The 144,179-nt window shown below is 38.1% G+C and overlaps 5 protein-coding genes and 1 long non-coding RNA gene across 10 annotated transcripts; 5 read left to right on the forward strand and 1 right to left on the reverse strand.

The window, feature by feature from the left end:
• The first annotated feature begins 3,215 nt into the window (after nt 1-3,215).
• Nucleotides 3,216-32,653, forward strand: BBS7 (Bardet-Biedl syndrome 7). Its single transcript, XM_063309990.1, has 20 exons — nt 3,216-3,387; nt 4,367-4,432; nt 5,309-5,371; nt 5,591-5,766; nt 9,007-9,193; nt 11,896-11,968; nt 12,263-12,379; nt 13,194-13,324; nt 15,454-15,538; nt 16,922-17,024; nt 19,470-19,662; nt 20,460-20,534; nt 21,519-21,584; nt 23,433-23,572; nt 23,933-24,097; nt 26,008-26,117; nt 26,208-26,311; nt 27,808-27,931; nt 28,637-31,559; nt 32,030-32,653. Exons 1-19 carry the CDS (start codon nt 3,352-3,354, stop codon nt 28,771-28,773), a joined length of 2,151 nt encoding a protein of 716 aa, XP_063166060.1. The 5' UTR covers nt 3,216-3,351; the 3' UTR covers nt 28,774-31,559; nt 32,030-32,653.
• Nucleotides 32,654-33,875: 1,222 nt separating this feature from the next.
• Nucleotides 33,876-43,793, forward strand: CCNA2 (cyclin A2). 2 transcript variants are annotated; one of them, XM_063310816.1, is made up of 8 exons: nt 33,876-34,111; nt 35,237-35,489; nt 36,771-36,883; nt 38,743-38,966; nt 39,424-39,628; nt 41,278-41,391; nt 42,407-42,540; nt 42,692-43,793. In XM_063310816.1, the coding sequence occupies exons 1-8, from the start codon at nt 33,965-33,967 to the stop codon at nt 42,741-42,743; spliced, it is 1,242 nt and encodes a 413-aa protein (XP_063166886.1). In that variant the 5' UTR covers nt 33,876-33,964; the 3' UTR covers nt 42,744-43,793. The 2 variants fall into 2 exon arrangements, with proteins under 2 accessions (XP_063166886.1, XP_063166887.1); XM_063310817.1 differs by lacking the exon at nt 41,278-41,391.
• An 800-nt stretch (nt 43,794-44,593) lies between these two features.
• On the reverse strand, nt 44,594-61,523 carry EXOSC9 (exosome component 9). Of its 4 annotated transcripts, none has more exons than XM_063310812.1 (12): nt 61,386-61,523; nt 60,613-60,707; nt 58,921-59,040; nt 57,532-57,634; nt 56,447-56,584; nt 55,706-55,788; nt 54,549-54,681; nt 52,463-52,551; nt 49,587-49,733; nt 48,343-48,524; nt 47,296-47,368; nt 44,594-44,775 (listed from the first exon to the last, which is right to left on the reverse strand). In XM_063310812.1, the coding sequence occupies exons 1-12, from the start codon at nt 61,449-61,451 to the stop codon at nt 44,715-44,717; spliced, it is 1,290 nt and encodes a 429-aa protein (XP_063166882.1). In that variant the 5' UTR covers nt 61,452-61,523; the 3' UTR covers nt 44,594-44,714. The 4 variants fall into 4 exon arrangements, with proteins under 4 accessions (XP_063166882.1, XP_063166884.1, XP_063166883.1 ...); XM_063310814.1 differs by having other exon boundaries at nt 61,427-61,444; XM_063310813.1 differs by lacking the exon at nt 61,386-61,523 and adding an exon at nt 61,010-61,146.
• A 15,634-nt stretch (nt 61,524-77,157) lies between these two features.
• Nucleotides 77,158-77,406, forward strand: SMIM43 (small integral membrane protein 43). Its single transcript, XM_063309918.1, has one exon. It carries the CDS (start codon nt 77,221-77,223, stop codon nt 77,404-77,406), a length of 186 nt encoding a protein of 61 aa, XP_063165988.1. The 5' UTR covers nt 77,158-77,220.
• Nucleotides 77,407-103,745: 26,339 nt separating this feature from the next.
• ANXA5 (annexin A5) lies at nt 103,746-131,135 on the forward strand. Its single transcript, XM_063309635.1, has 13 exons — nt 103,746-103,886; nt 104,325-104,366; nt 113,209-113,293; nt 115,256-115,350; nt 115,979-116,092; nt 118,994-119,084; nt 120,660-120,739; nt 121,502-121,558; nt 126,428-126,521; nt 126,805-126,900; nt 128,508-128,566; nt 129,571-129,693; nt 130,334-131,135. Exons 2-13 carry the CDS (start codon nt 104,358-104,360, stop codon nt 130,391-130,393), a joined length of 963 nt encoding a protein of 320 aa, XP_063165705.1. The 5' UTR covers nt 103,746-103,886; nt 104,325-104,357; the 3' UTR covers nt 130,394-131,135.
• Nucleotides 131,136-137,748: 6,613 nt separating this feature from the next.
• Nucleotides 137,749-142,935, forward strand: LOC134502309 (uncharacterized). The gene is made up of 3 exons (XR_010068434.1): nt 137,749-137,917; nt 141,050-141,185; nt 142,671-142,935. It is a non-coding gene; the product is annotated as an uncharacterized LOC134502309 (long non-coding RNA).
• The last annotated feature ends 1,244 nt before the right edge of the window (nt 142,936-144,179 follow it).

Consider the following 144,179-nt stretch of genomic DNA (forward strand, 5'->3'; position numbering starts at 1 on the left):
AGCAAGCGTTAAGCATGATTATTTTAGAGATATAAGCTTTCTAAAATTAATGGATTGTTCCAGGATTAGTCCTGCCTAGAATAGATCCACTGAAATAACTATAACTGCTTTGAATTTCACTGATTTCAGTGAGTTTACTATAATGAAACACAATATGATCTTATGCATGTTTACTTGGAAGTAGGCCACTAAGTTTAATAGTTTGTACTACTCTAGGTGCATAGAACTGAAAACATTTTAAGTACTTAACCGGGGCTACCAGATCTGGGTTGCAAAAATCTGAATGATTACAAGATGGCAGAGAAAAAGATACTGAATATCTTAAGTGTTTATAGCCAGTTCTGCTAGCTCTAGCTTAACTTTTACTGAATCGTGTCCACTTATTTACTTTCTTAAAGAAAGCTCAAAGCCATGGCATGGGAACTGAATGGTTGAAAATGAAGGAGAAAATGTAATTATAATATTAATAATGCTTTTACATTTATCTACTCATATCATTTGTATCATATTTGCTTTCAGAATAGGAAATAGTGTTTTTTTTTTTACTTCTAGTTAATGCACATTGTCAAAACATACATTTTCATGTGGTAATTTTTTTTTGAAATCCCGAGATACTATGCAGGGCTGCAGTTTTGTTACATTGTTCTAAATAATGCCTCTGATGCTTACTTGTTAAATAAAATATTAATACTTTATGGACTTACGTTGTTCTTGTACTATTATCTGTGGGTTTGGGGTGGATGAGTAGGATACAAGAGAGATCCTGTTCATTCAAATAAACATAACAGAGTTCAGTTCCGTATTTTAAAATCGTTACACAAATTTAATACCCAGATTTTTATTTTTATATCCCATTATATTTATCCTTTCCAAAGCCAAACAAACTACCTTCATCTTCATTAAGAAGGCAAGCACATGTATTAATGTATCGCAATGAAGCTATTAGACTTCAACAATTTTAAGAAATTGTTTTGGAGCCTTTTCCTGAATATTATCAAGGAGAGGATAGTATTTAGATTTTGATACATGCCTTTCTATTTGTCTAGCTATAATTACTCAGAAATAAATTGTTCATGCTTGGTGGATTTTTTGAAAATCTGTTATTTTAAAGAAGAGGGGGAGATGAGCTATGTATATTTTAAAATTAAATATTATTAAAATTCAAGTTAACACTGATTTTTATATATTTATATGATTATTTTTATATATGCTTTGTTTTATTGGATTATAGTGTGCCACTCAGTCACTCTTCCATGAGTTGGCCATATAAATTTGATTAATAAACAAACAAACTGGCAAGACTAAAGAAAGAAGGGTAGGCCAACATTAACTATAAGTACTAGTTATGCCAGTGGAAAGCTATATGGTAACAAATTATGAGATTTTTTAGTGGGAATTATTTGCCTTACAGCTAGAAATGGCAGGCAACTGTATAACTGCAATCTTAATCTGCATTGAGCTGAAAGCAATTATAAGACATATTTAAAAGAGGACTAAAATAGGCAGAAGATCTGGAAAAGCATGAATTTGTTTTTAAATGAAGCAAAATGCTGTGAAGACAACAGGCCAAAGAAAGTTTATGACTGGGTTTGATTTAAAGGAATGAGGAGAAAGGAAAGCTGCTGCCCTTAAGGCTGCTGCTATCAGAGAAAATAAAAACTAAATTTATATGGAATTACCAACTAGTGCTTTAGGAATTTATTTTATTTATATCAAACCTCCAAATTACCAATGGCATTTACCACAACTCTTTTTGGAGGTCCTGTATTCTGGTAGCCTGGAACCTGCACTTGTTGGTTCAGCTGTCTGTGTGTGTGAGACCTGAGTGACAAATTAATCCCAAAATTAATCTGAACATAAAGGCTGAATTCTGATTTCTAGAATCCTTCTTCAGTACTCTTTAAGTTTCTAATGAAGACTGAAATAGCTTGATCTGGAACTGATTAAGTATTATTAAAAAGAAGAGGTTCTATATAGTTTTTCTCTGCTAATTTATTAAAGTATTTTTATTCTGACATTTAGCTGAAAAAGTTCTCAGTGGCTAATATAAAATGAGTAATATGCAAAATCATCTCTACCCAAAGGTCTAGGAAGATTAGCATACATCATCCAAGGAAAAATGAATCAGAAAAGAAAGCAACGAACTTCAGACACCAATGAATGTTTAGTTAGCTGTGTTTGCATGATCTATTTCCAGTGGTCAACTCCCCAATTACTCAATCCAGCTGTTTGGGGTGCAGGTCACACAACTGTAAGCTAACTGTATTTGATATCTTTGGCAGCAAAGTATCTTGAACATACTTGCTGCTAGGGGATAGTTAAGAGAAGGAAAAGTTAAATGGCTTCCAGCCTCTCTCTACTGCAACCTGACAAGAGTTCATTACAGTATTCTAACTCAGGCAGTCCACTATTCACTGATCTAAGGCTAAGCCACGTGAAACTAAATGAATCTTATTCTTTGACAAATTGCATTGTGCATATTCACTAATCACAGCAGTTAGGACCACCCTGCTTCTTCTGCACATACTTAAAATTCAGCTGAATTGCCACAATTTTTTTGCAGGTTATTATTTAACATCAACATTTTTCTGTACGTACCTGAGTAAAGGATAATGCTGCATACACCTGATTAGTTGTTTGCACAGCACGACGAACCACAAACTAGTCAACCACTAACAGACGTGTTATACCAACTTGTGATTAATTGGTAGGGAAGTGTATTGTAAAACCCCATACAATGGAATTAACCGAGTAAACCACTGTTCATGGTTAACCACGCAAACCACGGTTCATTTAACTATGGGTAGTGCCCCGCGTGAACACACTACTCGGATGGAAAGCTTATGCGATAATAAATGCGTTCGTCTAAACCAGTGACTGACTGGGGAATTCTGGAAGTTGGTCCCCACATCTTAAAGTTGCCGACTTTGAAATCGGTGGAGTAAACTATTCCCCTTGTTCCAGCCTCTCGCACGATTGCGGCTCCCCTGCTAAAACTCGGCTCCTGTGGATAAGTTCCGCCCTTCCTTGGGATCGCCTCCAGCTTTTAGATGCTCTTGAGTTTTGATCCACGAGCCGGTGATTTTTTTTACTTGAGTGACAGCTCCTTCTTCAATCACGAGGCGCGTTTAAAGCGGAGCTCACCTCCCAAGAGCGCGCCGCCTCCAATTGAAAGCTGGGGGATGGTCGTAGTTTACGCAAGCCTGTCTCGTCGTCACAGTAACGGGAGACTTGGAGGTAGTTTAGGCCGTACTTTGTTGATAGGGTCGAAGAACAGCGATACTGATGCCCGCGGAGCACTGGAAAGAGGAAGCCGAAGCCAGCCTTGGTAACTTGTAAAAGCCTATCGCCATGGAACTGAGTCTGAACCGGATGGATTACCTGCAGGTACAGAGGGCGGGCGGGAGAGCCAGCCGGATGCCTATGACAGCGAGGGCTGTTTTGCGCCTCCCGGAACCATCGTTTTTAGTCTCCCTCCTCCATGCTGCTGTTTCTGTAGACCACTCTATCCCCATTCATACTCCTATGCCAGCCTTCCCCAGGGTGCTCTCCTGTTTCTTGAGGGGTAGTAGCATCCCCCCACTTAAGCCCAGTTCACGATTGATGGGGGCTCTGAGACCAGCAGCGCCTGCTCAAAGGGCAAGTGGCAGCAGTGGCTAACTCTAGTGTGCTAAGTGTGCCCATTCCTGGATTGGGAGACTTTGCTCGTGGTCATTCATGCTTTAGTCACTTCACTGTCGGACCATTGCAATTCATACTACATAGGGCTACCTAGGCTGCAACTGGTGCAGAATGTAGTGGATGTGTAGTTACAGGAGTATCTCGGTATGCCCATTTAACACCCCTATGCAAGCTGCACAGGCTTGCAGTATGCTTTCATGTGCAATTTAAGGTGTTTATAAAGCCCTTAATCACACAAGACTGGTTTATTTGTGGGACCGCCTGTCTCAGTTGTATTCCGCATGTTCCAGCACAGTGCACACTCTCCAGGTCTCTTCTTTGAAACAATGCCATCTGTCAAGACTTAGAAAGCATATCTTTTTGGTTGTGGTGCCTGCCCTGTGGTATGATCTCCCTCAAAATTTGGCTGGCTGTGTATTTTGTTCCTGTTAATTTTTTGTTGGGATATTGTAATTCGCTTTTATGGTTGTGTGCCACCAGGAGTTGGCACACTAGAAGGAGCTAGCCATAGCTGCCACCTGCTCATATGTTGGAAAGCCAACATCATGTTGGAAAGTATGGATTTTAATAATTAAATATCTGTTCTTCTCTAAAACAATAGTGTATTGACATTTTGGTAAATGAAAATTAGTTTTAAAATGGAAGAGTTGAACATAAATATTAATAAAGATGTATTTGCAACTAGGTGGGTGTGACATCCCAGAAAACCATGAAGTTGCTCCCTACGTCAGGACGCAAAGCTACACAGAAGGTATTTATTTATTTGATTTATATTCCATCCTGTGTTCAGGAGCTCAAGGCAGTATAAAAGTGTATTTATTAAAATAATTGTATGTGATGAAGATCAGGCTTAAAAATTGTACTCTGAAGAGAAATAGTGGAGAAAAAATGTTTTATATCTATTTTGTATGTAATATCCTAAAATATAAATAATAATCTTGTGATTTAATCTCATGTTGTTTATGTTTAAAACTTTTAAGGTTTCCTCTTAATTTTTCTGTATTTTTCCCATATAATTTGACAGCATGTTATTTTTCTAGCATAATAAACATTTTTTCTTGTATCTTCTTTAATAAAAGTCTAGTTTATTCTCAGATTGAATCAATTATTCCATTTCATTCCATAACTATTTTCCTGATGTTTCTCTTCTACAATATCCATCCTGTCTATATAGCAGTCTCCTAGTACCTGCACTGACTTTTTATTCTGGACAAACTACTTGTCCCTTTTTTTCAGTCTTATCATCCATAGCCTTATTATCTTTTCTTTTTTATCCTTTAGGAACAATTATATCTCTGTCCATGGGTTTAATTCTTCCAGGTTTTGTATCACTAGTATATTAAATGGGTTATTTACTGGAATTCCCTCCTTGAATATTTATTATTTATATTTACCAGTGGATATTTTATCTTTGCTCCCATTTTATTCAAATAGCTTCTCAAAACTACTTTTTACACAAGAGATCCATTTTAAAGTATCAGACAGCATTTTAAGTGGAGGAATTAAATAGAAGAGAAAAAATATAGATCCAAGTAGTATAATTGCATATCAAACAAAAAGGAATGGTTTTCCTTTGTACTATTAAAAGAGTAATGTATACATATCCTCTTATTTCTTTACTTTGAAGGTTGTCACTGGAGACCATGATGGTGTTATTACCTGCTTTGGAATAAAAAAAGGAGAAGCTATTGTAAGTTCTTTATTCATTTACATACATGGACACTTAAATTAACAAAATATAGTAACCTATGGTTTTATAATGTCAACTGATTATAAAGGTAATCTATTTTGAAGAGTCACATTTCCAAATGCAGTATGACTGTAGAAAGAAATACCTATATTTTCTGTGATTCAAATCCTATTAAACTTTATTTTGTGATGATACAGAAATGTTTTCTTTTCTTTTTAGCCAATATTCAAGACTTTGCCAGGGGAAAAGATTGCAAGGCTAGAACTGGGAGGTGCTCTTAATACTCTCCAGGAGAAAATTTTCGTGGCTGCTGGTTCTGAGGTTCGAGGTTTCACAAAGAAAGGGAAACAGTTTCTTTCCTTTAATACCAACCTCACTGAGAACATCAAAGCTATGTGTGTATATTGAACATTAATTGTGCTTATTTACTTACTATACTTATATGCCATCCTTTCTAAACGGCTCTAGGTGGCTAACAACAAATAACTTAAAAATAACCCAAACCCACATACAGACAAAAACAAAATCCGTATAATTAAACCATCATGCTGCAAATCCTGTCTGCATATTATAAAGAACCCTCCTCCTGTGTCACTCAGAAAAGAAACATTTTTACAAGGTTCCTAAATCACAGGATGGGTGTGGGCAGGATCTCCTGATTCAACAATAGTTGCAAATGGCTATATACAGTATACCTGTGCAAAAGTCTTCCTAGCCACAGCTGCTACCTGCTCTTCAAGCAGGATCTGTGAATCTAGGACAACTCTTGAATTGCAAACCATCTCTGAGAGGGGGAGTAAAACTCCATTCTGCCAGCCCTTCAAGATAGGCCAGGTCAGGAAACAGATTCCACAAGTTTGACAGGAAGCATGCTTTATTGATAGGCTATAGTAACAGAATCTTGAAAGCTTGACTGTGTTTTCCCTTGTCTCCCTCTTATACCCCAATGAATTAGGTGGAGCCAGTCTGAGCTTCTTTCTAACACTTTCTGTTTCCAGGGCTTAAGTATGCTTTTTTTTTTTTAACCATTTCTGCATAGTTTCTCCAAGGTCATCCTTTGGCTCTGTACACATTCAGAGACAAAGATCGTATTTCCTTGGAATTGTTAGGCCCACAAACCCAGAGCCATGCCATCTTGGATGGATTCAGTCTGAGTCTGTTCCTCCCCATCTAGACCCTACTGGGTCAGCATTTCCACTGCATCACTTGTTCAGCTGGGTTATGCAGTGTAAGGGTTGGTATCATGAACTTAATGGTAATACTTATTGGTAATGCCCTGTACAGACTAATAACCTATCTCAGCAGTTCATGTAGATGCCTCAAAGAACTGAGAAATGGAGAATCCCTCAGGCACACTGTAAAGTAGAGGTCTCCTGGTAGATCTCTCCCAACATAACTGAAGATATAAGCAGATAAAAGCAGTAAGCACAAACCCATATAAAGAGTACTGTGGATAACTGCCCCTTTCGGGAGAAGAACTACTGTAAAGCAGTGTTCCTCATTCCAGTTACTTGGAGGTGATCCAGAAGGATACCGTCCATGGTATCAAAAGCCACTAAAAGATCAAGGAGTACTAGAATGGTAGTACTCCTCAATCCTGGTCTCTCCAAAGGTCATCAACAAGTGCAACCAATGCAGTTTCCATGCTGTATCCCAGCTTGCAAGAGTCCAAATGATCTGCTTCTTCTGGGGTTCTCTGCAGCTATAGGGCCACCACTTTCCCTACAACCTTTCCTAAAAATGGAAAGTCAGAATTATCTAGGAACTTAGTTAGCATCTATTTACAGAAAAGAGTTATCTAACATTTAAATTGGGTGGATCATTTTAATTTTATTATCCTATATAAATTTACTGTTGGTTTATTTATAGCATTTATATGGCTGCCCAGCTTGGACAATGCAACTCTGGGTGGTGTAAAAACAAGCAATTATTTAATTGTGCCTAGTACTGTATAAAGTCTAGTTTCAGACCTTCAGAACTATTATATACTTGTATAGTAGCATTTACGTACAAATACTTTGTAAATATATAAAACATTGTCTGAGGAAATTAAGTCATTCAAATCAATTTGGCTGAATTTAAGAATAAGCATGAAACACTGTAGTATTTCAGCAGAAATACTGCTGTGTTTCATGGTTATCCTTTAATTACAATTACATTAATCATAATTAAATGAAATTACAATTGTTATCCACTGTACTCTACATATGGGTTTGTGCTTACTGCTTTTATCTGCAATAATTAAAGTAGATGCAAAATTTCATATAGGTTAACAAAATAATGCTGCTTTTTATTAAATGCTGACATGTTATAAAACCTTTTTAATATTTATCAAAATGTTGGTAGATATGATTTTTATTTTACAGTAATTAGATATAATGGATAGTCCTGTATTCTTATTAAATATAAATACTATATATGGATGCTATGAATGCTACCTTTTCTGTATATGTTTTTCTGTTTAATATACTGTCCACAACATTATATTACTAGTACTATCACAATAAACAGTTGCTCTTATGTAACAAATGAAGTACTATCCTGCTTGGAATGAAGTAGCATTGAAATAGTATGTTAAGTTATGTTAGTATATTATTAAGGTCAAACAACAATTTTTAAGTAGGATGGAAGAATAATGGAAGTATTGCTTACTATGAGACTTCATTTGTTTCTTTCATCTGGCTGTTTCTCCTCTATGTGTAATGCAGGAGGTTTTCTTTCATACTAAATTCAGTTTTCTGAAAAGCTGTATACTCTCTCTCCAGTAATAAGCTGTCATTGAGAACCTTGCTTAAATATTTAAGAAAAACCTATTTGAATTGTTAAATTGTTACATTCTTACTTTCTTACACCTTAAATTCAGAGTAAATTACTTCCTGTTTCTTACATCAGAATCCTGCTTCTCTTTGGGGGAGCTGAGGATGTTCTTAACCCCACACCTATCAAGAAAGTTTTGTTTATTCATTTAGTCGCTTCCGACTCTTCGTGACTTCATGGACCAGCCCACGCCAGAGCTTCCTGTCGGTCGTCAACATCCCCAGCTCCCCCAGGGACGAGTCCGTCACCTCTAGAATATCATCCATCCACCTTGCCCTTGGTCGGCCCCTCTTCCTTTTGCCCTCCACTCTCCCTAGCATCAGCATCTTCTCCAGGGTGTCCTGTCTTCTCATGATGTGGCCAAAGTATTTCAGTTTTGCCTTTAATCAAGAAAGTAGATTAGTATAAATGGGGAGCTTTCAGCATCCTGTGTTCACTGCTGTACAGTGGTATGATGGCAATTCTGATTATTTTATTACTTAAACTTAATTGACAATTAAACTTAATTGACAAATTGTTCTGTTTCAGTTCTGTGTCTAATCTGTAGTATTTTAGTATAAATAGAACATACTTGTTATTTTAGTCTCCTGCTATAATCACAGCTAAATTGCAAAGGTACTTGGAACATATTTAGAAGTCCTTAGAGAATTGGTGTAAAAATTTAAAAAACTTTTCAAAGGAAAAAAAATAATATATCAATTTCTTATTGGATTGTTATGTTGATTCCAAGTGTATGAATACTTAACAAATTATAATGTTCCCAAAATAGTGTTTTAAATTATTTTAAAGTTTTAATTACAGTGTTGTTGTTATTTTAGGTATATATCTGGATCAGATCTCTTTCTTGGTGCAAGCTACATTTATAACCATTATTGTGACTGTAAGGATCAGCACTACTACCTCTCAGGAGATAAAATCAATGATGTTCTCTGTCTTCCAGCAGATAAACTATCTTGCATTATACCTGTATTAGCATGTCAAGATAGAGTTCTTAGAGTTTTGCAGGTAAACTTTTTTTGCTTATTGCCATTATTGTAGTCCAATTTATTATTTATTACCATTATTTATTACAGTTAAAAAGGTAAGTCAGTACCACGAAGCAAAAGTCTATTCATCTGTTCATACCAATAATAATAATAATTGTATACAATCACTTGCAAGGAAATCTACTTGCACCAATTCCAGTAAGTTCAATGAAGGCTAATATATACTTGGAAGATTCCTGTTTCGTGAAAGGTTATTATTATTAATTTTGGGATATTTATATTATTGCCTGGCTCTACAAAACCTTCAGGTAATTCTTAGTTAGAAATAGATCTGACATACATATATATTAAAGATTGCTAAGTAAACAAGGAAAGTTTACCTTGTGACTATCAGAATGTAATATGTCAAGTGGCTTTAAGAAGACAAACTCTAAATATTCTTAGGTTAGTTACCATCCATTTTGTTTTAAAATTAATTCTTTGATTATAGCTTAAAGCATTTTTGTCACAAATATTTAGTTAACATAATTTTGTGGTTTGCATGTATATGTAAGCTTAATACATACACTAGAATTTGCATCAAACTTTAGTTAATAGCACCGCCCCCCTCCCCCCATGACACATCTTGGTTCGGGAGTACTATTCTAAGAGTCCCTTGACTGATCCATTCCCAATTGCTTTTAGGCCATCATCAGTTAAAACATTATTATGCTACTTTTAGTATATTTTATAAACTTCGGTAAAGGTTTCCCTTGACATTAAGTCCAGTCGTGTCCGACTCTAGGGGGCGGTGCTCATCTCCATTTCAAAGCCGAAGAGCCGGTGTTTGTCCGTAGACACTTCCGTGGTCATGTGGCTGGCATGACTAAATGGACGCTGTTACCTGCCCGCCAAAGTGGTACCTATTAATCTACTCACATTGCATGTTTTCAAACTGCTAGGTTGGCAGGAGCTGGGACTAGCAACGGGAGCTCACCCCATCATGCGGATTCGAACCGCTGACCTTCCAATCGGCAAGCTCAGCAGCTCAGCGGTTTAACCCGCAGCGCCACCGCGTCCCCCATTTTATAAACTACTTAGTTATTATTTTAGCCTTAATGTTTTACTTTGTATTTTAATTATCTCTGTTTAAATATTTTCAGACACGGGTGTTCACTTTAGTGCCAAAAGATGATATAAAAATATTTTTATAGATACACATGTATTTTAGCTCAATATTCTTGTTTTGTTCATCCCTATTTAGAGCTTCAGTTTTAATTCTATTATGAACAAATTAATTCTTTAATTCTTTCCATTATGAACAAATAAATATAGAATTTCAATAACATTCTTTGCATTTTTTCAGTTTACTAAGATTGATTAATAGAAATGGAATGCTGCATATATAATCATGAAAAAATGTAAGATACAAAATTTCATGAGATAAAGTTTGCTTACAGTTCTCCAAATGATGGAGGTGCGAAAAGGAGAGAAACAGATCTGGTGTGACTTGTCTAATTTGCATATAACTGCAACACCAACATATGCTTGTAATCTTTTTTCTACCTTATCCTCATGGCATTATCTTGATCTGATCCCTAACCATACCTCTGGCAGCCTTAAGTTATCTTTAGCTGTTCTAGAGTTACTGTTGTGTTTCTTCTCTTATCATGACACCGTTTTTCCCTTCATACAGTCTGTTATACATTATTGACCATTCTATTGGTAGTTTGGTCAAGTGACCCCCGTGGGAGGGATTGGTGCAGTTCTTATTGGCCATCTGAGCTGGTGCAGGCATGCCCCCTCCCTTCTGGATCTTGGGTACTGTCCTCCAGAATAGATTGGGCAGCAGGAGAGTCTTTCAAACCAGTCTCTCCCCTTACATCTGCCAGATCTGCAAACCGATCCCTTGTTCAGTGATAGATGTTGAGAGGACAGTATGTGGGAAGGAGACTTCTGCCACACAAACAACCTTTCCCTCAACTTCTGTCATCTGTTAGGCTAATTTTAAACATATATTTGCTACTGCTTCAAAAGAATAGTGAACTTGTGTTTACATATACCTAACAGCTGACAGATACCTGGGAAGTGGGGTTCATGGGACAGCAAGCCCTCAGTGTGTCTGTCACCTGTAACAATGGACAGATAATGAAGGGGGATTGTATGAGGTGGCAGAAGCCTCTTTTGTAACCTGTGCTTAACGGTAGCCTGAGTAATATGTAGCATGCATGTGCAGAAAGAAGTGCCGTGCAGTGCTACAGCTTTCTCCTGCTTCAGTATACAACTCTCTGTAACTTGGCAGGATAGGGATGAGCATTAGGAATGGCACATTTTATGCTAGTATAGCTTTATGCCTGCTTTGATAGTTTATTGATTGATTAGTCTTATGACTATCTTATGACCCCGATCTGTCACAATATAATGGATTCGTAGCTGAACTGCCTTGTCTATCAATTTAGCAGTTCTGCTAACAATGCATATGTTAGAGCCCAGGAGGAAATAGGGCAATCCGCAATTCAGGTCCCAGTGGTCTGTTCTTTCAAGTAGGGATTTTAAATATCTAAGCCTAAAAGGGGCATACAGTTGACAATCAAGGCTCCAGTTTTCATTCTATTCTAAAGGCAGGAACATAGTTTTGAAACTTTTTTAAAAAAAACTTTATATCTCTTTTAAATTAAATTTTAAATTAAAAGAAAATGTTAAGGATTGAAAATAATGGTATCTCCATTTCATTTTCTTGAGGGTTCAAATTTGCTGTATGAAATGGAAGTCCCAGGTCCACCTGCTGTTCTGGCCTTGAACAGTGGAAATGGTGGTAAGTAGAATATTTAGGGGTCTTTTAAATGTTATTAAAATGATTAATCTGATTTTCATAGATGATTGTTTTAATAATTCCAAATATCATCATAGGTATTTTCTATAACATAGAATTATTCTGATTCATTATTTTTATAAGAGTGATGGAAGTGAAGCAAGGTATTTCTTTTGCTAGAATATTTTGAAACATTTCCTAAAACTTAAAAGAAAAAATTGCAAGAGTTCAGAATCCATAGTTAGCAGAATTCTACTTAATAATTATTCTAATAATAGTTTTAATTTGTATATCTAGGTGACTCTGGTGAAGAAGTTTTGTTTGGGACATCTGATGGCAAAATTGGCTTGGTACAGATTACTGGTGTTTCTCCAATAGAAAAGTGGAAAATTGGAAATGAGAAAAAAAGAGGTGGTAAGTGTCTTATGTTGTTTTCCTAAATGAATAAAGCCATGTATTTATTTGTTTACACAATTATATAGATTGCACATTTCCCAAAGTATTCAAAGCAATTTATAATTCCATACAAGAAAATGTAATGATAATTAAAAAACATCAACAATATAACTAATTAGAGCAGTGCAGTAGCATCAGTACCCAAACACTCTTCAGAATAAAAGTGTTTTAAGGTCTTCCTAAAAACAGATCATGTAAGGTTGTTATTGTTCAGTTGCTTCTGATTTTTTTCAATAACGTTATTAAAGATTATATTATACAAGTAAAACTTATACAACTACAAAATACAAAAGTATATTTTAAAAAATTTAAATTAAAAAGGTGCAGAAAAAAAATAAAAATAGAAATAGAAAAATAGAAAAAGAAACCTCCCCCGTCATCCCTAGCAAGTATCATCAACATTAACAACTTATCACTATCTCTTAAAATATAACCAAACATCTCTTCATTCCGTATCTCACCCCAATTTCTATAAAGCCATCTCTAGAACCTCATCTCTCCGTATTAAACAGTGAAAGTCCAATAATGGTTATAACAAATATAAACAGCCATTTTCTATGCAGTTTAGATTTAAAGGTTATAATGGTGGAGCTTACTCTATTTATAAATTGATTAAAATATAACTCCAATGAGGAATTAATTTCATTCTAGAGCCAGGTAAAAGATAATTATTATATTTTTAAAAAAAAACCCTTGTAAATTGCTAGTAAGATACAACAGATGAAATAATTAATGCTTGATATAAATACCTGTTTGATATTCTGTTTTCCAGGCATATTATGTATGGATAGTTTTGACATTTTGGGAGATGGAGTTAAAGAATTGCTCATTGGTAGAGATGATGGAATATTAGAGATCTATAACTTTGAAAATGCAAAGAGCCCTGTTCTCAAATACGAATATGTAAGTATATTGTGTAAATCCATTGCCTCAAGTAAAAGAATTTATTTTAACAGTTTTTCTCCTAAATAATTAAATTGCTTTGTTTCAGGCATCTTTTATAAATTAAATAATCCACAAATGACTATGATCAGTCAAAATGTTTGGAAATCTCCCTTTTGTGTGTGTCTCTCTCTAGGTCTGTTCCGCCCCTCCTCCCCCATTCCCCATTCTGACTTTCCATTCCAAACAGTGGGAAGCATTTTTTAAGTCATTTGGAGAAGACTTTGGTCTTGAGAGTAGGTTAAAAATTGATTACATAAATAAGAGAAAAGAAGACAAAAGGAAGGAAAATAAAATAAGATGATGGAAACTATATTAGTCAGGTTTTCATATCTGTCAAGAGTGATTTTTTTGGTAGAGAAAAAAATTCCTCCCTTGTCAAGTAAATAAAATTACTCCATTTCTTTGAAAAGAACGAAAGAAACTACCTTGATGAAGATATCTGAGGAGGAGGACAGATGCCTGTTCCCTTACAGTGATCCTTGGATCAATTAGGTTCTTGGTCAGAATTGCTTTTTTAGCTGGAGGGATTTCCAAATGGCTATGTGGGACAGTGTGGAGCCCTTGAAAGAACGCTGCTACAGCAGTTACCCTGTGTGGTGGTGTTGGGAAGGGAGTGTTCTAACCCATTAACTGTTTGGGCAGGGGTTATTAGAGTGTTTGGAGTTGGGCAGTCTTAACAGATCCAATAAACAAAAAATATTTGGGGAGAATACTCTATGTAACCTCCATTTACTTGCATGGAGGAAAGACGTACTGGAGATGGAACTTTGTAGGCAGACCCCAGGACTTGATGTTGCTTTATGTTAATTTTCTGAAGTCAGTAAAAATTTCAGCTACTCCAAGCTGTCATTCAAACAGCTAAAACTTGAGTATCAGGAGTATCAGAGTATAATTCTCTTAAATCCCAATGCCCTTGTGTTCTTCATGATAAGTATCTGTGATACACATAAAATGCTATTGTCATATTGTGTCATGCTTTCTGGAAATAATAGGAAAGGTTTTGTGAAAGTATTTTCTTACATTTATATTTTGCTTTTCTATCAGCATGGAATTCAAGCTAGTATACCTGAAGTTCACAGGTTACTCTCCATCCAAACACTCAGCTGACCTATTTAGTTTTAGCAAGGTGGCTGTTTCATATGAATTTAGAAGAATATAAGAATACCTCTGCTGGATCAGGCAAGGCCCATCTTAGTCCAGCATTTTGTTTCCCATAGTCAACCAAGCACCCTCTCAGGTGTTCACAAATGGGAGATGGAGACATAACTCTCTCTTAACATTGTTTCTCTTCAACTAGTATATGGAAGCATGCTTTCTCCAGAGTCAGTTGGAGTCAGGCAGCATCCAAATTGAAAAAATTAAATTAAAAAAATAAAATAAAATATCTGTAGTGTACAGTTAGTGTTCATGACTAATAAACGCATCTTCCATATATTCCCCTTAGAGTACTGTAGTAATGAATTCCTCAGCTTAATTATAGAAGTATTTTCCACTCTCAGTTTTCTTCCAGTTAGCTGCTTTGGATGACGTCTGATCCTTGTGTTTGAAAGAAGAAGAAAACTCTCTGCCTACTTTTTCCAGGCCATGAATGATTTTTATAATCATGTCCCCTCAGTCATGTCCCCCTTCAACTGCCTTTTTTTCTTTCCTCAAAAGTACTAGATGTTTAAAAATCCCTGTCATTTTGATTGCCTACTTCTGCACCTTTTCCAGCTCTGTTAAATCCTTTTTCAAATGCGGTAACCAAAATTGTACTGTACACAGTATTCTAGATGCAGAGGTGACCTAGATTTATATAAGAGCAATGTAGAGAAAGAATACACAATTAGAAGAATATAACAGAAAGCAGATAATACGTGTTTTATGGAGTCCTTTTAAAATGTAAGAGTTAGTGGATTAAAATCATGTTTTCAGTTTTATTCAACTTTCCTCCCTTCATTTGTTAAGTATTTTTATTAGGTAGATTTTCTTGTTATCTCCATATTCAACTTTTCTGAAATCTGTGTTTTTCAGAATTTATTATTTTGTAAGATTTTAAACAGAACTCAAGAAAATAAATATGTGTTAAATTTTGTTCGTTGTTTTAGGCTTTGTCAGAGAGTGTCACTTCCATCCAAGGTGGCTGTGTTGGAAAAGAGGGCTATGATGAGATTGTAACGACAACATATTCAGGTTAATTTTATTTTTATTTTCAGAACTTTTCAGCTTCATTTCAATTTAACAAGAATAAAAATAACACATTATTTTTTTAAAAACCAGTTATTAAGTGTGTTGCCCAGCTCTTCTCTGGACACCTTTCTAGACAGTTCATTGTAAGACCTCTTTTGGCTGTGTTTAGAGTCTGTCTATTCTTCCTTTTGGGATTTTTCCTCTAGTCTATAACTCTTCTAGCTCAGAAATGTTCTTAGGTCTCCTTGCATGCACTACAGGTGTTTTGGAAGGGAAATACAGGAACCCCATCTGAAACCCAATATTGCCCTGTGACATGCGTGCCATAGAAACCACAGCCCATATTCTTTTGTATTGTCAGTTCTACAGGGACATTCACCACCAGTTGATTACCCTCGTTTTATTTAAGTTCCTGGGGTACTCTGATAATTTTTTTATTTTTGCAATATCTGTTAAAAAACCAAGATAAATTTTTTTCTTTGAAAGTAGCAAAATTCTGCTACATTACGTGTAAGCTTTGCCCACAAATGGTTGCCAAAGGTTATTGATGTTAGGGGATAATGTATTTTTATTGGTCAATGACCGAAATAAAGTTTCTGTCTGTCGGTCTGTCACTGCAGGTGTGAGATATCCCCACAGATGTTCAAAAATATTTAAATTTGGGTACTGTGAAGGCCATTCCAAAATCTTTGTTTTACTTTTCTCTAAGTATGTTATTGTTGATTTGGAAATATGTTAGATCATTATTTTGCTTAAATATCTGATCTCTTTTCAGCTTCAGTTCCTTTAATAACTTGGAACATTAGCTTCTAGGATATGTTGACATTTAGATGAAATCATTCCTCATTCTATCCACACAATATTTCCTGTATACTTGCTGCCTTACAACTCCAAAACATGCTGGCAAGATATTACCCTTTTTTCTTCAAATCTATTGTGTATTTGTGGCTAAACAGTTCAATTTTTACCTATTTCATCAGTCCAAAGCACTTCGTTCCAAATCTTTTCAGGCTTATGAAGTTTTTCTTTTGCATACTTTAGGTGCCTTCTGTGATAAAGTCAGAGAAAAAGTTCATTTCTGGCAACTCTCCCATGCAGATCATTTTTGTCTAAGCAACACTAGATGATGGAGGCTGTTTTCAGTAATGTGTTCTCTTTTGCAAAGCATTTTGGGAGCAGTTCTGAGATTTTTCTTGGTCTTCCAGAACTTGCCTTGACTTCCCCAATTTCATGTAATTTCCATTTTTTTAACATTGTTTCTCAGCCAACATTGCCAGCTGGCAGAATGTAGAGTTGTTGTTGTTTTTTAAACTTATGGATTCATTGAGTTTGAGCAGCAGCAGCATAACAGGAATGTGAAATCTGAAGAATATATTCATCTTTTAGGATGGGTATCTGGATTAACTACAGAACCTATTCACAGAGAATGTGGATCAGGGGATGGATTAAAGATGACTCATGAAATGCAGAACAAAGTTTTGTCCTTAAGGTAATGTAACGATTTTGTGAGAGTGCAAAAAAGATACTGAGGTAATAATTTTGCCTTAATGTGGCACACATTGTGAGTAGTTTCTGTCACCAGTGCACCATAACTATATACGTGGCTACTTCTTACTTGCCTTGTAAATGGCCAGCCAAATGTTTGTGATAATTTGTTATTAAAATTTCAGCTATTCGTTGCATCATTTTATTTTTTCTAAGCTCTCCTGCAAGAGACCCTTCCTGCCCTTTGAGAATAAAATAGATTTTATAACACACTTTGTCTAACTGGTAACATCTGATGGCCTAGACAATCAATACAAATTTCATAACCATAGTTTATGAAGTTATTATGCATATCAGGAACTAAGTTTACCTCCTGTCATTTATTTCCTAGTTTAACATTAAGTCAGAATTCCCCAGTTCAAATACAGTGCAGGCTTCTGAGTTAATGCAAACAAGAACTTTGCTTGCAAACTAGTGGGTAGTGAAAGCTAAGGGAGGAGTACTTGGCCTTGATACTCAGTCCTGGTTTCATAAACAATAGTTATACAGCCTGAAACAGTAGTCTGAACAAAGCTAAAATAAATAATATAGCCTAAGAAATTACATTCTGCTCCTGGGGATTGGGTATTTTATAATGTTATTTATTTATACAACATGTATATTCTGTCATAATCCTAACAGACTAACAGGTAGTCCTTGATTTATGACCATTCATTCAACAACTATTCAAAGTTATGATCATGCTGAACAAATGGTGATTATGACTGGTCCTCAGAGTTCTGGCAGTCCCAGCACCCCCATAGTCATGTGATTGCAATCTGGGTGCTTGGCAACCAACTTGCACTTTCAACTGGTTGCAGTGCCCTACAATCACATGATCACCCTTTGCAACCTTCCCTGCCAGCTTCCCCAGAAAATAAATGGGGAAGCCAGCAGGGAAGATTGCAAGTCACCAGGGTAAGTGTCCCCCATCTGCACACCCTCCCCGGCTCCTCTGCGCTTGTACTGTGCTAGCTACTCACACACCCCTGTACATCCTCCCTGTGCCTCCCCCACCACTCATGTACCCTCATGCACCCTCCCTGAGCCTCTCTGCACCTCTTTCACACCCTCGTGCACCCTTGCACACCCTTGTTGCACCTCCTTCGCACCCTCGCACATCCTTCCTGACCCTCACTGTACCTCCCTCACAGCCTCGTGCACCCTCCACAAACCTTGCTGTGCCTCTTGTGCACCCTTGTGCACCCTCAGACCCTTGCACCTCGTGCACCCCCTCGTGCACCCCCTCATACCCATGCACCCCCTCCCCAACCCTCGCCACACCTCACTCGCAGCACCGTGCACTCTCCCCGCCTCTTGCCACGCCTCCTTCACACTCTCGCAGATCTCCTCCTGCCCTCCCCCAACTGGCAGCAGCCACTTACCTGCCTGCTGGTTTGCTTGCAAACCACCTGGGACTTGCAACTTCCTGCTGGCTTCCCCACTGACTTGGTTGTGGGAAGTGGCAGGAAGTTGCCTCACCTAACAATTGTGGGATTCAGTTAATGACAGCAACTAGGACTCCAGGGATTGCCATTGCTAAGTGATGCACTTTATGACCGTATCACTTAGTGATGCAAATTCCAGTCTCAGTTGCCATCGTATGTTGAGGACTACCTGTATTCTGTGTGGGGTACAGTGAAGTAAAATAATACATTAAAAACTTAATTGAAATCAATAGTTAAAAAAATAGTACATCAGAGTCAACATTTACTTAACCTAAGGGCCAACACCCAGTGTAAGAATGCTGCTTTGGACAATTTTTGTAAGACATGTAGAGTAGGCACCATATGTGCTTCAGGGGGAGAGAGTTCCAGAAAATGGGGGCCATGACCAGAAGTTTTGTCTCTGGCTCACACCCGTGTATCTCGTAAAGAGAGGGAAGAGGGGGAAACCGCAATAGGCTCTCTCTAAATGACTTGACCAGCCAAGCAGATTCAATGATACAGTCCCTCTTCTGGAGGGAGATGGGCAGTGGCAAAGTTTGAAAAATAGAAATATAGCATTGGAATTAATGGAATTGCCCTAGAATCAGATTGTGGTTTAAAATAAAACAGTTATCTTCAAGTTATGATAGGATTTCAGAAAGCTAATGAATCAAACATATTTTTTAAAACACACTTATTTTTATACACTTTTGAGCATTGCATATAACTTAATATACTAGTCTAACTACTATTAGAAAAATATAATTCCAGCATTTAAAGCCTATTATATATTTTCAGAACAGAATTCTGCTGCTTACAATTTTAACATCAAAGGATTTATTTCCAATAGCTTTATTCTAAGTGTTGCCACCTTCTCTCCCTCTTCACTCTCTCTTTCTCCCTCTTTCATGCACAAAACATTCAGAGCACACATACAGAAGTACATAGCAATTTTATGTTTGCCCATTATTCTGTTGTCATAGGAATGAATTGGAACAGTTACAGATGAAAGTACTTCAAGAACGTGAAAAATACCAGCAGTCATCTCAGTCCAGCACTGCTATTTCAGCAGTCCCAACATTCAGTGTAAATGATAAGTTTACATTAAACAAAGATGATGCCAGTTACAGCCTTGTTTTAGAGGTCCAGGCAGCAATTGATACTGTCTTGCTACAGGTGAGAGACTGTTTATAGCAACTTTGTAGATCTCGGCAATTGGACACTTTTCTTTATCTTAAAAGTAGATGAATTCCTAATACAATCTAATTTTTTTCTGAGAGTTATACTTGGATGGAATGATTCTCTTCCCTCCACTCCACCTCTGAGGTAATAAGGACACATGTGCAATCTGGCAAAAATTGAAATATAGAAAATCTGATTGAAATAGATATGTTTCAACTAATTTATTGTGTTGTTAAATCCTATCTCAGTGCAACTCTGATACACTTAACTTTGAAGTTTGCCCTTCAGTAGTAGTCCTGCATCACTAATATATTCTTATGAATCCATACATTATTTTAAGGGAGAAACAGAAAGAGCATACATTATTTTAAGGGAATATATGAAGTTAGTGCTGGATTTTAAACATTTACATTAAGGATTTGTCAATCACATGTGACATGGGCTTATTGTAATTGCTTCCTTTTTCATTTCTGACAGTTTGTCATGCTCTTATATAAAAGATGTGTGTATATTGCTATGTACATAACTGTTGTGTCACATCAGATACTGACTGCCCCATGGGATAAATATTACTATTAACATTGTTTAATATATTGAAATATTTTGACATAATTGACATCATTCAAAAGGAAAGTGAAGGGTGAAACAAGCTTTGGAGCAGCTCATCTTTTAGACAATGATATCTCCTTTTACCATAAGATTTCACAAACATCTTAATTTCTATATAAAGAGAGAATTGAATTAATCATATGTTCAACTATCCTTTAATTCAATATTGTTTGTCTTCATAGTGTGATGTTCCTATAGACCTAAAGGATGTGGATAAAAATTCAGCTGTCGTTAGTGTTATTGACTGTGAATCTGAGGTATGTGCAATTGCTATAGATCTGTCCTAACAACCAGGAAACACACTGAGACAATGAACTGGTCTCTAATATTTATTGCTAGTACTTAACAGGAATCCTAACAAACTGAAGAAGCGTGGGAAAAACCCAGACATATAACCCCCAAGGGTTAAGGCGGTCCCGATCTGTGTCTCTTTGAATGGCTGAACAATTCATCAGTGCTACGCATGCGCTTGACAGTCTGGATGGGAGCCCCCTGCTCGCCATCCTTACTCATGACAAGATCGGTTAATTCTATGGAGTTACTGGATTTTGACTTTCAAATGTACTTGAAAGTAAAGTTGTTGATCAGTTTGAATAAATTTTGTTTTTAATAAGAATGTTCTTAAGGCTGATCTTGAAGACTAAACAGTGTTAGCTCTGGTTATTGCTTGGATGAGGAACCATGTGAGCAGTGATGTCAGTAGTTGGGGCAAGGGGGTTAGAGCAATGTGAGCAGCACTGTAACATTACAGTGCAAGATCCACCCCTTTTATATATGCATCATGAAGTTGCGTGCTTGCCCAGAAGAAATGGAGCTTGCAGCATGAAGCTCCTTTGGTTGCTTTGACTAAAGCAGTGACAATTTCAGGGCTATTGACTACACCAGGAAGTAAAGGGATGGGAATTTCTGTTAGTTTTTATCTTTTTTGCTTAAAATTTTAATAAAGTTATTACACACACACACAAAAAGGAAATTGCATGGATGAAGTCTCCCGGAATTGAGGTTGACCCATTTCCAATTGTGAAAAGCCTATACAATAAATTAATTAATATTTTAATGTTGCTACTAGTTCTTTTTTAGTAGAGAACTGCGTTGCTAAATTTTCTCAAGTTCCTTGATAGTTACAAAAATTTAAATGGACTTTTTATGTTTATACAAATTTTTTATCTTCATACTAAATCAAATTTCAGCTTCTATTCCAGTTTCTAAACTTACTGTTTCCAACTATAAATGTTTCACAGCCAAATGGTAACTTCCTCCTTGCTACTTATCGGTGTCAAGTAAATACTACACGACTGGAACTTAAGGTAATGATTTAAGCATGATAATTGAATCTGTTACGAAAACTGTAAATTTCAAAGCAAATTCAGAACAGAGCAGCACTAATCCTGAAAAAAATAGATGGGAGGTTATATTTTTGTTTTAGAATTTATGTACTAATTCTTGAATTTGTGTACTAATTTTCAAGTATGCAATACTATTGTGACATAAATAGAAGCTATGCATTTGAAGACTTGCCAAAAGCTACTCAGTGGAATATACTAGGGTTTTGGAATATGTTACTGTGAAATTCTCTCTCCACCTACTCAGAATAAGTTTCACTGATATGTTGTGATATAATTGTATTTTTACATATGTTCAGCATGTATCTGAATAAAATGATTAAAACTGAGATTGTGTGCATGCATAAAAATTATCTGTAAGATGACCTTTGAAAGTTCACTAATCCTCCCTATTTTATTATGATGTGATTAGTTGTCATCTACTTTTCATCCAAATTTCAAATTACTAGTTCTTTGTGGAAGCATATTGTAGATGTAGGCTGCTTGAATTGAATAGTTCTTAGATCTACTTTTCAGATATCTAAATGAAGTATTTTTCAAGAAGGCAACTGTGTTGATACCAGATCTTTTATTTTTTTTTATTTACACACACACACACAAACACACAAATTAGATGAAAACTAGTTGAAGTAGAATGACATAATAATTATTTCATTTAAAGAAAAATATTATTTTAAATAATAGGCTAAGTTTAAAACTATTGGAATAGAGCTCCATAAATTTACACATTCATGAGGTAGTATATTTTCTTTGGCAGTGCTGGAATATATTGAAGGAGTCAGAAACATTTCTGTTATCTGAGGTGTATCACAATTTTATCTAAAGATCGTATAATTTTTTCGTCTTTTAATAAAAACTATAAATTCTAAAAATCTCTTTGCTAATAGCATAATATCATATGCATGTCAATCTATAAATCTGATATTGTAGTGTGATAGTGTGCAGTGTGCAGTCTTTTTGTTAAAGACGGAGATTCAGTTCAGTGTTCATTGACCAGCATATTAATAATACAGTAATTTAATGGTAGTAGTGGTAGTAGTTAGAGCAGTGCATTGCAAGGTAAAAGGAATAAATAGTATTCATACATCTGTGTATCAGTACAGTTTTTGTGTGTGTGTGTATCAGAAGCACCTACCAAAGCACTTCTGTATTGAAAGGATTTGCCAGTGATGTCACCGTTGCCCGGGGGATGCCTGAGGGGGCTCCTTTCATGCCCCTGTTATTTTCCCAACGAAGTGGTACCTATTTATCTACTTGCATTTACATGCTTTTGAACTGCTAGGTTAGCAGGAGCTGGGACTTGTTGACAGGAGCTCACTCCGTCACGTGCTTGCATTCTCAGGTTTCGAGCTGCCGAGCTGCCGACCTTAATGGTCCTCTGACTCAGCGTCTTAACCACTGAGCCACCGCGGCCCCCATCATCAGTACAGTGTCAGGCATTCTTTATCAAATAGGCACAATATGGCACTATATAAAGAATATGCAAGACATTAAGTTAGCAGTTGAAACAGACACTGTATATGACCTGGCAATGTTTAAGACATTGTTTAATGAAATCTTAAATTAATATGAAGGTAATTTCCAGTGATTTCATTGGGACTTCTAAATTCTAGGTAGACAGAATTGCACTGTAATTGGTTTTTCCGCTGAATTGCTATCCTTAATTACAAGCTTTAAAATGTACTGAATATCACTAAGTAACATCCTAAACTATTTTTAGATTGAATTTTTATATAGATTGTCTTTTAAAACTAGAAGTTTTGGATATTAACTTAAATTTAGGTACCTTTATACTCTGTGTTCCCTGAACAGATTCTGTCAATTGAAGGTCGCTATGGAACTCTGCAAGCATATGTAACGCCAAGAGTTCAACCCAAAACCTGTCAAGTTCGGCAGTATCAGATTAAGCCTCTTTCGCTTCATCAGAGGACACACTGCCTTGACCGTGATAGGTATTTTTTGAGAGTTGTGGGACATTTAATCCAAACTGCAAGTTAGTGTTGAATAATGGTGTTGAAGTGATGAAGACTTTTAAAAGATGTTATGATTTCAAATCTTTACTTAAAAAATAAACTTCATTGATTTTAATTTAAGTTTTATTCTGCATAAATGTGCTTAGCCTCCAAATGTGATAGTAGCAAGGCACTATTCTTGTCCTGAATATCACTGTGGCACTGAAAGCAATTTTCTGAGGCAATTGCTTGAATGGCTTCTTACACCTGTGTCCTCATGAATTAAGTAGTCTTTCTTTTAATGATTTTAAAAGAACTTAACCTACTTTGGATGCATATATTTATTTTGTTGTTATCCAGACCTATGAATACATTGACCCTCAAAGGACAATTCAGTTTTGCCGAAGTTCATTCCTGGATTGTATTTTGTTTGCCTGAAGTTCCTGAAAAGACACCAGTGGGGGAGAGTGTCAGCTTCTACTTTCAGAACACTTTTTTGGATACACAGCTTGAATGTACTTACCGGTAAAATGAAACACAATTATTGAAACATACTAGGGTGTTTTTTTTAAATTAATAAATAAAATGCTATTTTATGAGTTCTCAGGATTGATCAGACAAAATACAGCATACAAGGGCCTTTTTGTGAACCATATTACCTTTTTTTTAGCATAACAGATATAAAGAAATGTTGTTTGAAAGATTGACTTTTCCAGTCAGATGACCAAGCAAGAGGAATTCAACTAATGCATATAAACATCCTACAGTTCTCCCCCTTTGCCTGCCTCTGGTGTCTGCCTTTGAAAGAGGATGGAATGTAGCCAGTTTCTATATACCTAACTACAATTCCAAGATTAACCATCTCCCTGCCAGCAATAGTAACCCCTCTGCTAAAATATGAGAGGCCTACTCTAAAATGCTACTGCTATTAAACTTCCTGAAGAATTAATCAAGGGCTCACTTAAAACCTAGCTGATCACTTATCCTGACTAGCAAAACCTCAAACTTTCCCCCCCCAAAAAAGGTTATCTATGCATGATACACAGATGTAATGTTGTGTCATCCTCCATGCATTAGCAACCCCGTTCTGAGTCACCTTGGAACCTACATCTCTTCAACAGCCTGAAATTGCCTAATTGCAATTTTGCTTGCTAACCTTGTTTCTCTCTCTCTCCCACTCCAACTTTTTTAACAACCAACTTTCAGCTACTTTCTTAGCCCATTTCAAATCCTACCCCCGCACCCCCAATGACATGCTGTCTGTGGGAAAATAGTTTGTCTTTTCCCAGACTCAGGCTGTCTTCCATGAGGAAAGTGTGTATATGTGGGAAGTCATGTAAAAGGATGGCAGACAGTGTTTACCTTTTCCATTGTTTCACATACTATCCCTTTTGTAGTGAAGGGTTGTGATGTGGTCCCCAAGCTTTCCACTGAACTCATTGATACCTCTTTGGCAGGTAGCAATCTCTGGATCAATTCCATATCTAGTCAGAAAATCAGCAACTTGATCCTGTTTCCTTGACTGATTTTGAATTGATGAACTTGTATGACTGTAGTGTAAGATACCAACAGGTGAGTCACCTGTTAGTGTCTTTAATCTTTTCCAATTCAACTAATGATTGGTGATCTGTGACCTCAGTGAGTTTATGACCCCATAGGTAAACTCTGAGACTTCATTGACCACTTCATAGCATAAATTTCCTTTTCTATGGTGCTGCATACTTACTGAGATTTTTGAAAGACAAAGAATTGGATGCTCCTCTTGCTAAAATTTTTGACTGTCCCCAATTCCACATTGGACACCTCCACATTTATAACAAATGGTAGATTTAAATTCATCCTTTTAACTCAGAGTGACTACACAGAGTTTCAGGAGTCCTACAAACACTTGTTAGGTTCACTCTTTTTGGTTAAATCTGAGAATTTTTGTTTTTGTGGAAAATGAAGATAAACTATCTTTAGTGTCAGAATTACATTAGGTATGCTCTTACTACTGAATAGTTCAATTACTTCATGTGCCATTACTTTTGTGGTTACTATACACAGTAGCTATTGCCTTGGTGTATCTAGCAGCATAGTCACATATATACATTACAGTTTAGTGTAATATCCACAACATTAAAAAATATCTGCAGCTTTTCCCTTTTATTTAACTGAGAATGGTTTATCTCTGGAGTTCTTTTATACACCTCAATCCTAAACAGGTGAATTAAAAATGGATGTTTAATAAAACTTGTTTGAAGAGTTTTAAGGTTAGAATGTTTTTGAAATTTATCTAAAACTTCCCAATGGGAAATGTTTAAATTATCAAACAAACTACTTAATTAATGTTAGTTAACTCATAAAAATAATCTTAAAGTATTAGTTGTACTGTTTAGAATTACAGTAGTTTCTCCAAGTATCTCTTTTAAATGAATGTTATCTTGTTTATTTAGGAAAGGTGAGGGCTATTTCAAATCTGACAATATATCCACAATATCCATTCTCAAGGATGTGCTCTCCAAAGAAGCCACTAAAAGGAAAATTAACCTCAATATATCATGTGGTAAGGATTTTTTTCTTATGTTTTATGATCTCATTCTGTATACAAAATGAGTAACTATTGAGTTACTTTCTTGTTGTGGTCTTCTTTTAGATATAAATGAAGCATCTGTGAATCACACCTTAAAGCTTATCCATCCAAAATTAGAGTACCAACTGATGTTGGCTAAAAAAGTTGAACTAATAGATGCTTTAAAAGTAAGTCTTTGGTAGATTAATTGATAGCTTTGCTCGTTAGTTGTGAATTTTTTTTTGGTTGTACTGCATGTTTATTTCTTAATTATTTTCAAAACTATAGGATCTGTCTGTTTAATAGATTTATATGCCATTCAGTGGCTTTGGGCAACTTATAAAAGTATAACCAGATAATAAACTAAACATTATTGTTGAGCAGATAGAGTTTGATCCATCCCTAAACTCTAATACCAAATGAGGCTGTTCAGTTCCAGCAGCAGTTTGTTTCACGATAGATATTCTACTGGGGAAAAAACACTAATATGCAACTAATCATAATATTTGAGATTTCAAAATAATTAGAATTCAGTAATGGAATGACCATAATTAAGTGAGAGAATGTGTGCTTTTGCATACAGAAAATTCCAGGTAGTTCTTGGCAGTTAAAATTATCCATATAGCAGGCAGCAAACCATCTTTACTTGGAGAACTGCTTCGAATAAGAGCAGACATTATTGTGTTCAGTGGGCAAATAGTCTGAATTAATATATGTCAGTTTCAAATATTACTAGTTGTGTTGATAATCTAAAAATAATAACTAACATTGAATTACAAGTACAAAAGCATTTGTAATTGGTTTGATTATAAATATATTTTAATGTTTTAATTCATTTGTCTCTTTCTTGTGCTATTTATTAAATATATTTTATGGTTCTTCTGTTTGTTTACTTGTAATTTGGTAATCTGCTGAAAATACTTTTAGCTACTGGGGAGATTAGAAGAATCTTAAACAGATAAATATCCTAGAATGCTGCATTTGTGATGCAAGCCTTGCAAAATATAGTTTATATATTAAACATAGGAGATTTTAAAAGTTTGTATGAAATATATCTATATGTGAATCAAACACCTTGTTAAACAATAAGGGGTTTTTTTTATTGTATGGCATAGCAGTTTGGTGTTCATGCTGCTTTTTCTTGCTGGGAAATCCTTGTGAGGTCCAGCAGCCAGATGTGTAGACTATTTAGTTGTCACAAGTCACATTGCCTGGGGTGAACCACAAGGCGGCTAGTCTACATTAACAATAAGGTGTTATTTTAATTTAGGTAGCTGAAAAAAACAAAACTTTTTCAAACATGTATTTTCCTCACGATTATGCTGCGGCTATAAAGGGCAGATAAGAGATCCTGGTTGCAGCTGCTTTAAGGAATTGCTAACAGGTACTATGTGAGTGCCCTCAAACACTGCAAAGAACTTTTCCTGTTGAATCTGAAGCACTGCACAACAGTAGCATAATGTTAAATAACAGCTTTCATATACTTCTTTTGAGTTTTGACTTCATATTTTTTAAATAATAGGGGAACCTTCAGGATGTAGTCTTAGTAAAAAAATGTGAATGAATTAAACAATCCATTTATCTGGATTCCTAACTGGAGTCATGTGTGTTTAACCTTCCAACTATTCAACATATTAGTTGAATTTCTTTAATTGTCTTAACATTTTATTATTATCTGATTAAGGAGTTGCAGGCTCATGAAGGTAACATGGATTTCCTGATTCCAGAATACCGCAGTATTTTGGAAGAGGCAGATCAGTTGCTCAAAGAACACAAGAAACAGCCAACATCCCTTGAAAGACTTTATGGTTAGTTCATTAACAATTTTTTTCTATTTTTTTCTAGTATTACTTCTTGTTCTATTTTCTGGGAAAGCAAATGTGCTATTCTTGTTAAATATTTCTTTTGTTTCCTTTTGATGACAGAGATTTTAATGTCTAGAATGAAAAACACACAAACGCAGATGATTTGTCTTAATGGCAAAAATGGAAATGGATCAGTGGTGGATATTATATATAGAACTGCTGCATATGTAATAGAAAGATTGTATATAAAATTTAATACAAATAAATATTCCAAATATTCCAGACCCTAGGGATCATTGTTGGTTTCTGTGCCTGAAACAAGTCTCCCCAGTGTCCTTAGACATACTGAATACTACAAGTAGAAAATATGTATGTAACAAGTTAGTTGTATATTAGAAATAAACTGAAATAAATGTACATGAAAAAAGGAACTGCAGTAAAAAACAAAACATATGAAAATATTGGGTAAAATGCACGATATGGTAAAGAAAACAAAAAACCTACCACTGATTTTCTTTTATTTGTTAAGACTTCTGATCTACAGCTGTATTTCACTTCAGATTATTCCACATGACCCATGTTTTATAGGCCATTCATAAAATTAATACTTCTCATGAATTCAGTTCTTTAGTAAACATTTGCAGTAGTACATGAAATTGTTGTTTTCTGATTTTGATCAATTAATGTTTTGTATATTTTATTTTTCAGGTATGATTACTGATTTATTCATAGACAAATTTAAGTTCAAAGGTACAAATGTAAAAACCAAAGTTCCTCTACTCCTGGAAATTTTGGGAAGCTATGACCAAAATACATTGCTTGCATTTTTTGATAGTGCTATCTGAACTAGAAGAACTGAAAAAGCAGTGAACAATTTTTTAAGAGAAGATACCAAGATGTAGACAAAGAAAACTGGTGTTTCATTTACCTAGTTTTAAATATATATCACAGTGCTTTTATTTCTATTGTACATATTTGAGAGAATCTTGTTATATTTATTAGTCACTGTTTTTAAAAATTGGGTATGACAATTTTCAGAAACCTTTTATATGAAAATGCAATTATTTTTGCTCAGCTGTGTTCTGTGATACCACAATTTATACATAGACTAGATACAGTAGGTATGTAGGTAGGTAGATAGATAATTCTAAACTGCCAGTTGCCATCATGGGGCTTGAGGAGCCCATTACACATTTTTTAATATCAGGATTCCTTCTTTGGAGTAAATGGAGTGACATATAGAGTGGCTGTTCTGCTCCCATGCCCTCCCCCAAATTGGATTAACTCTGGATTACTTTCCATGGTTGGGAGTGAAGAGTATAGGAATCAGGCTGAGAAATGATTGGGTTGTGATGGAGAACAGCAACCCTTTGGGGAAGGAAGCCTGGTGATGGTTGTAAGTGCAGAGATGATTGAGATGGTGAAGAGAAATAGTATGTGCAGAAAAATAGAGTTGTAAAGAAGAATGTGAAGGTGGACAAGAAGAAGGAAGGAAGAATATGGAAGGGAAATTGAATGAAGGAGCACATTAGAGACAAGAAGAATGATAAAATGGTGATATGCAGCATGGTTGGTGAGAATGTGAGAATATCTGGAGAAGTATATAGATGAAAAAAAATTCAAATGGACAATTTTTGTATGAGACTGGAGGAAAAGTTGATGGAGATGGCAGCGTATACATTGGACAAGTAGTATAAGACAAGCAGTGGAAAGCAGTGACTTGCTGCTTCTGCTGCCACTGCCAGCAATTTGCTGTTAAATACTGAGGCTCTTGTAAGGGATTTTGCTGAGAGATTAGAGAATCTGGCATGTGTGATTACTGTTGACAGGCCCTTGGTTGTTCCCTCCAGGAACATCCAAGAAAGGGGGTTAGTGAGGAAAAGTAGTAGGCTTCTCACTCTTCCGGTAAGAGACAGAACTGAGAGGGAATAGCCTAACCCCATCCTGGAGTAAGAATGGCCTTTGTGAAAGGAAAGACAGGGAAAGGTTGAGACTGTTGGGCTAGATGAATTCTAGTTGAGTGTTAGGGATATTTTATTCCATTTTGTTGGCTAGCAGAGCAGTATTAGCTGGATTGCCTATACCAGCTTAAGGCAATGGGGAGAGTAGGCACTACAGCTCAAGGCTTGGCAGATGGAGATCAGACATTTAGATATGTCATTTAGGTGGGAGAGTGGGAAGCAGATTTTAACAGTGACCAGCAGAGGAAGATATAAGGGTAGGTGCTGGGCTGGTTGTTTCAGGAGAAGCATAATGGGCACTTTGGTGCCAGTCCCCTATTCTAGCCCAGTAGTGTTTTTTATTCCTCCAAGGTTCTGTACCCACTGGACACTGTGGCCTCATGCTGTTGCTAAGTGCCAGATTTATTTGTAATATGATTGTTACAAATCATATTCCTCCATGATTTGATGCTGGGGTCAGAGGCAGCTCAGAAGTTCTCCTCAAATTATGAGTTTGTTTTAACTCTTATCCATGTAAGTGAGCACATACTGGATCTAGTTTTTACCTTGAAGCAACTGGAGCATGATCTGAAGGTAGAAGAGAGAGTTATTTGTCCTTTGTCACTGTCAGATGACTTCCTGGTCAGCCTGAGGTTAGTCACTACAGTTGGCCTCTGCATGGGTGGGGATGAATTAAGAGATCCACCCCAGAGACTTGATGGTGGTTGGGAAGTTTCTGATGGGCAGTTTTTCTACCACCCTGGTTAATTTCTGTAATAAGGAGGCTGCTAGGGCATTGAATAGGATTGCAGTCTTGCAGCCTGTTCCTGACCATTGGCTCTAGAGGGGTTGCTCTCTCCCAAAAGGAGTACATTGCAACTTGGGAAAGCTGCTAGATTGGCAGCTTCTCCTAAACCAGCAGGTAGTAGCTGTGGCTAGGGATACCTTGCCCCGTTTTAGCTGGTTTGCCATTTCGTTCTTTTTGGGAGGATTACTGTAATGCATTCTACCTACGGCTGCCCTTGAGTACTACCCAGAATCTGCAGTAGATAAAAAAGTAGCAGTCTGCATGTTGTTATGTGTAAGCTGATTTGGCAATGTTTGTGGGCACTGCACTGGTTTTAGTAGGTTTCAGAGTATAATTCAAAGTGCTGGCTTTACCTTATATTGCTCTACAGGGTAAAGGTTCAGGATGCCTGCCACACCATCTCCTCCAAATTGACTTTGTCTGGCTTCTCCAGTCTGCTTGAGAAGGGATGTTACAGACTCCCTTAGTATGCGAGGTGAAGGAAGGGGGTGGGAGCCCAAAAGCAATGCTTCTCTGTTACTGCCCCAGCCCTCTAGGATATGTTCCTGCATGAGATCTGGCTAATCCTGTTTTAGTCACCTTTTGGAAGGTAGTTAAAACAGCTTTTCAGATAGGCCTTCAGGCTAATAACCATGCAGTGCTTCTGATCCAATTGGCTGTGAATCATTTTAAATTTTATTGGTGTTTTTAAAGAGTTACGATATTTATGGCTTCTATTTTTATTTGATTTGTAAACCGCATACAGATGTGTAATTGTGATGGTATAAAAATACTGGAAATAAATAAATCAGTATCAGCTGCAAATAGCTTTAGAAAACTGGGCAGTAACTTTGCATTTTAAAGCCTATCCTAGAAATATAAGAAAATACTAAGGAAGATAAATGTCAGAGTGGAGCATTCAGATGCAATAGTTAATAGTTAATGCAATACTCTGTTATGATTTATTGGGGTTGAGTAGCTGGGAATAGATATTTGTAGTTAAGAGTTGTAACACAGAGGTTCAGGGGGGAGAATTGCTAGCATTCCATTCCAACAGTCGTTTAGGATTGTTTTGGCGAAGCTGCTTATCAAGGTCAGGTAGATGGCACCATCTGGAAACTGCTAGATTAAAAGCGAAAGCAGTGGGGGTGCAGTAAAAAATCGGAAAAGTACTGGGCAGTTTATTTTAACGAGGAGGAGGGGTTGGCAGTGAGGGGGAATGGAATGACTTAAATTGTGTGGGAAAGTTTCATTCAAGGCTTTGAACCTGTAACTAGACACTTACCTTAATTAAAGTACTTTGTACCTATTCTAATGGATTCTGGCAAGAGTTACTGAGTTTAAGATTAAAGGTCTATGACCCTCACAATAAAGCAAGTAGGAAAGTAACATATGAGCTTTAGAATGAACCTGGCATAAACACTGGGCGGAAAAAAATGTAAAGGATACCTATGCCTCCAATGTAGATAAAGAATTGGAAAAGGGGAATCCACCTGGGACACATTCTGTAAAATTCAAGAGGTACGAATGACAACTCTTGAGAAACATTTCAGAGGCAGCAGGTAATTTTGTACAATAGCTGTTTTGCTTCCAGAAGTTTATTTTGCTGAAAAAATTCCTTTGCTATTTAAAAAAGATTTGCTATTGCAATTTCCCCCACCATCCTCCCTTAAGGTATACTTGTACTGTATTTGAATTGCACTTGTAAGCTGTTTTGCTAACTACTACTGTAGTCTTTGAAGAAGTTTAAGGGGCTAGTGTTCTTAAGTGGTAAGTCCTGAAAAACAAATTAGGCTGAGAGGTTTTTTTATTGAATGTATATTCTACCAGCATTGGTACTGAGAGCTGACCCAGCGAGTCTACAGTACATGATTTAAGTTCAACCTCTAATGTAAGAATAGTATAGCAAACAGAATATGATTGGAATCCCAACTACTAAATACATGCTCATGAAAATTCTGTCAGTTGCAAGTTTGTACCTAGTGAATAGAATCTGCCCCCCCCAAAAAATCCACTGGGGGGTGGTGTTGCATTTTAAATTAAGTTTTCATATCTTAACCATTGGGAAAAACTCTTTTATAATTTCTCCTTCAGCCCAAATTGTAATAGGTAAAAGCATTTTTGCCAAAGCTGCCAAGGATTCACTTAGGTACAAATGAAATTTAGATAAATTAAAGTGAGCAACGTGTCTAAAAAAAGCTAGTCCAGATTGTTACTTACGTACAGTAAGTACTATGACGTGATAAAAATGGATCCTTTTCCCAATGGCCACAGTCATATTGGCAGGCAATAGTTTTCTTGTGCATGGGAGAAAATTCCATTAAGCCCTGGTTACCACAGCCAGTGGTTAAAAGTACTGTAATGAGTTTTACCTGGTGAGAGAAGGGATAAATTGCCCTGCTTGTTAAATGATAGCTGTGTTCACTGTTTATGGAGAAAATCAGTGTAATATGGTGATTCTGACAGCGCTGGTTGCTTTTCAATGTAACAATAGGTACTGGACAAAGAAAAATAATTTTATTAAATAACATTTAATAGTCTTACCCAACACAAATGGTGCTCCAGTAGCCCAAGGAATTAGACAAAAACAAGTATATTATCCAATATGTACATTATATACCAAAGACACACTGAACAATAACACAGCACCATAAACTAAAATGGATTTGGCTAATTTATGTATCCGTTGTGCCAATCCAGCAAACTGGGTTGAATAAATCATGGTTTGCCTACACGTGGGTTGTTTGCAGCGTTAAGCGACGTCAGTGTGGCCGTAGACTAGACTCGAAAGTCGAAAAAGACATTCAAAAAGTAATGCCAGGCCACTTCCGTATTGTTACCCCCCAAAAGTGTCTATGGTGGCACGAGGAGTTCGGAACTCGACATTTACTAGACAAAACCGCTACATGCGACACTCCCTAGTTCCTCTTGGCTTAGTCCAGCCGCGCCGAATAGGAATAGGGACGCTGAGCTCTCGCGCCTAGCTCTGTACCAAGTTATTCTGCGCATGAAGTCACAAACTGTACGAATCGCAACTTCTTGAGACTAACCTCTTTTTGCCCGAGAGTAATTTCAGAGCACGCAAAAGCTCGCGAGCCACGTGATCTCTCCCACAAGCCCGCTCTTCCCCGCCCCTCCTCTTCTTTTTTCTAACTCTCGCGAGCAACCGTGACGTCCCAGGGCAGCCTTCCCATTGGCGGATTCAATAGTCGCGGGCTACTTGAACGGCGAGAGCGAAGCGGGGCCCAGTTCCAGTGAGTGAGTGGTTTTCTCCGGCTGTTTGCGGGTCCCGCTGTCAGCGCCGTTATCATGCTGACCGGCACCCAAGTGGATCTGGAGAACCAGGAAAATGTGCCTCCGGGGGCAAAAGAGGTCCCCCAGGTTGCGGGTGCTCCTGGACACCGAATGGCGCTGGGGCTTTTGCAAGCGAATCACCGCCGCTCGACCCAGCCGCAGGTAAGGCGCCTTTTCCTTTTGCCCGGCCTGGACGGAATGCCCGTCTCCCTGCCCGAAGTCGGGGGCCCCATATCCGCCATCTTAGAGCTCTCAATCTCTTCCTGCGCTGCTGTGGTTGGTTTTTTTGTACGCAGCGAAGGCGAGGGGCATGACCAGCCAGCGTGGTCCTCCTCTTACGCTTCGTGGTCCTTTCGAAAGTGGAGGGAAGTTTTCTGTCGGCTTGGCTACCGACTCGCCTTCCGCAGGCAGGTAGGGACGGAGTTAGGCTGCTCGTCGGACGGCAGAAGGCCTTACTGTTCGCGAACTGATACGGGTGGACAAACGCTTGCCGTTGGATAAGGCGCTTCTCCCAGTCTCTATATGGCGGGTGCTTCCCACTGAAACGCCATTTGGTGGGGACAGCAGCTGGACGGCGCCTCTGACTGACGTTGGATGAGAATATCTCTGTCGAGAATCTGTGCTTCTAATGATGGATGTTCTCATCCCTGTCCCTCCTCATGAAAACTCTCTAAATGTTCAGGCCACAGGCTGGGCCACAGCCAAACAAGCCATGTCATGGTTTAATATGTTCATTTATTGTTTATTTAATATATGTATATCTCATGTTTTCTTCTGAAGCTTGAGGCAGCTTTGAGGCCATCCATTTTTATGAATTCCATGGCTGAAGGTGGATTATGGATCATTCAACACAGGAAAGTTGGGCAATGTGTTAGTAGCAATCAAAACACTGACCAGCCTTCTAAAGGACTGTCGAGAAATTTGATCCATTTCTTGCAGCATGACAAGACATAATTTATAACTTGCCTTTGGCTTAGTGTGCTATGTTCACCCGGCCATTGTGGTTTGCAAAGTAAGGTTTGTGGCTTTGTGTTGTTCATGAACCCAGTTTGGTGGTGTGTATGATCCCAATCATTAATTCTTATAACTACTTTCCCTAATTTGGTGTTGCCTGTTGCATTGTCTTCACTCAGAATGAGTGATTTCAGTTGTAATGTGGACTACATCATATTGCAGTGCACTATCTTTGTTTAGAAAGATTACCTCCCAATATATGGGCGAAAGCATCATTTGGATGAGTGAAGTACTAGGCGACTGATTGCTATGGCTGTTTTTTTCTTCTTGCAGGTTCCCCTTAGTCAAATACCGTGGAGTACAAATGATGAGAATTATCTTGGTGTCCCCATTGGTAAAATGGGAAACAAACAGCCTGCCTTTACTATCCACTTGGATGAACCTGATAGCAGGAGACAAAAGAAACATATGTCCAGCAAAAAGACCTCACCCAATGAAGAGGCTATAGGCTTGAAGGCAGCTGTTGCTTCAATGGGAACCAGAAAACCTCTAACACCTATAGACAATCCAATGGATCTTAGCTCAGGTGAGGGTAATATACTATCCTTAAAAATAGATGTACACCATAGTAATTGATTCTTTGCTTGATTTTACAGTTGCTAAATATATCATTGTGTCCTCATTTTTGCAGGTTCTTGTTGCCTATGGTACTATAAAAGCTTATTCAGATTTAGTCAATTTCAACTATGGCAATTGTTCATATTCCTTTCAGTGAAAATAATTTATTAGCTTTCAAGACCATGTGACTGAAAAACAAAGAATTTCCTGGGTCTTATTACTTGTCTGATATAATAGTTGGGTTTTATATATATACATATAGGGCAGCATCAAAATAGAATGTATTTTGATTTCAAGTTTTGCTTTGAAGTTGAATGGCTTTTTTCCTCATAGATTTTTAATTTAAGACTGAATGCTTCAGTTGCATTCTACTTTCAGTGTGAACCTTAAAGCAGTCTGGATTGTGTTGATATTGTAGACTTTCCCAATATACCTTAGAGGGGTAGAAAAGTGCTTCAAAAGTACTTTTAAGAGTACCTTTTTTTTGCCCCAGTAAAGGTTTCTGCATGTGGGGGGAATTCCTTCTGTAGAGTCTGCTATTAAATAGAGTAATGAAGTAAATGATAAAAGTGTCTCCTATACTTTGCTGCTCTAATACCATCTGTTGCCCCATGAACCTAGTCCTTATTTCCATAAAACTAATATTTTAATTTATTACTGGGGGCCATTTTAAATTTCAGCCTACTTCTTCCTGTGATGTCATTCCTGTTGCCCAAAAGGTCAGGAAGCTGAGTTGTAGCTCATGGCCCTTCAAGTGGGTTCTACCCCGCTCTCCCTGGTATTTTCTGAGTTCAGAGCATGAATTCAGAGCAGGAAGGAGGCAATGGCAAACCACTTTTGAAAAACCTTGCCAAGAAAACTACAGGGACTTGTCTATGCTACCTCTGAAAATTGGACCTGATTGAACAGATTAAAAAAAAAATTCAAAGAATATTTGAACAGCTTCTCTAGCTGTTTATCTTCTATCTGTGAATGTCACTCACAGGGCTTTTGACCACTGGAAGCTTGAAGACTAGTTACAATCAGAGGTGCTTTCCAGGTTTAGTTCTATTATGGATTCATATTGCTGCTCAAAATACTGAGAAGTTACTGAAATTGTAGGAAGTTGTATTATGAGATTATGGTATATACTGCAGTCGAGCAATTTTGGATTTAAAAGAACTTAAGGTTTTTTGTACTATTCATTGCTTGCCTTACATTTGAGGCTTCATAAGCCTAAAAGACACTTTACCTATGACTTTCATTTTAGGGTCACTGAGTATTATGGATATGTCAATAGTCCAAGAAGCAGAACAGAAAATTAATGTTAACCATGTCCCAGACTATATTGAGGATATCTATAAGTATCTTAGAGAAATGGAGGTAAGAACTGATCATGCATACACAATGGGGAAAAAAAACACCTGGTTGAACCTTAAACATGTAACTACATCTAGCCTATTCCAGATGCGGAGAAATGTTGGGCTAGGATATCTGAGACCTCTGCCCCTTTTTTTTGCTTGATCATTAGAAGTGATATTATAATGTAACTATTTCTAACTCCTATCTGGAGCATACTTGCACCTCGCAGGGGCTATTGGCATGCAACAAGGAAAAGCCTTTATCTTCCAAGTTAGTCAGAGGTTCAGTGAACCTAGTGGGATTGATTAGAGGGATTATTGTGGAGAAGTGGAAGATCATGATGGTTCCTATCAATGTATATGCGCAGGATATTAAAGATCCAGGGAAACTCTGAAGGAATTCTTCAGAAGGCTAGATTACTTGCTGGAATTCCTTGATGTTTATGTGATGGACTCACTTGTAAAATGTGAACTAATTTATACCAGGCTAAACCAATATCAACTGGAAAACTTGCCTATGTAGTTCAGTTCTGTAACAGGTGCACATCAATTCCTATCCTTTAATCTATTTTAAATTGCCTTGTATCTTCATTTGTCTGGATTGAGCAATTGTATACTGAATTTGGAAGAGTATGTAAGCACTCTCATGTTTAAAAGATCACGAGCTCTTTTGACAGAGTTAAGTGAGACAAAGAATAAATGGCTACCATTGAATAAGGTACACAATTCTTTTGCTAGGTTGATTTGGTCCAAGAAAGGCTAGATCAAGGTTGTGAACATAAAACTTTGGTTTAAGTTGGACAAGAATCTAATCTATTTTAAGAATCTAATTTATTAACAGTTTCTATATATTGCTGTAATTCCAGTATGACTCCTGGTTGTTTGACAATGAAATGAAACAAACAGAACATACATGAACTAATAAAAACAGTGAAGTAACATCTTAATAACAATCACCAGCATCCACTTTAAAATTTGGTAACAATTACATGTCAGTTTGAGCAATACAATTTCTAAGGCTTTCCTGAATGCCATCAGGGTAGCTGCCAGCTACTGAAGGGAGGCTATTCTAAAGGGAAGGGGCAGTAACAGAGAGGCACTGTCTCCTGGCTTTCATTCAGCTAACATCTGAATAGGGATGGATTTAAGCTTCCTTTCCTGAGATGAGCAAATGGGGTATGCAAGGAGATGGTCCTGTAGATATTTGGGAATCAACCCATCTGGACTTTTCTAAGTTAAAACCAGCACTCTGAATTGTACCTGGGAAACTCATCAGAAGCCAACATAGCACCCACAAAACTGGTATTATGTGACTATAAGAGAGCTCAAGTGGGCTGCTGCATATTGCACCAGCTGCATTTCTCAGGAGGCTTCAAAGGCAGCCACGTGTAAAGTACATTGCCATAGTCTAACTTCAGTGTGATAAGAGAGCAGGAATTATCATCTCCAAGGCTCCAAATATTGGCAGTGGAGAGAGTTGGAGCATGCTGGTTTCAACTGATCAAAAATGAAGTTTGTCTTTGCTCTCTTGTCTACTTTTATAGGATGTAGCTCTTGCATAGCTAGTGGGTAATCCAATACCTTTTCCTCCTATATCAAAAAGAAACTATAAGCATGCATGTTTAAAACTTATTAATGCCTTCCTCTTTCAGTATGAGGTGTACTTACATAGGTGGCTGCCCACTAACAGAGCATACGGACTTCATTTCATTTTTAAAAGTTTAATATGCTAATACTGCAGAAGTACCAATTGGGACAAAACACTAAAGGCTTGAAAACCTTTTTTGCATTTTGGTAGTAAGTTAATTGCAAATCAACTTTATTATATAGAAGCTAGAGGTGTTTCAATGCGACAAGAGGTAATTGCTAATTTCTTTACAGGTGAAATGCAAACCAAAAGTGGGTTATATGAAGAAACAGCCAGATATTACAAATAATATGCGGGCTATTCTTGTGGACTGGCTAGTGGAAGTTGGTGAAGAATACAAACTACAAAATGAAACTTTGCATTTGGCTGTAAATTACATTGATAGGTTTCTGTCTTCAATGTCAGTGCTACGAGGAAAGCTTCAGCTTGTGGGAACTGCAGCTATGCTGTTGGCATCGTAAGTAGATGAAAATTTTGGGGTATTGCATTTATTTTTAAAAATGTTCATGTCTTTTAATGTAGTGTTAATTACATTAAACTTGTATCTGTGCAAATTCTGTTCTACCTGACAGTATTTTCTGATATATAAATATAGGGATGCTTAATATAAATCCAGGATATCTCTCAAAGGGAACATATGAACTATAGATATTTTTAAATCTTAGGTTAATAGTCAAACTTAAACATCCACCACAAACTGTTGTTTCCTTTTCTACTTTTAATATTTGTCACAGGTAGAATGCGTGTAAGCATTTGGCAGTAAGAAGTTACAGTGTAGGGTAAAAGCTTACAACACTAGCTACTGTGACCAAATAATATCTGAATCAATGAACCAATATAGTTGTGGAAAAAGTTGTGGAAAAAACACTTGGTGGCAACAATTGATTATATCAGTGCTTTTCTTCCTACTGTAGAAAGTTTGAAGAAATCTACCCTCCAGAAGTAGCAGAATTTGTTTATATCACAGATGACACTTACACAAAGAAACAAGTTCTCAGAATGGAGCACTTAGTCCTAAAAGTCTTGTCATTTGATCTGGCAGCTCCTACAATAAATCAGTTCCTTTCTCAATACTTCTTACACCAGCCAGCCAGCTCCCTAGTGGAAAACTTGGCAATGGTAAGTGTTGGGGTTTTTCAAAAAGAAATATATTAGAAGCAGTTTTTAAAAATTTGTTCACCTGTCACGATTGGTATCTTTTGAAAATATACTACTTTTAAGTTCTAAAGAAAACAGCTTTGCTTCAGACTGTTTTCTGGCTAGTTAGATAAAAAAGTAATCTTAGAGAAATAAAGGCTTAGCATGCTGAGAGATCCAGCCTGTGGCCCAACCTGAGTGGGGCGCTGCAGGGTTCAGTACTCCCTCTGCTCCTTTTTAACATCTACATAAAGCCTCTGGGCAAGATCATCTGCCACCATGGGATGAGGTATCATCAATATACAGATGATACTCAGCTACACATCTCCATCTCAGGTGATTTAAGTGAGGCTGTGACCACCCTTTCCACCTGAAGGCTGTAGGGGTCTGGATGGGGAACAACAGGCTTCAGCTGAACCCTGAGAAGATGGAGCGGCTGAGGGTTGGGGGCTCCTCTGTATCCGGGAGTTTACTATCTTTGGTTCTGGATGGGGTTTCACGGCCCCAGACAGACGCAGTGTGGAATCTGGGGGTCCTCCTGGACTCACAACTCCTGCTTGAGCAGTAGGTGGTAGCCGTGGCCAGGAGGGACTTTGCTCAGCTTCGTGTTGTGCACCAGTTACGCCCCTTCCTGGATCGGGAAGCCCTCCAGTCAGTCACTCACACCCTAGTCATCTCCCGTATAGACTATTGCAATGCTCTCTACATGGGGCTACCCTTGAGTATCCAGGAGCCACAACTGGTTCAAAATGTGGTTCGAGCAATTTTGGGTGCCCCTAGTGTGGCACAGGTAACACCTTTGCTGCGGGAGCTGCATTGGGTGGAGTGCCAGTCTGCTTCCGGGTCCAATTCAAAGTGTTGGCTATTGCCTTCAAAGCCCTACATAGCATGGGTCCAGGTTACCTGAGGGACTGTCTCATCCCCATTACATCGACCTGTCCCACCTGGTCAGGCAGAGAGGGCATGTTGTGGATGCTGTTGCTGAAAGAATGTCATCTGGTGGGTTCCAGGAAGAAGGCCTTCTCTGCTGTTGCCCCCGCCCTATAGAATTCTCTTCCCCCAGAGGTGAAGCAGACCCCCCCTCTCCCGGCCTTCTGGAAAGGAGTAAAGACCTGGCTCTGCCATCTCCCATGGGGGGTGAAGAGGGGTGGCCACCCCTAGGGGTGGCTAGCACCCTAAAGTCACTCCCCGGAATTTAAATCAAGAACTTTTTACTAGCCATCTTTTTGGAACACATTTATTAAGAAGATTGTTTTTACTGTACTGTTTTACTGTTTTATTGTATTTTAATTAATGTTTTATTTCTGTTTTATGTAACCTGCCCAGAGTCACTCCCTGAAAGATGGGCAGGGAATAAATTTGATATATAAATAAAAATAAATGATGTCAAATTTAAATTCTGCATCTTATATGCAGAATATTTTCCTACCTTTATGTTGTAGCTTTCATAAGATAACAGTGCAGTGGGGTAGGCTTTTAATTAATATCTCAATAGATATAAAACTTCACAATGAACTCTTTTACTTAAAAATAGGATTTATAAAATATTTGGACCTTGTACTGCTTGATAGAAAATGTACAAGGATATTTTGGTATTAGAAATTAAGGTTATGTTTTCTATTTTACTACAGTACTTGGGTGAACTGAGTTTAATTGATGCAGACACATATCTGAAATATTTGCCATCAGTAATTGCTGCAGCAGCATTTCATATAGCAAACTATGCAGTTTCTGGGAAAACCTGGGTATGTATAAAAACAATACGCCTGCCCTTCCAATTTGTCCCTCAGAAATATGCATTAACAGAACTGTCTATTCCCACATCTATTGCCTGTAGAGGGGATCATTTCAGAGAGCCTTTTTCTGAGCTGTTGGTCAGAGGCAAGTGATAGCTGTGGACAGTCTTCTTAGACATGTTCCACTCCTTGACAAAATTCTTCCAGAGAAGTTTGCCTTATATTTATATTAATTGTCCTTTTTGGGCATCAGCTGAAGACCTCTCCTTTTCAGTCTCTTTAATTGAATGGGTCTTGTATGCTGTGTCATATCTTGCTGTGCAGTGGTTACATTTTATTTCCTGTGAACAGTCCAGGAATGACTATTAAATGGTAAGGCTTCTTTATTATCAACATTGCAGGAGATGAGTTCTCCTGTGCATCACCATGTATTAAAATATGCAACCATTTCATTAGAATTTAGTGACCTAAAATATTTATAAATGTTTTGTTTTGGTGAAACTCCCCTACAATTTAATAGCCTTATACTGTGATTGTTAAATGAAAGATAATTCTGTTCATAATCCTGTGGCCTCTAATTTCTCTGTACCAGAGTTTGGACCGTATTAGTTCTGCATAACAGAAAACTTCCTCTTAGCTGTGCATCCCACTCTTTTTGCCCCCACCCCTTCTAAACTGTAGTATCTTTGACTCTAAACATGCTACATATTCCCTTTTTTGAGGGAGCTGAAAAGGGTAATCTTGGGGACACCTACTCAGCCATAAGGATTTTTTCTTTTTTAACTAGGGCTTCAGATTAAGTTCCAGAAAGGTGCTTTGAAGCAAAACTGTAGTATCAGTTAGCAATTTAAGTTAGCTCCACCGATTTCTGAGAGCCTTTGGCAGTCACACTTCTACAAGCTCCACAGACCTAATTTTCATCAGATCTAGGCTGAATGGTCTCTTCTGCCTTATAAACTGGCAACTGAAATGACCAAACATCAAGAATATTCTGAAGTTTTAAACATTTGACTTTCCTTCACAGACGGATTCTCTTGCTAAAGTGACGGGATATACAACTGAAAGTATTAAGCCTTGTCTCCTAGACCTCCACAAGACCTACTGCAGGGCAGCACAGCATACACAACAGTCTGTAAGAGAGAAATACAAGACTGTAAAGTAAGTCTGACCCTTGACTGCAGATGCTTTTTACTCTGTAATTGAAACAACTACTGGAGTATGTTAGAGTAATTTGTACATAAAAAGAGCCAAACATAAATACTGTGCTAGACAGCAGAAATAATATTCATATCACTTTTATCTTTTTCAGATACCATGCAGTGTCGCTCATTGACCCACCAGAGACACTAGATTTATTATAACTGAGATTTCAAACCTATATATTGTCCATTGCAAATGTACAGTTTTAAATTTATATTTAGACTTGAATCAATCTGGTATATTACCATAGCTAATTATGAGGTTTTATACTTTTATAATGTTTTAATGTAAACTTTTGTACATGCAATCTTGTTCTACATGCTTAGATGGCGCTCCTTTAAAGCTGTGTTGAAAAAGACTTAAACCATGCAGGTATAACTGCTGAGTGGCACTGTTCAACCTTTTTAAAACAGTATGAGCAGCGTGAGGATTTGACTCTAAAATTGCAAATCAAGATAGTTCAATGGAATGTCTGCATATAATAAAGTTACAACGGTATATTTGAAATGATTAAGTGCCCAGTAGCTGAACTTGAGAAAGCTGCTGCTGTGACACTTTTTGCTAACAAAGACCCCCATTCTACTTGAAGGCTGTATCAGCTATTAAGGATAGTGATTTTTTTTTTTTTTTGAAATATGTTACTAAAGTAGCTTTATAAACACTGCATTAATAGCTTTTATTCAAACCAGTGAGTCTGGAATGTAAAGGAAGAGCCTCCAATATCAAGGAGGGTAAAATTAGTTACTGCCGTAAAAAAAAATTATTAAAATCCTGCCTTCTGCTAACCAAGGTCATAAAACAGGCTAATTTAATGTGTTTGCAATTAAGCAAGCCAATTTCCTGACCCTCAGATGAAATAGCCTGCAATCAGCAGGGTGATGCAGATTCCGTACTGCTGCAAGGCAAATAAGTTGCTGGAGGAGCACACCGCTCTGTATCCTGGCTTCAGGTGGTTAGGATCCTTAGGATGAATACCTTTTCACCTCTACTCTTGGTATAATCTTAAAGTTCTAAAACAGGATTGAAGTAGTGGGTGTATTGGGCAAATACCAGGTTTTCTATGTTGTAAGGGTTAACTTTTATATTCATATTTGAGAAGGATTAAATTCCTATAAACAACTAATGCTTGATATGTGCTCCCAGTAAATAAATGCATGGAAAGACCTAAGTGTAACCATCTAGAAGCTGGTAAATAAAATCCTCTAAAAGGATCTCAGCAGTAACTTGACTTATAAAATATATTTCGTGTACTGAAAAGTTTTTAGTCTGCTGCTTTTGTACTTTGAAACACATTTGTGCTTATCTTCTAAATGATCAGACAAAACATAGCAGTCAAGGGAAGGGTTAAATACAACAAGCACAATTCTTAGCTGTAAGGAAAAGGAACTGGATGGTCAAACAACCAAAAGGGCATATATGGTTAACCTAGTTTATTCAAAGTTCTATCAAAGAATTGGCTCAAAGAAAACACCCAGTTCTGCTTATTACTACAGAAGGAATGGCCAATCAGCTAATCCTCATTTTTTTCTATTATCCCTTAGCTCTGGGGAAGTTTTTAACAAATTATAGTGGTTCCTAAATTTAAAGTAGCTTAGGTTTTCATTATAGTGAGCATCAATATATTTTAATGGTAAATGGTAAAATAAATTGTTACATACATAATTTTTCCCTGCTATCCCAAGTTCTAAAAAAAGACTGAATACTGACATGTCTGTTTCTTCTTGGTGTTTCCTTAACCATAAATCTTAATCTTCCCCAAATTATTTTTTCACCAGATGAAATACTGTGATAATTAAAAGTCTTATATGTTAACTGATTGAGAGAATGGAGAGGGGAGGAAGATAAAAAATAGGGTTTTTTCACTAGGTGACGTCCTCTCCAGCACCATGTCCCGCAGCAAAATGTTTTGAGTGTTCCAAACTTAAGAATTTTGATAGTTTTACTTGACCAAGGGCAGCAATTACAAAAACAATTTACAAAAATCTTGTAGCTCCGCATTATAAAGTTTATTAGAAAATTATTTATACAAAGGCATATACTCCTAGGAGCTGCATAATACAAATGGTGTTTCTTTTAAGCAAGAAAAGTTTAATGTAACACAAAAAAATAAGATTCATTACTTTTAACAAACTTCATTTTTTCTTCTTTTTGCCAGCTGGGCTCTGTTTTGTGGTTTCTGATTTCTGATTTGTTCTGTGGAAATCAAGTAAAACACGTATATCCACTGATACATTGAAGCTCATAAAATAGAGTAATACAAGGTTGCAATTTTGGGGGTGCTCTAGGCACACTTACCTGTAAAGTCAGCTCCACTAATATGGGTAGTGAAGACTGCTGTGTATATTTTTGCTACTTTTCACCCTACCTAACCATTTTATGTGTACTACAAAGTACAGATCCAGCAGTGCAAAGCAGCTGTGGCTTTGTTTAGTTCTTTAACAGGATCAAGATTTAGAAGCTAACTTCTTAGTCCGAAAATTTACACTTAGATAAATACGCTGAAACTTTAATGGGCACAAAATGATTCACATAGTGTGATTTGTCTCTTGTTAACTTGGGGTTAGCACTTTTTAGGAAACCACTGTGCTGTGGAGAAGAGAGAGCTTGTTTAAGCAATATCTCCGCCTTGTGAGGGGGCAAAAAAAGTGGAGGGGGAAATGGATCAGGCATAGGACACTACAAGAAAACTGTATCTGAACGAGATGGCAGCAACCAGTGATCTTTGCAGCGTCTGTCTCTTAGTCGTGCTTTGTGACCATTTTGCTTCTGATTTAAGGAATGGATGCCGGTCAGTAAAGAAGTTGTGTGTGTGTGTGTGTGTGTGTGTGTTTATGGTATGCATTTCCTCCATTCAGCATGAAATTTCAGGTCAAAATCAAGGCCTTTCAGCAATTGAATAATTTAGTCCTGAATATAACAGCCCTAATTCCAGTACTAAACCTAGTCATGAAAATTCATTAATTAGGAATGTTTAGTTGCTTTTTCATCCGAAATAGCTTATGGCTTTTTTAAAAATGTGCAGTTAGGTTCTTAACACAGTTCTTCACCTAATACCTTTTTTAAAGATTATCTGTTGGAGACAGTTCAGTAATACTAAGCCAGCAGGTCTGCAAGCACTGTCTATAGATCCCAGATCTTTTACAAGCTTCTATTAGCTCATTGCAGAGTCCAAAACAAATAACATTTGCATATGGGGTTATGTGTGAGGATTACTGCCTCAAATTTTCTCCATGATCATGTCAACATGGGTTTTTATGAACCTACAGTAGATCCACTTCCATTTAATAGTTCCTTGTTACATTTTATGAACAAGTTTTCTTTCTATTCCATCTGAAAAAAAACATACAATTGACTAAGTATGGCATTCTGGACTATAATCAGGTAGAGAAACAGGCCTGGCCTTTGCTTATTGTCTCCACCAATTTTTGCACATTCTCTACTTTACACAGAACACCTAAGAGAAAGGTTAGTCTCATAGACAGAGATGTAACTTTTCAACCTTGAAGCAATGGACATATATGCACATAAAATGTTTTCTGTTTTTATATAAAGGTTTTGTGTATATATTAAAATGGAGGCATTTAGACAATTGCCTCTAGGACAAGCAGAAAGTACTGAAAATACCAACATTATAGGAAACATTTATGATTTAGCAGACTTTGGAATTCACAGACTACATCTGCTGAATAGGGATCTGCCATGGTAGATCCCTGGTGGTGGCAGAGGAGGGAAGGTGCTAGGAAGGTTGTAGGCTTGGAAAGGCAGTGAGATAAGCAGCAGTGGGAACTGTCGAGGGGGGATCTTGGTGAGAGTAAACCCTTGATTTAATAGATGTTCTGCTTTAATAGACACCTCCCATCAGTACCAAGGACTGGACTGAACTACATTTTGTCCCCTAATATATCAAATAGACACATTCTTAGAAATAAACTTAGAAAAAGGAACTAAGACTTAGAATACGTATTTTACCACAAAATGTTCTAATTAGTCTCATTTGCTGAAACTGAAATACTATTATTCTCTAGAGCTCCCACCTTTGATCTTCCTAAAAATAACTGATGAACTATAAACAAAGGTTTGCCTATGTAAAGACAACCTGTATTTTTTTCATTTGTTTTTTGGTTTGTGATGAGTATTTCCAAACCAACCCATTTCTTTTATATCTAACCATTTTATAATTTAATACAAAATATTATTCCATTATCCCCTTTTCCTAATTTTCAGGAAAAAATTTTAAAAAGTCAGAAAAAAAGGAGACATTTTTTTTCCTCTGAATTTTTCTGATATGTTTTCTAGTCCATCACACCGTTAAGTATGACTAAGGTAAGAAACAGTAGTAGCTTCTCCCAGTCTTTGGAAGAGACTCCTTATTTGGTCGAAAACCAAAAATGAAGCTTCTAAGGTCTACAAGGTGCCAGCTACCTGCCAGCAAAAAAGATCTATGGATCATAACCATAGTTCTACAGTAATTCTCTGCAGAAAATAATGAAAAAGCCATTTTGAGTCCAGACCACATGCTGAACACGGAACCAATTCCTATATTAGAATAATAATTTTAAGAAAACATACTAATCCGAGAATGGCTTAATCAACACATTCTAGGAGAAAAATGCAACATTTGGGAGATTCTGGAACATTCCCTTTGCACAGCCCTAGCTAAATTCCCTCTCCCACCTTTTTGTAAAACAGAAAAGAAAATGCCCCTGAAATTACCTTTTCTTTGGTGTTACTTCAGGTTCTAGAATAACAACATCCTCCTCTTCACTGTCAGATAACACGATTGCTTCTTCAAGAAAGAAAAAGATTACTACTTAGTATATTATTTTCAAGAATTGCTTCAAATCCTACAGCATGTAGGAAAAGCTATATGGTCGCTAAGGGTCAACACTGATTTGATGGTACATAATCAATTAAATATAAATCTGACTCAGGCCAAACCTAACAGCAACATCTTCCCTGAGCAGATTCTGAAACACATGCTGTGGAAATGTCTACACACCTCTAACAGTTACTGGCCAATGGAAAATGTTTATGCATAGGAACTGTGGAGAGATTAAACATGGAACATTTCAAGCTGCAGCAGCTGCTCATTTTTATACTGACAGCAAAGTTTTATAAACATGTTATAGCAAAGTTTCAGTTCACCAGATCAATACAACAGGCTTCACATGGAACGGACTAATTTTGCACACCAATGAATGTTATTACACAAATGACATATGAATTGTCAACAGTTAAGTAATCTCTGTTCAAAAGATGTTTGTGAAGAACAGATAACCTGCTCCTCCATTAATCAGTTAAAGTTTCACTATCTTAATAAAATGTTTTGTCAGAAAATATCATTGTATATGCATCACTTTGCTATTGATACCTTTTAACAGCAACATGTTACTGACAAAACAATTCTACTCCATTCTTAGAAAGTTTAATTTCTATGTTGAAAGTGTGGACTCACATCCAAGGAAGCATCCTTTCTCACATTAACAAATTCCCTAATGCAATGCTCCTGCACTGTAACCATGAACACCTAATTGCAGAACTTGGAGAGAGCAGTTTTCAAAATGTTCCCTGCTAACTATATAGAAGGCCAGAAAGGATTTTAAGCTAAAAGCATCTGGTCTGCTGAAACATTTCAAAACTCTCTCTTTTCAACATATATAGTGTTTAGAATTACACATGTAGTAAAAACAGTCCTACAAAAATAAAATTCAGCTTGAGTGCAATTTCCTATTTCACATTTTTTTCAAAAAGGATTCCAACCTTTTTGATTTTTGGCTCCAATATGAACATCTCCCATTTCTCTATTTTGGTCTTCTACTGTTAGAGATTCATCCTGGCCATCTTCATCTTCCATTTCAGATTCCTCAAAATCTGCCCATGAGTTCTGAAGTCCTTCTCCAATCTGGGCTGTGCCAGATGCCCATAATACTGGCTTGGACAAGCTAAGTTCATTAAGGAAAAACCAGCTGTCATCCAAAATGTGTACATGAGGATGAACAATGGTCCTCATATTTTGCCATATTTTTGGAGAAATAAGCTCAGTGAAAATATGCCGTATAAATCTTTTTGGGGAAGGGAGGATACACAAGTTTCTGAGATGAGAATGACAGAGAAGCTACTCACCTACATGTAACAAAAGAATATAGCGTGTGCACTTACTGAACAGCTAGCTGACATCTTATTTCGGGAATTTATAGGCCTCCCCAGTCTATTACAACTATGACAATAAACGGCAGTATATTCAATTAATACATCCTTTGATTTTACAATTTGCTCTGGGTGCATTAAAGTCTTAAACTCCAGAAATATCAGTGGTGGAACATGGATGATACTAAGTGTATGTGTATATATGCACTCTAGAATGAGTTGGAATATCCCATATTAACAAATCAATGGCTAAAGGTCTTAGGGAATATTATGTTTCTCATTATCAACTCAGATGTTCAAAGGGTTGTCTTCCAATTTCATTATGCTAGAAGTATAAACTGGGTAAAGGGACATTTAATCATATGATATTGGCTGATTCAAATATTTCCTCAGTTTAGTTTAATGTTCTTGACTTTTGTTAATAGTGTTATGAAGAGCAATAAGGTTTAAAGATATGAATGTAATTACTGTATATACCAAAAACTTTGAAGATATCACTGATGAAGAATTACAGATTTACTGACATGGCTGGCAGCAAAAAGATTAGTCTTCAATATTGGAGAGACAGTGCAAGATTTACAGTCTTGGATCATCAATGTGTGTTTGTTTTCTGTTTATGAACTGGCTTTCTATCAATGTAATGGAAAGCTGATTAATATTAGGCTGTGTGGTCAAGGTTTAATGATTAATTTAAAAATCAGTCTGAATATTTTTTACACGTGATGTTTTTGTTGTTTCTTGTTTTTTTTCCTCTTTTTTGAATACTGAAGCAATAAATATTTTTTTAAGAAATTAATATGATCCTGAGCATAGAAGCCCAACCATCTAATTTATTGTTATGATGCAACAAAAGATACACTTCCGGAGGAGGAAATGCTTTGGCAATTATTTCTTCAGCTTGCTCTTGTACGTCGTTAGTATTGACTGGGGCTTGTTCTATTTTAAAGGCTGTTATTCTTTCATTAGGAATAGATTCTGCAAATCCAAATTTTCCACCTTCTTTCCTATTAAAAGAAAGGAATTCCTTTAGAAGTTCACATTTGCATTAAAACATAGACTCACTAAGAACTAAAAGTTACTTTATTTCTTTCTGAATACTTATTCATTAATATAATTATATTCTACTTTATTTTTTCCCTAAATGTCTCAAAGTTACTAGATAATTAAAGTCAAAGTATGTTTATAATGCCTCGATTAATTTCAATACACTAAACTGTCCTCAACACATATTCATAACAAAGATTATGCTACAAGCTCTTCTTACTGACATGTAAGTTTAGGATAGGGATGAGACAGTGAAGGGAAAAGAGTCTAAATCCTGCATTGAAAAACGTAGGATTTCTACTTAGGCATTTAAGAAGCTATTCTGAAAATACAGTTTCATTGAAGTACATTCCAAATACCTAGCGTCATTATCCCCAGGCAAGATGATAATCTCATAAAAATAAGAATCATTAGAATTGTTTTAATTAGCACGCTGAACTGTTTCAATTTAAAAAAACATCAAGTTAATAAACATTTACATATATGTGATGGCAGAATTAAACAATGAAAACCATGGTGATCTGGCAACAGAGTAAGCAATTACTATGAAGTGGTAATGCCACTGAGACTAACATAGCCATGAAAATATACAAAGCAAGACTCTTTTCTGTCTCTCTCTCAATCAGAGATCCCCGAACTTTTTCTGTCAGTGTACATAATCTGAAATTTGGCAGATTATTACAATCACTCTCACGAAATGGTTGCCATTATGGATGTGGTCACTCACAAGACAGACTATCAGAAGGCAAAATATGTACAGGAGTGTCACTCACCGTATCTTCCCCTTAAGAATCTCTCTGGGATATGGGTCTCAGAAGTATTGTGGGAAATAGTTCATTCTTAAGGCCAGAGCTTTGCAATATGCCTTCAATTTTAGGTTTATTTGTTTTTACTTAAAACAAACTTTAAAAATTAGGCAGAGCAGGGAGCTTAAGAAGAACCAAGAATCATGTCAACAGACCCACTGTTGCTCCTGGGAGCTCGACTGGGAATTGAAGACCTGTACGTTTTTATATAATTTTCTAGAATTCATGGGAACACAGCACATTTATTGAAAACTTAAAAAAAAAAAGTGGAGGAACATATCTTGAGATATGGGTTTTTCCTACCAAATACTCCAACAGGCAGGACTAAAAGACTTGTAACAATCCCTACACTGGAACAGCATACCTTCTCTTTTCCAACCAGCTTCAGACAACAGAATTTTATGAAGCTCCCGTTATTTCTTATTAATGTTTTCTTCATAAGCCTATTTCATTTTTTCACAGTGAAATAAATTCGTATTTGTAATAGTCTTGATAAATAGTATAGATTCAAATAGAAGAGAATAGATATAGCTCAGGGTTGAACTGTGGAGACCTTGGTGCTCTCTGAGCTTGGTTGTTTGCTTGCAGACGTTTCGTTACCTGACTAGGTAACATTATCAGTGCCTAGTTGGTAATGACTTTTCTGCAAGCAATCAAGCTCAGGGAGCACCAAGGACTCCATAATATTGATTCAAGTTTTCTGTTGCAATCTACCAGCATAAGGGTCGAGTCTGACTGAGGCTGAGGAAGGGGAAATCAAAACCTATGCTAGGCAAATAGGAGAAACCAAAACTCGAAGCGATTCAGCAGAGTGGGAAAGGCCTGAGCAGTTGACTGGCCAAAACCAGGAGCTGGATTCAAAGCTGCCAATCAGTGCAAGGGAAAGGAGAGCCGAAAAGTGCACCAAGCAATAAGAAGCTCGATTGGCTCTGGAGGAAAAACAGCATGAAGGGAACAAGATAAAAAGGAGCCAGCACAAGGACTGGGCTGCCAGAGACAAACATTCCACTGAGCTAACAGCTTCTTTAGGAGAAGAAAAGCCAGAACCATTCTTGGAGCCCTGCCCTGTAGCTGCTGCAGAACCAGAGCCTTCCCAGCCTTCCGAACCTTGCCTTGTTACCTTGCAGCAAAATCCAAACGAGTCTTGCCTTGCCACCTCACCGCGCAATCCAGCCAAGCCTTTCCTTGCTGTTTTGCCTGGAGCTCAGCTGAGTCATGCCTTGCCTTGCTGTCTCACCGTGCAGTCCAACCGAGTCTTGCCTTGCTGTTTTGCTTCAAAGTTCAGTCAAGTCTTGCCTTGCCTCCCAGCCAAGAAGCCCAGTCAAGTCGAGTCCTATTGCCTTGTCATGAAACCCAGTCAAGTCTTGCTGCCCTGTCATGAGGTCCTGCTGAGTCCAGTCTTGTCATCTCGCCATGGAGTCCAGTCGAGCCTAGCTTTGTCGCCTCGTTGCGATCCATAGCCGAGTTTTGCCTTGCAGTCTTGCTGTGTCCTCCAGCCGAGGCTGGTTCAGTTGCCTTGCTGCCAATTCCTGCTGAGTCCTGTCGGGCCTCCTTGCCTCAGCCTCCAATCGAGTCCTGCCTATCCATCTTGCTGCAGGTCCCAGTTGAGTTCCGTCCAGCCACATTGTCTTGCTCTCCAGCTGAATCTAACTTCGCTGTTTTGCCAAGCTCTCCGCCTTTGCCCAGCGGGGCTTGAATTGAATTATTAATTTAAGGACAATTATTGATTGTAAATAGTTCTGTTGTAAATAAAGAATTCCATTTTACTTCCTAGTTGTCTCATAGTCTAAACAGAACCAGGTAAGCATTATACAAAACATGGATGTATCAATTTATAATAGACCACATTAGAAGGCATTAGTCTGCAGCATTAAAAAACTCACCTAACTTTTTGATCATTTTCCAAAGCTTTTTGAATTAGCTCAGTGATTTCTGCTACTTTGACTCCTGTTATTTTGCTGCATCTCAAAACCTGTGGAAAATCATAATGCAAGTTTAAAATATTTCATCACAAAATGTATTTTCTCCAATGAGTGTTTGCAAGTGGGTAATCCAAAGGTCTTGGAACCCACACTGAAGAGCAATTCACAAATCATGACAGAATGAAGATAATAGGAATTCAGACCATGGTCAGAAGACCTTGCATTATTACTCCTTAGGATTTACTCTCCTTTTCAAGTACCAAAAGTTAAGCCTTCAACATTTAACATGAAGTTTAATTAAAGAACTATAAACTGACAAGTTTCTCATAGTCAGAATTGTGAAGTATAAGATTTACTATACTTAAATAAACTGGATTAATTTTATTCTTTATACAGAATCATAGAATCTAAGAGTTGGAAGGGGCCACATAGGCCTTCAGATTAAGCCCCCTGCTCAGAGCAAGAATCCAAATGAAACCATCCCCAAAAGGATGAACAAATCCAGTGAATACAGAGCCCACTATCTCTCTGGATTATTGGTTCTTACTGTACAAGATATTTTTTTCTAACATTCAGCTGGAATCTACCTTCCTCCATTGCATAAGAATACAGGGCAACAAGCATCCAAACAAATTCTTCCACAAAAAACTACTGACAGAGAATAATAATAGATCCACATTGGGCAAGACCCAATACAGCATAAGACACAATAAACAATGGGCTTCGACTCAACCCAAGCAAGACTAAGGTTTTTCTACCTTTGGTCTTGGATGGGGTTGCACTGCCCCAGACAGACCCAGTGCACAATCTGGGGGTCCTTGTAAACTCACGGCTCCTGCTCAAAGAGCAGGTGGCAGCCGTGGCTAGGAGAGCCTTTGCACACCTTCGGGTTGTGCACCAGCTGCACCCATTCCTAGACCGAGAGGCTTTGCTCAGTCACTCATGCCCTCGTGACCTCCCGTCTGGACTACTGTAATGCGCTCTACATGGGGCTGCCCTTGAAGAGCATTTGGAAGCTTCAACTGGTGCAGAATGCAGCTGCACGGATAGTAAATGGTGTCGGGTACTTGACACATGTAACACCACTGCTACATGAGCTGCATTGGTTGCCGGTGTGCTGATTGTCACCTTGAAAGCCCTTCATGGCTTAGGGCCGGGTTACCTAAGGGACTGCCTTCTCCCAGTTGTTTCTGCCCATCCAATTCGATCTAGTAGGTTGGGTATGCTGTGGGTCCTGTCAGCCAGGGAGTGTCGGTTGGCGGGAACGAGAAGGCGTGCCTTCTCTTCCGTAGCGCCTGCCCTCTAGAACATCCTCCCTCCAGAAATTAGGATGTCCCCGACCCTGCTGGCCTTTCGTAAAGCCGTGAAGACCTGGCTTTGTGCCCAGGCCTGGGGCCTCGAGCGTGAGGATGGTCCCGTCTCTTGGCTGTACTAACATCCATGCATTGCTCACTTGGCAGCCATGTATATTTATTTTGTATTTATTTTATATTTTAACTGTTTTAAGTGTAATTGTTTTAATTGTTTTATAGTTTATTGTTGTAAGCCGCCCAGAGTCACTCGCTGAGATGGGCATCTATAGAAATCAAATAAATAAACAAACATACATACATACACAAAATGCATATTAAAGTAAGCCAAAAATCTAATTGCAGTTTCTTAGCTAAAACATTATCTGTACCTTAGACACAAAGGATCACTCCCATAAACGATTTCTGGCTTGCATTTCCGGGATGATCTTTGACTTTTGCCCATTACAACTTCAAATCAGAGCTGTAGGAACAATTTAATCTCCCCCCTTTCCTCTCACCTCACTGAAATCTTCCTGAAAGCTTCAAGGATCTAATCCCCCTGTTCCCTAGAGAAAACAGTCTGGCTGTTTATCACATCTCAAAAGTTTACCCTATGAAAACCCAGAACATTGTCCCTCATTTTTCCTGAGCATTGCTTTTCTCCAGGGACTAGCTCTCCCAAGAGCTTCTATCTACCCCACTACAGAAGAAAAGTGTCATAGGTAACATTCCAATTTTAAAAGCTTCCATATTACCTGTTCTTTTAGCAGCATAATTCCACCACTGGATTGAATGGTACAGATTTCACGGTGTTTATTCATGGCTATTACAAGGAGGCCATCCATTACACGTTCCTCCTGTTCACTGGGATCCACTAGTAAATAAGTCCTGAAACCATTTTAGAACAAGCCATAAGATTTTGTATCAAAATGGAAAAATATATCAGTAAATGAAATAACCTAGTAGACCAAATCAGTACTTAGCTATATTCTCAAAAGTGGCTTTAATTCTATACATTTCAAAGAGTTGGTGTACTTCAGGTTCCTTCAATTAAACAATGCTATCTATCGGGACCCTAGAAGCATGTCTTCTCTATTGCAGTGCCTGCCCTCTGGAATGACGTTCTCCCTTAGATCTGGATGGCTTCCACCCTGCTGGATTTCTGAAGAATCTCCAAGACCTGGCTCTTCCTCTAGGGCTTTGTTGAGGGTGATTGAAGCCCCCTTTTGGGTAATGTGGGTTTGCTTTGGTGTTGCTCAGTTTGTGCCATCTTTTGTTTTTATCTGTTATTATGTCAAATTTTCAAGATAGGCCAGACTAGGATACCAAAGTCATGCAGGCTAATACTACTTTTATTATAGGGCTATTGTAAGAGAATCTTGCAAGTCTGAATGGGCTTCCCCCACTCTCCCTTCCTTTATCTTCATAAGAACTAGGGAGGGTCTTGTCTGAGATGATTTCTCAGGTTATTATTCTGGCCTAGACTCAGATTTCTTTTATCCGACCAATGTTTTGGGAGCAGCTCTTCCTCCTGTTCCTCATGGTTATTCCTTCTGCCCATTACATATAATTTTATTCTGTATTTATCTGTTATTATTTTATTGTTCTCTGTGTTTCTATCTGTGAACTGCCCAGAATCGCTGGGGTCAGGTGGTTTAAAAATTTAATAAAATTAAAATAACAGAAATAACAATCAAATTCACCCACTTTAAACTGTGAAATGCTGATAGTTCACTATTATTCATTGTAGTTTTCTGAGTTTTCAGGCTTTTTTTTTAATGACAGCTCATATCAGTAATGAGAGAGAATCAAGTTTGCATATTATCACACTTTAAAGAAGCTTCTGTGGTTACTCTGATGTACATATAAGAAATCCAATAATAGTAGAAAACTGAAAGTAATGTTAACTTACCCTTGCTGGAAAAAAGCAAAGCTTACACAAATAGGCATGTGGTGGATACTCAGAGGGACAGGATCCCGTTCTTCAGGTGTATACTAAACAATTCAATACAACAGTGTTTTTCTTAGCCAATTGCATAAACAAATATACATACATAAACTATAAGGATAATTGATGTCTAAATATTAAATATGTGTTTGCTTGCTAAAACAAAGCATACTGATTCATTATTGTAACAGGACTTTGAACCTTTCAATAAACTGAGAAGAACATCTATAACATATTAAGTAATTTATTTTTTGTAGTTATATTTATATATGATTATCCAGCAGAAGTCTTATGTTGGAACTAAAAAATGCTTACTATCTAAACATATATAGCCATCTTGCTTTGATCCCTGGTCTTCCATATATAACCAAGTGTAACATACCAATATTATAAATCACAGATCAGTGGCACATATATGGCATAAATGAACCAAATATGAGTGGAATTTGCAGCATGCCAACACATTTTAAATAATCCTACCAATTACAAGTGACCTATTGTAAAAACTACTAGACCGTGATTTGACTGATATAATTCTTAGGTTCTGAAGGAAAATAATGTTGTATATCTTAATATTTAGAAAATCTGAAACACTGTATTGCTTTTAAATTTAATACACGTTTACAGACCATTCGCATTCCAGTTTTAGAAAAAGCAAAACATGCAAGACTGAGGTCAGCTCCCAATTTTAAATTCCCACTTTACCAATGTTACTTCATCTCCCTGCACCGACACATCAGGCCTCCGAAAGTGGCATAATGCCACTATTGCTGCTATACTTGCAGCATCAATAATGTTTCCATTATGATTCAGCAAATGCAGGTCCACACGAATTTGCCACACCTGAGAAAAAACAAACAATTCATTTTAATTCTCTCCTCATAGGATCAACCTAACACCTCTGCTTTGCCCCATTTTGTCCAGACATTTAGCATGTATCTCAGTGAAAAAAATCTAGAAAAATATGACACAAGAAAACTGTCAAAAGGCATGTAATTGTACTACCATGCATATATACACCTCTGGCCCCTGCTGGTTCCCCAAAGGTAATGAAATGTTTGAAAAAAAAAGTTTCTATAGGGGCAGCCAACACTGCTTTCTAACACTGTAAAAGATGGCACACTGCATAAAGTCTACAAGAAAAATCCTATCTACAATTCCACAGACAATATTTTCCTACCAAAATACTTATCACAGCAATAGCTTGTTTTTAATGTTCAAATGTAATCTAAATTTATTTTGCCAAACACCATACACACATCTAAAAATTTTCAGCAAAGCTATTAACTTATGTTGGAATTACTCTCATATAAAGTTATGCATAGGGTTGAGCTACTAAAATTAAAGACTTTCCTGGTAAATCTTTTTCATCCATCACTTATTTATTTATTTATTTAGTAAATTTATAGGCTACCCATCCCACATACACGACTCTGGCTCAAAACAGTGTGACAAACAATAAAAACAACCGGTGTTAAAAACAACAAAAATAAAAACAGCAGCATATAAATACCATTTATTATGGTTTTTATACGCAAAGTGTATAAAGATTGCAAATTCCTAAGTTAAAACTTATGAAGGAGAAGGGAGTTAGAAAATCTAAAACATGGCTTGCTATTGTGTAAATAAACTATAAATCAGATTACAATTATATTTTCTAGTTTGGAAAATCTCATTAATTGGTATATACAAAAGAATGCAATTATAGTTTACTTTAAAATAAATGAATAATAAAAAAATGTCATTAGATTTTCAAATGATTATGGTCTGGAATTCATGTAACTACACACCTTTTCACCAGCAACAACACAAAGAGATTCAGTATCTACACACTTGGAGTTCCTTAGGCATCTTTCTAACAGCCGATTCACTTTTACAAGCAGTTCAGATTGCCTAGAGTTAAAACAATCAAACAATTTACATATTCAGAAAATATTTTCAAAAACTTAGTACATTGTTTTCTAAATTCCTAGGAATTTCTTGAGTTCCAAAGATATCTTTGAAAAAGAGGCCACTGTCAGATAAAGATGGGAGTTTGGGTTTTCCAAATCTTGACTTTTGTATCTTGCATACCTTTTCACAAGTACCAAATTCTGGACAACTTAATGCAAATTCTCCTTCCTGGGCTCTTGTGGAATATTTATATTTCACACTTTTAGTTAACTGACTGTTTTGGGTTCAAAATAAAATATATTTGCTATAGTTCTTAATATTATGTAAATTCAAAACCTGGTATAGTATTCATAGAAAAAATGCATTTTGATCTTCCTTCTCTTACTAAATTGACACTACGGAGTAAACCAGATCTAAAAATTGATTAAAAATGTTTTTGTGGAAGACTTGGATGGATACTGGGATCTTTACATTATATCAACTAGTGGATAATAACAATGAGTTTTTATCATTTTCTATGTTAAAAAATAAATACCATTTATCAGTTGCCACCATTAGCAATATTTACAATTACAAGTTACTTATATGTCAGTTTGGATCAGCTGCATTTTCAGCCTCAGAAACATCTAAGTTATTAGAAAGGATCTCTAAATCCTATGAAATAAAAAAGTCCACAGTCAGCCTTTAATAGTATGTGTTATCAATAAATCAATCTTACACGTAAATGTTAAGGTCAAATGGAATAAGGAACTGGAAACCCCCATTTTATCCAAACAATGGGAAAATATTTTAATCTTAATACCAAAAACCTTATCAGATGTCAGATTACAGTAATATTTCAGTGTTTTTGTACCCCATTGGGTTTGTACAGAAAAGAAGTATTGTTGGAAATGCAACCAGAATAACACTTCCATTAAAATACATTGTTTTGCACAGTCCTAGGTTATTATTAGTTACTATTATTCTGGTAGAAGTACTTCCATAGATTAATTTTGGATAAACTTTGTGATAAAGTTTAATATTTTCAGATACACACTTTTAACTATACACCTATTGCATGGAAATTGACAGATGGACAAAGGAAATGGATTCTCCGTGCCCTGATTATTGCCAAAATATTAGCATTGGAAAGACAAATTGGCATGATGTTACTTGTGACTAATGAATGAGTTGCATATAAATATAGATTATAGACAATTGCAATATACAAATATACAATTACAATGAAGCATAGCTATCTTTTATTGAAACTGTTTTGGTTACTGCAGGTGGGAGGCAACTCATACCTTCCAGGTTCAAAAGCTGGTGATGCCATGGGTGACAGTTCTAGATTAAAGAAAAGTATGCCTTCTGTTGCACGATTTGGCTTTGGGGAGACAAGCTCACATGACACTTGCCCAAGAACTCTGCAAAAAGAAGACATAAGCTTTTAGAATCAAATCTTAGTCACTTACTAGTTAATAGAAAAACTGAAAAAGAGGTATTTTAAAATTCTACACTGTTAACACAGAAGTGAAATTTACCTGGAAATTACTTCACTGGATACCTAGCTGAAAGTATTAAACTGGCATAATACCTTTATACTTCCTATCAAGCAGAAGATAAGGCAGGTGGGGAATAGCTGTTTGATACAAATCAAAGCAACAGTTTATCTTCTTTACTTCATTTATGTTGCTTCCAGACAGGGACTCTTTCCAGCCATCACCAGAAATGTTAAGAGGGTTAGATTTATGTTATACTAGATTACCTGTGATCTGTTATGTCATCATTTCAGAGATATTTCCTTACCTGATTCCTTAATGCCTTCAACAATGGCAGAGCTTCTAAAGTACTGACTTCACTGGAAAAGTTCTTAAAAATTCAGACATATTCAGAGATGTATCTGCCTTGAAAATAGCCAATGTTGAACTACATAGCAAAGTCAAATATGAGGAGTTGACCACAGGAAATGTTTTATGACATTTTGTATTATGTCATAAAATGTTTTATAATTTTGATGTCATAAGATGTTTTATAAAATTTGCCAAATTTCTATTCCACAGGAGTAATGGCTCCCGGATTTTAGACACATTCTGTAAGTTAGCCCATTTGAGGGATCTTGGTTCAAAAATTGTTGGCCTATGATGCACCATTTTGCCTAGTTAAAGGTTACTAAGTATCAAACATGCACAAGAGTTTTAGCAGTAGATTGGATTTCTGATATGTACATCAAAGTAACTGCAGAAGCTTCTTTAAAGCATGTTAGTGTGCAAACTTGATTCTCTCTGATTACTGATATGAGCTATCTTTAAAAAAAAGTCAGAAAACTACAATGAATAATATTGAAAGATCAGCATTTCACAGTTTAAAATGGGTGAATTTGATTATTATTTCCGTTATTTTTATTTTACGAATTTTTTAAACCACCTGACCCCAGGGGTTCTGGGCGGTTCACAGATAGAAACACAGAGAACAATAAAATAATAACAGATAAATACACACAGAATAAAATAATATGTAATGGGCAGAAGGAATAACCATGAGGAACAGGAGGATAGATAGATACTACTCCTGTACAAGCCTGCCTGAGTTTTAGTATCAGTAGTATTGCTATCTGTTCCACCACTGACAACTGCAAGAATAATATGTATTAGGGAAAACTTTTTCTTTGATCCTCCAACAAATGTGGAACTTCGTCTCCTGGGAAACAAATAAGGCACTTTCTTGATAATCATTACAAGGGGATTAAGAATGAATTTATTTCAGGTAGCTATGTGTTAATTTTAAAGAATATTCTTTTAACTAAGATGCTATCTGCTGTTGCTATTTTATTTGTTGTATCTTTTTGTTATTTCACTGACTGATGTATTGAACACTGTATAGTTTCATTACATCTTGTAATTTATATTGTTAAAATTTCCTTTGCGAAGATTTTTATCCTGAAAAGAAAACTCTAACTCTATTAAGTAAAATACACAAAATTATAAAATACTGGATACCTAGTTTTTCCAAGCTCCACAATACAGCAGCCATAATCAACACCAAAGGAAATGCGGAGGTTTCTGTAGTCATAGCACTGTCGCCCATCCAGACGCTATAAACATCAAACAATAGGGTCACTAAGGCAAAAAGTTAACAGTGAGAACAAGAACTTATAGAGAAAAGACTGCACAAACACAAGGAAGCAGAGTCAAAACGTTGTGGAGGGATCTTGCATACTTCAACTCACTCTAACTCTATGGTGCCACCTTTTAGAGTTTCTGAGACTTCAAAGAAAAGGACGAGCGGAAATGAACAGGACATCTTTGCATCTCAGGATTGAGAAATGCTTCACATGTTGATGCTGACTTTTGCTCATTGTTAATTTAGCTTATATTAAGGACATATAAATACTACCTATCAGAGTTAAAATAATCCGAAGGTTACACCGTGATGAGCTGAGAGTAACCAGAGCTAGTCCTCTGGAACATCTGTCCCAGGAAAGACTCTTCAGCTGACTGAAGACCAGGATCCCTCATGATGTCCAGCTCGGAGGACTGTAACCCTAAAGCTTTTCGCAGAAAACGTTTGCAACTTCTAACACGTCAACCTCAACCAAAGGCCTCTTATTTGTTTAAAAAGTGGATGGCAAAAGACGGCTCGCCTTCTCTCCTGGGAGCCGCTTTCCCACTCCCAACACGCACATGCGCAGACAAATATCTGTACGTTCCACGGGCGCCTCCGCGCACGCGAGTTTGAAGTGCACGTGATATTATCACCCGTCCTCCCTCACCTTCCTCTCCTCGATAGCCCGGAGCAAGAACCGCTTCTCACAATTAGAGAGTGGCGTTTCCTTCATAGCAGCTGCCGGTTTGACCCGTCTTTAAATGGTCGCGTCTTTCCCTTACCCGTTGTGTTTTGTAAACGTCATAAACGGGGGCCGTTACCAAGAGCGCGCAACTTGAAAAGCGTTAAGCCGGCTTTCCGTTTCTACTTGGCAACCAGCCGTAAAATGGACGGAATGTGGCGTAAAGAGAGAGTTTAATAGATGCGCGTGCGCGGGGCAGAGCGTGACCCTGAGTGACAGTAAAGCCAACTCTTTAGAAGAAGGAGGGGAGAGGCCGATCGCCTTTGGTTTTTGGCAGCATCTGCCTGGAGCAGTGATGCGGAGTTCGGAGCTTTCAGGCGTTGTCGGAGTACCACGCCATCGGCTCTAACGGTTCGTCATTAGCTGCGGCTGACGCAACTGGAGTTTTCAGCCGAGTTTCCCCACTCCTGATATAGAGCCAATGCATAACAAAACCGCCTGTTTTTTTCACAGCGCCTGCACACCCAAGCGCGAAGGTCCTTGACGATTGTTACTTAAGACGGAGATCCAGTACATATGTAGCTAAGCCCTGTTGAACTCAGTGGCACAGCTGCACCTTTTTATGGTCACTTTCTGCAAGTTCCAAGAGGTTTGGGGAATCTGTGTATTGCATTTTGATAATCTGGTCATTATAATATATGAAGTAGTATTCCTTTGTTAACGTTAAAGGAATTCGTTTTTAAGCCAGTCATTGTCTACAGGTAATCTAAGAAGCACTGGTGTAGAATGATCCTGCTGTGGGGTTTCAGGCAAATTGGATTGACAGATGTGGAAGAGGCCATTGGATGCAACCTCCTCTTCTGCATAGCCTTGACGTGAACACCTCTAATGAAGATAGCCCACTGTCATACTGCTGTTACTGTTTGGAATTGTTTTTTCTAACATTCCATTGGAATTTGCCCTCCTGTAATTTAAACCCATTATTCTGTATCATGAGAGAGAATAGGTTTTGCTCTTCTGCATGACATCCTTTCAGGTATTTGAGAAGTCAGTTGTAACATGCTAAGCTGATTCAGTTGCTTTTCCTAGTCCTCTGATCATCATCTTTGCCAGCCTCTCAACCTGTTCCAGTTTCAGTTCCAGTTTCTTTGAATCCTTCTAAAAGTGCAGTGCCCACAAGTGGTACAGCCTGACCAAAGCAGAATAGAGTAGAATGATAATTTGCCATGATTTGGAAGTTAGATTTATGTTGATGCAGCCTTATCACTGCTCTTATATTCAATCTGCAATCAGCTACTTGTCCAAGGTACTTTTCTCAAGTACTATTATTAGATTAGGTATCACCCATCCTGTACCTGTGCATTTGATTATTTTTTTTTAATGAAGAAGTTAGATCTTGTACTTCCAGTGGGGACAATGGTGGATTGAGCTGGTTTTTTCCACTTGTCAGAGCAGCTTTTTTCCTTGGGCTTAGGCAGGCTTCCTTGGAGCCCAGAAGCATTCTCCAGATTAAGGAGAACCCCAGGAATCACCCCATGTGTTCTGTGGAGGGCTGGTCACAGCCAGAAGGCTGCAAAATGGTGTTTTGCAATTGACTGGCAAGCGATCAGCTGGGAGGCGGGGCTGTCATCTTCCCAAACTGCTCTGAAGCCAAAATGGACCTTAAAGCTGCCCACCCCATTTCTAGTTTTATTTGTTTGTTTGAATTTTACCAAAGAGAGGCTTTCTACAACAAAGAACTGTGGAATCTCTTGGTGATTCTCATTATTTTTGAAAACTATTGACTTGGTAATTTGGCTTTTTATATATAATTTATGTTTTTATTGCTATTTTATTGTAAACCGCCCAGAGTCCCCCATTGGGGGAGATGGGCGGTGATATAAATTTAATAATAATAATAATAATAATAATAATAATTATTATTATTATTATTATTATTATTTGGTAAATTGAGATTTAAAGAATTTTAGTTAATTTTTTTTATTAAAGTAATTTTTGAGGAATATAAAACTTTCTCTTCGTTGAATCTGCAGATTGCAGTTATGATCTATTTGCTTTCACTTTCCTGTGGGAATGCTGTTTGTTACTACTTTTTATTTTCCTGATTGGCCACACTGGAGAGAGTGGAGAGAGTGTTGGAGAGAGTGTTCAGTTACAGCGTTAATGAGGCAGTGGAGGGTGCCATTATCTATCTTACTGTTAAGAAATATGGAGGGAATTAATTTGATATTTAAAGATCTCTACAATGCTGTTATTCAAGTCCCAGAGCATTTCTCAGAATTTGTGGAGTCCAAATTTATTTATTTATTTATTTTCTATCCCGCCTTTATAGTTTGTATAAATAACTCAAGGCAATACTCCTTCCTCCTCCTGTTTTCCCCACAACAACCCTGTGAGGTGAGTTGGGCTGAGAGAAAGTGACTGGCCCAAGCTCACCTAGCTGGCTTTCATGCCTAAGGCAGGACTAGAACTCACAGACTCCTGGTTAGCCCATTGCCTTAACTACTAGACCAAACTGGCTCTCCAAATTGTCCAGATTTTCACAAGAGTTGAGAGAAACTGATAAGGCTGAAAACTACCTTAAAAGTAAAGTGGTTTCTCCAAAGAAAAGGATAAGAATTGGCGACTTACGTTTAAATAGTCAAAGGAAAATTGAGTTGTTGAAAGTTGAAGATAGGAAGATTGTGTTGCCACCACACCATGATCAAGAAAGAGAATTAAATTCTAGAGGCTAGAAGATTTTGGATGAATATTTGGGCTTTTTAAAGCAGGTTGTAGAATTTGAAAGTGACAAGAAAGCTCTGTACATAATACTGAGACATGTAAATGCCTTGGTTTACTTTGAAGTGGGATAATTGTATAAATGTATTTATCAGGATGGTTTCTTAAAGGTTTGGATAAATGGTTATGCTGTTTTGAAAATTCCTACATTTTTGGTAAATGCTTAGGTTATTATTTAAATGTGGTTATCAGGATGGTGTTTTAAGGGTTTAGATACATGTTTATGCTGTTCGGATAATTCTTATATTTTTGGTTAATGTTAGTTTAGTTGGCAGATAGGAGCAAATTATAGTGAAGAAGGGTAGTGTTTGTTACTATATTAGGTTCCAAATTACGTTTGAAGGGTTTTATATGTTTTTCTTTAATTGGGAGGGTAATTTTGTTTTAGAAGGGAATGTAATAATGAGAATTTAAATGCTTTATAGAAATAATGTTTACTACCATATGAATTGGAGTAAGAGATTGATATTGATTTATGTATGTTATAGAAAGTCAGAAGTCACTTTGTAGTAGTTTGTTTTGTGTTTGTTCACACCTTTTTAGTTCTGTTTCTTTTTCTTTGTAAGCTGCTTTGTTTCAATCTTTTTAGTTTTTATGTATATGTTGAAAATGCTTTAATGAAGTTTTCTAAAAAAAATAAGTTAGATCTTGTCTCTATTAAATTAAGTTATTTTCAGCAAGTCTCCAACCTTTCAACATTATTTAAAATTGTTCTGTTTCTATGGTATTAGCTGTCCCACCCAATTTTATATCAGTAAATTTGATAAGCCTTCCCACCATCTCTTCATCCAAATTATTAATGAAAATATTGAAGAGTAGGGGATTCAAGATTTATTATTGTGGTACCTTACTTGATACCTTTCTGCAATATGATGAGGAATCATTGGTAAGCACTCTTTAAATACAATTTTTGAGTCACCATGTCATTCAGCCCACAGTTTAGTTAGTTTGCTAATCTGCATGTTGTGGGATTGTCTGTCAAATAATTTGCTGAGGTCAAAGTATATCATATCTACAGCATCCCCACAATTTATTAAGAAAGTTATCTAGTTTAAAAAAATGGGTAAGATTAGTCTGACAAGATTTATTTTTGACACATCCATGCTGGCTTCAGTAATAGTTGCATTGTTTTTAAGGAGCTTACACATTTATCTCTTTATGATCTGTTCTAGGAGCTTCCCAAGTACTGATGTCAGACTTAGTGGCTTGTAGTTTGCTTGATTCCCCCTTTTGAAGACACACAGTATTTATTCTCTTATAGTCATCTAGTGCTTCATCTGTTCTATAGGATTTTGCAAAGATGATGATTCAGATCATCAGCTAGTTTCTTCAGCACCCCAGGAAGCAATTTATCTAGTCTTAAGATGCAAACTCTTTCAAAGTAAAGATATGTTCCTTGGCAATGTTTCAGTCAGTCTCAAGCTTCAATCATATTGCTTCATCTTGCTCCTAAATATCCCCGGTAGAACATAACATTTTTTGATGGAGAAGACTGACCCAAAATAGGAGTTGAGTAGCTCTACTTTCTTTTGTTAATTTTTGTCTTAGGCAATTGATATACTTATTTTCTTGCCCTTTTATTTTGAACATATCTTAAAAAGCCCTTCGTGTTATTTTTAATGTCTTTTGGTAGCTTCAGCTCATTCTGAGCCTTTGCTTTCCTGACATCAGCTCTACAATTCTCAACTATCTGACTGTACTCTTTTTGATGATCTTGTCCTCTGTCTATTTTCTGTATCTGTTTTTTGCTCTGTTACATTTTCAAATATTCATTTTTCATGAATCCATGTTGGCTTCTTTTGCTGTCCTTCAATTTTTCAATTCAGTTTTGGAATTGTTTACAATAGTGCTTTTGCTCTCTCTTTCAGAAACTCCCATCTATATTGACCTCCTTTTTCCATTAGTTTATCTTGGCATGGAATTTTGCTTATCAAGATTAGTTAAGGCAGTAGGCTTTCCCTGGGGTGGCCCTGATACTATGGAACAGGTGTCCCTCAGAGATTAAAACAGTGCCCCAATTAAAACCTTCCTATTTTAGCTCAGTTTCATTGGTAGTATATGTTTGCATTTATTTGAACCTCTTGTGTATGTTGTATAGGGACTTGGTATTATTTTTCCCTTTGTCTTTTGATTTGTTGCACATTGCTCAGAGTCATAAAATTGAGGCGGTTAACAAATATAGCAAAGAAATATAGCCTTACTTTACTTTAAAATTAACCATTCTGATATTATATATTTATTTTCTCTCAATTTTCTTGCTACTTGCACTTCCTCAACTAAGTTTTTCCTTAATGATTAGTTCCAAGTCACAGATAAGTGATCTTATCCACCTCTGAAGGAGAAAATTGAAAGGAAGGTAAGTATAGAATTTCCTGGAAGGATCATGCTTGACAGACTATCTCTCTCAATAGATATTAAGTATGTAAAGTCCCCCAACACTATAACTTCATGCCCTTTTGGAAGATCTGCAATCCACATCTTCTTGGGTTGGTGAGGGCAATAGTAGTAATCATCAATACTTTTATTTATTTCTTCATTTATTTTAATCCAGATGCTCTCTAGAAGATTGTGAAATGCATTCATTCAGATCTCTAAGCAGAAACAGACATTATTAACACACAGTGCAACTCCTCCTCTCTATTGTTTTGAACAAATTGTATCCTTCAGTGCAACAGTTTCCTTCAATCCTTCATCTTAAAACAAATTTAGACTTGTAGGGAAAACAAAGCAGCAGAAAGGCTTTTTTTTTTTTTTGGCTATGTCAAGGGAAGGGGTGACTCATACTAGCAGAGGTTACTGGAGCATGGAGCAACTGCAACCAGGTTATTTTGCTCTAGATAAGGATACGTTGGTCAGAACCAAAAAAAGATCTCCAAGTTGCCAAAATCACCTTTGCCTCCAGCAACAGTAGTAAGAAAAAAAATGTTTCTGTGGGGAAAAAAATCATTTATGTCAATATAAACACTATTAAAAATATAACAGTATATTTTTATGGGAATGTGCTTGGATCTAGCATTGTCCTCTGTATAAGATTATTCACTTCTCCAAGAAGTTTATCTAATGCCAGCATGGTTAAGTTGTAGCTGCTAATTAACATGGTTGATGCTTTTAATGAACTGGAGTAATTTTGTTATATTATCTTTTTACATTCTGTACTGCCTGCTTTATATTGATGTTTGGTTTTACCACATTCATTGTATTATTTTAACAAGAAAAGTTTGTTGTATAATATGAAATTAAAATATGGAATATCAGTATGATAAATAAATAAATGAACTTGATATAAGCTCTTAAATACTTCAGTGTCATTGAGTTTGCATTGGGAAAATTTGTTTGCATAAGTATTTTAAAATAAAATGTGATTTCAGTGTATGTCAAATAATATATGTTCCAGCCGGTGCTGTGAATTGCATCCAGATTGCAGTTCTGTACACTATACAATGTATATACTTCCCTGGGAATAAGTCCTACTGAATTTAAATAGTTTAGGTTTACTTTTTAGTACATTTTCTAGGCCTTTGTTGTCAAATAAAGGTGCTTCTTTTTATGGAATCTTGTCTGTGGCTCAAAATACTTGCCAAATATTGCAAAATGTTATTTGCTAAAGTTGATTTCAGTTATGAATCTTCTCATACAAATAAAGATGAAAGTAAGCAAATAAGATGTCCTAGCCTGGGACTTTGGTGGACTTCCTTCCTTCCTTCCTTCCTTCCTTCCTTCCTTCCTTCCTTCCTTCCTTCCTTCCTTCCTTCCTTCCTTCCTTCCAGCACAGCATTTATTCCACTTGCATTGCAGATGATGGCTGCACACATAATACCATGTCTGGACCTTTTAAACTGTAATTGCTTGTTTCTCATAGAACCCTAAGGTGCAGTGGATTGGTTCACATGTCATACTATGCAGTAATAACCATTTTATGTTTGAAACCAATTTTTTTTCATCATTTGAATCCCAAAACACTACAGACTGAAAAGAAGCCATTTTGCCTCATGTTTACAATTTTTAAATATAACATCCAATTTTTCAAATAAAACTAAAACAATTTTACAAATGGAGGGAAGTAAAAAGTGGAGCTCCTAAAGGGTTAGGAAAAAAGCAATTGGAGGGGGACTTGGTTGAGGTACATGAAATCATGCATGACATGGAGAAAGCAAAGAGGTTAAAATGCTTGGTGAAGGAATCCATCCAGTGAAGCTGACTAGAAGGAAATAAAACTAGATTAAAAAGTACTTCATTATGGAATTCCTAATTAGAAGATGTGGTGATGGATGACTCTAAAGCCAGGAGTGGGGTGGGGGGAAGGGGAACAGAAGGATAAATTAAGGAAGACATGTCTTCCAAGGACGTTTAGTTCTGAAGCCTCCATATTACATCCAGGTTGGAGGAGGCATGCTTCCAAATGCCAGTTGCAGGGGAGCAGTAACAGAGTGGTGTGTCTCCATCTTCCATTGTGAGCACCCAGAGTGGTTGCTGTGGAAAACAAAATGCAGGATGGAAAATGGTCGTCTTATCTTTTTTATTTAATTTACACTACCATCCTCCTAGTGGACAACTTGCTTTTCAGGGCAATACAATAGAGGAATGACAGCTTGTTGACTTAGCAACTAATTTATTTGTGGTGTGGCAGACAAAAAAGAATAGTTTGGAGGATGATAATGTATCTCCTTTATTTTTTGTCATGGAAATAAGGGGATTTTTGTAACTGAAAGTTTTAGCCATAGGGAGCACTGATTGATCTCAGTGCTTTGAGGCGTATGAAAATGAAGATTGAAACAGATTGGTTTCAAAATGCTTTATAGAAATAGGGAAGCAGAAACAATAGTGGCTAAAGACTCACTATTTGCTCTAGCATGGTCTTTGCTCAAGTAAGCCTAAGAAAGAGATGCTAAGCTTCTCCATTTAATTCCCTCAATCTGAGGTGGAACTTAAGTTAGACCACATCATTATACAATAATAATTTCTTATTTATTATAACTGCTACTAGGGAATCTTGTGAACTGTTTCCCAAATAAACTTAAATAGGATTCTGCTTTTCTTCTACATCCTCATCTGTTATCCTGCAACAGAAATACCTATGTTTATCACTTCTCACATTGCTGATACACAAATACATTTCTATATTTCCATTATTTCTGTGGCTTTTTGGAAAGTTTTCATTGTTTCTAAATAGGCAATTTCGCCAATTGTGTCTGTTTCATGAAAATTGCCTGCTGTTGAATGATCTTTATATAAAACAAGTAAAAAATCCTTAGTATTACTGTAAAGTAAATCTAATTGAACATAATAAGACTTGCCTCTAAAGGCACATTTCTGTTATATGGATCTTCGTTATTATAAAGATTAAAGAGCAGGAAATTAGAAATATTTGAAAATACAATAGAGCGATTTCTTAAGCAATGTGAGAAATAATTTGGCAATAATTCACTGCCAATTTAAGCTAGTAGACTTAATCACTGAGAAATTAAGTATACTCTGTCATGGGCTCAAAATACAAATCTATAGTAAAACATTTTATAAAGTAAGCTGAAAAGTGAAATAAATTCTAATTCTCAATGCTGACATTAGTTTTATGGCTGACAAAAAATTGTTTTATACCACTCCTGAGTTTCTTAAATGCCCCATGCCTGTGAATTATTTTTCATTCCACTTTGCAAAAATGCACACCGTTTACTCAAAAGAAGTATACAATGAATTTAAGGAAGAAAATATTAATTTGCCTTCATTTTTATGATGCTAAGGGCTCTTCAACACTGCAGCCTTAAGTTGTTGTCTCCCCTGCATTAACCAGCTGGATATGAGGTGGGTCTAAGAAATCCCTTTCTGCATTCAACCTTTTCCTCCACTTTGGCTATGGTGGTGGCCTAAAGTTCTGTCTAGACTACATTTACTATACTCCTGATTTGTGGATTCCCCTGCTTCTTTATCCCTCCTGGACCAGTAAAATAATACCATTTTTTTTACAGTTTTACTATTTTTCCTTTCACTTGGACTAGAAGAAGGTGGTAGAATTCTTGTCAATTTCACCTTATGAACTTAGAAACCAAAACACACACAAAACTGGTTCCATCATTCTGCCAGTGAACTTGTTAAAACAAAATGGAATACTACTAAATTTCTACTAAAAGAGAAACTCTTTTTAATATTCATTTTTATATAAATAAAATACATAATCATTTTCATGACACCATTAAATCTTCTTAGATGGAATCCCAATATTCCTATGTTTACCCAAGATTCTGAGGCCCACAGATGTTTTGCTGCTTTTTGCAGAAGATGAAATGATGCCCCTGTCAGTTTCACAGAGAGAAACAATCTGGACTGACAGTCGAACTGTACCTCTGGTCTTGTGAAGCTGCTGTGTCTTCTGCTAGACCTTGATAAACAAGCTAGTTTAGAAGGTGCAGGACTGAGGGAGGTGAATAGTTCTGTCATCCAACCCAGGACCACAGAGGCTCAAGGCCACAGGTGTGGAATGCTATGGCATTTGCTGCCTGAGGCACGTGCCTTGCTCTCCAATAACAAGCCTGGGACTAATTTAGTTCTCATTTCTCTAAAATAGTTTTAGGCTTCCATTCCACCAGATATAGTATGAGAAACTGCTCCAAAATAAATGGTTTCAGCATCAGTAAGCAGTATTGCTTGATTGCCTGGAAAGAATAGCCTTTAGGACTGCATTTTTTTTCAAGTTAACATAAAAGAATTTCATTTTGGTTTTGGTGCAATCAAGATGCCACATTTCATGCTTTTGAAACAGAAACAGTTTTTAGCAAACAAAGTAGATTTCTTTTTCTGAGCTTTGATTGTGGTTTGTCTCAAGATTGAGAGTGACACATAACATTCTAAATAACAATCAAATTACAATCAAATTTTGAATGTCAACATTCAACTGAGAAAAAAAACCATGCAGTGATGATTTAAATTTTAACACTATTGTAAGAATACAGTTGACAGTGCAATCTTATCCAGGCCTACTCAGAAGGCCTACTCAGAAGTAAATTCTCTTTGTTTGCTTGAATTTACTCCCATGCAAGTCTGCCTAACACATAGGAGTCTCAGTATTAACTTCCAATGAATAGGGCAGACTCAAAATGCTTTGCAGCCTGATGCAAAGAGACATCTTTCCCCACACCCACACCCACTCCTGTTCCATAAACAGAAACAAACATTGGCAAATTCCATGTAGGAATGAAGATCCAGATCAGTGCATTGGGTAAAGAATCCTAAGTTATTTAGCAAAACATGAACTTTGTTAAGATGACAACAGAATTAACTTATTTTGTTGGGTACTTCTCTTTTTTAAAAAGAGAAGCATCTGCCTTTGTTAGGGCAATTTGTATCTGCAAGTCCCAAGCGAACAAATTAGACTTGACTTTTTATTCCTTGGTACCAAAATTCCAGCCAGAAGGGGGTATCATTCCTACCCATTCTTGCTGGTCATTTGTCTATAATCTAAAGGACTACTGAGCCCAAAAGACAGGTTAGCTTGTGAGCTAGATAACAATGTAAAGTTGGAAAAGAGTCTTTCACCCTTCAGTGCCCCAGGGTAGTCTCTAGGTAGCCTACACACTGCTCCTATGAGGTACACACTACAATCCAAGTTGTGATGAAGTAGCAAACAACAAATTAACATGAAGTTCTAATATCCTTAGAGTTTGAAATTTGCAATGAGCTCATATTTTTGCCTATGGGACAGAGCAAAAGAAACCACCGGGGCTATTATATGAGGTGACTTTATCGATGGGAAAGAGGGTGAGTTCCTGAGCAGAGAGGAGATTGAGAACAGGAAACAAATAGCCTTACAAAGGCTCAGTTTCCTGCCAGCCACCTAGCATCAGGGGAACAGTTGCCATTCGTGAAGGAAAGGAGTAGACAAAGGAATGGCTTTCCTTATTTTGTCACTGGAAAACTGGCAGCAGTAGGAGTTTCTGAATGGCTTCCTGTGCAAAATAAAATAATCACAGGATTACTAAATAAAATCCATATGACTGTCTGCTGGTTGTTACTGATGGCTGTTTGCAAGGCTTCACTGTTTAAATATGAATCTAATCTCATATAACCTTTGTACGAATTGATTAAAAATTGGAATGCAAACAGTTACTTTTTCATGTATAAAACGTAAATAGTCAGATGCCTCAAACTGCATTCATTTATATAGTACGCGGAATTGTGTTTTGATAGAACAAGGGTACTATCTGTGTAAGAAAGAGTCACTGAGTTGGAATCTAAACTGCACAACTGATAGCAGGATCAAAGTAAAATCAGTGAGAGCAGGACTAAAATAACATTTCCAGCTCACTGGCGTACCGCACATTATCAAAACATCTCATTAAGAGGTTATGAGCATCAAGTTATTCCAGATGAATATGGAAATTTTGAACCCAACTCACAGGGACTGCTCTTAAATCCCCAGTATAGTGTTTAAAAAGTGGAGGTGAATGACATCCTGATACAATGTGCCAGATGATCTCCTAAGATATCAATGAACTTTTTTTCTTCTTTATTTAAACAGCATTTTAGGATTTGAAGATTGCAAAATGTGGTCTTTTATAGTAGAGTATCCAAGAACACATATTTCTTATAAGAATAGGGCTCATTTCTGTAAGATTAAAATATAGCAAAGCAATGGTAAAAATAACAATATTAGATTGAGTAGAACTAAGAAAACATATCCTCATAAATATTTAAGCAAGTACTGAGTTGTCAGTCTACAATGATCAGCACAAAAGTTTAATAAAAACATCATTCAAAGTTAATTATCTATTTTAGATCTCAGTCTTGTTTGCATTGACAGAAACTCTGTCACTACAAGTCATTGTCTGCAACACTTTTAAACAGGGTCACCACTAAATGAGAGTTTAATTCAGTGTTGCTTAGTTATAGATCAATTAACTGATAAGTTCAGGAATGAGGCACTTAATACATCTTCTTGTCCATGTGCTTTGCCTCAGAAAAAATTCTACTGTAGAAGTGAATGCTGTTTCCATTTTGACCAATATATTGTATTCTGTCCATTCAGAGATTCTATATATGTTGGGCACTGGAGGTTTTTTTTTAACTTGCCAGAAATGAACACTTGAAATAAAGAAGGGAGTGGGAAAGGAAATTCATTTAAATTATCTATATTCAAACTTCTTTAATTTTGTATTTTTGAACTGCTATATAAAACAAAACTTACTGTCAAAGTTCATATTTTTCTGAATTTTCAGTGGAGTTTGTCAAATCGTTATTTATTTATTTTCTAGGCCATCCCACTCCAAATTATTCTGGGTGGCTTTATTAATGCACATTGCAAAAAAAAAGTCTGTTAAAATGAATGTATTCATGAAAATAATGCAAAATATTAAAATACAGAAAATTGTTTGCAAAAACTTGCAAACAAATGTATGTTTGGAGAAATAGGCACCAAATACATCTATATTTCAGTGTAAACTGTTACAGCATTCTTAAATCTGACTTTGGCAGATTCACAAAAACAAATGAGACAGAAGGAAGCTGACAATGACAGATTGATTCATTCCGCTGAGAATGTAGGGATGGCTCAAGATGCACTGCTGCTTTAGACAGAACAGACACTTAACTCAAAACTCATGCCTCTCAAAACTAGTCTAGCTATATTGGCACTGGTAGCAGAAAATCCCCCAAGAATCTCTTGGGAATAAAAATGTAAGAATTATATACTTTAAAATATTCATTTTATTTTATTTCATAACATTCAGCTACCTAAGACAGCTGACTGTCTTTGCCTAACGGTAAAACTGGATCTCTTTGGAAGCAAACAACTTAGTACATTTAAAGTCACATTAAAATGGCAGATCAGAAAACTGATCTGACTATTCTGTTTTACCCTTCTATAATCAGATTCCTAGTTTTATAATGAAATCACTTTGGTATCTTAAAGACAAGCAAATTCACTATGGCCTAAAGTTTTGTCCAACACCTGAAAGCTATGTCATAACAAATGTTAATGTGTTTACATTGCTAAAAAAAACTTCTGATGTTTTTCCTGGTAGCGGTGGTGGTGATTAGGATTTCTTGGCCAGTCAGTCAAAAGCTTGGATTATCCTGGAGGCTCAGGAAAAGGAACTGAAAAGCACAAACATTATCATTCCAGTATCATGGCTATCTAATCTCCTCCCCGATCCACCTCCAAAAATAAATAAATGTTATGGAAAGGTTTAAGGGTCAAAATAGCACATAAGCATTTTTCCATGAATCTTTCTACTAGGTCTTCTACAAAGATACCATTTTAGAGCATCATGGTTTAATCCCTAGACTGAGTATCCCACTGTAACCACGGAACCTATGTCTTCTAACTGAAAAGTTACATATGTTTTCCTTGTTCTCCTTTGCTTATTTGCCTAGTGACTATCTTTAGTTTGCAAGCACTCTGGAATAACATCTGTACTCTCATTCTTGGCAAAGTGCCATGTAAATAGACACCTTCATAATTGCACATAGGCCTGACAGGTGGCCTCACTGCCCACGTGCTATAGGACTGGAATGATCTTGCTGTTACATGGTAGCAAGTAGTTGTTTTGACTTTCTTCAATCTCAGATTTGTTTATATGCAGAAGGAGTGAACTAGAAGTTAGTAGGAGCTTGATCTGGGAGAAATTGATTTTTGAAAGTCTATCAAGATGGTTCATCCAGTAGTGTCAAAGCCTGAGAACCTTAAGCCCTGGAAGCCCCCGAGTGGCAATCAAAAGTGCAGCAAGTGATAAAAAGAGAAACCCCTGGACACACATGGGTGCCTGGACTGTAGTTATTTTTCACAGCATACTTGATTTTTTACTTTGATAAACAGGTCACAATCAGGCACAGTTGACAAGAGGTCATTAGGGGTTCCCTGAGAGATCATGATTGATTTAAAAACTTATTTCAAATTCGGGCAACCTCACATTAAGGAGGTTTCATTCTTTATTTTTGGTTTAAGAGCACTGTCAATGCATATATACAGGCCTGCACATGAAATGAATATAATAATTTTGTAACTTCTGGCCTATTTTGAGCCTGAATGTGCAGGGGTTCCCTGAGGCCCTAAAAATATTTCAAGGGTTTTTCCAGGGTCAAAAGGTTGAGAAAGGCTGGTATATAGTATCCTTTCTATGACAAAAGAGTGCTTGTAATTAAGCGAATGGCTTTAGACCCAGGGCTGCACAAGCAAATTCAGTGATGACTGAAACATCATATATAGAATTCCATCTTCAGGAAGAGTATCAAGGTAAGATAAATGGACCACAAACTCTGAAGCCCATAAAGTGGTTAAGGTGCTGGACAAGAAAACAGGAGAGTTTCTGTGAGTTCTAGTCCTCCCTCAGGCATGAAAGCCAGCTGGGAGACTTTGGGCTGGTCACTCTCCTTCAGCCCAACCCACCTTACAGGGTTGTTGTGGTGGGAAAAATAGGAGATGGAGCATTAGGTAGACTACTTTGACTTGTAGAAAAGAAAGGCAGCATATCAATCAATCAATCAATCAAACAAACAAACAAATACCTACACTTTTAGATTCATCCTCTTCTATCCTTCACAGTACATGCGATGGATAGGAAAATTACTGACCTAAAAAATTCCTCTTTGTGGCTTTGATCATCTATAGTTCTGCAGTCCAAATACATAGTTCAGTGGATTTCCCTAGCAGTGGGCACAAGCCAAAAGAATAACAGTAGCTAGAACAAGTAGTTTAGTGAATTTTAGTGTAATTGTAATTGTAATAGTAACTTCATTGATTAGTCAAATGCCCGTATCAGAATAGTGAATTTTAGTGAATTTTTAGCATTTTTAAAATCTTTGATTAAGCTATTAATCTGTTAATGTTTAATGATCAGACTATTATGTTGTTCATAAAAGAATAATGTTTTCCAGTGGATGCTTTAGTTGGACACTGATGATAAGATTGTCTTCTGCATTCAGATTGTGCCTGTGGTTAGAGAGTCTTTTTGATTTGTATCACTTCCCCTTCCATGTTTATACATTTATAAATAAAGCCTGATTTTTTTACGTCTTTGTGGAAATTCCACACATGAAAATACATCAAAATACAAAAAAAAGGGGAATGTTATCAACTGTTGTCATCCCTCAACCTAAGAATTCCTAATGTAAGTTAAAAGAAACCCATTCGAACTTATTAGGCATTAAGCCTCTCAGGAACTCAGAGAACTTGTGAATCAAGAGGCAGGTACTGGCTGGAAGAGTGCAAGGAGCAACCAGGATGTGTTGCCTGATCATATTCTAGCCCAGTGCTACAAAACACTGCAGTGGGCGACAGGGCTGCTGGAGTCTGCAGGAAACGTTCACGATAAATTTCAGCAGCGAAAAACTTCACCGCCTTCTGAAAGGACAGCAGTGACCCGGTGATCGAGGCGGCCTTGTCCTGCGTCAGAAAAGCCCGCTCCCCCCTGCGGCTCTCTTAGCAGGTCTCCCGGCTTGATGCCCTCCAGATGTGCCGGGCGTCCACCAGGACAGGGCTGGCAGGAGCGAGGCTCCATTAGGTAGCGGTTGCTCCTTCAATCCCACCCTCTTTCTCACTGCTCGCCTTTCCCTGTGCTTTAGGTTGATCAAAAGCCGCGTCCGCACTTGCTGGAATCTTTTGCCGGGATGTTGCTGTTTTGATGGAGGGTTTCTGCCTTCCCCGACGGCCCCCTCGCCTTTTCCAAGCCAACCTGTGGTGACCCGGTACGGAACGCGCGGAGCATCGCTCGGGGCACCATCCTGGTCTTGCTGGGCAGTCGGTTCAAGTGCGACGTGTGCGCGTGTCTGTGTGTTCCTTCAGCGGGATCTGCGAGTGGAAACTGAGCTCGTAAAAGCTTCAGCCCTTGACGACGATGGACTGATCTTTTTTTTTCGGTTCCCAACTGGAGTCCGTATAAACCCTCCGGCGGTTCTCCCCGCGCCTCCTCCGGTCGGCCCCCAGCCTGGGCGAAGAAAGGGTGGGGGAAAGCTGGGCGAGGCGACGCCAGGGACGGCTGGGCGCCCCGATCCCTCCCTCCCCGGAGCAGGGGGCCTCGCGGGGCAGTTAGTGAGGGATGGCCGCAGCAGCGCCATGGAGTGGGAATTCAACTTACTCCTCTACCTGGCGCTTTTCTTCCTTCTGCTGTTCCTGCTTTTCCTGCTCCTCTTCGGGGTCATCAAGCAGCTGAAGAACTCCGTGGCGAGCACCGGCGCCCTCCAGCCCGGGCGCCCCTCCTTACGAGAGCCCTGGGGCTTCTGCCGCGAGCAGACCTTGTGAGGCGAGGCGCCCCCGCCTGGAGAAAGGGGCGCACTGCGTCGCGGCCCCTCTAGGAGTGGCTGCAAGGAGCAGCCTCCCGTGCGTCTCGGTGGGCTGAAGGGGCTCTGGGATCGGATCGGGAGGGGGTGCGTTCCAGTGGCGACGGAATGAGCCTTGGGCTGGGAAACGCTAACTTCAAAACCGGCTTCTGCGGCATCCTCACCTTGCGCTCTTCAATTCAGCGCCTTCTTGAATCTTCCGGACTGCCGCTCCGCACTTTGCAGCCAGCAGTTCTGGAACGTGGTCCCACCACCTGGGTAGGGGATCAGCTTGGAGGAAGCTGCCCTAGGAAATCACAAAGCAAGTCCTTCTTAGGGGCAGGTTTCCAAATATGGTAAGTGGTATGTTAGCGTTCCTTAATGATTGGAATTCTTATATAAAAAAAGCTTGGTAAGTCATAAATAGAAGCAATTTTAACTTTTTTTGGGGGGGTGTCTTTATATTCTGTAAATATTGCAGAACATGCTTATACTGCAACCTGCCTAAGATACCTCTTGGTCAACAGAACATGCATAACCAGCCCAAATTTAAGTTATAACAGTAAACTGGTGGCTCCAATTTCCCTAGCAAATTTTTGAAGTCCCAGATACTGAAGTGAGCAAGAAATGCTCCAAACATCTGAAATAATATATTTTAAAATCCCTCTAATAATTTTCTCCATTTTTGCACTTATTTTTCATTTTTTCTGTTCACTAATTTAAAATCATAATGATCTCTCAAGTTCCTTTGGGGCTGTTCATATATATCCTTTTCACTTACTCTGCTCTCAGCTTCAATAAATTAATTTCTGGGACATTTGTCAATATAATACTGGTTTATAAATTTACTTAGCCAAGGATCACACACACATAGGGACATAAAAATAGGAAAGGATTCTGTTGGGTGTTTGTAACTCCATTGCCCTGCTGTTCCCGTGAGAGTATTGTAAAAAGTACAATTTTCAGCAGTTATTATAAGGGTTCCATTGAGCCAAGATGTGGCTTCCGAGCTCAGCTTTCAAGTGTGCGGTGATGGCTTAGGCCACAAAATGTGAAAAGAACAATTAAAATGCTTTTGAGTAAACCCAAACTTCTATGCACATCAGGTTATTCCATAATGTGGTCTGTTTAGTTTTGGTTTAGTGCTGTATAAGCCAGCCATGGTAAATTCAACAAATCATGATTAAAACAAGCCATGATAATATGTGAATCCTATCATCACATGAATTTTCTTATGACTGAATAATAACTGTCTTTCCCCAAACTTCTGAGAATGGAGACCATCTTAACTCTCCAGTTTAACTTGGTAAGCAAGGGTTACAGACATTCCTACTCCTATAATTATGAAATATGCTACATGAATCCAGAGCACTATATCCTGTGGAAATGAATGAGAACACTTTAGTTCTGACTAACTTAAGCCCTAAAGAGGTCAGTGGGAGTATGAGTATGAATGCGTTGCTCTAATTCCCACCTGGTTTCTTACTTCAGTCTAATGGACTCTTAGCATTCCACCCAGTTGTCAGTAGACCTCTTTAGTCAAATGAAATTTACAAAATGGACACAAACACACTTTATAAATGTCCTTGGACAATATTGGGCCCAAATTACTTCATGTAATCTGTAAGGTTTTTGCTCCATCAAATTTCTTGTTAAAGAGAAGAAATCTGTATGTACCTACCGGCATTCCTTTTGTGTTTTTCAGTGATTGGCTTTGGCAGTAACATTTTAATGATACCAGGCTTTGGCTTTAGATTATTAAAACTTTTGGCTTTAATTTAATTAAGCTAATGTTAGTATTTCTTGGGTGGGATAGCATTGTTACTCCTTTGTACATATTGCTAGTTTCAAAATATATGTATGTCCTTATTTAGACAGCTGAATTTATTGTGCAGTTGCTCAGATTAGATCATCAACATGCCAGTTTTCAAAACAGTTTTTCCTCCCACAGAATTACTCCTATTCCTTATTAGATTTCAGAGCTGAAGCCTGAAATATCAAACAAGGTCCAAAGACAACAGAGTTGTAACTCTTTCAGTATTTTAGGAGTTCCTGGTTTCCTCAACTGATGCTGATATATTCGTTGTCTTTGTCCTATCAAATCTGCAGATTTCAATAAAGATGGGTACATAGGGAACACTTGTGACTACCTGCCATTTGGAATAGGCTGGAAGCTAACATTTGAAAGAAAAATTACACAGATGGGTAAATGTTTTCTTTTATATGCTGTAAATAGCTCCTGACCACTTTTAATATTTGAGGCTAATGATCAGACTATTAGTCTGTGTGTGTGTAAGCCTATGTTGATGTTGGTCTATAATGTTGGCAACAATAAGACAAGTCCAAACCATATGGATTAAAGTTCCAATTCCTGTGTAACATCTCCAACAATATGATGATTGTAACCAAATCTTATTAAATGTTCTCTGAGGTATCTGTGGCAACTTGAGAATGTAACCAGTTCAGGTCTGCAAAGCTGTTAACCAAATATGAAGCCCAAGTGGGAATCCAGTGTACAATGCATGCAGAAATAATATACAACATATTTGTATACAGAGTTGTGGAGCTGAACCAAGGACCTTTCTGTTCAGTCTTTTGTTTTCACAATCGCCTATTGAATGCCCTAACAATTAATGGATGGGATATGGTAATAATGGTGAATTGTTAATTATTTAGCTAATAATTGTAGAGCTTTCCAGGCTAATGCCTGTTTACTTCCCTAGGACTTCTATGCTATGAGATGGTCAACCTCAACTGGAACCTGCTTCCACATTAATGTTGAATTGCAATTGTTGTTGTTGTTTATTCGTTTAGTCGCTTCCGACTCTTCGTGACTTCATGGACCAGCCCACGCCAGAGCTTCCTGTCGGTCGTCAACACCCCCAGCTCCCCCAGGGACGAGTCCGTCACCTCTAGAATATCATCCATCCATCTTGCCCTTGGTCGGCCCCTCTTCCTTTTGCCTTCCACTCTCCCTAGCATCAGCATCTTCTCCAGGGTGTCCTGTCTTCTCATGATGTGGCCAAAGTATTTCAGTTTTGCCTTTAATATCATTCCCTCAAGTGAGCAGTCTGGCTTGATTTCCTGGAGGATGGACTGGTTGGATCTTCTTGCAGTCCAAGGCACTCTCAGAATTTTCCTCCAACACCACAGTTCAAAAGCATCGATCTTCCTTCGCTCAGCCTTCCTTATGGTCCAGCTCTCGCAGCCATACGTTACTACAGGGAACACCATTGCTTTAACTATGCGGGCCTTTGTTGTCAGTGTGATGTCTCTGCTCTTAACTATTTTATCGAGATTTGTCATTGCTCTTCTTCCAAGGATTAAGCGTCTTCTGATTTCCTGACTGCAGTCAGCATCTGCAGTAATCTTTGCACCTAAGAATACAAAGTCTTTCACTGCTTCTACATTTTCTCCCTCTATTTGCCAGTTATCAATCAAGCTGGTTGCCATAATCTTGGTTTTTTTGAGGTTTAGCTGCAAACCAGCTTTTGCACTTTCTTCTTTCACCTTCATCATAAGGCTCCTCAGTTCCTCTTCACTTTCAGCCATCAAAGTGGTATCATCTGCATATCTGAGATTGTTAATGTTTCTTCCAGAGATTTTAACTCCAGCCTTGGATTCCTCAAGGCCAGCTTGACGCATGATGTGTTCTGCATACAAGTTGAATAGGTAGGGTGAGAGTATACAGCCCTGCCGTACTCCTTTCCCAATCTTAAACCAGTCTGTTGTTCCGTGATCTGTTCTTACTGTTGCTACTTGGTCGTTATACAGATTCTTCAGGAGGCATACAAGATGACTTGGTATCCCCATACCACTAAGAACTTGCCACAATTTGTTATGGTCTACACAGTCAAACGCTTTAGAATAGTCAATAAAACAGAAATAGATGTTTTTCTGAAACTCCCTGGCTTTTTCCATTATCCAGCGGATATTGGCAATTTGGTCTCTAGTTCCTCTGCCTTTTCTAAACCCAGCTTGTACGTCTGGCAATTCTCGCTCCATGAACTGCTGAAGTCTACCTTGCAGGATCTTGAGCATTACCTTACTGGCATGTGAAATGAGTGCCACTGTTCGATAGTTTGAACATTCTTTAGTGTTTCCCTTTTTTGGTATGGGGATATAAGTTGATTTTTTTCAGTCTGATGGCCATTCTTGTGTTTTCCAAATTTGCTGGCATATAGCATGCATTACCTTGACAGCATCATCTTGCAAGATTTTGAACAGTTCAGCTGGGATGCTGTCGTCTCCTGTTGCCTTGTTATTAGCAATGCTTCTTAAGGCCCACTCAACCTCACTCTTCAGGATGTCTGGCTCTAGCTCACCGACCACACTGTCAAAGCTATCCCCGGTATTGTTATCCTTCCTATACAGGTTTTCTGTATATTCTTGCCACCTTTTCTTGATCTCTTCTTCTTCTGTTAGGTCCTTGCCATCTTTGTTTTTGATCATACCCATTTTTGCCTGGAATTTACCTCCAATGTTTCTAATTTTCTGGAAGAGGTCTCTTGTCCTTCCTATTCTATTGTCTTCTTCCACTTCCGCGCATTGCTTGTTTAAAAATAATTCCTTATCTCTTCTGGCTAACCTCTGGAATTTTGCATTTAATTGGGCATATCTCCCCCGGTCACTGTTGCATTTTGCTTTCCTTTTTCTTGGGCTACTTCTAGTGTCTCAGCAGACAGCCATTTTGCCTTCTTGGTTTTCTCTTTCTTTGGGATGTATTTTGTTGCCGCCTCCTGGACAATGTTGCGAACTTCTGTCCAGAGTTCTTCCGGGACCCTATCTACTAAGTCCAGTCCCTTAAATCTATTCTTCACCTCCACTGCATATTCCTTAGGAATATTAGTGAGCTCATATCTAGCTGATCTGTGGGTCTTCCCTAATCTCTTGAGTCTGATCCTAAATTGTGCAAGAAGAAGTTCGTGATCTGAACTACAGTCAGCTCCAGGCCTTGTTTTTACCGACTGTACAGATGTCCACCACCTTTGGCTGCAAAGGATGTAATCAATCTGATTTCGGTGTTGTCCATCTGGTGAAGTCCATGTATAAAGACGTCTCTTAGGTTGTTGGAAGAGAGTGTTTGTTATGCAGAGTGAATTGTCTTGGCAAAATTCTATCAGCCTGTGTCCTGCTTCGTTTTGTTCTCCCAGGCCATACTTACCTGTAATTCGAGGTGTCATTTGACTGCCCACCTTAGCATTCCAGTCTCCTGTGATGAAAATAACATCTCTTTTAGGCGTGTTGTCCAGTAGGTGCTGCAGATCCTCATAGAACTGCTCTACTTCAGCTTCTTCAGCATTTGTGGTTGGGGCGTATATTTGGATCACTATGATGTTAGATGGCTTGCCCTGAATTCGAATTGAGATCATTCTGTCGTTTTTTGGGTTGTATCCAAGCACTGCTTTAGCCACTTTACTATTAATTATGAAGGCTACTCCATTTCTTCTGTGGTCCTCTTGTCCGCAGTAGTAGATCTGGTGGTCATTTGATGTGAAGTGGCCCATTCCAGTCCATTTCAGTTCACTGATGCCCAAAATGTCTATCTTTAATCTTGACATCTCACCAATAACCACATCCAATTTGCCCTGGCTCATAGATCTTACATTCTAGGTTCCAATGGTGTGTTGATCCTTAGAACATCAGATTCGCCGTTCACCACCAGCACCGTCGGCTGCTAGCCGTCCTTTCGGCTTTGAGCTAGCTGCGTTGTCACGTCTGGGGCTAGTTGAACTCATCCTCTGTTCCTCCCCAGTAGCATTTTGACCATCTTCCGACCTGGGGGTCTCATCTTCCGATGGTATACCGACATATCTCTGGTTGTACTGATCCATTTAGTTTTCACGGCAAGAATACTGAGGTGGGTTGCCATTACCTTCCCCAGGGATCGCATTTAGTCTGACCTCTCTGTCATGACCTTCCCGTCTTGGGTGGCCCTTCACGGTTTAGCTCATGGCATCATTGAGGTGCTCAAGCTCCAGCACCACGACAAGGTAACGATCCTTTGCTGAAGTGAATTGCAATATGTACCTTTTTTTTTCCTGGCCTTTTTTTTTACATTTCTTTTTTTGTGATCAAAAGTATAGCTATTCTCATTTACTGAGTTGATTGTTTTAAGGATAGTCTCAGAAAAGCCCTCTAATTAATTAGCACTTTATACTTATGAATTGTGTATCATGTATGTATATTTGGTTTATATTTATGTTTTTTAAAGGCAGCAAATAAGCTGCAAAGGTAAAAACAAACTATATACAGTTGGTATGTTAAATTTCCAATAAAATGAGACAATATAATAATTTGGATCCATCAGTAACAATACAAATCCTTTTTTAAAGGAATAAAAGAACAACTGTTGAAAAATGCCCACCAGTATGGCAGGTAAAATTACTTCTGATTTGATGAAGGGACCGAAGGACCATCTGATGATTGCTTTGGAGCCCGAAGGAGCATTCTTTGGGATGACTTAGGATGGCAGCTGTTTTGTCTGCTCTAGGAAATAACAAATATGGTTCAGCAACCACAGACCTTTTTCACAAAGCAAATGAATGGATCAATAAATATCTGGAGATGACAAGAAGACAAAGGTAAACAGTGATAAGAAAGAATCAGTGTTTGGTTTGTGGTAGATGAGATGTTATATGAATTTCAGTTCTGCTAGGTAGCAAAAAGAGATGTTTTGGTCAGTTGGCCATTTGGCTCTAATGTCATCACTATAAGAGGTGTTACACACCATTAACAACAGCTAATGACTAGAACAATATTGACCAAATGCAGGAAAATGATAAAAAAGCAGTGTAAATTACAGGGAATACAAGGTAGAATGATAAGGCTTGCTTGATTAATTGATAACTGAAGGAAGCACGGTGAGCCTGAACAAATAATGACAATTTTTTAAAAGCATGAGGTTAATCAATCTTATTTACATTAAATTAAAAGGAAGTGAAGTGAGTTTAATTAATTAAAACCTGTATCCTGACTTGGACTACTAACGTTACTCTGAAGATGGCTTACACAATAAAACTGATATATTAATAGTCTTAAAACAAAGACATTATGAATTCATCCTATTAATATTCACTCTGTATTTCCAAAAAGGCTACAGCATATAATCTTTAACTTCTTGATATTTTAACTACCTTTTGCCAAGCACCTGATTTTCAGATATGTTGGATTTAACTCCCGTAATTCCCCAACTCATTGTAAACATTATAGTGGATGAAGGAAATATTAACTTAGAGACATTCTATAAACCCTAGCCTCCAGAAGACTTCCAAAAGGTTATGATCCCCAAATCATAAGGGAATAAGCCAATTAACTGTATTTCATTCATACACATTGATTTTTATTACATGTAAATGCAAACTAAACTAAATTAAATTTAGCTTATATCACGGTCCCACCATGTTTTGCCCCACTTGCATTTTAGAGTGTAGTTCCTGGCTTGTTCCCTATGCTCAAAAGCAGCATAGCCTTGGGTCAAAAATCTTTGTGCATTCCTGCTGTAAACTAGTCTTTCTGGAAATACAATCCTGGGACTCTGTGAATAGCTCATCAGTATAATTAATTGGTTGCATCCTTGTCTGATACTTTCAAATACAGGAATGTTACAAAATAGGATTTTTCCTTTGATAAAAGATTACTGAGGGAGCCCATTGTTTGTAATTAAATACTGAGTTGGCTACAAGATTGAAATTGTGATTTCACCCCCTGGCACCCAGCTCCTTAGTCTCACAACTGTATGAAAGAAAGCTGAATGGACAGCCATATCTCAATAGGGAAGTCAGATTTAATATTTTGAAACCCAGGCTAGGTTTGGGGCTTACCTTCTCTTGTAGAGTCCTTGGTGCTCCCTGAGCTTGGTTGTTTGCTTGCAGATGTTTCAGTACCCTACTAGGTAACATCATCAGTGCCAGTGAGTGTGGGGTTTGCATATTTACACACCATTCAAGAGAGACAATAAAAAAAATCTAAGAAAGAAACTGAAACACCAGAACACATCCTTTCCAGCAACCAACACCCAGATAAGCAGGGATCAACACCAGACAAACAATTAAGCAGAAAACAATACCCTAATCAAGGAACTACCAAGAAACTACCAAGCAGAAATCCATACCCCCACCAATACTGGCAGGGCAAGCTGCTGTATATAAACAGGGAGCAAACCCCACACTCACTAGCACTGATGATGTTACCTAGTTGGGTAATGAAACCAATAGAAGAGTATATACTGTATGTAGCTCAGGGCTGAACTGTGGAGTCTTTGGTTGTTTGCTTGCAGACATTTCATTACCCAACTAGGTAACATCATCAGTGCCAGTGAGTGTGGGGTTTGCTCCTTGTTTAAATACAGTAGCTTGCCCTGCTCTGCCAGGCGCTGTATGTCATCTACAACATACAGTGTAAGGACTGTAACAACCCCAATATAGGACAGACAGGCAGAAGACTAGCAGAATGAATCCATGAACACTAACTAGCAGTCAGAAGACATGATGAAACACCTTAATCTCACAACACATGGACAGACTCAACCATAGTTTCAACTGGAAAACTGTGTGCATCCTAGACCAAGCTAAATCCAAAAACACTAGGGAATTCCTGGAAGCGTGGCATTCAGACATCAGTGGTCACATAGAGGTAAATCACATTTACACACCATTCAAAAGAAAAAATAAAAAAGCTAAGAAGGAAACAAAAAGACCAGAACATATCCACTCCAGCAGCCAACACCCAGATAAGCAGGGATCAACACCAGATGAACAATCAAGCAGAAAACGATACACCCATTGAGGAACTACCAAGGAGAAAACCACACCTCCACCAACACTGTCAGGGCAAGCTACTGTATATAGACAGCGAGAAAACTCCACACTCACTTCTACTGATGATGTTACCTAGTTGAATACTGAAACGTCTGCAAGCAAACAACCAAGCTCAGAGAGCACCAAGGACTCCACAGTTCAACCCTGAGCTACATATTTTCTCTTCTATTGTTACCCTCTCTTGTATATCTCCCAGATTGGAGGAATGTCTCTACCAATCTTAAGAGGCAGATAGTGGAGATGGGGTGTGGGAATAGGGTGAATCCTTCCAAAGGAAACTTTTAACAGCCACTGCCCTCTCTGTGGGACAGAACTTTTTGAGTTCAGGTATTTTCTAAGCTAGTTTGCTACTCCCAGGTATGGCAGTCTAGGATCCAACTACTAACCTGGCTGCCTTTTGTATATGGAATGGAATTCAAACTGGTCTCAGTGTAATGTATTGCACCAGCCCCCTCCAAACCATTAAATAACTTTCTGAGGAAAGGAAGGCTTGGATCAATTCATCCAGCACCTTCTCTGTTAATAGATTAAGCCAATCCTAGGCTGCCAGATGTTATTATCAGCTCTAAATACAATTTAGGTATTGGAGGTGAGAGACAATTTTTCATTGCTTTCCTTTCTATTAGGAACTGGAGTGTGCAGGTGCCTGCCCTGATGAAATCTGCTTAGTTTTGCCTATCTGCTAATTTACAAGGCAAGATGTTAATGATTTTTCTCAGGCGAGATTACCCTCTTTCCAGATGGACCTCCCATATTCCTGGGCATTAGGACTTAAAGCTGGGTCACTTTGTCGTTGAAACAAACAAGCAAACAAAAATATAATGAGGCGATACCTTTTGGAAAAAAAAGACAACCCAATTAAAAAGATAGCTGTCTTTGGAGAATGGACAAGTCCTGGAATAATCAATAATGGTTGTGGAGCAAGATGAGTATGCCTTAGTGTTAATGTTAATTAAAAATGCTTGTAATATTCTTTTTTTTAAAGCCTCCTCCTCCTCCAAATCTGGTCAGCTTTTCCTTTGGGATATGACTATAACAGTGGCTGAATGGCAGGCATTGTTTAGAGTGAATGATAAACCAGAATGAAATTTCAAATAGCAAGGTCTCTATTCTTTCATCTCCTTCCTTTGTTTCTACAAATGAAATTTGTACTCTCTTGTGATTTATGTACTTATCTTTCTGGAAACTCTAAACCTGAAATAATACACCTGTCAGTGGATTAAAGAGCACTGGTCTTTATCACTAATAATGAAGAGAACAGAATTTTTTTTTAAACTAAGCATTATTCCAAAAGATTCATTAAGCTGGAATATTTAAAAAGGGAGCACGGTGCAGAGCTTTTAATGTTTGTTCAGTTTAAACTGCATAATTGCACAGCCAGATAGCTGTACTATGAGTGACTGTAATAAATTATGGTCAACTCTTTGTGAAAAAGTCACTTTTTACTTTGGAAAAAAGTCACTTTTTAACATATTCAAGAATAGCCTTCTCCTGCTGGGAAGTTATGGAAAGATACTAGGTTGGGGAAAGCTGCTCAAGAGTGAGTTTAAAAATAGGGAATGGGATACCTGTGAATGGAATACAAATTTGACATATATGCAAATGCCCCCCTTTTATGGAATGGATTTTATGATAATTTTTTAACTCAGTGGAAAAAAAAATTCCACTGCATTATATGAAGTTGGAGATATATCCCAGGTTTACTCTTCATTGTAAGATGCATGATTGTGTGGTTACAATGTTTTTACACAGTCCTGTGAATTGATGTAACGTGTGCCTTCATCTTATTTTATTTTATAGCTTGTTATGTCTGGCATTCAGTTTGGCATATATATATTGCAAAAATTAATGGGGAAGTAGTCAACTTGTTGACTATCCCATGTCAACTTCTTGATTTAGTATGGTTGTATTTCACTGTTAAAAAAACGGGATTTAAAAGCAACAGAATCCATGCAATAAGTGGATTAAAAAGCCTATTTTAAAAATGGTTTTTTCCCAATAAGGAACTGATTTTTAAATAAAAGGTTATGATTTTGGAAAGAAATTAGAAGACTTTGGAAAAAAAACTTGATTACAATTAAAAAAAGTTAAACCACATCATTTAGTACAGGAATTGCTCAAACTTTTCATATCATTGCAGACACAAAATGCTTATGAGATGTATATGCAAAGAAAACCAGATATAATCAATGTATAGCTGCAATGACATAAATTGTTAGAAAGAAACTTCAATAAATTTTAGGTGTATGAATTTTACTTGTACAAGCTCTCATAGTAATTAAAGAAACACAAGGTATCTATATACTACTAAAACTCTCATTATTTTTATCTGTCTGTTTGTACCCTCAAGTTAGCCCAAATGGTACATTATACCACAACAATTTTTGAGTCAAGGTACCTAAGATCTGCTAACTTAAAGAATGCATAAAAAATCTGGGACCCATTACTCCTGTGGAATTGAAATTTCCATGATGTTCACACCAGTTTTATTTGCAAAGTTGTGGCTGTTGCAGCATCCCTGTGGTCACATGATCAAGATTTCCAACGTTCCCTGCCAACTTCCCACAAGTAAAGTCAATGGGGAAGCCGGCAGGAAGTTGGAAGTCACTCCCGCTCCCACTGCTTTTTTGCCCACCCATGGTTATTCTGTTTATTTGTTTAGGTAAGTCAATATTGACTTATTATTGAAGTTCATTTGACACTACACTTATTTTTCTATTTATGATATAAACTCTTCTTAGATGATCATGGGACTGTCCAGCGTTGGGGTAAAAAAAAATACGGTCAGACTAAAATTTAATGTTCATTCTGGTCACATCAGACTGCACTACCTTTCTCTCAAGGGTGACCCAGTGGGTCACAGGGTTGTCTAGTCCTTAAAGGACAGGGTTGTCCTTAAATAAAAGGGACATTGATTGTGTGTATATGTGGATATCTTCCTTCTCTCATTTGAGTAAACCATTTCTATAATGTTGAGGGGAGATATAAATACTTGAAACATCCATATTTTTCTGTCCAAAACAAAATGTATGCAAAATGAAGATAGTCTATTAGGAAAGATTTTTATTACATAATAAACAATGACCAAATCTCACTGGATTTGTTCTTCCCTGTTTGCAAAGCTCTTTTTGGCCTAAGTAGTAAAATCTGTGAATGACAAAATATGTAAGATGATGTCATCATGCAAATGCTGCTATTTTGGACTTGTGTTTTAATGTGTGATGCAAGTCGTAATATTTGTGTGATGAAGTTATCATGCATGCATTGTTATTTCACTGGCTCTAGATGCCCCCAAATGTCAACATTTGTTAAAATATGTGTTGCCATGTGATTGCCCCAATTTTAATGATCACACCAACTCTTTCTGAAGGAGTTTGCAGTTGTGCATATCACAGGGACAGCATGCTATTTTTCTGTATGGAGGCACTTGATATAACAATACTGTCCCATTTCTATATTTTAATATTAAGTTATTAAAGTTTTGTGTCATTTGAATGTATTTGAATACAAGTAAAAACAATAGTCCAAATAAAGCAAAACATAGACAATTTAAGAAAACAAACAAGAGTATACATATATTGTTGCAAGAATGCATGATGAATATCACTGATAATCACTATCTCCAATGAGCAAAATGTACCATGTAACCAATCAATAAATCATTGATCATCTTTCATTAATACCTGTTCTCTTCTCAACTTATTCAGTTTATGAACTTGGTTCACAGATGCAATCTACCATTAAAGACTTATACATATATATGGACTTCATGTGTTTTCTTTTTCTTAAAAGACAATTATATGTGGAGGAAAAAAAAAAGAACCAACAATCATAAAACTTAGCTGAACTTGGCTGATTTCAGAAATGCTAAGGACAGTTGGACCTGATTAGTATTGCAGTGATATACTACCAGAAAATCCCAAAGTTGAAGAGTAGAGTGGGAAGTAGAAAAGTTATCCCTGAAGAATGCAATAGTAACTCACTTCTCTATTGTTGCCAAGCAAACAACACTATTACTAAGTATCACCAGCAAACTGTGAGCTGAACATCCTTACGTTAAACTTATTGATTGGTTAATGTAAGAGCAAGTTTTGGACAAGGAGCAAGCTGGCTTCAGAGTGGCATATATTCAGTCTCTACACCACTTCCATTGACTCAAAGAAGGCTTTTAACTCTGCTTGTAGAGTGAGGCTGTGGAGGAAATTGGGAGCCTCCTCCATCAACTGACAACTATTGTGGCTGATCATGATGCTGCACACCAATACCTACATGCAGGTTAGAAGTGCTGCCACTGGAGGTCTCACTACTGCAATTCCTTTCATGTAGGGTGTCAAACTATGGCATATTCTTGCCCTGCTTTTATATAGACTCTACTGTAAAAACTCTATCAAAAAAGAATCTCACTCTCCAGTTTAGCTAATATTTCCATCTCTGTGTACGTCATGATGATGATGATGATGCAGTTATTTTTTCACAAACTTGGCTTGATCTTTGGTGAAGCTTGAGAGGATCTGCAACATTTTACCATAAAGAAGAACTTGGAATTGACTATTATAGAAGTAAAGAGTTTCTATTTGCTAACAGTTGTGCAGATTGCCAGCATAAATGGCAAATTAATGGCTCTCAAATCAAACAGATCAAGTTTAAAAAAAATTGGGATTTTACTTAAAATCTTCCACCGTATGGAGGTATCAATTCTATGATATTTCAATCCATGCTTAGAAGGTTGCTAATATGCTCCTGAGTAACTTTGTTGGTGATTTTGTTCTGACTGCTACTAATCTATTTATAGTAAAATATACTATAAATTGTTATATCTGGCATAGCTTTGCTCCCTCAAAGACTGGAGTGCTTCAGAAACTGTACAATCCAAATTTCTAAGAAACTTACCCAAATTTCCTTTTATGTACCGTAGGTAACACATTCCTGGATTTGAGCTCATCTTCACCTTCACGAGGCCAATATGAGAATTTGCAAATTAAAGTTCTGGATGAAATCACTCTTTTGGGTGGCCCCTGGTTGAGTCCATTCTTAGTGATAGATCCAGTGCAAGGAATTAATCATGAAGTCTCTCAGCAGCATTCTTGAAAATGCCTGGCTCTGACAAAGTCCTTATGGCGGCCAGAGGCTTTTTGCTTTGAATGTGTGGAGAGACACTTAAGGCCTTGAACCATCACAGTGGAGACCAGTTGATTGATGCCCCCCACATACCTGAAGACTTTTTAAAACATCCCATCCTTTTCTCACAGAAAAGCTTTTATTCTTATGAGACTATCATGTTGCTATGTAAAATATTAGAGGGAAGATATAGCAATATCTCATTTTTGTTTATGTTCCTGGGTTGATTAAGCTGTTGAAACAATTTCCTGTGTATTCTTGTGCTATTCTCTTTATGCCACCTGGCATTCTGAACTAATAATCACCCCCTTCACTAAATGCTTTGGCTGCCTTGTAGAGCAAATATTTTATTTTCTATTATTGGATAGGTCTACTAGTATCTTCACAAAGTAGCCAAATTCTGTTCAATTGTGATTGCCATCAATATGTACTATACCAAACTGAATACAGTGATGGGTTATTAGGACCAGAAAAGTGACCTATCTGGGCAATTCCATCTTGCAGCCTAAGCTGCTTGTCTCCCAAGCACTCCCACCTGCTTTGTAAAACAACTTCAGAAATTCTGGTTTGGACTGCAATGGGATGGCAAAGGACCAAGGTGGTGCACAGTCTGGACGATGGCCACTGCAGGCCCTGACAAGTTGTTCTCCTTTTTCTTGCCCTTCTCATCCATGCAGAGAAAGTAAACCTGGCTGGCTGGCTGGCTGCTGTGTGAACCAGCCTTCCAGTGCCTGCCTTTGGGGTATTGTTCCTTCCTCACTACTTCCAGGGCCTTGCTATTGCCTTCCCAGATGTTTGCATACACAGATGACTTTGCACACCCCTTTGCACATTATCTTCTTTGACACTAATGGAGACCTTCTTTTTCCCCACTTGTGGTATGATCCTTGCTCTGATGCCGCAGTAATCAAAGCAACAGGAGAGAAGGTGGTTCTTTCATTTCTTCCTTCCTCTGTAGGTCCGTGGAAACTTTGTAGCAATGAGGAATATCATAGAAACAAAATAGCAACTTCCCTGTTGCTATTTAAATATTTAAAAGAAAAGGAAAAAGAAGAAAAGTTCTGCAGTACTTTGGGTAGGGAGTAGGTTTCATCCAGTCTGGGCAGAATCCAGCAGGGTGCCCGCTGGGAGGTATAAGGGTTGAATGAAGCATGCATTTCAAGGGGTGAGGATAGGTCATTGTCTCAACAGCCCATTGCTCAACAGCAAGATTATGGAAAAACGGTAGCTGCCAACCAGCAGAGCACATGGAAGCCTGGCAGCCCAGGGAGAAACAGTTGCACAGGACAGTGACCAGCCCCTGAGGGAAATGGGCATGCCAGCCACTGCAGCCAATTGGAACTGGATCTGCCACCAGTTTGGAATGAGGCGCTGGAGACCATCCACTCTAAAGGGCTCAAGATAACATGGGCAGAAAAACAGCAGTATTGAATCAAAGCTGGAAAACTTTGCAATGGGGGAGTGGGAAGACCTCATCTGTTCCTGCACTTAGGAAGTGGTGGGTGGTAATGAGCCAAACAGAAAGTGCAGATCCACCCACAGCCCAGGAGTACCCTGGCATGCACTCCTTTACTCATAACAACCTTTCCCAAACTAATACCCATCAGATATATTGGATTCCACTTCCCATAATGCCCAACCAGGAGGGCAAGGGGCAGGGGTGGCTTTTGCCTCCAAACTTACACCACTGCACTGAAGTGGCAAAATGTGACTCCCATTTTGTATCCATCTGGCTATGCAGGACTGGGAAAGAAATACAGGTAGTCCTTGGCTTATGTCCATTCATTTGCCACTGTTCAAAGTTACAGTAGCACTGAAAAAATGGACTTATGACCAGTCCTCAAAGTTCTGGGTGTTGCAGCATCCCTGTGGTCATGTGATCGCACTCAGGTGCCTGGCTTGTGCTCCCACAAGCAAAATCAATTGGGAAGATGGCAGGGAAGGTTGCAAGTTGCCCCAGTAAGTTGCTCCTGCCACTTTTTCTCCTGAGGAGCCTGCTTCTAAGTATGTGACCCCAGGGATCTTGTACTCCATAGCACCCTCTCCTGCCTGCACTCTGTACTGCAAGCTTGCCCACAGCAGCCCCCCCACATGGCCTCCCAGCCTTCCTGCAGCCCCACCAACCTGCCCACGCTCCCTAGTGCCTGCCTGTGGCACCGTGCACCCCACCCCCCTTGCCTGGGACTCCTATCTCTTCCCACTTAACAACTTGCACATCCTTGGGTTACGACAGCAACCAGCACTGTTGGGATTGCTGTCGCTAAGTGATGAGCTCATGTGATGTTGTGCTTTATGACTGCATTGCTTAGCAACAGTGTCCCAATTGCCACTGTAACCCAAGGACTACCTGTAACATGATTAGGAAAGATAGTGAAGGCTCAAAAGAGAACTGCCCTGTGTGTCACCACCTTATTTTCCCTCATATGCTCCACTTAACATTCAGCTAATATTAAAACTCTTTGTTTATGTGTCTGAAGCTTGAGACTATTTATACACTGTAAGCAACATCATGAATAACATCCAGTGCAATTTTTATGACATTCACTATAGTATATATTGCTATTTTCCCCCCTCTATTATCATTGCTGCTAAATTGGCCAATATTATCTCTTTATATAATTTTTAACACAAATCAGTCTCCTTCAGTTTATTTTGTAGAGATAATCATAAAGTAAAAACCAAAACTTTCTAATCCTTGTGGTCTCCAAGCTTCTCAGGCTGGATAATTGATTATTGAACAAATACATTTTCACTGGGTTGGGCCAGTTAGGTAGACTGTTGTGCCATAAAGAGAAATAGAACAATTGTCTTTATTTTGTGTTTAGTGTAATTATCAAAATACCAAACTGCACATTAGGCTTTGAATTTTTCAGCTTAAAAAGTTTGCCTTCCACATTCCTTTTTGCTGCTCACTTAATTTTGGTGAATCAAGAATACACTTTTCTGTCTCTGTTGGGAGTTCGTTAAAGCTGATAAGAATTCTTAGTATTATAACAAACATAAATTTTATGCTGGTGACTAATAAGTTAACGTCATGGAGATCTCTGAGTTTATACCGGCGTATTGTGAGGTAAACAAAATGGTGGTGCGATTCTACACTTCAAAGAAACTCCCACTGTGTTCAGTGAGGCTAACTCCCAAGGACAGTAGCCTTCAAGAACATTCAGAGCTCAGAGTTTCCCCTATCTTCCCATTCAGGTGTGTTACTCCCCTGCCCCAAGTTATAGGAGAGTATCCTGACACTTCAGAGGTTGGATCTGGGTCAAAGGTTGCTGAAGGAAAGAGGAAGACATGGCAAACTTTTCTTCCATGAACACTCTTTGTCAGGTTCCTTTCTTACCTTAGAACTGAAGCACCATTGTCTACTTAAAACATTCAGGAGCCTGAATGGATAGCATGTTTTAGTCCTCTACTAAATCGTAATAAGGATGAGGCTATCAAGTTGTTCCATGCCGTGGATTCCACCACAAGGAAGGCAACATCGCTATTCATGTCAAACACATCCAGAGCAGGACTCAGTTAGGTATATCATGCTGATCCAAGAATGGAGAGTGGGCCATATAAGAATAAACAGAATAAATGAACACTTTACAGTGGTTTCAGCCATTCCAAATATAATAATACGATATGCCCCAAAATTATAAGTCCACAGGTCTGAGACATGTTTATGGTTAGAATCTGCATGTTATTTAAAATTTATTTTAAAATTTTATATATATAATGGTCGATGAAATAATAAAATACTGCAATAGTTCTTGCTTAAATAAGAAAATACTACAAGATGCATCGTATTCTGCCTTCCTGAAAGCTGGCTGATGATTATGTATTAGAAATGACAATTTCACAAGAGCTTAATCTAACAGTTCCCCCTCTGGAGAAACCAATTCACTGCTGGGAAAATAGGGTTTTTCTTCCTGATACAGTTTATTCTGAAAGTAGAAGAGCACAGCCACTGTATTCTGTTTTGCATGAAATGGAAGAAACAGGGTACTTCCAGATGCCTCATTTACAGGCATTGATCCAAACAGCATCATCTTTTATGTGTAATCTTCCCATAGTTTTCATCATACAAAAATCTGTTAAGGCAGAAAGATGGAATAGCTGCATAATACTATTTGATTGGTAGTGCTGGGAGCTTTCTTAAGTGTGCCCATCACGAATTGTGTGTGTGTGTGTGTGTGAGTGCACAGTTTTTCATTCTTGCTCAGATATTCAGGCTTGAGAGAAATAGAACCATGACAAAATTTCATGACCACCTTTAGTATTCAATAGGATGAGAGATGTTTGTGACACTCAACAGAGCCTTGTGAGATGAATATATTAACACAAAGCATAGGGAGTTTGGAAATGAGCAGAAAACCTTTAAGCAATAGTGTAATAAATTTATTCTGTGCAAATGAGCAGGGCAATCTGATCCTCCCATTTATATCATCTGAGATATTGTTATTATGCAGAAGAAATGGATGAAAAGCCAGAAAACACAAAAATGGCAGAACATCAGTAGATTTCCTCCAACACCTTCAAAATCAGTCAACTTCTTAAATCAATGGACAAGCCAGTGAGCGCACCCAGATATTATTTGGATTCTTACAGGCAACACTGATAGCATCTTATTGCTTTATTTATCCTGCTTTTCCCTGCTAACCTGTAATTAGTAAATTGCTAGCATACACTGCCTATGGAGAATCAGATACAGATAATAGCAAAAACCAAAGCAATTTCAGTCTATCTTCAATATTATAAACCTCCAGGATCCTTGATCTAAGGTGTGTGACTTGAAATCTCCTTAGAGAAAACTTTAGTCCCCTCCGCCCCTTGACAGGAATAAATCTATAATCAAGTAGCAGCAACAAGACAGAGAAGGCGATTCCACAGTACTAAAGCACACAAATGTTCCTAGGGTGATTGAGTTGAACATCTGGTGGATAAAGCATTTTTATTTCTCCCTTATTCATGGAGGAAACATCAGTAACAAGAAAAGTAAATGGAAAGCTTTCCTAAGTACAAGCATATATAATCATTTTCTATTGATTTAGCAAAGACATCATACATTGTGTCACTGACAGAAACATGTCTTGGATCATAGGTGTACAAGACATGGCGGAAGTATGCATGTTGTTCTTATCTGTCTACAGTTATATCCTGGTTCTGTAACTTTGCTGGTAGAAGGTCTGTGTTATCAGCTGTTCTGCTAATATTTGTCATGGCAGTAGTGTTCCTGAGTTTTGCTGATATAGAACTTCTGCCAAATCTCACAGTTGCTTAACTGGTGGATCTTCAGTCAGGAGCATCTGCAGATTGTGTGTGTATGTGAGTGAGGAGGGTGTGGTCTGGTGTCAAAAAAGTCAAGATGAAGGCTTGCGACCACATGATCAAAACCCTGCCCCTTTTAGGACCCCCCCCCTCCCTTTATGTGATGCACATAGAAAAGTGGAAAGATTTTTTTTTCATGGCCAGCAGAAAAATACTGATTCACTGACTCATCTGGACTTCATTTTACACACAATCTAATGGCATAATCCACAGCATGAACCACTCTTCATTCTATGATTCACTCTTTCTAGACCTCAGGATTGTAACATTTCATTGGGAACAGGCAACTTTCAGTTTTACTGAATCACTGATATTTTCTGCATGATTTTAATACCCATTCTCTTTTGCTTAAAAAAAAAGCAAAGCTGCTTTCTAATTGAAGGTGGTATGACAAATGGCAGGGCTGGTTTAAACGGGGGCCACAACATACACGGCTGCATTGAGGTGTCCACAAATGTGGCCTCTAATCAAAAAGCAGTCTGAAAGTGGTCTGGGCAAGTGACAGTGTGAAAGCAAAGAGACTAGCCTGCCTTGTGTTTGCCTCAGGGGGATAGAGTTTGGTGGCAGAAAGATTCATCCACTGGGTAACACAACTCACATGAGCCAATGTTAGGCAGGGCCAACAAGATTTTCAGGCAGGCAGATCTACCCCTAGGCTGAAACAGCTCTGTGTTCACCAACAGATGGACCAGGCAGATGGGATCACTCATGGATAAATAAAGACATATTAGCCAACAGGTCATTCTCCTAAGCAGGATGTTATTGTGTGGTGACTTTTATATCTGTTTCTTCTAGATTCATTTTTGTTATTAGTTTGGGTTCTATGGGTATTTTATTTTGAATACATGGTTGTAAATTTCATTTTGAAGAAATCTATCTGCAATGTTAATAATCTAGGGTAGAATGTAGGGAAAACTTAGAGTTGTATAGGCCTCCCAATTCCTTAAACTGGCTTTAACAAATGGGAACCTTGAATAATGTATAGAAAGAATAAACTAATTTCTATCTCTTTGACTATTTTTAAAATTCAGGATTTAGCTACTTTCAGTAGAAATGAAAACTTCATTGATACAAAGATTGCTGCCACCACCATGGCCAAAAAGTTCAAAGAAAAACATCCAAGCCCAGCTACATTTTGCAAAAACCTACATCAAGTCTGACAAAAGCATGTGGGAAAATGTGTTATGGTCTAATGAGACCATAACAAGTTGGACGTTTTAGTCATAATTCCAAAAAGTATGTTTGGTGCAAAAACCCTTTTTGGGGGGAGATGGGCGGTAATAGAAATTTGAATAATAAATCAATAAATAAACAACACCGCGCATCACCAAAAGTAGACCACACCCACAGGGAAGCCTGGTGGTGGCCGCATTATGCTTTGGGGCTGCTTTTCTTCAGCCAGAACTGGGGCTTTAGTCAAGGTGGAGGGAATGATGAACAGTGCCAAATATCAGTCAATTTTGGCACAAAACCTTCAGGCCTCTGCTAAAATGCTGAAGATGAAGAGGAATTTCACTTTTCAGCATGACAATGACCCAAAGCATACCTCCAAATCAGCAAAAGAATGGCTTCACCAGAAGAAGATCAAAGTTTTAGAATGGCCCAGCCAGAGCCAGGTCCTGAATCCAACTGACAATCTGTGGGGTGACCCGAAGAGGGCTGTGCACAGGAGATGCCCTCGCAATCTGGCAGATTTGGAGCGCTTCTGCACAGAAGAGTGGGCAGAGATTCCCAAGGCAAGATGTGCCTTGCTGAGAGACTCCTGCCCCAAAAGACTGAATGTAAAAGGTGCTTCAACAAAGTATTAGTTTAAGGGTGTACACACTTATGCAGCCATGTTATTCTAGGTTTTTATTTTTATTTTTTTGCCCTAAAAGATTTCAGTTTGTTTTTCAATTGAGTTGTACAACTTGTATGTTATATTAAAGGTGAAAAAATTCTGAAGTGATTTATCTTGGTCTGATTTTTTTACATCTCAAAAACCTGGCATTTTAACAAGGGTGTGTAGACTTTTTATATCCACTGTATATCTGCTGGTTTATGATGGTGAAAGGTCCCCTGTGCAAGCACCGAGTCATGTCTGACCCTCTGGGGGGACGCCACTTTCACATGTTTTCTTGGCAGACTATAGAGCAGGGTGGTTTGCCATTGCCTTCCCCTGCCCCCTGGTTTAGAGAAAGCATATAATAAAAGGAGTAGGCTTTAATTATGCAAAAAGGAGTAGACTTTAATTATGCAAATTAAATGTGAACTTGGCATCTTCTATGAATATGGTGTTGACAGTTGATTACTGATGATCATCACAATAAGGCATATGTGATGAAAATGAAGCATATTTAAAATAAACAGAATGATCAGCAAGTGGTTTAGCATTGAGCAGGGAATAAGATAAGGGTGTGTGATATTCTCTTGGTTGTTTAATATGTTCATGGCTAAATGCATAAGATGTATGGTGATATTAGAGGTGGTTGCTGGGGATATGGATGTCCATGTACTTTTGCCCACAGATGATATCATGTTCTTGGTTGAGGATTGGAAGATCTGCAATGAATGCTAAATAGATACATAATGCAATGAAAATTATGGATCTGAAAATTCTTGTATCAAAGATTAAGGTAATTAAGAAATGGAATGAATGATTGAAAATTATATAGAAATGGTAAAAGGTTAGAGCAGTTAGATGTATGTTTACTGAAGATGGAAAATGAATGGAGAAATTGTAAGATGCACAAGGGCTGATAGAAAGGTAGTGAGTAAAATGTGGTCAGCTGTGAGGAATGAATATTGAAAGGAGCAAAATGGCTGTATTTAAGTGCATGGTTAGGTATATGGAAGTGAAATTTGTTTATGTCAGGAGAGACATTACAAATTGAATGCAGTGGGAACATGTCATAAAACAAGACGAGAGAGTTTGAGAATGTAGGGCTGAACAATAAATGTGAACTGAATACAAAACAGACAAGTTTGAAAAAAACACATTTAAATGGTTTGCTTATGAATGAATAAGGATTGATTGCAAAATGAATATTTGAATAGAGAATTGGTTGACAGGAAGAGGAAAATTGAGAAAGTTGTGGTTGGATGTAGTTGATAAGAATCTCAGAAAGAGAGGTGAGAAGTTTAAACACCAAAAGGCAGCTTGTTTATTTAACTTCTACCACCGCCCAGCTTGAAAAAATGACTCTACATGTGGTCAAGTTCAGGATGATTTGCAAGGGCAAAAAAGCATGGAGAGGTTTAGTGATGATATCAGCATAAACTAGATATTCCCCTCCCTCCCTTCCTCCTTTCTTCCTTCCTCTCTTTGGCAGGTACTCATGTAGGTAATGAGGCAGATCTGCCTGTTTGCCCCATTGCCAGCACAGGCTATCCACCCTTGCATGAGTGCAGGTGTTCATAGCGTTGCCAACGGGAGGTTTTATTATTTGTGTCTGAGAATATTGTGTGCATTATTTGTGTCTGAGAATATTGTGTGAACCCAGCCAGATAGGTTTAATCTACAGTATTGTGTGAATCCTTCAGCAAAGGATTGTTACCTTGTCGTGGTGCTGGAGCTTCAGCACCTTAATGATGCCATGAGCTAAACCGTGAAGGGCCACCCAAGATGGGAAGGTCATGACAGAGAGGTCAGACTAAATGCGATCCCTGGGGAAGGTAATGGCAACCCACCCCAGTATTCTTGCCATGAAAACTAAATGGATCAGTACAACCAGAGATATGTCGGTATACCATCGGAAGATGAGACCCCCAGGTCAGAAGATGGTCAAAATGCTACTGGGGAGGAACAGAGGATGAGTTCAACTAGCCCCAGACGTGACAACGCAGCTAGCTCAAAGCCGAAAGGACGGCTAGCAGCCGACGGTGCTGGTGGTGAACGGCGAATCTGATGTTCTAAGGATCAACACACCATTGGAACCTGGAATGTAAGATCTATGAGCCAGGGCAAATTGGATGTGGTTATTGGTGAGATGTCAAGATTAAAGATAGACATTTTGGGCATCAGTGAACTGAAATGGACTGGAATGGGCCACTTCACATCAAATGACCACCAGATCTACTACTGTGGACAAGAGGACTACAGAAGAAATGGAGTAGCCTTCATAATTAATTGTAAAGTGGCTAAAGCAGTGCTTGGATACAATCCAAAAAATGATAGAATGATCTCAATTCGAATTCAGGGCAAGCCATCTAACATCACAGTGATCCAAATATACGCCCCAATCACAGATGCTGAAGAAGCTGAAGTAGAGCAGTTCTATGAGGATCTGCAGCACCTACTGGACAACACGCCTAAAAGAGTTGTTATTTTCATCACGGGAGACTGGAATGCTAAGGTGGGCAGTCAAATGACACCTCGAATTACAGGTAAGCATGGCCTGGGAGAACAAAACGAAGGAGGACATAGGCTGATAGAATTTTGCCAAGGCAACTCACTCTGCATAACAAACACTCTCTTCCAACAACCTAAGAGACGGCTTTATACATGGACTTCCCCAGATGGACAACACCGAAATCAGACTGACTACATCCTTTGCAGCCAAAGGTGGTGGACATCTATACAGTTGGTAAAAACAAGACCTGGAGCTGACTGTAGTTCAGATCACGAACTTCTTCTTGCACAATTTAGGATCAGACTAAAGAGATTAGGGAAGACCCACCGATCAGCTAGATATGAGCTCACTAATATTCCTAAGGAATATGCAGTGGAGGTGAAGAATCGATTTAAGGGACTGGACTTAGTAGATAGGGTCCTGGAAGAACTATGGACAGAAGTTTGCAACATTATTCAGGAGGTGGCAACAAAACACATCCCAAAGAAAGAGAAAACCAAGAAGGCAAAATGGCTGTCTGCTGAGACACTAGAAGTAGCCCAAGAAAGGAGGAAAGCAAAAGGCAATGGTGATAGGGGGAGATATGCCCAATTAAATGCAAAATTCCAGAGGTTAGCCAGAAGAGATAAGGAATTATTTTTAAACAAGCAATGCGCGGAAGTGGAAGAAGACAATAGAATAGGAAGGACAAGAGACCTCTTCCAGAAAATTAGAAACATCAGAGGTAAATTCCAGGCAAAAATGGGTATGATCAAAAACAAAGGTGGCAAGGACCTAACAGAAGAAGAAGAGATCAAGAAAAGGTGGCAAGAATATACAGAAGACCTGTATAGGAAGGATAACAATATCGGGGATAGCTTTGACAGTGTGGTCAGTGAGCTAGAGCCAGACATCCTGAAGAGTGAGGTTGAATGGGCCTTAAGAAGCATTGCTAATAACAAGGCAGCAGGAGACGACGGCATCCCAGCTGAACTGTTCAAAATTTTGCAAGATGATGCTGTCAAGGTAATACATGCTATTATGCCAGCATATTTGGAAAACACAAGAATGGCCATCAGATTGGAAAAAATCAACTTATATCCCCATACCAAAAAAGGGAAACACTAAAGAATGTTCAAACTATCGAACAGTGGCACTCATCTCACATGCCAGTAAGGTAATGCTCAAGATCCTGCAAGGTAGACTTCAGCAATTCATGGAGCGAGAATTGCCAGATGTACAAGCTGGGTTTAGAAAAGGCAGAGGAACTAGGGACCAAATTGCCAATATCCGCTGGATAATGGATAAAGCCAGGGAGTTTCAGAAAAACATCTATATCTGTTTTATTAACTATTCTAAAGCCTTTGACTGTGTGGACCATAACAAATTGTGGCAAGTTCTTAGTGGTCTGGGGATACCAAGTCATCTTGTCTGCCTCCTGAAGAATCTGTATAACGACCAAGTAGCAACAGTAAGAACAGACCACGGAACAACGGACTGGTTTAAGATTGGGAAAGGAGTATGGCAGGGCTGTATACTCTCACCCTAGCTATTCAACTTGTATGCAGAACACATCATGCAACATGCTGGACTTGAGGAATCCAAGGCTGGAGTTAAAATCGCTGGAAGAAACATTAACAATCTCAGATATGCAGATGATACCACTTTGATGGCTGAAAGCGAAGAGGAACTGAGGAGCCTTATGATGAAGGTGAAAGAAGAAAGTGCAAAAGCTGGCTTGCAGCTAAATCTCAAAAAAACCAAGATTATGGCAACCAGCTTGATTGATAACTGGCAAATAGAGGGAGAAAATGTAGAAGCAGTGAAAGACTTTGTCTTTCTAGGTGCAAAGATTACTGCAGATGCTGACTGCAGTCAGGAAATCAGAAGACGCTTAATCCTTGGGAGAAGAGCAATGACAAATCTTGATAAAATAGTTAAAGCAGAGACATCACACTGACAACAAAGGTCCACATAGTTAAAGCAATGGTGTTCCCCGTAGTAACATATGGCTGCGAGAGCTGGACCATAAGGAAGGCTGAGAGAAGGAAGATCGATGCTTTTGAACTGTGGTGTTGGAGGAAAATTCTGAGAGTGCCTTGGACTGCAAGAAGATCAAACCAGTCCATCCCCCAGGAAATAAAGCCAGACTGCTCACTTGAGGGAATGATATTAAAGGCAAAACTGAAATACTTTGGCCACATCATGAGAAGACAGGACACCCTGGAGAAGATGCTGATGCTAGGGAGAGTGGAGGGCAAAAGGAAGAGGGGCCGACCAAGGGCAAGATGGATAGATGATATTCTAGAGGTGACGGACTCGTCCCTGGGGGAGCTGGGGGTGTTGACGACCGACAGGAAGCTCTGGCGTGGGCTGGTCCATGAAGTCACGAACAGTCGGAAGTGACTAAATGAATAAAAAACAATTGTGCGAATCAGTCAGGAGATGATTTTTACCTTGATGAAAGAAATAATGGCTTCACTGAGACTTTTATCGCAGGACAGTACCACTATTGCCCTTAGTTGTTTTGCGGTGCGAGTGTGTGTGTAAGCAACCGTTCTGCATATTAGCAATAACGATCCAGAAAGAGCTTCGTCTCATGCATCCGCCCATTATTAAGTCCATGCAAATTCCCTCACTTTTGTGATAATTTGAGACGGGAGGGGAAGTAAAGAGCCACGCGACCGCGCCCAGAGCCCGCCGAGGAGTAGCAGACTCATTCGGGGAGGGGCTCCAGCCGGGAAGACCCACGGTCGGTTCCAGCGTGGAGCCTCAGGGATAATCTGAGCGCAGGGTGGGGCAGGCCGCGAGGGCGACGCAGGCTTCCTCTGGGTCTGTCCATTTCCGTTGCTTCCTCAGTCGCGCTCGCGTCCCGCTGCTTCGCCGCTGACTGTACAGCTACGGTGCGTGTCGGGGTGGGGGATGCTTTCCGAGCGCGGTTAGTTTGGGGAGCTGAACCTGAGGACAGAAAGTAGTGGAAGATAGAGAGGCGGAGGCCATTGTGGAGTGCTCAGTTAGAGCTCTGCGCGTCGGGCTTCTATCTCGGGAGGCCTTGGCTGAACCCAGCTTGGAGCAACAGGGCATGGAAACGTCGCAGGAGAAAGTGCCCGGGACGCTTCCCGGTTGCTGCAAGTTGGGGTTCAGTAGGGCCTCCGCCCGGATTAGGGGCGTTGGCCCCTACTGTGGGTACTCCGAAATCGGAGCTTCTCGGACGAAACCGAAGCGAGCGGCTGCGCTTTAATGGATTTATTCAGTTGTTTTCTGGGAAGCGGCGGCTCTTGTTGATCGCTCGTTCTTTTGAACTCTCGCGGCTTGACCCTGTCCCTTTTCTTTCTTTGCAGCTTTTCTTCTTCGCCTAAACGATCCCCGAAGCCATGGCAAAAGTAAGTCCCACCTTGTTTTCTCCTCGATATATATTTTCAGAATTAAGAGGGCTGAACAAATTTTAACGCTACCACCATTTTGGAGGACGTTCATTTTTGTGCATTTGTTCATTGAAGGCACTTTCAGCCACAGCGATCGCTAAGATCCTAAGGGCGACCTGTCATTCTTTCGATTCCCACAGCAATCCTTTGAAATAGGTTTGGTTGTAAAAGAACTGTCCAGCTAGCTTGTAATTTCAAACGAACGTTCTGACCTCAAGAAAGAAAAAGGAAAAAAAAATCTGGGGGGTGGGGGGTTAAAAAAAGGATGTCGCTGTTAAGTTACAATGTAACTTAACTCTGGTGGCTCCACTCCCTGTACTTATGACACTTTACAGCAGCTTTCCCTAATATGATATTTTCCAGCTGTGCTGGGACTGCAACTCCCAGAATTCCTAGACAACCTGTTAGTTTTCCTACAATTTGCCTTAGTCCCAGGGACTGTAAAGATGGATGACTGGGAATAGGACATCCCAGTTTGGGGGAATGGGTGAGGACTGTTGCTTCCTCTCTGATTTTCTTGTGGCTGTATGCTGATTGGATCTATTTAAAGAGGCCAAGTTGGGAAAAGGGTGAGCTCATCCTACTCAAATGATTCCACGTCACACCTTTTTCCATTTTCCATTCTTTTAGCCAAGTTTTTCTTGCACTGCAAATTTGTGCTGTGAGTTGGTGCAGTTTCTTTTTAGCAGGGAAAAGGTCAATAGATTATTAAATATAAAAAAATGATTTCTCTTTTCATTCTTTTTGTATTGTTTGCATTTTTGTAGTTGGACTTCCTGTATGCTGTATTCTGTTTTACAAGTCAGATAGCCTTTTTGAATACTTCTTTATATATTTTTGAATCAGACTGAATCTGAAGTCTATTTACAGAGTTTTCTTGAAGGTTGCAAAAATGGTAACCTGGCACTTGGGGAGCTGAGAATCAGATTATTCATAGTGTGACTCAAAGCCCCAATGTCGTTTAATTTTACAAAAGTTAAATGCCCTATGGGCAGGAATGATGCTGTTCAACCACAGACCAGTTCAAATTGTACCCTTTCTAGAGGGTGTTAGATGTTCCTTAACTTGACGGCCTCCAAGTTTTGGTCTAGAATTGTGAGCATTCATACAGACCAACTTAGACCATGTTGGGTAGATATTCTGGGAGTTTTGGCTCAACACAATGGACAGTTCCAGATTGAAGATAGCTTTACATCTGGCTCAACAAATGAACACTTTTGTACATTTATTGTGTGAAAATAAAGCTATGTTGAATGGCTCCTAAACTCATTTTAAAATCCCAGAGAGATGCCTAAGTATCAGAGAGACTGATTTGAACTGACATAACTGAAGAAGCATTTTGAATGTAACAATACAGCCGTCTATGTCTCATTGTGAGTTGTAATAGTTTATTTGATCGATCTATCTTATGTTGGTGGATGCTTTAGAGGCAGTATGAGGAAGCCAGTTTGGTCTAGTGGTTAAGGCAGTAGGCTAGAAACCAGGAGACTGTGAGTTCTAGTCCCACCTTAGGCATGAAAGCCACCTGTGTGACCTTGGGTCACTTTCTCTCAGCCCAACTCACCTCACAGGGTTGCTGTTGTGGGGAAAACAGGAGGAAGAAGGAGTATTAGGTATGTTCACCACCTTGAGTTATTTATAAAAATAATAAAGGCAGGATAGTAAATAAATAAATAAATAAATAAATAAAAAACATGGAGTATCTGCCAGCTGTATTTGATAGAGGTCAGCCACTGAATTGAGGGAATAGAAGCTGCTATTGGAAATTGATGTTCGTGAGTGTGGATGTAGGAATTAGATTAATGCATATTTTGCAAAATACATCCTTGAAGACACTTTCAGAAATTAACTCTCCAAACCCTATGTATAGAGTAGAGCTATGCATCCGCACTCTTATCAGTTCTACCTTCAGATCTTGGTATGTTGCATAAAAACTCTAAAGGGGAACCAACCTGTGTTCAGCTGAGCCCCCATTGCTTTATCATTGTTAATTAGGATGCCAATTTACATGAAGGAGGTCACTGTTGCCAAGCAAAATGCATGTTGGTTTTTTTCTTCAGATATGCCCAACAGCATGAAGGCCTTGGAGTAGAGCTAGTAGGGGCTGTATGGTTGGGAACATATAGAGGATAACTTGTGAAGAGATATTAAGGAACAAACAGATATGACAGAGTTGTCTGAAATCTTGGTCCAGTTTATGTAAATCTTACATTTCTAAAACTCAGCATTGGATCTGGGTTACAAGTAGAGAGAGGCAATCTTGATAGTAGTTTCAAAGCTATGTTATTTAATAGGATGGAGTAGGATATAAAGCAAAGCAGTTTAGATAGCTAGTACTGTCTCTGTTATTTTAATGCTTGATCAATTATTACGACACATGCAGCATATTTACAAAGAAAACCATGTCTTGCTTGGGAACTTAAGATTTTAGCTGATGTGGCTTAATGTTTGTTTGTTTGTTTGTTCATTTGAAAGAATCTCTACTCCCAGCTCCCAAGACTTTGGATTTTGCTAATATATGTACTGCTTGATTACTGCGGCCTTCGATAATACAACTTTGCTAGTGATTTTTATTTTTATTTTTTTTATCCTTGATCCTTTGCATTTTTGTAATTTTGTATCCTGTATTTATTTTAGGCAGCCAGACAAAGGGCTTTGTTTGGCAAACTCTCAATGTCTTAATGTTACATGTTTAACTTTGGTAGGGTTGCTATTATGTTGTTTTGTTTTTATTACAACTAGAAATGGTGTTTTAATCATTGTAAATGCCGTTAGAAGCCTTCTTAAGAAAAGTGTATAGAACCGTTATGTAAAAAAACCATACATTATCTTTTGCTGATTTCTTACACCTTGAATTTAACTTGATAAAAAATGCCAATATATATTATGATACAAAAATCATTACATTTTGTTGTATATTTAAGTTGATTCTTATTAATATTTCATGTTTTAAAGCACATTCAAGCTTGTGTACTTTTCATTTCTGTCCCCAACAATATTTTTTTTAAATGGGTGTTAATGGAGACAGAAGGGACGCGGTGGCGCTGCGGGTTAAACCGCTGAGCTGTCGATCGGAAGGTCGGCGGTTCGAAACCGCGCGGCGGGGTGAGCTCCCGTTGTTAATCCCAGCTCCTGCACACCAAGCAGTTCGAAAACATGCAAATGTGAGTAGATTAATTGGTACCGCTTCAGCGGGAAGGTAACGGCGTTCCGTGAGTCATGCTGGCCACATGACCCGGAAGTGTCCTATGGACAACGCCGGCTCCAAGGCTTAGAAACGGAGATGAGCACCGCCCCCTAGAGTCGGACTCGACTGGACTTTACGTCAAGGGAAACCTTTACCTTTACTAATGGAGACAGAAATTGCACTCTTTCATCTAGCTTTTGACATTTCTAGATTTTTTTCTCCTTTTATAGTATACAAATTTAAATGCCCACAGTAAACTAAATTGGACATTATGTAGGTGACCCATGAAGAGTCATATGGGTGTTTTTTTAAACTGAAAATTAGCCTATTAGTCTCTAGTTTTAGTTATTGTGGGGAGGATTTTGAAAAACAACCTGCTGTTTAGAATTGCTTCCTCAAAGTCTGCTTTCCCATTAAACAGATCAGAGAGCCATTTCTCTCTGTCCATTTTTAAATTTCAAAATTTCCTTCCCATTTTTTTCTTCATGAAGGGCGAGGAATACAGGATGCCCTCCATTCTGCTTTGAAGTTAAGGAACGGTTCTTTTTTCTCATTCAACTGTTCTTTTCAGACATAAAAAAGTTCCCAAATAAATGAACAGAAAATCAAGTGGTGGATCTCCATGCATAGCCTACATCATGCTTATTTTGGAGATTCAATATTCAAAGGAATCCATCAAATATAAAATGTGGGATATGAGAAATGGACAGATATGTCTGCCAGTAATATAATCCTTCAGCCTTAAGAGCAGTTTCCCAGTTCCTTGTACCTTATATATGCTTGGTTTTATTTCAGTTGCCTGCATGTTTAATACAAAAGCTGTAATGTTATACGGTGGTGCCACTTTCTGATCTCCAGAATAACCTCCAGACTGCATTACTTGCCTACTTATTTGTAATTGGAGTTTTCTTGACCCTGACTTACCTTTTCTAAGAATGCTGTTTCTATAGCAGCACTTGGAGATAGGAAATTGTGTGTCACTCCAAGGAACTACGAAGAAGACACAAATAACCTGTTTTTAGCAATATATGTATAATCTTAGGCGACTCTCAAAATATACAGAATAGGAAAGCAAGGACATGCTGCTTTTGACACAGTTAATTGGTTGGTCTTTTAATTGGGGGTGGTCACGCGGCGGCCTCTGGACTTGATGCAGCTTCAGCAGCCCATTTTAGAGCTGTTGGAGCCCCCTCTAAATTGAACCCTACAGTTTCCTGACATTCTGAGTGAAGAAAAAGTATATGATCCAAAATAGCCGTGCTGTAATTAAAAATAAGAAACCTACCCAGACATAGCCTGCCAAATATGTGATGTAATCCATCTATTTTGTGGTTCTCAGTCACTCGCCCCAAAAGTTAAATGCGGCTCTTGGCCTCTAAAAGGTTGTCCAGGCTGCTCCTGATTTAAATAAATCGTTCTCATGCTATTTCTGGTTAAACAGAAAATAACTGAAGATTGGTTATAGCTCCAGAAAGTGTGAGATGCCTGAATGTAAATGTTTGAAGCAGGTAGAATGAGGTTCTTCCAAGGCTAAATGTTCATGATAAATAGAAATAACCACCACAGCTACATTTCTAGAATCCAGTCTGTATCCTTATGGAGAAGAGCTGGAGAATACGGGTGAACAAACCTTGAACGCTTCCTTTTCACAGAAATATCTATGGCACTATTTGCAATTCCCAAACAAAATTGCTAGTTTGGATGCACCAAATATTACAATTTACTTGTGTGGCTGATGTTGCAAATAAGTAACAATTGTCTGACTGAGAACATTTTCTTAAGGCATGTGTGCTTTTTTCCTGGGCTGGGGGATGCACTTGACTTTTAAGAAGCGTGCAAAGGATATACTCCTAAAAGGAGTAAGTCCAGAACATGACACAGTTTTGAATTGCTTTCATTTGCATTGATATGCAATTAAAGTATAGATAATAATTATTCTGCACTCATGCATATAACAATTTCTTCTTTTTTTAATATTAAACATTAGAATTTGGTTACAAGTGTTGGAAGTCTCTGGAGGTCCCATGTGGCCAAGGATGCGAGACTCTGCATCTCTGATTTATGGAGTCAAAGTAGATTTTACATAAGAAATAGCATCTCTAATCATGAATACACTACATGAGTGAAAAACTCTCCTTTCTGGGGGGTTTCATTTTGTGGAGAAGCTTCCCAAGTAGTAAAGGATGTTGAATATGAATGGCCTCCCTCCACATAGCAGGGTCAGCACAAAGTGGAGGATGGGAGAGAAGAACGAGTATCTTCATCCCTAGGCTCCCTCTTTGCATGGAAGACTTTAACATTTTTAGTCAGGCTAAAATCCAGTCCCAGAAGGTTGTAATCTGATGGAGAAGAGCACAAAGGGGGATTTTTGATCATCTAATGTTATCTTCTAATTGTTTCCCAGCTTATTCTTATTCCCCCCATGGAGGAGACAGGTATTAAAACATAGTTTTTCCCCAGAGGTCCAAATAACATGGAAATAAAGGAAGGAAAAAGGGAGTTACTTCACCTGCTTAACTGTAGTTCACAACAGTGAACTTTGATATATTTCTGTGATGGAATGTGAGGGTGACCTTGGAGAACAGAGGAACAGATGCTGTCTAGGGAACAATCAGGTAAAATAAAAGGAAGTCCACGAGAGGGTAACAGACTGAAGAAGAAACTTAGGAAAGAACCGCCCTGACCACTCAAGCAATAAATAGGGAAGGCAGGAGATTTGTACTTTCAGACTTGCAAGATTCTGTTAATACAGCCTTACAATAAAGTAAGGTAAAGTAGAATTAGTTCATCTAATTGTGTTTCCTGTCTGGTTTACCAGGAGGGGCTGACAATTCCATTTAAAAATAAAACAAACACTAGCAGATGACGCTAGCATGTCCTGTTTGGTTGGCACTAATTTACTCTTTTTGTTTGCTTTGCATCGCCCATTAGTCCATCCTTGCCCAGCATTATCTTCCAAGTGCTTTCAGTTTCAGCTATTATCTACAGCAAGGATGGGCAGTTATGCTGGCCATAGGTGGTGAAAATTGTAGAATGCAGTTGGAGGGGCTGAAGTTTGGGGGCAAGGCTCTTGGCTTATCACTTCCTCCATGCACTTCCTTTCGCCTCCCCAGTCCCTGAGCAGACACATATGGTTTGATCTGAAATCTCTTCCTGCAGCTTCAATTACGGAGTTCATTGCATTGGCAGCTGGTTAATAGAAACTTAGGTAGGCTGGCCTGTTTTTTTTCCAGTGAGGAGGAAGCCCCATCTGAAAAAAAAACTGGGTCTTTTTCTCGTAAACATCTGAAAGTTAACTACATAATCAATTCCATTGTTTCTTTTGTTTGGCGTATTTGCTCAACAAAATCCTAGTCATGTAGCTACTTGCAGGATCAAATAGTTCAGTGCATGGAATTGACTGTATGTACAGTATGGAAGTTTATTGCAAAATGCTACATGCAGTTTTCAATCATTACATTGTTTCTTCTGTGACATCTTAATGCTTTTAAAATGCTTTGTTGGAATTTGCCAGCACTAGTGTTCTGATGAAATGTAGGAATGAAAATAATAGCAGACGTACCTAAACCAATTATTTAATGTTGGAAGATTTTTCCTTTTTTTTTTTCCTTTTTCATTTTGACATTAGACATATCTAGGATATGTACTCAAGTTATATAGGTTTTTGCTTTTTTTCGTGATATAACTGAATAGATTGCCCAGAGCAGCTAGTTTTCTTGGGTTATTGGTTGGCCTTATTAATTAGGACAAGCATTGTTTTCATAGTTCCTCTTCCTACCATCATCAGAAAGGTCCCTGCCAGCCCTTCCAGTAGAAGGGCAGCCAGAGATGTTCCGGCTTGGGCATTGTAGGGAATTCAGGCTCTTTGGAAAGAAGGCATACTTTGTCTCTGATTGGCCAAGAAAATAATACATGCCTTTCTTGTAAAGTGCTTGGCAACTGACTGATTAGCAAAGGAGATCTCCTGGGAGCTTCCATCCTTGCAACCAAACAGCTATCAGCATCTTCCAAATTTAGTTACTGGAGAGAAGAGTAAGAATTGCTGGCTACCTGCTGGAATGAATCTTGCATACCTCTTCAGCCTCAAAGGGAGGAAGGCTAGTCATTCGTTCCACTTACCAGAGGATATAAGAACTACCAGCATGGTTGTTTTACTTTGTCAAGACAGCTATCCCATTAGGACATGGTGATTCGTCTCAGGCTTCAGAAGACATTCATCTGTTGCCAAATTACACATGACTAATATTCACATGACAATTCTACATTTTTTCTTTACTAAGTTTTGGTGGCTTTCTATGCCAAATCCCTTTTGCTAATTTTTAACAATATTATGGGCTTACTGAATGGAACAAGCAATAGTCGAGTCCCTTTCTGGAAACAAACGATACAGCTAGTTTCTAAGAAGCAATGAATGAGGAAGTAGTTAGTCCTCTACTGATTTTTTTACTGATATTGAAACTGTTCCATTAGATTGAAATATTGGGGTTTCATGCAACCATTTTTTGTGTAAGAAGGTGAGATCTAGGATAATGGAGGCTGAGGCAAGGATCCTGCTGTACTTCACATGTTGCTGACTAGAGCTCCCAGCAGCACTCATGACTGGGCATGCTTAGTGGGGCAGTTGGGAATTGAAGTTCAGCATTTGGAGAATTGTCTGTCACTGATTCAGGTGAACAACTGAGAAGATGAAGCTCTAAGAATGTGTTTTTATTTCATAACTCTTGTATATTAATAATTAGTTATGTCACATATTCATCAAAACAGCTTTCTCCAACCGATGCTCTTTAGAATTGTTGGAACGATTTTTCAGAATTATCAGCTACCTGGGTACAATACATAGGTTGGACAGATTATAAATTAGATATATCAGAATGATATTAGCTGATTTTATAGATATCAAGTAAAAGACTTTTCAGGAAATAAGCTCTTTACAACTGACTTCCATATAACTCCTATATAAACTAATCACAGAAATGTCCAACGTATGAAGATTAGTACAGTGAGCAGAATATGAATTTTTAAAAATACAGTTGTGCTATGAACGAGCTGCCAGGAAGCTATTGTTAAAATATTTTCTTTTAATGGTCTTCTGGGAAAATAATTTTTAATGTTCAACACCTGTTTCATCAGTAAACTATGGAAAATGTCTTTCTCTCCTTTCTTGTTTGTAGCAGTGTGCATAAACACATACAGACATAACACATCCTTTTGTTTCATAGAAGAAACTACAGGTGCCTTTGCATTCTCTGCTAGTAAGGGGATGGGACATGATTCCAAAAGCCATCCTCTGTATGCTTCCCCTACCTTATTTTAGGAATATTGGAGATCAGATTCCTGAACCTCCAAATTCTATAAGCTTTGCTCAAGATCTGATGGGTAATATTTGAATTCAGCCTTTTCCTATGTAAGAAAGCTTTGCACTCAATATTTTAGTCCTCGCATAGGTTTACAGATGTGCCAGATTATAGGGATAGTAATTAGACATACAGCAGATGATTTTCTTTTCTAAATGATCAACATTTAGATTTTATAACTGATGCTTCTTGATTAACAGTTTTGTGATAAATGTCACTAAAATGGTGCTACTTGAATGTAATTTTATTTTTATTTTAGTATACAAAAGGTACTGTAAAGGACTTCCCTGGGTTTGATGCCAGAACTGATGCTGAAGTTCTTCGTAAGGCAATGAAAGGACTGGGTAAGCAGAAGCAAAATAAAGCTCTATTGAAAGTTTTCCCTACATACAGTTACAGTCATGTGAAAAGCAGCGTGAAGATGAGCTGTCTGTAGTCATCCCCTATCCTCCTTGTCTACATTGGTGCTGAAATTGCGATAGCAGGGAATCTTCATCATGTAGGTGCCCTGATGATCTAGAATCAGGCACTAATTAGTTCAGGGAACGTTCAGAAATAGGGCTGGCTTCCTTCTGGAGTATGAACTTTGAAGAGGTAGACAGCGAGGATAAGATAGGGCTCAAGGGCATTGGACTCATCTTGTTTCTCTTTACAGGATTCTGACTGGATATTGGATAAAGTTGAAAATAGGCCTTAAAGTATTCTATTGGTGGGATCAGAAACGTATCGGTGTGGTCACCAAGTATGGGCTATCTTCTGCTTCCTACTTTGACTTGGCATTTTTTCATTGGTATTTGCATAAGCAGAAGTTAAGATGACACATTGAAAAAAACAGTAATAGAATTGGAAGGGGCCATTTAGGCCACTGAGTCCAACCCCTTACAAGGTATAAGAATCCAAATTAAAGCATCCCCAATCCCTTCAGAATCTCCATAGTCCTCTTGTTGCCACTGTTGCTCTTTGAACATGTCCCAGTTTCTCTGAATTATTAAATGGCTGTGCCTAGAATTAGATATACTACCCAGGTTAGTTCTGACCAAAGTCTCAGTAAATATATAATTGTACTGTTAAATAATTAATCTGTACTTTTGAACATTATTTCAGCTGTACTCCGTAGAACCTTCTTTAGGACAATAGACTTCTTGTTTTATTATGGATTATTAGTTTTTTACTGGCGTTCCTGAAACGATAATGACTATCTCAGTATCTTTATCTTAACTTTTATTTATACAAAACAAATATTAACTTAACTTTGTCTTAACTTTTATTCATACAAAAATAAATATTGATGGCCAGATAGCGAGTAGGAAACAAAATGTGGCCTCAAACTTACGTTGATTTATACTGACTTATTTATTATCTTGGAAAAATAGGCAAATGGTATGTTGAAACATGCAGGAACACTTTTATGAAAATTTTTGCTGGTCAGTAATGCTTGCCCATTCAAATCCAATTAGCTGTGCAGTGTTGTTGAGAGCTTGTTCTGAATGAGGGTACGCACACATGCTCTCCATTGTGAAAGTTGTCACATAGTTAAATCCAAGTGACTCCCTAATTGTGTGGTATCAGCCCGGGTTACTTCAAGTTTTACTGCCAGTTTTTGCTTCTGTTCTTCTTTTAAATGATGCTGAAGCAGCAGATTTGAAAAGAAGCATAGTCCTTGATAATTATCTTCAGTTATCCACATAAATTTGTTGGAGAAGGATGCTTGAAAAGAGTAAGGGGATGGATATTAAAAATTGGTCTCCTTTGCAAATTCTCCTTTCGATGCAAACTTTTTCATGGATGACAACTCAGACATGCCCATAATATACTGTACATTTCACTTTTTTTGATTGCTGAATATATGTGTGTATGAGTGTGTGTGTGTGTGTATCTATATGTCTATATCAATATATGTAAAAAGAGAAAGAACCAATTAAAAGATACAGATAGGCCTTGTTTAGTGACTGCCTCATTTATCAACTGTTCGCACTTACAGCGGTGATGAAAAAGTAACTTTGTGACCAATCCTCACATTTACAATCTTCGCAGGTCTGTAAAGCAAAGGAAAGCTGAAATAAAACAGTAAAATCGTGATATTTCACTTAGTGACTGCTTCACTTAATGACTGAGTTGCCAGTCCCAATTGTGGTTGCTAAGCGGGGACAACTTGTACATTTATATAGAGTTTTCCCAGTAACATAGGACTTCTAGAATATGGATATTTGGGCATAACCCTAATCTTTCAGTGTTCATTTATATTCATTTATAAACTATTGGTGTTCTTTCAATGAATGATTTTATTTTAAATTGCATATTTTAAGGGACTGATGAAGAGCCAATCCTGAAGATTCTAACAGGCAGAAGCAATGCTCAACGCCAGGAAATTGCAGTAGCTTTTAAAACCTTATTTGGCAGGGTAAGGAGGTGACTCTGCTTGTGCTTGTCTGTGCTACTGTCATGAGTAAGGATGGCGAGCAGGGGGCTCCCTTCCAGACTGTTAAGTGCATGCGTAGCACTGAGGAATTGGTGAGCCATTCCAAGAGGCACAGATTGGGACCGCCTTAACCTGCGGGGTTTATATGGCTGGGTTTTTCCCACGCTTGTTCAGTTTGTTAGGATTACTGTTATGTATTAGCAAATAAACATTAGAGAACAGTTCCCTGTCTGAAAGTGTTTCCTGGGAGTCAGGACATCAATCCTAACAAACTCCTACTCCCATCGAAAGAGGGAGGAACAAGGAATTACGGAGATTTTTAGAAATGTCTGCAGAAAACCAAGAAATGCGGCTCGCCATCCTTACTCATGATAGCAACAGAGGTTTCATGATGGTTTATGTTTCTGGTCTGCTGGTTGTTACTTGTGTATTTCTCCTGCTCTTCACTTCTTTGTAAAAAAGAAAAAAATCTTTATTTCCCTCTCTCTCTCCCTCTCCCCCCCCTTATGGAATATTAATAACACAAAGTAATACTCTAATTTGTATAATTGAAAGACTGGTATTGATGCTTATTTCTTATTAATTACTCCTTCTTCATCCTGTCAATTAGGATTTGGTTGATGACCTAAAATCAGAACTTACGAGCAAACTGGAGACTCTCATGGTTTCCCTGATGAGACCTGCACGGATTTATGATGCTCATGCACTGAAACATGCCATTAAGGTAAAATGAATGGCACTTTAAAAAAAAAAAAGTTGTTCATTTATCTAGGCTGGAATCTTCCCTTTTAACTGTAAAGTTGTCAGTTATGACAATTGATCTGCTTGGTTATAGTGTTGGTTTTCATTTTAATAAAAATTTACTTTTATATCCATAGATCTTAGCGTTACTGTAAGATTGAATAGGAGTGTGTATTATAAAGCCATATAACTGCAGGTCACAATGCTCCTTTTAAATTACATTTATGGTTGAATTTCAGTTTATGCTACTTTGCGTCTAATGGGTGGTTTTTTTAAAGCCGTTGCTTACAACTGTTTTGTAGTTAAATACATTGTGTAGAAAGAAGTTAGAAGGGGCAGAGGAAATCCGTGTCCAGTATAGCAATCAGCTAAATGGTTACAGAAAACGGCAAACTGTATGTGAAGGTAACAGCCAACTTTCATTCTTCTTCTCCAGCGTTTAGTATTTTGAAGCATATTTTGAATGCTTCTGCTTACTGAGCTAAAATAGCACCATCCGTGTGCGCGCGCGCGTGTGTGTGTGTGTGAGAATGAGAGTGTGAGAGCGAGAGATGAGTATAACCCAGGAAATTGAGATTCACAGGAAAAGAAGAGAAAAGAATGAAACAGCAAATAGAAGGTGAGTGGAAAAAAGTATCCTTGGAAGGGAGGATCAGACACACAGACTGCATTTACATATTGCACTGCATCATGGTTTTTTAAACAAAACATAACAACCTGGGATTTTAAATAACCCCAGTGACAAAATTAAAGTGTGCTCTAAGGAGCTGATTAAGAAATGCAAGTGTTTACCTGTAGATGAAATGAGGCAGCAATAGTACGCTACCCATCCAGAAGAATAAACTCCCAAGTAGGGGGGAAAAAACAGTTTCTTAAGGGAGTAGGTGCTCATTGGGTAGTTGCTATTTGATGGCTGAGGCAAAAAGAAAATTGATGGAAGTGGAATGGAATGACTCACAGGCTCCCCTGAACAAAATCACTTCACCCCGAAGCATTGCGTGGCACAGTCCCAGTTATTACAGGCGCATAATTATTTATTTTTATTTATTTATACTTCATCTCAGTCAAGGAGTGACTCTGGGTGGTTTACAATAAAAACAAGAATAATAAGAATAATAATTACAACAAACTTCTATTTGATTATTTCGACTGAATTCCCTTTGCAAGGTATCTAAGCTAGTAGCCATCAGCCTATTATATACAGTATATAATAAGGTTATGCAGTGCTTTGGATCTGAAGACAAACAATGCTTCAGAGCGCATAAGGGTGTAAATGTAGCACCTTCCAGGAACTTTTAAAGCAGCTGCACCTTTTTCTGAGATCATAGGAACCTTTTTGCCTGCAAATTCAAATTACTGCACAGCCTTATAATACAACTGTGAATTCCATATGTTAATTTGCGAACTCTGTGACTACCTGTTGTCAGTTTGCTTCCCTGATGAGTTCAGTTCTTAGTACAATGATAGAGAAAGGGAAGAAAATTATTTCTGCTTTCTCTGCATCTTCCATCACTACATCCTTTTTCAACATGCATCTTCTTTGTTACCGTTTTCCTACTTAGCACTTGCCTTCCAAATTTTTCAGCCCTCCGTCATAAAATGTTCCAGCTCTCCTGCCCTGATTGTTTTGGCTACCCTTTTCAGCTCACATAGGGAGCTGCATTATAATATGCATGTAGTGGGCAATTAATATTTTTCTAGACACAATTTGCTGCTGTCATTCAAATTCAGTGTGGGTGTTAAAAATATTATTCAAAATATTCCATGGAACCTTGTGATAATAGGTCATTTCTTTGCCAGTGCTGTCACTCAGCAATAATCTCTACGTAGTACTGCAGCCAAATATTGATTTTTAATGCTAATATTTGGAGGAAGATGGAAACAGGTTAACTTACTGAGTCAGTGGATATTAGAACAAAGATGCAACTAAATATATTGGCAGTTAAGTAAATTACATTTACTTAATGTAGATAGATGGAAAGGTATTAATAAATGTAATTATTAGAGTGGTTTAGGAAGGTTAGGTGCTGCAAGAAGAAAATCTGCATAGTTTAAGAATAAATCCATTAAGTAGTTCTAATCTGAGTATACTGTAGCTCTTTGCATTTCTATCTGTATATACAATTGTTCAGAAAAGTTACACAGACTGGACCAAACAAGATTGAAAACATCAATTTCCTTCATTAAATTTAACGTGGTTTTATTACTTGCTGAACAAATATGACAATTACAGCAAAGTTTCAATTTTTCAAAAAGCAATCTTGGAAGAGAGATTTGTTAATTATATTCATCTACTATTACCAAAAGTCTTTAATTTTTCTCCTCTATATTTATACCAAGAGTTGGTAGAGAAGAGAAATATAGAGAAAGGAAATGAAAAATGAACCTAGGGGCAAAGCATCCTGTGTACCTGAGATGAAATGTTTGTTGTCTCATCGCACACCTGGAAGCTTGGAATATCTTAGAACCCTGAACAAGACATGAAGGAAAGACAATCTGAACTTTTCTGGGCTAAACAGCCGCCCAGCAAATCTGCTGGAGGAAAGGACTGTCCTACAGGAACTCAAATTTCAGCAGTAGGCCTGCCACGATTTCCTGTCTGAGTCAGTGTGGAATCTATTTATGCAATTTCACCCACCCTTATGGGTCATATGGTGGTTAGGAAAGAGAACTTGGCAGTCTTTGAACATTATGGATTTATTTCAAATATGTTGGAGTTATGCAAGTATTTTATTTAGAAGAATTACATTTTGGAGATAAAGTAAAAACTTTGATATGGAATGGCAGCATGAAAGCAAAATTGTAGAAAGAACTATCAATCCTTTTGGTTGTTAATATCAAGCAAAGATGATATGATTTCATGAACTTATTACATTGGTTTCAGGGGGCAGGAACCGATGAAAAAGTCTTGACTGAAATCCTTGCATCTCGGACACCTGCTGAAATCCGGAATATAAAGAAAGTTTATCAGGAAGGTAACTTTTGGTTATGGGAGTGTGGGGTGTTTTTGGAGGTGGGGAATATGTGAAATTCCAAAAATACATGCCATCAGAATATAATGGGTTGCTTCAATTCTTCCTCTAATAAAAGTTGGTCAAAGGTGCTCTATCTTAGTTTGTGTATTTGTTAAGTGCTTTAGACAATATAATTATGCTTTTCCATCTTTTCATGCTTTTCTTAGCAAAAAGGATTTTACCATTATATGAAATTTGAGAAGTCTTTACTTGCTCATTGACTGAACTGTTTAGGTGATGTTCCTGAGAAGTTAACATTTTGGATTGCATCTGATGTAGATAGTTGTACGTGATTGTTTTAAAGAATTAGGACTGGGTATAAAACATAATTCAGAATCAAGTGATGGCACCCATCTTCCATTCCTATATATACCCCTTGTAACTCTTAGCTCAGTTGAGAGCTCCCTGTGCATCCATAACCATTTTCTGAGCCCGCCCCCTTTTGTTTTCTTATTAAAATGTTGTGCAGTTGTACTTCTATCGATCGTACTTCTCTTGGTAGACTTTCTCAGCAACAGCCTCCTCCTTTAGTCCCGCTCAGTAGCAAGTGTCCAGTCACCACCATCCATTACTTCTCTTGTTCAGGACAAAGACAGAGATCCTTCTTGTTGCAGAACTGCTGGGGTCCTTTACCTAAGTCCTGAGGTTTGTCACAGCTGCTCCTCATCCAGGGATCCAGAACCATCAGTGGGGACGGCCTGGAATCTGCCGTATTCTGAAACTCCAGAGAATAAGAACCTTTTTGACAGTAAAATTCCTGCATCTCTCCATCCCTAGTGCCTGACTTTCTTCTGTCTTCTCGGAGGCTTTTTAGGGTTTGGGTCCCTCTGCAAGTGCCTCCTGTGTCTAATCTAAAAATTCTTCAACTTTCCAGATACGTTTTGTGTGTGTATGTGTGTGTACAGTTTTGTCTAGCCTCTTTACCTTCAGTTTGTCTTCCAGGGAATCAGTCTACACTTGTGGGATGTATAAACAAAAACCAAACGAAAGAATCTCTCTCTTGACTTCCTGTTTGTTTGCTCAATTTGTTGCTTTCTGGGAGGTGATTTCTGTATATGTTCCCTGAAACTGCTTCAACTAGGTCAGTAAGAAGCAGTGCTCTTGTCACACACCAGGCAATCAGAGGCAACAGGCAATCAGCAGCACTCAGGAAACAGCAGTCAAGAAAAAGTCAGCACTAGTCAGGAAACAGTGGCAATCCATGAGCAGTCTGTCTCCCTATGGGCCTTCCTCTTTCTTTTGCTTTGTCATCACAGTTGAACTCCCTTGCCAACTCCTGTTCGATCTCCCTGTTTGCTTGGTTATAATTCTCATCTGAGAAACTTATCTTACATGGTTGGTAAGGAGACTTAAATCTGTCTCCACAATTTTCTCAACATGCGGTGTACAGAATGTTTACATCATTCTGAAGTATAAGATGACTGGCTTTTGTGTAAAGAAAACCATCATTCATGTATAACACTAAACAACTGGAATATTCTTTATTTTAAAATTTCAACTTTTGTTTGGTACGTCTTGCGTATTCTCTTTTTGCAGAATATGAAGCGGATTTAGAAGATCATATAACATCAGATACTTCTGGCTACTATCAGCGAATGTTGGTAGTTCTTCTCCAAGTAAGCTCTTAAAATAAAGATTTTTTCCCCTGGGCTGATTCATTATGCAAAACTTCATTATGTATGGATGTTTTAAGGACAGGGTTCATTGTGAGACACCCAGTGTCAGTTTGGAGTTGGGTAGCACCAAAATTGAATCAATCAATCAATCAATCAATGAAGAAAGGGTTCAGACATTGACCTATTCTGGTAATAGCCTATGTACATTGGAACTTGGGACTGGACTTTGGGAACATACTACAGTGCAGCTAGAGGGGTCTGTTTAGGCGGAAGAAAGGAAGGGTAGATGAGTGGGTAAGGTCAGTTTGGAAGTGACATGAAGCTGTAGGGCTGCAGGTTGCCTAACCTGATGTATTTTTTTGTTTCAAAATACGACTAAAGAAATACCATGGATGCTTCCAGACTTTTTTATTCCTTACCTCTTGTCTTGACTACCATCATTTTCTCCTTATAGGTATTGGCTTTTTGTAGTTGGGCTACACTTTTAGAAGCACTGGCAGTTCAGGGCACTCTCCCATAGAGATTTGTTCAAGTCCTTGACCTATTAATTGAGCACTCAAAGCTCAAAAGCCACACAGCATCCAGTACTGTAGAAAGGAATCACTTGGGCTATGTACAAAGCATACACTGTAAAAAAAGGAAACATAATTCAGGTATAGAAAACTTGACTGTGTCATAATACCACTGATTTTTAAAGACTGTCTAATTATATGTTTGATTCACAGAGTCATTGCCTAAACTTTTTCCATGCATTCCATTTAGGCTAATAGAGACCCTGATGGCCAGATTAAAGAAGGTCTAGTTGAGCAAGATGCTCAGGTAGGTAAAGATTCCCTCTTCTTGTTTCATCTTACATACAGTAACTAAAATGGCATTATAAGGACATAAGAAAGTAAGAGTTCTTAAGTGAGAGCTTGATTCTAGTATGGAAAAGGTATTGGCAATTTTTGCAGTTATACTTCATTACTGTAGAGAAGCCAGGTGTCAGATTCCTAGGTAATTTTTCTAGGTAATTCTAGGTAATTTTTCCCTTACAATTGAAGAACAATAATTGTATAATTACTGCATTTTATGAATGAAAGCAAATAAATGAATCATTATTTTTTTTTTGGAATCAGTGGTAGATCCCCAGATGTCCCCCTGAATTTTCAAACTATCTGAAATAAATTATTTCTATCTGAATGTGTATGTCTGCCTACAAGTAGCTCTTTTGAGAGAGGAGGCACCATTTAGTTTTAGGAACACAAACAGTTGTGACCATGATCTCCATTCCTAAAAATAACTGATGAATGGTATTGTAGAAAAATGAAGAAGTTGTTAATAAGAGCTTGAATAATTTATTAATTGCCCTCCTCTTTCAAAAAATTGGAAATGTGGGATATGTTGTACCCCTCTTTTTTCATGACTCCAAAAGACATCAGTTTTAAGTTGCTGTCCTGGAGATTTGCACAGGATGCACTATTTTTGTAATGAAGTCTATAAATCTGGTATCTAAGAAAGTGGCAGCACCTAACCTGACTGATCTTAGAAAGGTAAGCAGAATCAGATGTGATTAGGATTTGAACAGGAGACCACTACCAAACCACTTTTCTATTGTTATGGAGTTGGAGGTCCAACTTCTTGGAGTCCAAGAAGCTACCAAGAAGCTACCTGAAGCTGACCTCAACTCAGCAGGGTAGTTACTTTTTAACCTGTAACTCTAGTTGTTTCTTTTTGTATGTGAAATGGGGAAAGGAGGATGGGATGTTCCCGCTTGCTTTATTTGCAGAGAGATTCTGCTAAATACAAATTTTTCACTTATATCTATCGAACAGTCTTGAGCAAGAAGTGCATTCCAGATATTGGTGGACTATATTTTCAGCAACTTCAAATCTCATTTAGAATGCATTTCATTTATTATTCTAGCTATATCCAAGAAATTAAAGATTGTCTAATGAGATAGATCAGGCTGACTGAGCTAGAGCAAACACGGTGTCTATTGGTAGTTCCATAACTGATCATTCCCTGCTTAATTCACTCAGACTCCTCCCAACACCTCTGCACTTAGTCTCTGGGTTTCCAGTTTAACTCTGATTCACTGTACCAGTATTTTATAACCTAGTACCTTTCAGTATGATAGGCTGGAGATTGTATTAGTTGAAGTCAAACATATATGGAAGACCACAAGATGGAGAAGAGGGTGCTACACTGTACTGGCTGATCTTGGTATATGACATGAAATTATATTACTGTAAGTGTATGGAGGATTTATAAGAAGGTGTGCTGAACTACTTGCTTAGGATTATTTCAGAGTGATTATAATCCAGAGCCTGCCACGGAGCGTACAACCATTCCAGGAATCTTAGGGAAGCAAAAGCTTCTGGTGAATAATGTTTTCCATTGCTCTGTTAGTATTTGGTTTACAAACAGGAAAAAGGAGTGGTAGCAACAAAATTATTGGTTAGATCGTACTGCTTTTTAGATAGATAAGCTTTATAGTTAATTATAGTAATTTAACTGTTTCCTCACAGGACAGTGACTTCTGTCAACAGAAGTTTAAGGTTCAGAAATGTAGGCTTGAAAAGAGAAAAGATGAAAGGCTTCAGGATCCATGGTGCTAAAATGAATTGTTGATATAATGAAAAATAGGTCTTTCTACATTTGCCATCTTTATGCTGGCTTCTCTGTAGGTATGACGAGATCCTCATATTTGATTCTTCCACTATAATAGAGAAGCTAGTACTATGGTTAATCAGTGGCTTAAGTAACTTCTTCTCTCCATAAGCTTAAATCACATGTTGGGGCCTGAGTTTTCAAGAAGAAAGAAAAGAATGGGGAAAAGGGCCCTTTTAGTGGAGCTTTGACCTCATACTCTATGGACATGGCTTGTGACTGAAAAAAGCCAGCCCCAATGAAATCTTCATGTCCATAATATTGCTACTATATTGCTTCTCTATATTTGTCTGCTTTCACTACATTGCTTATTCTCTACTTTTTTTGATGCCTTGTTTGATACATATCCTACAATTGTGCCAGCTACCAAATAGCACACGAGTACCTTCTTGGAGTAGCCAAGTACTAGATCCCTCACATGTGGTATGTACTGTCATGCAGAGGGGCTGAGAGGAGTCTACATGAATAAAGCAGGGAATGGGCAAAGGGTCTTGAGGAGTTACTTGAGAGGCTGTCCAAAACGGTATAGCTATTATTAGCTATATTTTGGCTATCCGTGCCAATTGAGTAGCAAAGTTAGAATGATACAGGAGTGTTTCTGCCAGGACATAATTGCTTGAATAATATTGATACCTGTAATGGTATGTGGGAATGACCTTGGGAGACAGGAGGAAGAGCTGTAGACTAGACAAGGGTCAGACAAAAGGCAGCTGAGTCCTCAGAAGGAATGGGGCATGGTAAACATACAAGAAGGGACCCTTCCTAGTTTCTTGGACTGTAAAGGCAAGAGGGGAGAGATGTACTTTCAGATTTGCAAGATTCTGTTAATGTAACCTTACAATAAAGTTAGAGCTAGTACTTCTGAGTCTGCTCGTCTGGATTACTTCACAAGGCTGGCAATAACTGAGCTTGTAATATGTACTGTAAAACTTTGGGCCCAAGAGCTTTTCCAACATGGTTATAATAGCTTATTGCTCAAATTTCAGTACATTCTTGATGCTTAGAATTTGTTTGCCAACAATTCTCCTTTATATAGCATGTTAAGAATAAAGTTATCATTTTTGCTTTATCATTTTTAATCTGGAATTAAAATAAATGAAAGTATATTTTGCCATAGGATTGTCCTGAAATTAAACTTAAATACAGAGATGGTACTAAATCATTCTGTTCTGGAGAGGCATTTGAGAAGCCATTAACACTTTTGAAGTGGTATACTGTAAGCCACTTCTGTTTCCAAAAAATGGATCTAATAGACAGTATATCAAAATTTTCCCCCTTTTATAAAGAGCTGGGCTTAGAATCCTCTTTTAATCAGATAGATTGGACATTTAAAAAAACAGCCACTTATTAAAAGAGGAAGTAGATTAATTTTATAACATACTGTATATTACTTGGAGGAAAACAAATTTTAGTAAAAAAGAAAGGCTGATTACAAAAATGACAGTTTTAAACAAGTTACTGAACTGAGGTTCTTTTCTTAATGAGTCAGTTCCTGCTTTTTCGTAGTATTTTATTTTATATCTGATAACTTTGGGACAGTTGCGAAGTATTTTTTCTGTTGCAGAAGTTTTCTGTTTATCAGGGTGTTCATGGCGGTGGTAAAAAGTCAAGATGGGCTTGATTGCTTGGTCACCTTGACTACTGCCTTGACTATTTTGACACATGCCCTCTTCCCATGGATGCCCCTATTCTCAGTGTTAGCTTGGGCTTAGATGTTTGAAGATAGCCAATAAAGCTAGAAATGCTGCAAGAATGTAATGCAGAAGCAAATTCTTGAAGAAGAGAGCTTGTACTAAATTTGGTAAAATATACCATTGTGGTTCACACATTTGGCATTTTTGGTGAAAGTATTTACTGTGACCCAGTGTGGAGTAGTAGGGCATTAAACAGGCCTGGCTCAGATTCCTCTTTGGCCATTCATTTTATGGGCAGTCTTTGGCCATATACGTGCCTCTCAATTTAGCTGTTGTTTTGTGGACATGTTGAAAGAAGATATAATTGCCAACCATCAGTTTCAATATATAAAATGAATAGCAGATACCATCTTGTCCATTACTTTGGATTGACTCCAATCTGGCAGGGGTATCTGTACAAGTGAATGAGCTGCAGGGCTAGATCAGACCTTGTCTCCAACTTAGTACTAAAGCTGAATGCATTTGTGGAGAGTCACTTCTGTCCCTATACTAGGTCTGAATTGGGAAAGAAGGCAGGAACCTATTTCTGTATTGTTGGCTTTGCCTGGACTTTTGATTATCCTTCAAGCTCAGCATAATGCAAGAGGCAAATCTTTTCCATTCTCCCAGGAGTTCCTCATTTTGGAACTTGCTTTGTAAAACATGACAAGATCGTGTTTGAAGCCTAAGTTAAGAAATGATGTGTCATTTTGAAGAACCTACTGCATACTTTTAAACTGAAACAGCCTTGAAAATGAATTTGTTAGTTTTTTGCATGCTGACTGTGTTTTCCTTTTTGGCATGCACAGATATTTGCATAGTAATTAACAAACAGGATCAGGAAACATTAAAGTGATTAATAGTTGCACCAGGGGTCGTGGTGTAAAAATAAATTACCATATTTTTGATCATTTACATGGTTTATTCTAGGAGATAGTTTAAATTGTGTGGGTCTGTTAGTACAGAAGACTGGCATCTAGAATTATCTAGAATAATCACATGATGCCTTATCCACATTCCACAATGTGAACCTATTGCCTCAAGAGAAAATTAGAAAGGATCAAAATAACACTGGTTCTTACTGAGGTTGGTGGGAGTTGTAATCCGACACATTTTGAGGGTAGCAGATTTGGGAAGATTGTGATTGGGAATCATACTGAAGTGACCAAAAGAATGAATGCAAAAATACTAGTTGTGTTGAGGATGGTTCAAAAGTTCTGCAGTTGACTCATAAGCCAATATTGAACTCTTATCCAATATAAGCACTATCTTTATGACCCATGGCTTTATTTAGAATACAGAAAATCTTACTATTTCTTTTCATTAATTAATGATGAAGTTGCTTTTCTTTTTATTCTGACAGGAGTTGTTTAGAGCTGGGGAACTGAAATGGGGAACAAATGAAGAAAAATTTATCACTATCCTGGGAACTCGAAGTATATCTCACTTAAGAAGGGGTGAGTAGGACTGAAAAGAGTAGTGATAGGTGTTTTTAATAACAACGTTAATAAATATATAGATGCACACTAATGTGGAATGAATTTGTACATATGTTGTTTCTGAATATTTAAATTTCCTGCTGTTGAAGCCTACTTGCATTGTGCTGCCCATATGTTGAGGAATGTGTATGGGCTTGGATGTGTGTTTTTCTATGCTTGTTTGAAGAAGCTAAAAATAAATAATACGTAACAGTTAAAATGTAATTACCATCTATCTTTTACCTCTTTTTTGATCTTTCAGTTTTTGACAAATACATGACTATTTCTGGTTTTCAAATTGAAGAAACAATTGATCGGGAAACATCTGGTGCACTAGAGAAGCTGCTGCTGGCAGTTGGTAATGTACAGTCCTATTTTTGATGAATCTTAAGTTTGTATATACTAGGCCTGTATGAAGCAAGATAGATTCTATTTAAATAAGTGGTTTGGGTGGCCTCAAATCACTTGCAGGCCAGTATTGTAGGAGAAGTTTGCTGTCAGTTTTCTCCCTCAGCTCTGGCCAAAGAGCTTCTAGGCTGGGTGGTTTCTGGATTGCTGGCAACATACTCATTGGGTGGTGGCAACCGTGTCGCTATGCATGTCACAGGTAGCCCTGCTGAACCTCCCTCAGGACTGGGAGGCTGAACAACAGCGAAAGGGAAGGTGCATTCCTTTCAAGTCTCACATAGTTGTAGTTTTTATATAAAATAGAGTTCAGCAGGAGACTGTTTACTTTTGTCTCTCTTGGCTCTTAACCTCTGATAATGATGATGATGCTTAGTGACAGTATGTTGGTAGTTTCCCAAGATCTTGTTCAAGGTCACTAAAATCATATGGGAATTTCATTTCTTGAGACCGTGAACATTTTTATTTTATTTTGTTATTTTTGGAGGGGTGGAAATGCTCCTCAAGGATATCGGGGATACCCATGGGTACTGCCTTGTTGACCTTGTGCACAGGAGGTGCAGTATGTGGTGGGATCATTAAACCTTGGTTATCCTATTAGGAACCTGAGTAAAGGTGAGGCTTAGATCATGATCTCCAGTTTGGAGCCTGTGTCTGGAGACACTGACCTTAGTGGCATGAAGCTTTCTGTTTTATCAGATTTGAACACTTTACAGAAATGTAACTAAAAATCCAGGAAGTGTGTAGGTTGAAAGCAGATACAAACTTTTACCATCATCTTTACTTTCAAAAATACCATATGGACCTTGTAAGTTTTTTTCCCAAAATAAAAATAGTCAGAAGCAGCCAGGTGCTTAATTTAGAAGTATACCAACTTCCCCAAAAGAAAGACAAAGAAGAATGCTAGTAAGTAACATCCTTCAGGAAGGATGTGAAAGTAGTATTCTGCTAAATTGGTACTTCTTAACTGTTATCTCCCAAGGACATATTTGACTGGTATCTACCAGCTAAGAGTTGGAGATCCCTGTACATTAAACTTCCCAACAGCACAAAATATTGGTGCTGCAATTCTGTGCATATTTATTAAGTAGTAGGTTTATGTTTTTGTTCACTGGGGTTTGTTGCTAATTGTATATACATGGAAGTATATTATAGATTGCATGCATACTTCACTTTTTCTCTGGAAAGTCGAAGTATCATATGCTCAGATCTACCCCAATTTTATCCCACAATAATACTGTAAGGAAGGTTGGGCTAAGTCACCCAGTGCACTTTTTGGTTAAATGGAGAATTAACCTGGGTCTCCTTGATGCAGATCCAATGCCATAGATTGCCCAATACTCCTGACCAGAGAATTGTCAAAGGTTGATTCTGTTATATTCTCAGTTTAAGTATATATAATGTGTGATGGAAATTGTGGATCAAATAATTTATTGTGAAAACTTGAAAACTACTTCCCTGTGTTCAGGGGAATAAATGCCATTTATATAGCTGGTTGTCATCTGATAAAATAATGCTATGATATTTTGTAATTCAAATGGACTGTTTTTCTTCTCCCAGTGAAGTGTGTCCGAAGCATTCCTGCATATTTGGCTGAATGTCTCTTTTATGCAATGAAAGTAAGTATTTATCATTTTTAAATAAAATCAACATCTTCAAGCATTACTATTCAAACAATCTCAGACTGACAATATCTAAGTTACTTTTTTGAACATAAATATTTTGGCTTCTTGTTATTCCCTATATATTTATTCAGAAATAAGGTCCATTGTGTTCAATGAACTTTATATTTTAGGGACACATCTGTAGGATTTCAGTCTTAGCTTACTGTTGAAGATAGCTGAAAGGAGATAATAAAATGAAATAAAGGCAATATAAAGCTATATTTTTCCAGCTCTCTCAGTGCTTGTTAAATATACAAAGTAGTATTTCAAATATATTTTTGAGGATTGCGTGATGATTATTAGTTGATCTGCAGTAAAGAACTATTATGAGGTGTTCATCATATGGTCTATTTTCAATATGTTGCTTAAAAACTAAGTTGCAGCAATTTTTATATAGCAGTATAAAATATCATTGATTTAGCCTTTTTGGTTTTGTTAGTCTGTTCTATTTGTTTTGTCAATTTTTATTTTATTTGCATTCACATATTTTATATTCCTTTTGAAGTTGTAGTAAGGCAGTGGCTCTTAAACTGAAGATAATTATCCCCAGGGGGATAATCTGGGCATAAAGTGGTGCCAATGGACCAATTTGTAATTGCTTGTTTGCGAGTTGAGGATCCAATTTGGGATTGTTACTGCTGAGCCTCTGGTGTGAAACAACAGAGGTTTTTTTTTGTGGGGGTAATGAACTATTCAAGACTGGGAAAAGGGTAATTGGGTCAAGCAGTTTAAAAACCACTGTATTAAAGCAATAAAAATTTAAAAAATAAATTGTTCCTCCTGATTTGCAGAACTAGGGCCACTTTCATACATCATGCTAAGTCATTGTTTAGTTTTAACTATGGTTTGTTGAGTAAGACATTTTGTCTTATTGGCTTCAGTGGGAAGAGTTAAGCAATGGGACTTGGTAGAACTACTGCTCAGTGTCCTTAATTGATTGCTTAACTTTTTTTTACTAGGGAGCAGGCACTGATGATGATACATTGCTCAGAATCATGGTTTCAAGGAGTGAAATTGATCTACTTGACATTAGGCAGGCATTCAGGAGGGATTTTGCAAAGTCTTTGCACCATGTAATTCAGGTAAATTTTACCATACGATTAATTCATACTATTTGTAATAGAAAGTATTGCTGCTCCATGTGATAATTTTCAAAAGAGTATGTATGTATTACAGGCTGCTTTGTGCTATGTTTCAGCCTAGATTAGTTAAAACAGAAGCATTTTAATCATGGTTTGTTGCTTGAGGAATTTGTTTTATTTATTTTATTATTTATATGTTAGATTTATATCCCACTCTTCGTCCAGGAGCTCAAGATTTATATCAATAACAACCGTGTGGGCAATTAGGGCTGCGATAGTTACTGCTCCCAAATCACCTAAGTAGCCTCCATAGCTGAGGGGACTTGAACCTGACACTTTTGGTCCTAGTCCATCACCCTTAACCTCTCCACACACTGGCTCTGGAGTAAGCATTTGATTAAGGGTAGCAGCATATTTCAACTCTCTTTTTGTTGGAACTTATCATTTATTAGTGTGCAAATAGAAGGTAAGTAGATAGTGTTGGTTTTGCAGCTGTAGATTTCTGACAAACAAACATAGTTTGTATGCACCATTGTGTACACTGTTTTCTAAAGGATAGTCATACAAATAGCAATGCGGGGAAAAATGTCCTTTTTTGAGAATGTATGGACTCACTGCTGGTTGATCCTGTGCTTTATAGAAAGATACATCTGGTGACTACAAGAAGGGCCTGCTGCTGCTGTGTGGAGGAGAAGACTAGTGAGGTCTGCGGTAACACAGAGGACAGAATTTTAACTCACGCCTTGTGCCTTTTCCCAGTTGTATGGCATTTACGTAGATCTGCAGTCTTCTTTGCATTCATGCCAGCATTTTTATGTCAGAAGCAACGTGCATGTTATTAGTCACATATCATAATGCTTCTTATATTGGCTTGCTTATATAGGATTACTTTCCTAATGAGGGAAGTTACGTTGTTTCATGCTATTTTTTAAAAAACATAATTGAAACTTATTGAAACCTTAGGTAAACTTAAGGTTTCCTTAAGTCCCAGTAAAATCAGCGGGGCAAGTTTGGATCCAGTCTCTCATGTGTACATTCCTTATTCAAAAAAATTGACAAAAGTGCCTCTTGAATAAATGTACTTTTATTTTTAAAATCAAAAACCAGAAATCTGGGGGTGCTTCTAGGCAAAGCATTTTCCACTGCTGCTTCTGTCTGTTTTCTTCACCCAAAGAATCAGGAGGAAAAGGTACAATATTGTACAATGTCTTTTGAGAGGATAGTGCTAATAGTTGGCTATCTGGGAACATCCCTCTTTTTCTGCAAACAAGTAAAATACATTCCAAGAACCAAATTTCCTCTTAGCTAAACTTGCATCATATCTTGCACTTTGTACTCATTTTAAAGAAAGCATCTGCTGATAGATTTAAAATTGTGAGCTATGCATTAACTGTCCTGGTGTAATGTGATTTTGGTACAATTAAAAACGTTTATACCCTAAATGGCTGAGTTGTCTGTATGGTATACTGAGGACCAATAAGAGGAATACAGCTGGGAGCACTGAGAATACACGGTTTTCTTTAAGTTTTAAAAATGTTTTCTATACTTCCAATTTGCTGGAATTAGCATGAAGGATCTACCTTTAACCCTTCGAAAGCTTTTTTTTTTACAATCTCTGAGTCTTACAATTTCATTGCAGGTTGCTTGTATGCTTATGTTCTGCTTGTTCTGCTGAATATTAGGAACATTTTGAAAATGTCACAATATTGAATTGTGTGGCTTGTGCTGTGAAGTGTTTCAAGAAAATCGAGGTCTCGACCATTCAGATACATAATGAGGAAAGCATGTAAGTTAGTGAATTCTTAACTGATGTTCCTGCTTTAATAAAGAATGTAAAATAGCTCTGCAAATGAAAAGGAGAGGAGGGGCACTGGTTAGCAGACGTATTCAAATAAAACTAAAAGCGAAAAGATGTATTGCTATGTGAGGATAAAGGGTTATGGTCCAGCACCTAGCTTCTGTCCTATTGCCAGCGTTAATGCTATTATGTTGAATCATATGGTGAGAATACCATTTTGTACTTAATTAGGAAAGAACTTTGAACCTAGCCTAGAATGGGAAGGTTTTTAACTTCTTCAGACAATTAAAGTGCTTCTGTGATTCATTTTCCCCTTTGCTGGATAATGGGAAAGAGGAGCTGCAGTTTTCCTGAATATATGCTAGGATCAAGAATGAATAGAGACAAGCTTCTCAGACAAATGCAAGGTAGGTTGAAGCACTTCCAGTAGAGCATCTGGCCACAAATCAGATGGGAGACTCCTTGTACAACCCTAACCATTATTATATTTTGCAAAAGAACTTTATCGAGAGGTTTTGACACTCAGTGAATGATCAAATGGTCCAAATATTTATTGTATTATTGCTGTGAGAACCCTGCACGAAACTGCTAAAACTACCAACCAAGATCTGAAGGTCGAATAAAAAGCATTCAAATAAAGGTAAATTTCACAAAGCAAAGTGCTGAAAATACTGATGCTTGCAAAAATAATAATTTCATTGCCTAATATAAAAATAGAAGTCAAGACCACAAGGGAATAGGGGAACATCTGGGGTTAAACAAGCGTTCCAAACCAACACTACAGCACTTTCCAGGATAACTGCATTTGGTCTTCAGCAGTGAGGCTGTATCCAAAAGCTGAGGATGAGATTAGGACAAAAAAATTAATACGATTTAAATGTTAAAATTGGATAATGCCACTTCTCTCTAGCCATTTATTTAATTATTTCATGTATTAGTACCTTGTTATATTTTTGACAGCAATTCTTAACAAGTTTTAGTGCCAGACTTGCTAGCTACAAATTCATAATGTCAATGGGCTGGGGATTTTTTAATGAGTAGCATTAATGCATGTAGAGTGTTCATAGAAATTTCAGTGGTACCAAGTTGATCCAGTAAATCACTTTCCTTTGAAAGTAGTTCACAGGAAACTTCTAGTAGTTTTTTATTTATTTATCGATTAATTTTTTTTAATCCATTCAATTGTGTCTGATTCTTGGAGACTGCCTGGACAAGTCTTGCAGTTTTCTTGGCAAAGTTTTTCAGAAGTGGTTTGCCATTGCCTCCTCAGGGCTGAGAGAGAGTGACTGGCCCAAAGTCACCCAGCTGGCTTTCATGCCCAAGGCGGGACTAGAACTCACGTTTTTCCAGTTTCTAGCCGGATGCCTTAACCACTACACCAAACTGGCTCTCTATTGATTAATATACAAGATAGAAATTAAACCAGAAGTTCGTAGCAGTGGATAAGAGATTTTTGCTGTCTGATCAAACATCTAAGGAAATCACATATGTTACGGGATCTGGAAAGCAATGTAGACTCTTGAAGAGCCTAATACCATTGCACCTTGCCTTTCAGAAGACCTGGTTTGAGACTGCTGAAGGTCTCTGCACCTAAAAATGTGAAGTGATACAGAGTGAATGTGAATTACCTGGCTACATGAAGATTTCTAAGAACCTAAAAAGCTGAAAAGCATACTCTAATGTTTATACAATCTAGGCTTCATAAAGATGCTAACTCAGGGTGTTGTTTGTTTTTTCCTCATCACCCAACAACCACTGTTCCTTTTTATCAAATCTCTATCACTCTCAGTCCCATCCAACTTCTCTATCTCTGCTAATTTTCCATAAACATAGCTATTTTAAAATTAATTCCTGATTCCACAAATGAATTTCTTGGAAGAGACTATACATTTAGAAACTTGTTAACAAAAAGAGATTGCTCAAATCACCAAGACCTCTCCATCAGCCTTGCTGGTTTCATTAATACTGTCTTGATCAAACTAATATTTCAATCAAAAATCATAGAGCTAGATTTGGGGCTCAAGCCCAGATGCTTGCAACTCAGGAAGTCTCATAGGACCATCCAAACATGGCAGAACACGGGCAACATCAAATGGACCAGCATAAGTTATTAAGCAGGATATGTTTCTTAAATGAAGAGGAGGACCAAGATAAGGCAATCAGTCAGACACAGTCCCAGCCCCAGCCCCAGCCCCAGCCCCAGCCCCAGCCCCAGCCCCAGCCCCAGCCCCAGCCCCAGCCCCAGCCCCAGCCCTAGCCCTAGCCCTAGCCCTAGCAACAATTGTGAAATACCATCAAAACACAGCACTTCTGACCCTGCTGGTTCAAACCTTGAATGGAGCCTCATCCACTCAGTTCATGATAACACTATTGTCTTGGTAGGAAGAGTCACTTGCTAAGATGGGTGGCTATAGAAATCAAATAAATAAATAAAAGAGGCAGAGAACGGGGAGACAGGAATGCTCCACTGGTCTACTTAGCAGCAGTCTGTGGCTAGAAATCAGGAGTTACCACTGCTAGCTCTGCTCAAGTGGAACCTGAGCACATCTTATACTTAAAATCCCCCTAGACTGGCACAGGAACTGTTACAAGCCATGAAATCAGAATTAAGCCATACGCATCATGATACTGATGTACAAACTGTGTGATGAAATTTGGGTCAATTACATGATGTAGAAAACCACAGTGATGACCTAGGGGAAGGATTGTGACATTTAGCAAAACGTGATATAAGCCTGGCCAAAAAAAAAAAGAAACATATGACTTGTTGGCTGGGAAGATGGACGCTGCTTTGCCCTTGAATTTTCCCCTCCTGTAGGAGCTCTGCTCCCTCTGAACTGTATTTACAGCGGCATTTTCCGCCTAAGGATTTATAACAACCTGGGGCTTGTTTTGATTTAGTGATTTGTAAGCCATGATTTATGGGTTAACTTGTTTGTGAGCATAGGCAATTGTATTTTATTCAATAAACTGTTGGTACACAATCATAGGTTAATGTGGTGTGAAAACTTGGCCAGTGGATTTATTGTTGTCCATATTATCAGCCACGTATTTGGTTGACCAGAAGATGGTGCCATTGAGTTATTTATGCCTTATCAAGTTTTCAGAAACCCAACTTATTATTATTTTTTTTTAAAGCCAGTGGGGTTGCATGATAAATTACTCAGTTTCCAACCAGTAGGCATCAACTTCCTTTCAATATGTGTGTTCTTTTCTCATTCTGTCTGAGATAGGGCTTTTAAAGTATTGGATTGGAAATATTAATGGCTTTTCTGAAATTAAAGAAAAAGAGGAGCTCCATGTTTGGACATCAAGTTTAGTCTCTAGTAAAACATACAGCAGAGATGGGTTATAGGAAGGCTAGTCGTCTGCATTTACTAGAACAAGCACAGAAACAGCAAAAATTAGCATTTTGCCAATTGAGTTGGAAGTCTATACTAAAGCACCCCTGTTGAACCGAAACAAGTTTCAGACTGTTCAGTGCCAGGGGAGACGCTTGTGAATACTCCCTTCAGTTCCAGCATGGAAGAAGTGCAATATGCAATACAGAAATTTTAAAAATACTCTCCTTTTCTTACTATATTAAATAGGCAGCTTACTGGGTCCTTCTCAATCAGTTGCATGTATATTTTTGTGCATCTTGGAAATAAACTGTTGTCTTTAGCAACATTTTTTTCTTTTTTGGCTTGGTTTTGTAATGCAATTACATCTTCCAGAAACCTTGGATAATTTTAAATTTCTCCTCCATTCAAGCTGGGGAAAGAGAGAATGCCACCAGCTGACACTGTGTGTAAATTTTGCCAGAGCTCTGATCTCGGGATTTAGATGGAAAAGTGACAGGCTGAAATTGAATGCAGTGCCTCTCTAGGCTATAATAGCTGAGTTCAAAGGAAGCTTGACAAGCACAGCTTGTCAAAGTGGACTAAGAGAAACTGTGAAATTCTTTGATCTGCACAACAATAAAAAAGGACAAGGGCTCATCATGTTTTTGCACCTTCATGTCACTTTACTTTCAAAGTTTTGAAATAGGAACAGTAGCTACATAACCTAAATGTTAAGTGTTTGGTTCATCCAATAGCTATCATATACCTTTGGATCAGGCCCGCAACTAGGATCTGTGTCACCTGGGGAAAACATGGACTCCGCGTCCATTTTGGTGCTTCCCCAGCATGGCGCCCGAGGCACATGCCCCGCTTGCTGCCCCCAGTTGCGGCCCTGCTTTGGATAAGAAAAAGAGTGACAAAAGTAGCAGAATAATCATCTCAACAAGAACAGCCAGGCCTACAGTACAATAATAGTGTGCTTTGGCCAAAATGCTACCTTTCAGATACCATTGTCTCTGCTGATTGAGAATGATGTGAGTTATAGTTCATCACATTTTATAAAGCCCAAAACATACGCCAGCTCAAAAGTGAACTCTTAAGTCCTCTTGAGACATTACCTTTACATGTCCAATTCAATGCTTAAGAAGCAATCCCTCCCCTTTGCTAGCTCAGCTAGTACCATGTGAGAGACAGTCTCCACACTAACAGCACCATTGCCTGCAATGCTATGGAGATGGTATGGGGAGATTTTGCATGCATGTAGACATTGGCACCCTTCATCTTTAGGATTCCAGCTCAAGGGAAACCAATTGTCTATTCTGCAGAGCCTAGCACTACATACAATCAAAAGCAGGTTTTCCCCCTAAGAATATATTCATACATACATACATATACACACATACATACATACAGTATGTATGTACTGTATGTATGTGTGTGTATGTGTATACACACACACACACAGTATATGTGTGTGTGTATATGTGTGTGCGTGTGTATATATATATTTAAAATTCAGCAGAAATTTTGTTATCCCTAAAGGATGAAAAACATAGTTGCTAAGCATGACTGCATCTTTTCCCAATGCTACCTAGGTAATTGCTAAAAGTCAGCACAAAAAAATTAAATTCATCAAGAAAAAGTGTAACCTTATCTGATTTTATCCCTCAGAGAAGAGTAACAAGCATAACCAGGGTATTACAAATAAGTCCTATGAAGAAAGATAGAAGAAACTAGAAATGTTTAGCCTTGAGAAAAGTCCAGGATGGGTTGAATATGATCAGTTTCTTCAACAGCCGGGAAAAATGTCACACAGAAGAAGATCAAGGTCTACTTTTCATCATTCCAGAGTGCAGGATATAAAATAACAGATTCCAATCACAGGAAGCAAGTTATTGTTGAATGCTAGAGCGAACAACTTCCTAACAGAAAGAGAAGTCTGATGGTGGAACTAATGGCCCAGAGAGGTGGTGTAATAGCCTTTACTGAATGAGTTTAAGTAGAAGCTAGACAGCCCTCTTTCTAGAATGTTTTATAGTAATTTGAATTCCTGCATTGATTCAGTGACCTAAATGACCCCTTACAATTCTGTGATTCTATGACAAAGAAAAGATGCAAGTGTTGCTTTCTGGAAAGTTTTGAGGAAAGAAAAAAACTGTGTGTATATGTGCATGCCATAAAGGGGCGGGGAATGGAGGAGATGTGGAGGAATTAGAGGGTGAAATATCCAAGAGGTCTCCAAAAGGTGCCACTGGTTACAAGTTGGCTAAGTGTTAATGCAGGAAGCGAATACAAAACTCTATACATACTGGAGCAGAGATTTAGAAAGAGTGGTCATAGCATCTTGAAACCATAGACCAGTGGTTTACAGTGAAGGTTGCAGGGCTCATGTGCCCTCCGTTCAAATGAATCCTGCAGAACCCCTTCAAAAATGGTCTATGGTTAAGGTGTTAGGCGGGAAACCAGGGGGCCATGAGTTCTAGTCCCGCCCTTAGGCATGAAAGCCGGCTGGGTGACTTTGGACCACTCCCTCTCTCTCAGCCCAACTCACCTCACAGGGTTGCTGTTGTGGGAAAAATAGGAGGAGGAAGGAGTACTAGGTATGTTCATCACCTTGAGTTATTTATAAAAATAATAATGGTGGGATAAAAATTAAAATAAAAAAATAAAAAATATATAGACCAAATGTAATTTTTGATTATTCAAATGATACAGAGATAGAAAAGAATAAATATATAGGGACAATCATCCTAATGGGATCTATTTTTAAATTAAATTTAGATATAAATGGAGTACATTTAATTTTGTCCTGTCCTCACCTACTGTTTGGTAAATGATAGCTATAAGGTAAAAGGCTAGGTGGGGCTCTCAGTCTCAAAATGATTCATGCCCCTGCTGATATTACCAATAATTTATGGTGACTTCATGGATGTGTCTATCTAGTTTTCTTGGCAACAATCCAGAAGTGGTTTGCTATTGCCTCCTTCCAGGACATTTTTTTAGCTTTGCAGTCTAGCTTCCAACTTTGAAATTCCCTGAAGGAATCCTATCCAGCCAAGTACCAACCAGGCCTGACCCTGTGGATCTGCCAAATCCAAACAAGGTCAGCACCTCTGCTAATATACATGAAAAAGAGACTTAGATGCATTTAATACAATTTGATTAAAATAACATAATTGCACACAGAGAAACAATGCTTAAACTCAGCACAGTGTCTATCTCTACCCAATAGCAGGATCTTGAATCAGATTTTCTTTCCTATTCAAATGACCAATTTATTCAAAAATAGTCAGACATGGCTGATAAGCTGTGGTTGACTTGATGGATCATACATTGTACTGGCCTGATTAAGACAATACCCATTAGAATGACTTATGATTTTCCCATTGTGTATTTAGCTACCTTCTAGAGCAATTTACTGAACTGTGTCTAAAAGCTAAAGAATTATGCATCATATTTTGCCTCCCAAGGATATTTGTATTTCTTGTCCATCAAGCTTTTTCTCTCTCTTACTCCATAACCACACAAAAAGTAGTTTTAAGGCTCAATTAATTTATTTGTGCATCTTGATTAACTTAGTTACTAACAACTCATTTTTACAGTTTGCACCTTAAACCATAAAACTAAACCACATGGGCAAGATCTGTATAATTCACTAAGCCACAAAAATGAATTAAGTTAAAACCAACCAAGGTTAGCAAATTGTGCAAATATAACCACTAGGTCTTTAACTGATCTTATTAAGTGTGTTGTGCAAATGCAACCTACAGACAATTTCAAAAGCCATCTGGAATAGAAACATAACAACAGCAATTTTTAAAAAAAAATCACTGTCAGTTTCCAAAGTCTTGGATCATCTAAAACATTTATTTATTTATTTTTTATTTAAATTGATTTATATGGTCACCCGTCTCATTAATGAGACCTTGGGTGGCTGTAAAGGGCAGATGGAATGGCTTTGAGAGACAGGAAGAAGACTGCTATTAAGACAATGGCCAGATAAAAGAGGACTAAGTCCAGGGCAGGAATGTAATGTGAGTAAACATCTGAGAAAAGCCCCTAGTTCTCACAAAGATAAAGGGAGGAAAGGGGGAAGCACCTTCAGACTTGTGAGATTCTGTTATTATAGCTTTACAATAAAAATAGTAATGACCTACATGACATTGGATTCCTGATCTGATCTACCTTGAAGGCTTGACTACAGCTGATAAAGGGTAAAAAATACAATATAGGTACAATTTGAAAAATGCATTTCACAACCAACTATAACATAAAGCGGCCGCTGAATTTATTTATTTATTTATTAAATTTATATGGCCACCCATCTCAAATACATGATTCTGGTTGACAGTTAAAACAGGATTAAAAAAAAAGAATAAAAAACCAATCAATAATTATGTACATAAATTTCCTAAAATAGCAGTCAAGAACACTCACAGGGTCTCACAGTCAATATATTCAAGAAACGGGTTTATTCATACTGTCAAGACCTCAGGCTTAATGGCAGAACCAAGTTCTGAATGCCTTGTGAAAGGCCAGCAGGATCAGAGCATGTCTGGTCTCAGGGGGAGAGATGTTGGCAGAAAAGGCCCTCTTCCTATGTCCCACCAGATGGCACTCTCCTGTGATAGGACCCAGAGCATACCTCTCCTGGTGGATTTAACAGGACAGGTAGACACCACTGGGGAGAGATGATTCTGTAAGTAACCTAGTCCCAAGCCATGAGGGGCTTTAAAGTTGCCCAGCTGCACCTTGAATTGTATCTGGAAGCATACCTGTAGCCAATGCAGCTTGCAAAGCAGAAGTGGCACATGTGCCAAATAACTAGCACCCATAACTGCTCACACTGTTGCATTTTGTACCAGCTGAAGTCTCCAAATACTCTTCAGAGGCAGTTCCATGTAGAGTGTGCTGCAGTAGTCCAATCAGGAGATGACTAAGGCGTGAATGACCATGAGTAGGTCCAGGAATGGGCACAACTGGTGCACAACATGAAGCTGTGCAAAGACTATCCTGGCCACAGCTGCCATCTGCTCTTTGATACATCAAATACCAATAGTATGGTCTCAATTAGAAAAACTTCCCAAAAATGCTGAGTGAATATACATTTGTATGTATAGTTTCTTGAATGTTAGATTAAAATGTTTGCAAAGAAGCTCAGACAAGGCTTATGTGTTTAAGTTAAAATAGGTAGACTTTTTAATTCATTGTCATGTTTGTCTGTTTTGTAGCTAAATATACTTTATTACCTTCATCCCTACATTTAGCAGCTAGCAATGTGAGCAGACAAGAACTACTGTAGAATATTACTTTTTAATTTATCAATTGAAGTAGTGCCCTCAACACTTTTAAATTACAACATGGTCATATTCTTTCTAGCAAGGGACAGTACATTAACTCTGCTTCATTTGTTTTAGATTCACAATGAAAAAAGAAACTACTGAAGATTAAAATTAAAAATGTCATTACTGAAGACAACATGCAGTGCTTCTAATTATATGTATTAAAGTGATAGTTTCTGATGTTTAGAGAATTTCATGGAATCTTACTTATTTCATGAACCACTACCTAAACTGTCAAGTCTGAAGAATGTATTTTACTAATCAAATACTTTTGGTAGTCTCTGTAGACTTCTCAAAACATACTAAGTAATAATTTTACATTATACTTTGGTTTAAAAAGTTGGATTAATCTACTCACTGTGCTTTGTAACTCATGTTTTATGATTTAGTGAGCTGTATTAACCCAGTCAATTGTATTAGGGTTAGGGTTTGGTATAAATAATAGTTAAACAATCCATTGGTTACTACACTCTGTGAATCCAGTCTATACATGGTTAAGAAGGGGCAGATCTCTAAGTATATCTCAGAACTTCAGTTAGTTAGATGCATCAGAGTTCACAATGCATTAGCAGTGAAAAGAAGCTAGGGCAGCTCTTTCTACGGGAATCCTTTTTTCTGAACCACTGGGCTCCATAGCAGCCAGAAACTCCATAGCAGCCAGAAAATGTTACTTTAATATTTCTTAAGAAACACCACACTAAGATTATAAGAACAGCTCTGCTGATGAAAGGTATATTGAGTTGAACATCCTGTTCCCATAATGGCCAATACGGATGCCTATGGTAAGGTCCAAGACAGAGGTTGAGGACAACATCATGCTGGTTGCTCAACAGATATTCAGAAATGTACTGCCTCAAACTCCAAATACAGTGAATTGCTTTTGTACTTTGTAGGTACTGACAGCCCTAAAAACAAATTGGTGACCATCAGATGACTTTCTTGCCTACTTCTCATGAAGGTCATCTTCATTTGGAAAAAAAAGTCTTATAATGATGTGAAAAAGGGAAAGTTTGTCCTGTCTTCATTTTGGTAAGAATATTTTCTTAGCTTTCCTCTGGTTTTGTTTACAGAAAAAAATGAGGTAAGAAATAAATTAGATTCACATATCAACTGTAACACAGTTTGTTTGATTTGGCTTAATATGTTATGGTAATTTGTAAACAATAGCTTAATGCTAGCATGATGCCAGTCAAAGATGCAACCCTTCTATTACCTGAATGCATCTTCTGCAATCATCCAACCACCCTTATGGCAGTGTGACACTAATGGAGACCATGATGCCTCAGTGATGGCTCTCTGTTGCTATAAGATGACATAAATGACCAGAAGGATAACAACCGAAACAAAACGTGGTCTATGCACTGTGGGAGCCTGGTAATTGGGAAGCAGCACAAATCTGTAGCAGGATAGTACTGTCTGACAACAAGTTACAGTGAAACACAGACATATTAAGTGTTCAAAGTTACATTTGCTTGGGTTGGTTGGGCCATCCATCTTGATTTGAAGATGAAGATCATCCAAGTGTATGATGCCAGGAAGAGGGTGAATATTATAGTGTAAGAAGGAGGCCTGGCCTATTCTACCATCTCCACTATTTTGAAGGTTAAGGAAAGGATTAGAGATACAGTGAAAGGATCACCAGAAATGAAACTGGTTATAACAAGACAAAGAAAAGGGCTCATCCACAAAATGGAAAAACTCCTTATACTTTGGATGGAATATCAGATATGAAAGAGGATGCTGATCAGCCTTCTTTTTATTCAGGCTAAGGCATGTAGCATTTTCAAAATGCCAAAGGAACGAGCAGGTGAGGAGTACACAGAAACATTCACTGCCAGCCGTGGCTGGTTTATGCAATTTCAGCGAAAATTTAAGTACCACAGCACACATACATGAGGTGAAGCTGCAAGCACTGATGAAGAAGCTGCCACATAGTTCTGGATAAACTTGATGATATCATAGCAGAAGGGAAGTATTTGTCTGAACAGATATTCAGTGTGGACGAAACCGGGCTATTCTGTAAAAAAATGCCAGAGTGGACCTACATACACAAAGAGGCCAAAGCAATGCCTGGATATAAAACATTTAAGGACAGAGTAACTTTGCTATTGGGCAGAAATGTTTCTGGATTCAAGCTGAAGCCATTTCTGATCCACAAATCAGAGAACCTCCATGAGTCAAAAACATAAGCAAGCACACGCTTGCCATTCATTAACCATCCAATCAGAAGGCTTGGATGATTTAATCAAAGTGAAAGAAGAATTGAAAGCATGAGGGGTTGTGGGGGGAGGAGGAGGAGGAGTTGAGCCAAAATTTTCAGTGTGAAAAGATTGGCTGGTGTTTCTCAGATGTTAACAAAATTTTATCAGAATTATAAAGGATGGATCCAAATGTAGAATGTTTTGGAAAGGTACATCAGGAAATGCATGAAATCTTAATGTGTTATCATTAGTGGGTTCTTTAAGAAAGTTACTCCTTTCTCTACTTCCCATCCCATTGCCCTCTCATCCACAGGAATGGAAGACCCAGATGTTCCTCAGCAATCAACCAGCTATGCCAATGTATCCAACGTTTCCAAAAGCATGGAAGAAGACTGATCTTTGGAAGGACTTATATTGATGGTCACAGGTACTCTAATTGTAAAATCTGATTTTGTATCCTTTTTTTATTTTTGTAACACAATATTATTATGCACAATTTGGTAGTTATGTTAGAATTAAAAATGTTTTAAAATATTAAAAATGTTCAGTTCATTGAAGGATAAATGAAATTGAGTATGGATGGCGGAGCTAAAATTAAAAGCATAGTTGTCACATGATTTTTCACTTAGAGACTGTCATGTTCCCTGTTGCAAGGCATATGTGCATCACAACGGGGAACATGCCCATCAGGAAGGAGGAAGGGATAACCATTACCCTTTAAGCACACAAACGCCTAAAACAATCACCAGCACAATAGAGGCACACCTCTGTCCGGACCTAAGACCCATTAACAGATCGGGGGAACTTCCACCCATTACCCTGGGGATGCACCTGCACCGGACAAGAATGAAGAGACAAAGGAGACCAGCAGAGATCGCCTAAATCGCCCATCGACGAACCCATATCGTTGCAGATCGCCCATCCGGATCCAGCTTATGGGACAATGGAGGGTGGACAAGGTCCGCCGCGCGGGTATAAACAGGGTACCCTGCTACCACGCCTGCATTCCCGTCTTTTTCTCCGTATGCAATCTGCTTCCAATAAACAGGAAATCCTTAGACCCTCTAAGTGAGTCCGTGTCTTATTGGGAGTAAGGCTACCCTGACAGAGACCACTTCACTTAACAATCAGTTAGGTCATTAAACAAGGACTACCCATATTTCATTCAGCCATAATGTGGTTTACTTGTTTGGGTATAGGATATTATATGAACACAACATTTTTGTTTTATTATCCTGCATTAATAGTGCCATGTAAGACCAGCCGCCCAGTTTGGATAAAGCCAGGTTCCCCTTTTGATGAAGTTGCCTTCTGGATATGTTTGTTGGCCCTTTTATGATCAGTGATCATGACATTAAATTGATACATAGTTTATTGCTGTGGTTCATATGCACAATCAATTTTAACATGCCTTTATTTTTCAGCCAGTGGCAGTTTCTGGGATAATTCAAGAAATTACTCCTGCCCATAAAAGTGTCATTTTCTACAGAATGTGTGGATATGCATGAATGAAGGTGACTGGAAGTATGCCACAATTGTAATTAAAGTTTCAAAACAATCTTCTTTTTTAAAAATACACATCAATGTGTGGTTTCAGCTTCCATTCAAATAAACATTTTTTCCAACAGGACTTCAAAACCAAACCACTGCTGGCCTGGATGATAAATTAGATCTTTTTCCTTTAGTCAAATCCTCTGTGTGTATTTACAGTATGTATGTGTGAGATTTCCAGTTTGCTCATCAGTAGCAAGGAGTACGGTATCTAGTGGTGGTTCCACCTCTCTTCAGCCTGAGCAGCCCAGTAAAGCTATCTAGAACGTTG

Source organism: Candoia aspera, chromosome 8, assembly GCF_035149785.1.
Source record: "Candoia aspera isolate rCanAsp1 chromosome 8, rCanAsp1.hap2, whole genome shotgun sequence".
Classification (NCBI taxonomy): domain Eukaryota; kingdom Metazoa; phylum Chordata; class Lepidosauria; order Squamata; family Boidae; genus Candoia; species Candoia aspera.

Excerpts from the sequence above, each read along its gene's own strand:
- BBS7 (XM_063309990.1), top strand. The coding sequence starts at position 3,352 with ATGGAACTGAGTCTGAACCGGATGGATTACCTGCAG. Across the intron at positions 26,312-27,807 it reads AACTAATAGATGCTTTAAAA|GAGTTGCAGGCTCATGAAGG; the intron begins GTAAGTCTTTGG and ends TATCTGATTAAG. Across the intron at positions 27,932-28,636 it reads ATCCCTTGAAAGACTTTATG|GTATGATTACTGATTTATTC; the intron begins GTTAGTTCATTA and ends TTTATTTTTCAG.
- CCNA2 (XM_063310816.1), top strand. The coding sequence starts at position 33,965 with ATGCTGACCGGCACCCAAGTGGATCTGGAGAACCAGGAAAATGTGCCT. Across the intron at positions 39,629-41,277 it reads TAGTGGAAAACTTGGCAATG|TACTTGGGTGAACTGAGTTT; the intron begins GTAAGTGTTGGG and ends ATTTTACTACAG. Across the intron at positions 41,392-42,406 it reads CAGTTTCTGGGAAAACCTGG|ACGGATTCTCTTGCTAAAGT; the intron begins GTATGTATAAAA and ends TTTCCTTCACAG.
- EXOSC9 (XM_063310812.1), bottom strand. The coding sequence starts at position 61,451 with ATGAAGGAAACGCCACTCTCTAATTGTGAGAAGCGGTTCTTGCTCCGG. Across the intron at positions 59,041-60,612 it reads GTGGAGCTTGGAAAAACTAG|AGTTCTTGGGCAAGTGTCAT; the intron begins GTATCCAGTATT and ends TTCTTTTTGCAG. Across the intron at positions 54,682-55,705 it reads TTTGCTTTTTTCCAGCAAGG|GACTTATTTACTAGTGGATC; the intron begins GTAAGTTAACAT and ends AAATGGTTTCAG.
- SMIM43 (XM_063309918.1), top strand. The coding sequence starts at position 77,221 with ATGGAGTGGGAATTCAACTTACTCCTCTACCTGGCGCTTTTCTTCCTT.
- ANXA5 (XM_063309635.1), top strand. Across the intron at positions 115,351-115,978 it reads TTAAAACCTTATTTGGCAGG|GATTTGGTTGATGACCTAAA; the intron begins GTAAGGAGGTGA and ends CCTGTCAATTAG. Across the intron at positions 126,522-126,804 it reads TATATCTCACTTAAGAAGGG|TTTTTGACAAATACATGACT; the intron begins GTGAGTAGGACT and ends TTGATCTTTCAG.